Here is a 144,179-nt window from a genome sequence, read left to right on the forward strand (position 1 = left end):
TATAAAATCAGTATACTAGAAACACAGAGATACGTTTTTAAAAAAGAAATGGATAAAATATTTCCTCACTATCTCCTCAAAAGATCCAAAACACTAGTAGAGCAATGCTATAACAGAGAAACCATTGTTTCCTTAGCCCAGGGGTGCCAGCTTGAATAAAATATGGGGGGGGCAGGTAAGTCCCACCCTGCATAATCAATCACATGATGGTAATGCCCATCCACCTGGGGGGGCTGGACCGCCTCAAATATTTTATTGGGGGGTCCAAAGACCCCTCAGCCTCTAGGAGGTGGCTCCTATGGCTCTGGTGAAATTGTGCCACCAGATTAGAAGGTAGAGGAAGCAGCTTTCCTCCTCGTTCCTATTTTATAAAAACTTATTTAATTATTTCTTTAAACAAAAAACACCCTCCCATTGGTTTCAATAGGAGGAAAATTAACAATGCAAGAGGGAGGGACATTTTTAATTGGGAAAATGGTGCAAAACAGAAAGTCTTCAAAATAATCCTTCTCTAGCATCATGGTCTTATAGCTGCTACTAACTTTAAAACAAACAAAAACCCAAGGCAAAAAAAATTCCTTCCAGTAGCACCTTAAAGACCAACTAAGTCAGTTCTTGGTATGAGCTTTCGTGTGCATGCACACTTCTTCAGATACACTGAAACTTCTGTTTCAGTGTATCTGAAGAAGTGTGCATGCACACGAAAGCTCATACCAAGAACTGACTTAGTTGGTCTTTAAGGTGCTACTGGAAGGATTTTTTTTTGTTTTGACTATGGCAGACCAACACGGCTACCTATCTGTAACAAAAACCCAAGGGACATCCTGCATGTTATCTCCTGCATCCCTAAGGAAGTGGCCTGGTGGGCCTTCTTGGGGAGAAAGTATTCTTAATGGTAGAGATGCTCCTGGGAAGTCCCTGCTCAAAGTCATTAAGTCTCTCACATCTTGCCTAAAACGGACCTGGGGGGGTGAAATCCCTTCCCACCCAATCCTTGCACAGATGTTTCTCAAGTTTATGACCAGTGCAGGGCCAGGATGAATAAGTATGGTGTCTTTATGAAGTGCTTGTTGCTGATAAGTGTTGCAGAACATCATGAAGAAATGACATCTAACCCAGAACTCACTGTCTGTTCCTTCCGTATTTCATAACCAAAATATATATTAGGAATCAATTTGTATGCTTCAAGCACACATGTGGGTGGAACTTGGTTATAACAATGGGTAAATGGGAAATTGTCAGAACTGTGCAAGGACTTGCAAATTTCTTAAATTAAACTGCAGAGAATCCTGTGATTCTCCTGTTTGAGACGTGCACTTAGACTTGAGTCTTGATTAGTCTTGTGTATTTCCAGTATTAGATGGGCAGTTCTGAGTGCTGCCAAAGAGGTCATGCCACTAAGTGAGTAAGTCTATTAGGCAAGAAATATTCATAGAACTCTTTCAGGAAGAGCAGAACAGATATTTCTTCAGAATTCCCTATGTCATAAAAAGTTTCCCACTTGTGACGTTCTTGGCTGCTAGTTGCATAGATTTTTGCATTGTTGTAGATGTTTTGCATTTCTGTCCCCTAGAAGAAAATAAAAAAACTACATTTCAAGACTCTATATATAACAATATTACTTAACATGATTTGAAACTATTTTTACGTATGAAAGTGTTTCTAAATGTTGTAATTTTTTTAATATACAAAACTGTGATTGTTTTTATTGCAGATGTTTTTAATTGTGAAATTGCTTCTGGATATTTTATGGGAAGCAATTCATAAATGAAATAACTACCGTATATATGTAACTATATATTAGAGACTACCATAAGGCTAACATCCTGTGATGAATGGATGGGTCATGGACAGAGCCCGACAAAAAACAGTGAAGCTTTTCAGATCATTCTCACATGATTACCCATTTGAAAGACACAGTTTAAGCAAGAAAGAACACCCCTCCCCAAATTTTATAGCCATGTGTCCTTGTAATCCCTTAATCTGGTCCTGATTACAATGTAAACTGAAACAATGTTGTCTTCTGATCTAGTTCTAGTTCAGATAAAAACAGCAGCTGTAGAATGTGCATGTTCCTCCCATTCATGAAAGTTAACTTTGAAGTCCTGTTATTGCCTCTTATATGATAACACTGTTAACTATCTCACAGCCCATATTTATATAATAACAAGCCAATTTATTAAGCAAGCAAGACACACCTGTTAAGTAAATCCTCCCTGTTACATTCCTTTGAAGGGGCATTCAGACTAAGTACACTTCTATATGCTTTACCTGATACAGATTGCACTGTTAAAGCCCCTTTAACAGAGCAGATCTTTCTGCAACCTAGATATTTTATTTTTTTTACAATTTACCCTTGAAACTAGCAAAAAGGCAAACTGAATGTATGCACATTTAATTCATTCAATATGTACAGTTATTAAATAATTACAAATCCTGGCAAATATACTAGGATTTTACACACACATACAAATATAAAACAAAAGAAGCATTGGAAATTGGTTTATTGTCAAAGTCGCCATTATTATTATTATTATTATTATTATTATTATTATTATTATTATATATACACCACCCTATACCAGGTGGATTTGTTATATCATCTGTAAAGAATGACATGGATAAAAATTCTGGGACCAGTGGTTAAACTCTCTGATTTCAACCTAGAAGGTTTAGGAATGTGAGCTAAAGCTAAGTGGTTTTAACAATCAATCCCTTTTAACAGGGGACTCTTGGGATTGTACTTCTGCATGGGAAACACTGTGGGGGCCTCAGACCAACTCTCAGCACCCTTCCGAAACTGCAGCTCCCAGTATTCTTTGTTTAAAGTATATAGTGTGAATATGGCCTCAAAGAGGCTAGGCTAGCCTGCTTCAGTCTGCATCCTTGCTAGAGATTAAGTCCTATTGATCTTAACTGGGTTTACCAGAGCAGACATGTATAAGGTGAACACTTGCAGTGTAAGCAGTTTTTGCTTACTGTAAAGAGGCAGACCGAAAATTGTATTGAAAACTTCACACAAATCTTATCTTCAGCAATTGGTTGACTAAACATATTCCAAGATTCTGAGATATCCATTAAGAATTAAATACTGGTTGCTAATAACAGCAAAACATCTAATTCCCTAAACCTATAAGATCTAGAAGAAAAAGCAAAGTTACACTGAAAGGAAAGCTAAAAGATCAGATTTAGCTGTGGAAGCAGAGTCACACATCTGCAGCATGCAAGTTTTGCTTTAATATCTGGTGTTCTTGCATGGGCAAGGTTCTTATCTTAAGTAAACCTTCTGGTCGGAGCACTTCTGACAATCCCTCCAAGTTAACACCACAAAGTTAATTAGTGTCACTCCTCAGTTGCTAAAATTCTGAACAAGGGCTACTTAGCTATTGGATTTGCTTGCAGTCAATTACCGTACTTTGCAAGAATCAGGTGAGATACCTTAGGGATTTTACATTGTCCAAGGCAGGCTATGCAATTCATTGCATAAATACCCTACATCATCAGTTTCAAATTAGTGATCCATGGATCCCAGGGCCTCTGCATAACCCACCCAGGGGGTTTGTGACACCATTCACATTTTAGAAAACCTACCAGGGAGATATCAAATTTTTCGAAAGTAGGGGGTCCACGGCTTGGCTTTTGAAAAGCAGGGGGTCTGCAGTATTTAGCTATCTGGGAACCACTGTCCTACATGATGAAAATGTGCAATATTAATGTAGGTGAAAGTCTGCAAGCATAGTGTAGGGAAAAACCACCATTATATAGCAACATTCAATATTGTAGGAAGTGGTTAAATTGTAGTGCAAGGTTGCAATTGCTTAAGCCTGGGAGTCATTCCATGGAGCTTCAACTCAGTGGGACTTACTTTCATGAAGAAGCACATAGGATTAAGGTGGGAGGGCAGCCTATCCCAACCTGTTGCCCTCTAGAAGTTTTGTACTACAAATCCCATCATCCTGGTCATTAGCAATGTTGACTGGGGCTGAAGGGAGTTGAAGTCCAAAATGTCTGGAAGGCATCAGGTTGGGGAAGGCTGGGATTTGTTCAGATATTAAGCCCCCCCCCCCCTACACACACACACACTTAATAGGCATTAGGGGAGCCTAATATATAGAACACTGCATACACTTGTAGTGGCTACCAAGTTTCAAGAGTGAGTACAAGTGTCTGTAGCTTCAAGGAGAGAGTAACAAAAAGCTTTGGCACTGTTTGGGTCCTCAATAACAAGAAAATGCAAAGCTAATGCCAAAGTGAGCAAATGCTAAACTCTGTCCTTCCTGGGAGCACAGAGCAAGAGATAGCTAGAGGGAGGCTTCTGTAGTATTGAAACTAATGGCCATTACAGGTGCATGGAGGCTTTCCCCATATAGTGCACCATTAAGAGACTTAATATTCAGCATATCTGTCAGTGAATCAGCTCTAATATACAATATTTCATTCACATAACCTTCTCTAGCCTCCTGAAAGACAATAGTCTGACTCTAGATTCCTCAGCTGACAAGTCAGATGTTGCACATAGATAGCAGGCTTTTTGAACGATACTCCACTGATATTTGTGTGCCAGTGGTGCAGTCTGCAATGATTTATATGATGTTACTAAGTGCTCCACTTGCAGCCTGAAGAAGTACAAACCTTTCTGTGTTTTGTTGTCTGTCTTCCTAGCCATCGTCTCATCCCTCTTCTTTAATCATCAGACCCATTCCTATTATGAGTTTGCACTATTGTCCCATGCGGAAATTTCACCCGGCCCATCTGAAGTCTCCCCATCCTCCATTTTTTCAACAATGTGCAGTGCATCAGACTCATCTGGCACACATCTCCTGAGGATGCAAATGCAATTTCACAAACTCAGTGTTGTTGTTTTAAAAACAAAACAAAACAAAAACCCTGAGCCAACATTGTCAAGTGGTGAAAGCATGTTTATATTCATAAGAACAAAAAGTGAAAGCGCTGCCTTGGACGCATCCAGAGTTTTAATATGTTTGGAGCCTCTTAACCTAATTTCAAAATTGTTTCTCAAACTTCTGTACACTTGGGCTGTGCAAAACTCTTAACATTTGCTAGATGAACTTTGATATATTTGTTTTACATTAAGTGAGACATAGCTGGCTAGTGAGTAAGCCTTAGCTAGGGGTTCCAACAGCTGAAAATTTTAGAAAGCCTTATTTTGAAATACATATTGCCACACAAGTCAAGAAAGAAATGACATTAAAATATCAAAAATCTCCATATTTGTAAACTTGGCATATACAACGATTAGATCCAGCATTAAATCTTGAAAAGTGGTATTCCTCAAGCCAAAGGGGGACTTTTGGATAACATACTTCAAACATTTTGAGTACACAAACATTGTGCAAATAGTAGGGCTGCCATACATCCAAATTCTCCTGGACACTTCCAAGATTTCAAAGGTGGAATTGATGTCCGGGGGGCATAGCTGTCAACTTTTCCCTTTTCTTGCGAGGAATCCTATTCAGAATAAGGGAATTTCCCTTTAAAAAGGGAAACGTTGACAGCTATGCTGGGGAAAATTTCTGAAAGAAAGTGCTTCGTCCAGGATCTTAGGCAATTGAAAAATTGTGGGTTTTACGGCGTTTTTGTAAAATAAAGCTCAACAACTTTTGCGGTGTCCTGGTTTTTCCTTTTTGAAATATAGCAACCCTACAAATAGTTAATTAATTACAAAATCACCTTGGAATCACTTTACGTAGGCATATAGCCCAGATGAGAGCAGAACTTGGGTGCAGAGGCATGACATAAAGGTGCATAAAGTCTACATTTGCACATTTAGATGTATACACAATGTACAGTATATGTATAGATTGCCTTTGGGATAGTGAAATGCTAGATTCCGGGTGTTAGATGGTTTGTGTTTTATCAACACAATAGTTTGCAGTGCACACAGCTAAACTATAAGCAACATTAAAAAAATTAATGCCACACTTGCAACTTACATTTTAAACAGGTATTGTACCACTATCATGGCTTTCCCCAAAGAATCCTGGGAACTGTAGTTTGTTAAGTGTGGTGAGACTTGTTTGGCAACTCCTATTCCCTTCCCAGAGCTATAATTCTCAGCGTTCCCTGTGAAGAGGGATTGATGGTTAAAAGGCCAATTTGTGAGGCATGGAAAGGTGGGATTTAGAAGTTAGTCCCACTGCATTCAGTGGTCTTAGAAAGTGCATTTAAAGACTGTGGCCTAACACCACAATCCTATAGATATTTTAGTATGGCTCACTCCCAAGTAAGTGTGTACAAGATTGCAGCCTAAACTTCACTCCGGAGTAATAAAATATTCACATAAAAGGTCTACATTTTATTTTCAAGTACTCCATTTTGCTGGCTACTGTGTTCATAGTGTTTATGAAAGATAAGAAATGCCCCATTTACAAGCTTCGGTTCTATAAATAATGGCAAAACTTCGTCTTCCTAGAAAACACAGCAGTTATAGTGTTTTGACAGAACTAATGAAGGCTTAAGTGGTGGCTTCAACTTCTTCCAGCAAAAGAAACAAAAATTCTATTGCTTCCACAACAACAGAGACTTTCAAATACAAAACCAGAAGGGCAGGGCTCCTATTTAAGGAACAATTATATATTTTAAAATGGAATAGTAAACTGAACCTGTTGCTACATGCTAAATTACCTACATGCAGTCCACCAGACTTAAGCAATTATAGTTTTAAACAAATTCCTTCCCCTCTAATTTGTTTAATGATTTTCTGGTGGGGACACATTGTACTGAAAAAAACAAATTCACATTTTTGATCCAGAGGGCTTTCTTTTTTTTTTAAAGGCTACAACCCTAGCCTGGTGCTCATGGCATGCTAAACCAAGACTTGGCTTGACAACATACCTGTGGGCCCTTAGAAAGGAGCTTGCAGCTGCTTTGCTGCTCCCAAGCCCTTTTTGCCACCACACCATGATGAGCTAATGTCATGAACTGGCTGAATACAGAAGAGTGGTGGGAGGCACCAGCAGAGGAACCCCCAGGGGAGGAAGACTCAGAGCCAGGGGATTGGTGGAGGGACGATGATGAGTGGTCAGAAGAAGACGGGGGTGGGGAGAGGTGTTGGAAGATGGAGGGGAAACAGGGTTTAGTGAGCAGGAAGAGTCTGTGGCTGAATGCAGTTCAGACTCTGAGGCGGAAGCAGAGGCTGGAGAGGAGGGGGTCAAGAGGCTCCTGAAGAATCCAGGGATTCTCCGCCTCCTGCAGTGACAAGCTCCCTAAGAAGGCACAGAATAATGAGGAGAGCAGAACAGAGGTCAGAGGTGTGCACACACAGTTTGAGAGTGTGTGGGGAAAACCCGGGAGAGGAGGAGCCTTAGAGAGAGGTAGTGTTGTAAACAAAAAATGCCCTTTTCCCTTATGGGGTATCCAAGAGCCCATATAGAGTCCTTACATAGGTTCCCTATTGGTAGGAGAAGATAACAGAGGCCAACCACAGAATATTGAGAAGCAAAGCAGCTAGTAAGCTTGATCTGTTGCAACAGGGTGCTCCCCTCACCCACAGGAGAGGAGGAACTCCGAAAAATGGTGCACAAGGCCTTATAAAGACTTTTGAAATTGCCACCCTGTAGATCAAGACCAGGGATGCAGGTGGCGTTGTGGGTAAAACCTCAGTGCCTAGGACTTGCTGATCGTATGGTCGCCAGTTCGAATCCCTGCGGCGGGGTGAGCTCCTGTCGTTTGGTCCCAGCTCCTGCCCACCTAGCAGTTCGAAAGCACTCTTAAGTGCAAGTAGATAAATAGGTACCACTTTATAGCGAGAAGGTAAACGGCGTTTCCGTGTGCTGCGCTGGTGCTGGCTTGCCAGCTGCAGCTTCATCACACTGGCCACATGACCCGGAAGTGTCTTCGGACAGCGCCGGCTCACGGCCTCTAGAGCAAGATGAGCACGCAACCCTAGAGTCGGACACGACTGGCCCGTACGGGCAGGGGTACCTTTACCTTTACCTTTAGATCAAGACCACCCCCAGAAACATCATACATACATCACAGAAGGAGTGTAACCTAAGACCACCCCTCAAATACATCATACCTACATCACAGAAAAGGCGGTCTAAACAGAAATTTGAATGTTGTTTTTCTCCTGTCCTTGTTTATCTCCTTTCTGGCAGGTTACTTGATTGGATTGCCTGGGGAGCCTGGCCGTTCTTTTGTAGTGATAAATACTTAGTTCCTGGGCCAGGTCACAGGCTCACACCCTATTCATATCTTAAATGTGCCCTTAAGACAGGATTTGTGAGGAAAGAGACAATGGGGAGGTTTCCCACTTTGACCTTGCAGAGAAAACATTTGCTCAGGTTAGGAGTCAAAATGGTTCCAGGTCAGTCTTCCTGTGCTGATCTATGTACGTGCTTGGTTGGTACGCTTATGAACATTACCATATATCTAAGACCTCAAAATTCCTATCACAGTAGGAAGGTGAGGCCCTTCAGTCCTCGCAACTATGTCATTGGGGCAAGACTTCCAAGAAAGAGTTGCTGAGACTACAGGGCCTGATCTGTGGCTTGTTTCCTTGGATAAAGATTTAACTTCACTGGCCCTGGGTGATTTATTGTTTTTGATTGCTGACCTACGCCTTCCTCAAGCCCTGACAGCTAAGTCAAGCTCAGAGGCAGATTTAAGAGCAGCATGACTGGCTTCCCCACACTGGGCACTGAGTCTAAGAGGCACTGCAGAGCACTGCAACTATGGCATAGTGAACTGAACAGAATGGAAGGCCAGAGGCAGGACGGGACGCTGAATTTTGGCCTTGAACAGGGTGCCGCTGCAATTTGAAAGACCCAAGTCTGCCCCGGCTAAGCTATGGCTGAGCACATCATCCAAACCTGGGCTTGTGGTTAAGCTTTGTCCTCACCAACTACAAGCCAAAGCTTCTTCTAGGTTGCACCTCAAAAAGTGGCATTTTGTCTGATAAGGTCGGTTATAAGGATCTAGCAAAGTAATACAAAGTGAAGATCCAGCTGAAACGTCTGTTGGTTTTTGGTGTACCGAAGGACGGGAACCACTGATCCAAATTTGGCCCGAGAGGCAATTTTCCCAAACCACACCCAACTGCCCTACACTTTACATCATATGTGAACAGGGAGAGAGACAGCTGGATTGTCTGCCCAACCATTAGACCTGATGGCAGGTGATTGATAGGTGAATTGTTACACCCGACTGTCCAAGTTGGCCCATCTTACTGTTTTTAACACTTGATTGGGAGCCGCCCAGAGTAGCTGGGGAAACTCAGCCACATGGGCGGGGTATAAATAATAAATTAAGATTATTATTATTCATATTTCCATGAAGACCAGTATGTAGTACAGTGGTACCTTGGGTTAAGTACTTAATTCATTCCGGAGGTCCGGTCTTAACCTGAAACTGTTCTTAACCTGAAGCACCACTTTAGCTAATGGGGCCTCCCGCTGCTGCCGTGCTACCGGAGCATGATTTCTGTTCTCATCCTGAAGCAAAGTTCTTAACCCAAGGTAATATTTCTGGGTCTGTAACCTGAAGTGTGTGTAACCTGAAGCATATGTAACCCGAGGTACCACTGTACAGGAAACAGACCAAGCTTTTCCCCAACCTTAGGGCATAAGCTTCCCCAGGGTGGTGGAAGTCTACCTTACAATCTAGAGGGTCAACAGAGTGAGATGCAAATAAGCTCCAGCAGTAGTCTAACATGCATTTATCATTTTATTCCCTGGAATAGCTTGTGAGGGCTGCTCCATGGAAACCCTTTTCACCTTTGTTGTGAACCCTCCACAAGAACGTTGCACAACGAAAATAAACAAAACAACAGCAACACTGCATTGTATTTTGTGTAGCAGGTGTTTCACGTGTTTAAAATACGATTAACCTCTCAAATCTAAGCCTAAAACCTGTGTGTATGGACACTTTGCCAGTGACCTTGGTGAGAGAAGACTCCTATCAAATGGTCTCCATTGTAAAAGTTCTTTGTATTCATTGTCTGACTTTTGAAGGTTCAATTGATCTCTTTTGTAGCCCTTATCATTGCACTTTCTGGCACCAGTGTGACTTTAACAATGCTCCCCTCCAGATGGGAACTCTCCAAATCAGATGCTAAAGTACTTTAGGAAATCCCTTTCTACAGACAAAACATGTTTCCAAAGCAGGATTCTAAGCCTTTTGTCCTGTTCTGAACAAAGTCATCCTGATTTGCAGCCATGGGACAAATGGACCACAGCAACTGCAGCCTATTTTCAGTAATAAATAAATAAATAAATAAAATCAAGCGGTCTAGCAAGAAACACACATGATATAAACAGGGATGCAAGCGCAATGGACACTTCTGCCTGTTCATTAAGCTTTTACTCTTTCAAAGTCAGTGCAAGTTTTAAAAAACGGTGCTCACTTCGGTACTTAGGAGAATTAAGGAGAAGTTGTCAGGAGGAATAAATCACAATGGCTGTAATCCAGCATGCAACTATGCATGATTCAGTCCCACTGATTGAAGTTGTTCTATCAATCTGAATGGGACTTAAGTGAGCATAATTGGATGCAAGGCTGCTTTCATCCTATTTCAGTTCTAGGAAGTGTTGTGGTGGTGGTGCTAGTATCACTGTGTACACCTAAGACTGCAGCCTTATGCACATTTACTTGAACACAGCGGAACTTCCTTCCTGGAAAATCGGCATGCTGGTCAGGCTGTGAACTGGATCCATTTTTCTTTCAGTTATCTCAGAGGCTGCGGACAAAGACCATACAATTAAAACACATTCCCAGCACCACTCAAAGAATCCTGGGAACTGTAGTTTAGCCCTCACAGAGTCAGCATTCCAAGCACCCTTAACCAGTGCCTTTTTTTCTATTTTAAAAAAAATGTACTCTCATTTTGACTCAAGAAAATCACCATTTTATAGTTCAAATTGGGGGAAATAAATACAGTAAATGGACAAAAGTACAAAGAACATGCATTACATGGGGAAAGGAAAGGAAGCCACCATTGGAGGTGGTAACAACGAAACTGACCAATCACCATGCTAGATTCCAACTCCTACTTCACACATTAAACGCTCACTTCTGTCCAAGACTCAGGAAACACCGTGACAGGAAATAAGGCCACCATTGGGGTGGCAACAGAACTGACAATTCACCATGGTAGAGAAGAATTTTTTTTAAAAAAAGTTTCTTCTCCCGTTAGATTCACAAAATGTTTAGGGGTATGTGTACCCCTGTGTACCCCCAGAAAAAAGCACTGCCCTTAACAAACTAGTTCTCAAGATTCTTCTTGATCTCTGAGCACAGGTGTTATATGGTGACAAGACCTCTCCTGTCAGCAATCGTGTCGCAGCATTCTTTGTTAAATAGCAGTTTCAGGGGTGTCTCAGACAGGAGTAGAGGGTTTAAAAACAGCAGCAGCCGCCTTCTCTGTGTTTCACAGATGTCCCAATCCTGATTGGATGCCAAGAGCAAACAGCAGCATTACCTGTAGTTTAGCCTTTGGAAGCTAGAGAACAAGGCTCCAGTGTCCTCCAGTGCTCCTGGACTATTCCCTCACAAGCAAAATAATCTTACATTAAAACACTAGCATCACAGAAACCATTCAAATGTGTTTATTTTTCCTGTAGTGGAATGTGAATAACCTGGCGCAGGCTTTTGGAAACTGAGTATATGCAGCTCTGAAGGCTACCAACTTCAGCACGAACAATTCTCTGTGATTCTTCCTTTGTTTTAACCATTGTCTGTGCCATATGCCATTATCTTCACACAGGGAGAGGCAGCCTTTTATCCTGGGAAGAAATTATGGTAGTGCAAAATAGTTCATCCAACTGTTTTCAGACTTCATATTAAAAAGAAAACAAAAACCCTGGCAAGGAGAAATAGTACCTGACCCTGGAAGAATGGAGACAAACAGGATTATGCAACCATCTGTTGCAACCCGCCACCAAATCACACATCCTCCCTTTCTCAGTATGTGTATCAAATGCTGGAATGTACTGAATTTGTATTAAAACAGTAGCTGATTCCCCAAGCCCAGCTATTGCTAGTAGTAATCTGCCGTCTTCCTTTAACACCAGAACGTAAATATTAGCTAGCACGTTAGTTGTCAAACAAACAAACAAAAACATGCAGAATTTCAAAACAAGGACAACAAAACATGGTGCTGATGATGCCAATGTTGCAGGTTCAATCTCCACATGGGACAACTGCATATTCCCGCATTGCCAAGTGTTGGACTAGATGATTCTCAGGGTCCCTTCCAACTCTACAATTCTAGGATTCTAACATTACACACAGTCCTGATTTCTCGAGATATTTCCAGTTTGGGGATAAGCACACTGATGTCTCCAAAAATACATTCCACCCGCTTTTTTTCTTAGCTATCATCTCTGCCCTCATATGGCAAATGTAAGAAGATTGCATGACATAATAAACATTTGGGATTAAATTTGTAACCCCCATTGGGATTACATTCATAACACCCTTTCTGCCTTTATCCAGGATCTGAATAGAATCACTGTAGTGTATGGCTTCAGTTTCAGAGGAAGACCTGAGAGACCAGGGTTTTAATCGCCACTCGGCCATAAAGTTTGCTGGGTGACCTTAGGCCAATCATCTCTCAGTCTATAACCTACCTCACAGAATTGTTGAGAGGATTAAAAAATGGGGAAGGAGAGAACCATGACTGTCCCCTTGAGAAGAGGAAAGCTACAAGCATAGACCATGAGTGGTGAAACTGTGCTCCTGGACCTGTAGAGGTTTGCACTCAATGCATGGATGTCAAGGAGAGCAGCCAGGGAACTGCACACTTTCACAGCCAGCCACACTGCCCCTTTCACACAAGGGGAATTAAGCCCTCAGTCACAGGTCTGATACGAGAGAAAGGGCTTTAGGTGTGATTGCCACATCCCCAATGCACCAAGTGCAGTGCTAGGAAAGCAAGGAACTAGCCAAGCATGGGCACCTCTCACATATCCCTTGAACTCATAGAAGGGAGGGATGTCTTCCAAACTCCCTGAGATGAGCGCATGAAGGGAGCTAAACTGAATAGTTAAAATGTCACTAAATGATTAACTCTAAGCCTCTTTCAATGCCTGCTTACGGATACAGTGGAGATTTTTATCTGTACAGTATATGGAACAGCATGGAAACAGTAAATGATACGTAAAATAAGAATTATGAAGTGTTTTGCACAATTAAAAAATGAACTATATAAATCACTCAACAATATATTTATTATCCCAGATTACTTTGAGAGCTACATTTGGAGGGATGGCATCAAGCATCAAGGGTATGCCCCGCCCGATGTGTTGCACCAATGCCCATCTGAGATAGCCCCATGGTTGTCATGAAGGCCATGAAGTCATTTAATGTACTTTAAATATATACAACCAAGTATAAGAGACTCTATGCTTCAGACATTTGCCCAGCATCTTGTCGAGACTGACTGGTAATGGTAGTACATTCATTCTAGCTACCCCCACCACACATTTCCTTCACTGATATTTAGACTTTCTACAAAGAACAAATCAGGCATAAGGAAACTCCTGATTTCACCCACCTATATCTAAATTCTGTGCCACCTAGTGAGTCACTTGGCTAAGCAGTGAGGATGGGAATCCTGTGATCCTCCAAACCAGCCTTCCCTCACCCAGTGCTCTCCAGTTGTTTCAAACTCCAGCGCCCATCAATCCCAACCAGCATAGCTTAGATTTAGTAGTTTAAAACAGCTGGAGGTCACCAGCTTGGAGAAGGCTCACCTCCAGAGGCTTATTTGATTTTTATCCCATCTTTCCTGAAAGGAGCTCAATGTGGTACCCCCCCCCCCACTTTATCCAAACAACAACCCTGTGAGGCAGGTCGCTGGACTCCAAATCCTATCAGCCCCAGCCAGCACGCATGGCCAATGGTCTGGGACAAGGGAGGTTGAAAGCCTCAACATCTGGAGAACCCCAGGCTCCCTAACCCTGCAATATAAGGGCACAAGCCACACACAGAGAGATATATGCAGCCTCGTGGATCCAGATGTGGGGCGAAATAGCATCCTGGAGGAGAGCAAACACTGATGTGGGTAAACAGGCGGCACAGAGCACGGCCGCTGACAGCCAAAGGTACATAATGGTCCTACAGGTGACTCAACCCTAAGCGTCAATAATGATATAAACGCGCTTGAACGCCGCCTGCGCTGACGTCAGCGTGCAGCCCCGCCCCCCTCCTCTCCGGCTGACCTCGGGTAAGCCTCTTTCGCGCGGATCCCGGCTGGGGAAGCTTCGGCCAATCAGCGAGGCCGGCGGCGCGAGGCGTCTTCGCGCGGGGAGGGGGGCGTGGCGTGCGTGTCGCGGCCTGGCAGCTGGCCTGTCGCGTGGGGGGAAGAAAGGGGGCGTGGCTAAGGTGTGCGGAGAGGGAGGAGGAGGAGAGGGGAAGGGCGGCCGTTGCGCTGAGTGGGCGGGGTGCCGCGGCGGCGGCGGCGGCGGCGCTGGCGGCGTCTGCGCGCTGGCGGGCTTGGCTGGTACGTCAGCGGCAGGATGGCTGTAGCTGTTGACCCAGCAGCAGCAACAGTAGCAGGCTCCGGTGGCGGCTTGGCGGCCCCAGCGGTGGCAGTGGTGGCTGTGGGGCGGGAGGTGACGGCGGCGGCGTTGGCGGCGGCGGCTTGGTAAGATGGCGGCGCTGCAGGAAGGGGGCAGGTATGGCGTGTCCTGCGGCAGAGTCACCCAGGACAACATCACGGTGCTACATGTCAAGCTGACCGAGACCGCCTTCCGAGCGCTGGAGAGCTACCAGGGGAGCAAGGTGAGCGGCGCCCCGGGGTCGCCGGTTGTCCTCACTCGCCCGGGCTGGGACGCCCGGGAAGGGAAGAGGGACACGCAGCCGGCACAAGGGGCGTGGAGGGGCTGCTTCCTCGAGGAATTCCACGCACCCCACTCACCCCAGGGCGTGAAATCTCGCCCCACGCTGAGCTCTGGGTCCGGCTGAGGATCCCTTAGAAAAGTCTCCTCTTCTCCCCCCCCCCTTCCATGGGACCGTCTCTCCATATGGTTCGTGCCTATTTATAGGCATGGGGGGTGGGAAGAAGAATACTAATTCCACATTCTTCCTTCTCACCAACTTTTGATCCCCCTCTCTTTTTTCTTTTCCTTCCGCGTAAGGGACGGGAAAAAAAGTTTTGCGGGGCAACAAATGCCCCCAGCTGCCCTGTATGTACCTCACGCAGAAGGGAGGAGGAGGTTGGCCGTGGCAGAGGGCGATCCTTTGAAAATGGCATTTACACAAGAAAGTCATTTTTCTCGGTGTCGGTGCCAGCTAGTGCCTCTGGAGCTGGCCGTGACCGGAGCCAGCCCTTCCCAGATGAGGCGGATTCTGCTGAGCTGTCATTTATTTATGGGCTTAGTTCTTCTGCCTGCTGATCTCGCTCGCTCGCTCTCCCTCCCCGGGGCAGGGAGAGAGGGATGGGCTGAGCTTTCCCCTAGGCCCAGCTTCTCAGCCTGCCCACCCCGAAAATGTGAAGTGGCCCTGGTTGTTTTTTTAAGGGACAATGGCAACTATGACAGTTTTATTGTACATCTTTATCATGCTGTCAGGAAAACTGTTTCTCACTGTCTTCCTGTGTCCCCCGCCACCAATACCTTGTCCCTCTCCCACCCCCATCCGTAACAGCTGCCTTGTGAGAAATCCTGATGGGGACAAGTTCCACAGCACATTCCAGTGGTAACAGCAGCTGTATAAATTGTTCAGCACATCGGAGATAATATAGAATTATTTTAAATCGGTTTATATCTGGATTGTATTCCCCTTTTCATTCATATTCTGTAGATAGGTTGGATTCATGCAATGTTGTCTTTGGTTGGGGGATTAACACCCTACACCCCCCAAAAAATAAAACAGCATAGGGGAAGGGCATTTTAGACTTAGGGGAATGGGTCAGATCTCTCTCTGTCAGGCTTCTCTTGCAAAAGTAGGGGACAGGAGAATTGATAGTCTTCTTTAGTTTTTCCTTACTGTAGCTTTCCATTGGAAACTTGAGCCTCCGCTTGTGTTTGTTCAGGGCACATTAAAAGTGGCTATATGTCCCAGCAAGGAGGATTAAGCTCTAATTAGCTGGTGTTTTAACATGGAATTTCAAATTAAATGTTGCTTGTCTCATTTTTTTTTCCTAAGGCCCATTTGTTACTCTCTCCCCTCTCCCTTACTGTTCTGAGAAATCTTGGAGGATTGTTACTTTGAGTACAATGAATCCCAAGAAAAGGTGCTGATCGACTCTTCTTTTTTCTTTTCTTTTAAAAAAATAATTCTATGTCTTTTGTAGTGCCAGCAGGCTTTCTTCCAAAAGATTTCCTTTGAAACAGTTCTAGGAGCAATTCTTAAAAGATAAGCCAGGAACATACTAAAACCAGACAGAATTTAAATAACAGGTTCTTGACAGACAACAGTCTCTCTTCTCAGAGTCTCAGTGCTGCTTTCCTTATGTAGTTCTTCATGTAAAAAGATGACTCAGACATGGTTTTCCCAGAATTGACCTCCAAATTGTGCCTTTTCTTATGACTAATGGTTGTTTTTCATAATAAGTAGGTGAATCTAAAATAGAGTAAGCGAGTAAGCTTCCTTCACCGAGTTTGCCCCTTCTATTCTAGCGTGTCTGGGCCATCATTCTCTCTGCCCCTTAGCCATTGAACAGTGTATTATAGCCACTCTGGGTTTTGTACTGCACAATTATGCAGTACATCAGCTGTTTCCCTTGTTAAACCTGAGTGGAAATCATTACTTCTGCCAAATGATCCTTCGAAATCAACTTCAAATTGCAGCTTTCCACTGCATATGTTTCTTGAAGAACTGCAAACTGTTATTGCTATGTCAAGGCTGCTCTAAGGCTCATATTCTGGAATGTGATAGTTTTAAACACTATTGATTTCTTCTTTAAATGTAGAGAGTTGCTTGTGTTCCCCTCCCCCATCTTTTAATAATTAAGAAAAGTTAGAACTTTGGAGTAAGCAGTGTGTGGTTGGAGGTATAATTATGTTTCATACTCAGTGTTTTTTTAAAAATAAACTCATTAACTTTTGAACCAAACTGCTTATAAAGAAAGTTTTAGAGTAAATATCTTCGGAGGATTTTTTGTTGTTCAGACTTAACCTAATTAAAGTGAGATTGAGTTATAGCAGTTTTTTAATATAAAAAATTGAGTTGCATAGTATACCAATTTTATGTTCAGTTTTAAATATCATTCTTCTCCTGTCTTGAAACTAACTTCGGTCAATATTTCGAACATAAAAAGTAGTCATATTGAATAATTTTTGCCTATTTTGTAGAGTTTAAATAAACTAAAGGCTTTGTTGAGGCTGAAATTGCTAGCTTTTAAAATTCCATAATGCTTTAGGTTTCCATAATGTAAGACATATTACTTTGTGGCACAGAATAAACTGTTTCTGAAGTTTTAATTGTAAAGTACATAATTTTCACATCAACTTAATTTCCTATAAAATGTAAAATATATATAAAACTGTAGATTTGAGTTTAATTTTAAGCATTCTTCTGGAGTCTCTTATGAATAGGGTCTCATGTACGTAATACCTAATTTAATGTGAACGTAGTGACACTCTTGCATGTTACAACACATGACTATTTAAAATTTTGTGCTGACTTCAACTAGTCTGCATTTTGTAGGTAAATGCATCATCGAGAAAGATAATTGCCCTAGCGTTGTAAAATCAAATGTGATTAACTTAAAAACAGGAGCTTAGCTGCAACTTTTTTAGTGATTTAGAATGTGAAATATCAGTTACATGAGAATAAACATCATTTAATTTCCTGGAGTTTATGTTACGTACAGAATTATCGTGTGTATACAGACGTTATTTACCTATAATTGAGATAAATAAAATTTGAAGTAACAAAGCTAGTTGCTGTTTCCTTGTCTGGCAAAATATTACTGTGCAAATATGTTCAAAGTAAGTTCTGCAATATGCAACATACCGGGAATTTGTAACGGAAGGGAACAGTACTTGCCCACCAATTTGATCAGCTGCCTGCAGAGTCATAAAGTAGCTATTAAAGTGACAGTTTGATGAACAAAAGTCAGTTTGGCTTTTAGCTGCCTGCATTGGTAATCTTCACCAGCTTTCCCTATGCCCATTTGCCTAATTAATTAAACAGCAAAACATCTCTAACTTGAACAGTTCTTCCAGCCGTCCAAAACACAGGGAAATTTGTAGTTAATTTCTTTTTATTCTTGCTATATCGCAGTAGTTATATATTATTGTCATTGAATTCATCCAAAAAGCACAGGGCAGTTTTACAATATGAAAATAAAACAATACTTGCCATAATAACAAAAACAATAACAAGCACACACACATACAGTTTAAAAAGCCATATAGGTTGTTTAATTAGCTAAAGGCCTGGGAGAAGAGGAATGTTTTTGCCTGGTATTTAAAAATATGTAACATGCATGAATAGCCTCCTGAAAAATAAATTAATTAAAATATTGTAAGAAGCCATAGGCACTGTGTAAGGGATTTAAGAAATATTATCTTCAAATGTTTATAGTCATAAACATGATGTGGGTGCAAAGCATTTGCTGTGTAATGTATGTATCATTTATAGGTACTGTCAAAACATTTAGCAAAGCTGAAATGTCATATATGCAATAAAATCTTGTTATGGTACAAACACATCTTGTACCTTTTTAATCAGATCATTCCAGCAGCCTGTCTTTTTATTTTATTTCTTTAGTTTGAACAGGAAATTCAGAATAGTTCATGAACTGAGTTCCTCAGAGGACCAGATTGGCTCCTGCTGCAGATCTGTGATCAGACTTTGTATAATTGCTTACAAGCTGGCACTATTCTGAATGTGATCACTCTCTTGAAGGATGGCCTCACAACTAATACTGCAGGAATCTGATTGGTGTCAAGGCCAGCTTTTTTATGTGCCCATAAATAACCAGTAGGAACTTTGGGGTCAGGGCAGGTGTTAATAGTTCTTCTAATCTACTAAAAGTCTGATCACTGTGCTAGTCCCTTTTTCTCTTCACATAACATTTTTAGAATTGTAATACTTTAATAATGTTGATGTCAAGCTTTTGCGCTTGTTGCTGATTATTTATTTATTATAAATGCTCCTAGGGTGCCCTTCATCTACAGAGATACCTGGATGGCATACAAAGGTTAATTAAAAAAAATAAAAACAATATCATACTATGAAATATAAAACAACAACATAAAAACAATGGAGATAGTTTTAAAAGCAAGCAACAGGCTGGATACTGATCAACTTTAAAACTTTGGACTTTAAATTGCCCAGGCAAATAAATGAGTTTTAACCTGGCGCCAAAATGATTGTACCATTGTGTCAAGTAGATCCCTTGGGTTCAGGCAACTGGCTTATTAGTATATAAACTCTACATGCAAAAGTCTTAAGGTGACCCTTTTAATACAAGTTTGGGGGTGGTGTTGCACTTTGTAATATATATCGTTCTTCTAGGTTGATTATGGAGCACCTAAAAATATACTGAGAGCTTTACAAAAGGTAATACAGAGAGACCTCTGCCCAAAGCAGCTTACAATCTAAAAATAGGCAACAGAGTACAGGAAAATGAAGGGAATTGAGAACAATAGTATGGAGATTAAGGGGACACTTGGTTTAAAAGGTGCTTGGTTTTACTATCTCTTTACTATGAAGAGCTGTTTTTCATTTAATTCCTACCTATGTAACACTGTAAGAATACAGTAGTTTAAAGGCAACAGAATTAAGCAATCAAGCTGTGGCTGATTTTTATTGTATAGTTTTTCAATATTTAATATGTTGCTAATATGTAGGTAGCTTGACATTTCATGCAGGTCAAGGTTTGCAAAATGTTTTCCAATTTCAACTCCTAGGCTGATGTCTTCATTTTTCTTAATCAAAAAGTTATTTGAGTTCCTAATCAACTCAAGTGATGTAACACACCCCTTTGAAGCATCAAATATAATTACAGTTTATATTGTGAATCTGAATGGAATAGAGTCTGAAAACTCTAAACAAGCATATTTGAGTTGTCATTTCATATTTAACAAATATTTGAATATGCTTCATGAATTTAAGAATTATAACAAAAGTATATTTTGTACTGTTGTGCTTTCCACTGAACACAGTGAGCCTTATTTCTGAGTAAGCTATAGTACTGCTTGTGTTGAAATTAAACATGCGTAGAAGAAGATTAAGAAAATGAAGGTGGAAGCAGGTATCTGCTTGACGCACAAGGCATTTAGCATCAGCTGTCTTAGCAAGCACATACATTTCTGGAAACAAATCTGCAATGCTTCAAGTCACTATGAAACTGATGCAGATATTGGTCTTGTTTGACTGTGACATTAAACTCCACATTAGTGTTATGCAAAAGAATCTTGTTTCATCAAGTCTCTTGTACAGCAGGGAGAGGGGAGCCAAAGCTTTCATTTTGATTTTTAGATAAATACATTTTAGTGTTTGGTTGAATCTGGACAAACTCTGGTTAGCCAAGCTATGGTTTATGTAAATAAGCCAACTTCAAGCCATGGTTTATTAAGTTGACTTGTTTCAATAAAATATAGTTAAAAGATGAACGACAGCTTGAGGCTCAAACTTAATTATAAAATGCAGTTAATTGAAAACTTCCCTGAAAGCTTCCAGTGTCCTTATGGTCACAGCTTATATAATAGGGCAGTGCACACGCCTGAGGATTTTGAATCTCACGTAAACCATAGTTTATGCATCTACACTAGAGCAATGAATAGTGAGGTGCTTGTTGAGGAATGCAAATATGTACAGAAGAGTTGCTCTTTTTAAAATGACTATTCCATGGCATAACCAACAGAACTGCAGAACTAGAACCTAAACTGTTTTGTCATATATAACCTAATTTCAGTTATCTGAAGAAGTGTGCATGCACACGAAAGCTCATACCAAGAACTGACTTAGTTGGTCTTTAAGGTGCTACTGGAAGGAATTTTTTTTGTTTTGACTATGGCAGACCAACACGGCTACCTATCTGTAACTAATTTCAGTTGTTGGCAGTGTTTGTTGAGGTGTCTTGAATTTGTCCACTGAGGTGCTTTTAGATTAATGCTAAGGAGCTCTTTTCAGTTTGAAGGCCACATTTCCTACTAGTCAACCTCAAATATTTCTACACAAACCCCCCAGGCATATCCCTCCATCCATGCAACCAGGAGGTATTATCATCAAGCAGACAAAAGGGCTGAAATGAGGTAGGGCTTAAAGCAGAGCAGGCAAAGGGTGTAGCCCCGGAAAAGAGGGTGTAGCTTGGGGAGAGTTGCAAAGACCAGATAAAAAGGTCTAGAGGGCCACATTCAATCCTGGGCCTGAGTTTCCCCATTGGTGTTGCAAAAACAATTGCCTAAGCTGTTAAATTAGTTTGATGCAACGTTGTCAAAACCAAATCTAGTTAGGTTCTGGTTGTATTGTTACAAAACATCAAATAGAAAGATCCAGCTATATGAAACATTTTGAGCAATTTGGGATTGGGCTGTAGAAATTCTTTTCTTCAGTTCCTCTGCCTTTTTATGGGCCTAAAGCTGAGTATTGCAACAGTAAAGCTGTAATTCATCTTATATGAGGCACCATCAAATTAGACCTTTAACAATTAGTAAAGTATCACTGTTTTTGTCGCTTTCTGCAAAGCATGTTCAGTATCCTTACAATAAAGCCATTCATTCGATTTTATTGTATTTGGATAATTTCCAAAGGTTCCATTCGCAGTCGTAGGTTTTTCTTGTACCAAAACAAATTGGGAATAGCAGACGACTTTTTGTTTGTATATATTAAATAAGCCTGCTGAAAGGTAACAAACCATTCACTATTAAATGCTTTAAATGCTATTCATAGTCTGGTTTTCCCGCCTGAATTAGTGGAAAGGGATATGTGTCCCACAGTTGTGTTTTGTTTTAGTTTTTTGTGAAGAACTTTACCTGATTCATTATGTTTTCATTTTTGTGGGATCTAATGCTCTCCTAGCTAAGTTAGCTGATCAAATTACATTTGTGTTAGACCAGCTGAGATAAAGATAATGGGTGATGTTCAGTGTGGCTATTCTGCTAAGGAGAGAGAAGGTGAGGAAGTGCTTTTCTGCTGCAGACCCCCGAAAGCCTATTCAGAGCAGTGGAGATGGTCATGCAGGGGGCTTCAGAGGCCAGAAGGAATGACTGAGAACTGTTTTCCCTTCACTTACATTAGTTCCACTTGTTGCTGCAAGTGGAACAACAACATTGTTTCATTCAGAGCGCATACTATGGATGTAATGCTAAGCCATGGTTTAGTACTACATGAATGAGCCATGGTGGGCTTCAGGCTTGCTCCCTCTTCTTCTTTCCATGAAACTAGAAGGCGGACCCATGTTTTGAAGTTGCCTTTATTTCAAACTGACCATAGGTGGGGATAAACCATGATACTGGGTTTGAGTGTGGTGGAAGTCAGGGTTCAAGAAAACTAAAAGTGAGTACTGCAGAAGTCCTCTTGACAGCATGGAAGGCAGGGATGGGCAGAATACGGAAACCCAAGCCTTGCTGCAACTCATTCCTGTAACACTAAGCCATGGTTTGACATTGCATCTGACCCTAGCCAATGCCATTTCAGAGATCAGACTTAATGTGTATTAACCTTTGATTCTTTGTACAATAATTACAAGCATGAACAAAATACTTAAGATGATTGTTGAAGTAGCTTTGATTTTTTTCTTTTCTTTGAGAGCTCATTGTTCCTTGTTCTTCTTTAGAATCTGGTTCCTTCTCGACCTTCCATCCAATTTCAAGGACTCCAAGGGGTGAGTATTTACTTTTTTAAAAAAATAACTATTATCATGTTAACAAAAGCTTCTCTCTTCTGGCGTGTGTAGTGCCTCCATAAACTGACTTTCTGGGATATTTGAGACTAGCACTCTCAGAACAGAGTGACATAAAACTTAACATGTGAACATGTTTGGAAGAAACAGGGAGGGGGAGACAGTAATATATGGAAAACTGAAATATGTGACAGTGCTTTTTTTTTTTTTGCTATAATTTTTTTCATTCAGCCTTTTTGGAAATGTGCAAGGATAGACTTGGGAGGGAAGATGTATAGAGGCTTTTCCTTAGTATGACAGAGAAGTTTTGAAGTCTAAGGCAAACAGAAGCGACAGGGAGGAAAGCTTTTATAAATAATCTTGCTCTTAATGATATTGAGTGTTAGACTTCTAAAAATGCATATTTAGTATACATTACTAAAGGCAAATCTGGGTCAGGTCAGTGCTTGGATTGGAACTTGGGAGCCTTAAGTATGTCTTTCTGGACAAAAGGTGGAGTACATATACATGCAATAAATAAAGGTGTTTCCTGAAGTAAATTGGTCTTACGGTCAGTGTACTTACTATTCAAAACCACCAACATTGCTCTAAATGCCAGCGTGCTTTGGACTCTCCTAGTCAAGTGATGGAAGGGGAAAAAACTAAATTAAATATGAAGGCAAGACATGGGGAAGATTTAATAGGTGTGTTTGCTAGAATTCATGACACTCCAGTTTCAATATAAATTCTAGGCTGAGAAGTGACAACTCAGTTGTTGGTTATTCAGTGCTTCGGGGTAGGGAACATGGGGCCCTTTAGACATTGTTGGACAATAGCTCCCATCAACACTGCTAGCAGTAAGGAATGATGGGAATTTTAGTCTAACAACATCTAGAGAGCACTATGATGGCTACCCATGGATAAGGTGGTCAGGTGGCTTTCTCTGATCTCTGGGACTGGTTGTTAACAACTGCTACAACAATACAGGCCATAATTTTAAACAGACTAGAGGGCATTCTTATATTGTGGTAGCTTGGGTTACGAACTTCTGGAGGTCCGTTCTTAACCCAAAACCGTTCTTAACCTGAGGCGCGCTTTCGCTAATAGGGCCTCACACTGCCGCCGCACAATTGCCGTTCTCATACTGGGGCAAAGTTTGTAACCCGAGGTACTACTTCCGGATTAGCGGAGTTGGTAACCCAAAGTGTTTGTAACCTGAGGTGTTTGTAACCCAAGGGACCACTGTACTATGACTCTAGCTGCTTCATGTGATTACCGGTACTTCTTATAATAGGTATGAACACTTGGAAAAATAAGGCAATACAAAATTGAATTCTTTGCTGGCAATACCTTGAAACTCTGTAGATTTTGTGAATTTGCATCTTAAATTTTAGCATGCAAAGCCACCACTGCTCTGCTTCTCCATAAGCCACTAGACTGTTGGCAAGTATTTTCTTTCTTTGGTTCGTCTTATCTTAAATTTTGGATTGAGTCTGAAGTTGACTTTTCTGTCCCTCTTTCTGCTTGCACATCTGGTTACTGTTTAACCACATTGGTTGGTTAGCTGAACTGAGCAGGCCGCAGTACCTAAATGCCTTCCTCAGAATCGGCAGACTTACTGATGATCTATTTACAAAGATGATGCCATCTGCTATTTTACAGCCGTCAGAGTTTCATTAGGTTTAAAGCCAGATTTTGAGGACTGAATTGCCCTGTATATGCCCAAATATTGGAAGTCTAAGAACAACTGAAGAAGTTAAGTACAGTGGTACCTCTGCATGCGAACAGGATCCGTTCCGGAGCCCCATTCGCATCCTGAAGCGAACGCAATCCGCATCTGTGTGTGCGCGGGTCGCAATTCACCGCTTCCGTGCATGCGTGTGACGTCATTTTGAGCATCTGCGCATGCACGAGCGGTGAAACCCAGAAGTAACACACTCCGTTACTTCCAGGTCGCCGCAGAGCGTAACCTGAAACACATTTCACCTGAGGTATAACTGTATTTAAGAATACAGTGGTACCTCGGGTTATGTATGCTTCAGGTTACATAGGCTTCAGGTTACAGACTCCGCTAACCCAGAAATAGTACCTTCAGGATGAGAACAGACATCGTGCTCTGGTGGCGCGGCGGCAGCAGGAGGCCTCATTAGCTAAAGTGGTGTTTCAGGTTAAAAACAGTTTCAGGTTAAGAACGGACCTTCAGAACGAATTAAGTACTTAACCCGAGGTACCACTGTAGTAACTAGATACAGTTCCAGTGTTGGTTCTGTTTCAACTGGCATGGATTCCTCTCAGTAGCAGATAAGATACATCTGAAGAATTTCACATACTATTTGTGAGTCATACCAAATATTATCTTTGGCAATGCCACTTCTAAAATGGTTGGTAATGTATAAAGAAACTCCAAAAATTAAAAACTTTTTGAAAATTACATCTTCTGCTATAATTAAAGAAGTGACATGTGAATCTCCCTTTAACATGGTGACTAATAAACAACTTCATTTTTGCTGGTATGTCAGCCCCTAGCCATCCAGTTTATTGTGCCTGGCAGAAATATAAGGAATGTTACCTTTCTCTTGCCAAAGGATATACTTCTGAAAATTTATTTACTGACCTGAAACAGTCCGTAGCATATTCACGGCGTGTTGCTACCCCCTCCCCTTTTAAAATGAATATCCGTCTGTCTAGTGCAGCATTGTCTTCATTGACAAGCAATGACTTTCCAGGGTCTCAAACAGGGTGGGATCTTCTTACAGTTCTCCCTGGAAATGGAGATTGAACATAACACACTCTGCCACTAAGCTGTGGCCTCTCCCCCATCTCAACACAAGCCAGACTGGATCCAGCCCTATATTTATCTACTTAGAAGTAAGTTTCCTTGAGTACAGAGGGTCTTACTTCAATAAATGTGTACAGGATTACAGTTATACATGGAATTTTCCCATACTCTCTTCCTCCTATGGCATTTTGCATTTTTCAAGAGAACATACACACAGACATATTCCTATGTAGATGTTATTCAGAGGGTTGCCGTGGGGATGAAGGAATGGAAAGCTTTCCTCCCTTATCATTGGATCCAAACCATTTATATTAAAAGGGGCAATACATCAATTCAGTCATCTAAGCCCATTAATATCTACCATATTTTGCAAAGTTGTTCTTTTACTGTGCATTTGAACACCCCTTAAGGTGTCATAACCAAATTGTGCATGATGATTCCCAAGATCAAGGAGCAGGTTTTTGTCTCTGTTTGGATACAGTTGGGTACCATTTTGAATCAAAGTGATGGACTGCACAATTGAAAACTCTACTGCCTTTAACCATTGATTAAACTGCACTGCACTGCACTGATAGCAGGAGTGTAGAATTCCAGTGCAATACTGGGTACAAAACTGCTAGTTCCGAATAAAAAAATGCTTCCAGGTGGTGTCTAGGTCTGGTCTTCAGCAAGTTGCCCTAGAGGACTGGGGCAGACAGGCACATAGAGTTCTTCTCTATATGCTCAGTCCTTGCTGCATGGATGGTAATGCCTTAGAGTGCAGAGAATTACAGGAACTAGAAACATTTCCTTATATATGTTATGCCCAAATTGTATGGGTGTTTATAAGCAAGCACGTTTAGTTGCTACTTATTCTTCTTTGTTTCTGGAAGACTTCAGTGACTATGCAGAGAACTTGAACCTTTAGGAAAATACCTTAGGAAGCAAATAGAAAAGAGGCCCTTGGAAAGAATTTTCCAAATATGCACATCCTACACAATCATTTAAGTTACCTTAATGCTAAATTATATCACAGTGTGTTATTTTACACACACAATTTTTCCATTTGGTTGTAGTCATATCAAATGCCACTTTATGGCATCTCTGATCTCCAGGAACACCTTTTGGGGAGGCAGAAGGAGCTTAATTGGGAAGGGGGCTGAAATGCCTTCATGTACTCATGGACTGTTGTGCCCTCCCCACCTTAATTAATTATTACATTTACATCCCATTTTCCTTGGAGCAAAAAGGAGATCAAGGTGGCACACATGGTTTCTCTCATCTCACAATGTTATCCTCAGAAGAGCCCTGTGAGGTATTTTAGGCTAAGACAGTGACTAGCGCAAGGTCACCCAGTGAGCATCATGACTGGGTTGCAGCCAACACTCGGCAGTGCACCATGTTGGCTCTCATCCATGATACTTTATAATTATAAATATTACAGTAGCAAAATCAGATTTAACCCCAAAGATCAATGTATTGAAGAACCTGTTTGAATGTAAACCAGTAGGTGCAACTATTTATTTATAAATCTGTTTATAAAGACATCTTTAATACCACCTTTTGGTCCCATTAAGAACTCCCTATTATCTTAGAAAGAGCAGTCTACAATAGTAATATTGAATGGAATTGAATCTAAAACACACATTGGTTTTTGGGAAAGAGAACACACATGCAAGAAAAATATTTCAGTTGGGAATACTGCATAAAGATTCCAAAATGAGGAGCCACAAGCAGAGAGAACTAGTTATATTCTCATAGATTGAAGCTGACATTCAGAAGGCTCCCAGACCCTGCCTTCCCCTCCAATAAAAGCCCCAGCATATCTGCATTGTGAGGGGATTCTGAGCAAAGTCTTTTTTGGGTCTTACTCCACACCCAATTTCTGTTTCCCCAAAGAAGAGGAACAGCCAGGGTGAACCTACTGTGTGTCTCCCTTCCTTCTGCTTCTGTTTAGGGCACATGGTTGTGCACACTCTTCTTGCTAAGCTGTGCTTAAGTGTACAGGAAAACTGTTGGGTGTGATACGCCAGGTATGGAAGAAACCCTAGATAGATCACTCTTGTTGGACATAGACATCATCTTTGAACTAGATCCCCTTTGCTTAATTTATTTAGATATTTTCTAGTGTTGCTTACCTATTCAAAAATACTTGCTCCATAAGATATGCCTTTGTATAGTGGACCACATGACAAAGTGTCTCCCCCCCCCCTTTTTGTATACATTATCTGTGCTTGCACAGTACAGTACTTTATAATCTCTACTAGAATACAGTATCAGTTGCAGTCAGTGGAACAGCATAGCTGCATTATGCTGGCCCCATTATGCTTTTGTACAAAAGCTGTTGATAGAAGTTGCTGGGTCCTCAGAGTGATTTTGAAGCCAATTTTAGTAGCAGGGTTACTTGTGAACCCACTGGAATGTTTGCTGTAGTGGGCAGGCATCAGTGTTTGTATCGGCCTCATTTTTTATTTCTTGGATCTATTGCCATTTACCTTTTGACAATAGCAACATCTACAGAGCAAGAAAGAAGATGCAATTAAAGTCCTCACCCCATTGAGCATCTGTTGGAAATACCTATCTAATTAGGCTTATAATTCCATGAAATACTGGCCTGTAATTCTATGAAATGTACTGCATTAATGAAAAACATTTAAAAAATAAAGTAATACTGTTGACATTTATGCTAGTCAAGATTTGGACCATAGGTATCCCTATTTTATCCTAACTATATCTTCAGTTTTTATAAAGAAGAAAATCCTAGCAACTTTAGCTTGGTACCTGAGTGGACATATAATATGTCAAGTCCAAAATGGCCCTCTGGACCCAAATGAAATACTCTGGGTTTGTAGATAATGCTGAGTGGCCAAGCTGCCTGGCATCGCTACTGCTGTGTCCTATAGCCAATAAATTTGGAAGAAGTCTGTTGTGCCTGCGTTTATTCATTTATTTATATTTATTAAATTTGTATACCACCCTTCATCTGAAGATCTCAGGCAGTTCACAGCATAAACCTACATGATCAAAATACATAATAAAAGCAAGAACAAAACAATTACACCACCCCCCCTTGTGTGTACACATGAGATTATTGAGACTTTAAATGTAAATGAATTATGTAAAGGGGCATTTAGGGCTACTATACCTTGCGAGAAATGTCTAGTTTGTTGTATGCCTTATTATGGATTAATAAACCAGTGAAAGGAAAATATATTGTGAACTCTAAAATATTTCTATGTGTATCAATATTTTTGCCTGTGCTTTTGTGATTAGAATGCAGTTCTTTCTTAGACTCAGTGTGTGGGATATAGTGTTATTCATACGCAGAATAAATCTATTGAAATCAGTGAACTTCACTCCATTGATTTCGGAAGATCTACTCTGTGGCTTGGTTGGATATCCCCCAGTGGGTGTCCCTTTGGCAAGTTGTCATCTTTCAGTTGCATCTGTTACATGATTATAAGCGGCTGACATTGCAGGTTTGCTGTATTGTTCATTACAGTATTAATGATCAGATATGGTACTTTTCCATAAAGTAAGCATGTCTGATTCTTTTTTTTAATTGCTTTTTCAGCTTGTCAAGATTCCCAAAACTGATCTCCCAAATGAAGTGCATACCTTTAATTTCTATTTGTCAAATGTTGGCAAAGATAATCCTCAGGGAAGCTTTGACTGCGTCCAGCAAACTGTTTCAAGGTAATGTTTATGAAAGGGAAATGAAATTGTTTGTTTTTAATTGCTCCTATGATCTGAAGAGTAATTGCAATGAACTATTGATGAGGAATCCCTCTCCTAATTTAAACATTACTTTAAAATGTGCTACAATCTGCTCCAGAATGCAATTACCTGTCTGTGGGAAATAATCTTGTTGAGACTTAGTGTTTGACAAAAAAATGCAACTTCTTCACCTTCTGCTATTTGATATGAAGTGCCTTCCACTCTTTACCCTATAAATGTGCCAATGTATCCTGTCCAATTTACATTATCAAGTTTCTTTCTACCAGGCATACATGTGTGATGCTTAGAGATGATCCACGGTGCTCACACATTTAATAAAGAGCATACAGAAAGAGCTGTTTACTTTTGTTACTCAGCCTGCTAAATATGGCAGATGCACCCAGGATACTACTGATGAATCATGCCTTTGCTATAGAATGGAATGAAAGGAATGTTAATATGTATTCTTGGCACAATTGCTTTGTGTGTATTATAGAAATTCAGTACAAATTTCTTTAAGGCTACAGCCTCTTAGAAACTACTTATTGTGGCGTCTTCTGTAGGCACCAGAATATTTAATCTAACGATCAGTGGGGGTTGAGCAGATAAGTGTCTATTTACGCACGTTTTGCCTTTTTGTAAATTCTTGATCTTGAAGCACCTGTAAATATTACTGTGATTTGGTGGAATATGGAGAAGTCTGCACTTCTAAGTTTACTAATTTCTGAGTAAAAATGTTTAGGATCATTTTTGTAAATTTTAAGTGTCAAATCGAGTTCTTAAGTCTGGCTCAAATGCCTCTTCATAATGGGCAGCTAACTAAAAACATTGGCCCAGTTCTGCTAAACCATAGGTTAGCTATGTGCAGATCAGGGAAAAACTGCTATGAGTCCTGGGCTCTGGCTCCCACTCTTCTCTCTTCATTCTATAAAGTCAAGTGGAAGAAGAGTTCCTCAACCCTGACTTTCAGTCACCAGGGAGGAATGAGCATCGTGTGAGACCAAGACTCATGGTGAATCTATCCTCTTTATACACAGAGCACTTAACCATGGTGTAGCATTATGTACAAACTAGACCACTAAGAATTGTCTAGGATCAACAACAGGAGAGGACTTTTGTTTTCTAGCCCTGATTATGGGGTGTCCTGAGGCATCTGATTGGCCAAAACTGGATGTTAGACTGATTCAATTTTTGATCTGATCCATCAAGGCTGCTCTTAATTTTTTCACCATATTCATTGCTTTTGCTTTAAGAAATCAATTCATTTCACTTCCCTGCTGCAGTATATTTGTATAAATGCTGTTTTATGTCGTTGCCTGAGTTCTCTGTTACAAAAACATCTATTACAGATTTATATACAAAGCTGGCAAACAGATGAATATGTTACAGTCCATAACTTCGCTTTAAATGACCAGAAGGAATTAAAATAGTATCTTTTCATACTTAGTTTTGCTATATCTTTGTATCTACATCCAAATGTTTTAAATAAGGATTTTCCCCCCTCATTATTGCTTAGTACCGGATCTTCCCAGCTCAGTTGCTTGGGGTTTATACAGGACAAAATCACAGTATGTGCAACAAATGATTCTTACCAAATGACTAGAGAACGTATGACCCAAGCAGAAGAGGAGTCTCGCAATCGAAGTACAAAGGTCATAAAACCTGGTGGACCATATGTAGGTATGACTGTCGTCTTCTTTTTTCTCCCCCTCTGTAACAGCCTGATGCTAACTGTTGTAATGGTTGAAGTATAACCTGTGGGTTTCAGTGAACCTTACTGCTATGTAAACATATATAGGACTGCAACGTTCATACATTGCCTTTTTTTGAAAGCATCCATATGGCATCAGAATACATTGTTTGAGAGGAAACGATGGTTGACATTTGTGCTATGGGAATGACTATCTGTTAGTGATGTATCTCTTGATCCTGATGGCATCATGTCAGGTTCATCTGAATTCTGCTGCTGGATACCATAGTTACCGACTCTGCAGTAGATATAAGTTGCTGTTTTAATATCTTTCTGATTTTAAGGAGTAGAACATTAGTATCTTAAAATCATAGAACTGGATTTAGAAGGGATCTCAGAGGTTATTTAGTTCAGTGTCCAAATTTATGTTGGAGGCAGTATTTTAACAGGATTTTAAATGGCACTAGCAGCTACAGTGAACAGTGATGGAAGAGAGATATGAAGAAGAGAGTTTAATTGAGACACCAGTTTTGCCAATTTATATTCTGTCAGATGTGTTAAATAAGTTAAACCATAATATGCAGAGATACTTTGATCCAGACATTTCTGTGTGCATTAAAAAAAAAAGTATGTCCAGTGTCTGCAGAAGTTGTGCCAGCTGACGTTTTGGACAGCTGCAGCTGACATACCAAGTGTGTAGGTATTAAAGCTAGAATATTTATGCTGCTGTCTGCTAGTTCTTATACCAGTGGTAGCTACAGGATTGCTAATGACGGTAATTGTAATAATAGGTGGATTGGCGTTCAGCTGTTGTGGTATGGCTTCCTTCACAATCCTATATAGGTCTATTCAGGAATAAGACTTAACTGAATTCAGTGGGGCTTATTCTCAAGCAAGGGAGTATAGGATTTGTAGCCTGAGTAAAGGAAAATGGAGAAACTCCATATGTAATCTATACTATTTTATACTCTTTGGTTGTTGGGTAATGTGCCAGGGAAGGCTCAGCTTCCTGAAGAGCCATAGAGATAAGGTAGGACAGAGAAGGAAGAGTCCTTTTCTATCCTACCTTATCTCTATGGCTCTTCAGGAGTTTGAAGAAACACAGTAGTGAGGATTAAGCTGCATAGGCTAATAGGAATCAACTGCAGTTAATTCATTTGGATTAGTGCTTTTAATTTTGTTTCTATTTATGTGTCTATTTTAATGTTCTGAAGCAGGAATTCAAGTTGCTGCATGTTGTATATGAGCTTCAAGTTATCTTTTACTTTATTGACTTTAGAAACTTGGGTTGTACATGCTCGGAATGGCATTCTTTGTAATGCGCTGTCCACTTGGCAAATCATTAAATGTCTTTTGGAAGAAAAGCTAAATTTTATAAAATTAGCCAAATAATTTTTTTGCAGCTCTCTTAATTTCTAGTCACATTATTCTTCTTTTATTTTTTTCTTTGGCAATCTGTAAGGTAGATGGCTATGATTCTCACTTCACAGATCGGCAAAGGATGCCAAAACTCCAGACTTGTTCATGCAAACATATTTTTGCCAAGTGAAACCTAGAGGAATAGTAATTCTCAAGCAAGTTGTGTCATGATGTAAACAGATCATTTAATCTGTATTCACTATTAGCAGTAAACATTTAACTTCCAAAGAATGTTTTGGTTCTGGTGTATTTGTTGTTTGCAGTAGATTAGAATTAGAGAAGCATTTGGGTCTTTTCTGCAATAGTAAAATGCTAGTCACGTTGCCAATATATTTTATAATAACTGGGAAGCTATTATGTTAACTGGGAGGAAGCTATTTCTAAAACAAGAAAATAACAACCTGATTTATGAGAGAACACTTACTGAAGTGTTATCAAAGGATGGCTGAAATAAGATAATAGTTTCTTTAAATAACATAGGTTTTACCTGTGTTTGGTTAAAGTGTGTTAGATTTTTTATAAAAACTAACAAAGGTTTTAGTATAGCAGTAATAAAACCATCTAGTTTTCTGTCTTTTACCTTTAGTTGGCCTCCAAAGCAGTGAGTTTCCTAGTATAATCCAGCTCTACAAAACATTATCATCCGCTTTCTCAGCCAGTCATCTAACTCATGACACCAAAGAACTCTTAAATAGCCATGTTCCGAAGCATTAGTAGCTGTTGTTGAAACCACGTCATCCCTTGTTCAAATCTGGGATCTGTGTGTATGTGGAATGAGTTCAGGTGGTTTTCATTAGAACTCCTCCTTCCACACAGTTAGCAAGATTTACAGAAGAGATGAAGCACTGCAGAACTTTTTTAAAAGACACAGCTCTTGCCAAATAATTTTGAATGCTTGTGGTGATGCAAAGCTCTTTTCCTGGAAAGATAACAGCAAAGCTCCAGAACCAAAACATGCTAGTTGTGGGTTCTTCAGAGAAACTTCATAGCAACTATTTTGACTGGCTGTGGAAAAAAACTAGGCATATTGGATTCTGCAATATTAACGAGAAACATATTTGCTTATCATCTTTAGTGCTCTGTCGTAACTCTGTGCGGCATAGGTTAGAGTGAGCAATATCATAGCCGTCTTTTGTAGTAATATAAATATAGTTCACCACTTTGGGGGCCTTTGGACTAAAAACTGTATATAAATAAACCATATCCCACAATAAACTTGTTCAAAGCAACCTGGTGAGTTCAGCCATGCATAGCTTTGAATTTGGGTGTTTCACTGACTTGGGAAACTCTGATTTCCTAGAAATAGCTTATTAGCATCTCCTTCTAGTGTAAAATGAAGCAGTAGAAAGTCTTTAAGTAGTATCTATCAGGTGTCAAAAGATCAATTATTTTATTTATAGCTGCCAAGAAACTGCTAGTAAAATTACATTGTCTCTTCTACTAAATTTTGAATCCATTTTGCCCTATATAGAATTTGTAAAGCACAATAGCAGGGGTACCAGTCAGTGATCCTTGGACTTAGTTTCATTTTAAAGAACAGTTGAGAGCAGAGGATACAGACACACACCAGCAGAAAATTTAATACTAGAAGAAAATAATACCATCACAAAAAAAGAGAGTGGTTCCATTTCATCAACTAGCTCATAGTTGGACTCACCTAGTCTGTTGCACTAGCAGGATGCCACAGTTAAATTTTACAGAATAAAAAGAGATGGGTTGATTATCACCCCTTCACACAAATTACATAACCTTAACACTGACCAAATTTGCCCGTTGGAAATATACTGCAGGGATTTACTTGAGTCTTAAATTACAAGGTAATGATATTATATCCATTGTTACTGATATTAATATAGGCTATAGGCACAAAGAAGGAACAAATCTCTAAAACGGTTGAAAATCCTTTTTAAAAAATAAAATAAATCCCTAGTATGTCATAAAAACTTGAGTCAATGAACCTGTTTTCTCCAGCAGTCAGTTTGGAAGTAAAGTTTGGGTAACTCATTTGTGTCTAAGGTGGAGAGAAATGAAAACGGTTGTTTATCTTGCATATAGGTAAAAGAGTACAAATTCGGAAAGCGCCACAAAGTATTCCAGATGCAGTGCCTGAGAGGAAAAGGTCCACTCCCATCAACCCAGCAAGTACAATACGCAAGACGCATACAAACAACAGTATTTCTCAGCGGCCATATAGGGATAGAGTGATTCACTTATTGGCACTGAAAACCTATAAAAAACCAGAGCTTCTTGCTCGCTTACTCAAAGATGGTGTTAGTCAAAAAGACAGGAATTCCCTTGCAATTATTCTTCAACAGGTGAGATTATTTGTTTTACTCTCCTATCCTTTCTCATGTTTTTGTTTTCAGTGGTTATGGTACATATATTGCCATGCTCAAACTAGTGGTCTTATGCCAAATTAGTTGTTTTTTTCTTTTCTTTTGCATATCTTGAAAATGCCTCCAGTTTTGCCAACATCCATCTATATAAAAAACTGCAAGTTTGGGTCTAAATCTAAAGACTCTTGTAACATGTTCCACAGTATTGTTTGTGTAAAAACTCTTGAGAAAAATCTTGTGCATTAGCTTGCTCAAATGGGAGGACTACTTTGAATCTGGGGTCACAGTTTTCATGACCAAGCACATTTATACTTGGTCAGAAACAGCACTTGAATGAAAAGGTGAAGGAAGACATCTTTGCTTCCAAGCCAATGGATTTAAACAACCCAGTTAAAAAGAACAATTTTTTCTAAAATTCTCATTTTAAGAATTGAGAAAACAACTCCTCAAGAATTTTTTCTCCTGATATTTTAAAGAGTGAGAATTGTTACTCTTTAAACTTGAATCAATGAGAACTTCTATAATGCTCCCCCCCCCCAGCTAAATTAATTTTATTAGCTGAAGGAGAAATCTTACTAGGAAGTGATTATAACGGGGTCTTTAAATTGACAAGAATAAAGAAATAGAAAATAAGACTAAGCTACTTCCAAAAGAATTTAGAAAAAAGAGTGGGCAGAAGAGAACTCTTTTGCTAAATGCAAGCCTTCAAAGTGGGATGATGAAGTAATTCCATGTGTGTAAAAATGTAGACTCTTCTTTCTGCAGAAACTACAAGGTAGCTGAGAAGTTTATTTGAGAAGTCTTAACTGAGTAGAATATCTGAAGTTAACTCCTCCTGATGCAGCATTGCTGTATTCCTACTCTCACTGCCAGAGAGGCAACCTGGTTTTTAAGCTAAACAGCAGTTTGCTTCTTCAAAAACTGCTGCGCCAAGAACAATAAGCAAAGTTCCAGCTTCATGTGCAATTCACTCCTGCACATGCAGATCTTTTCTTTGGAATATAGCCATCGTTTAGGTATCTGGGGTAGACAGCTATACTTGATTGGTGTTTAAAAGTGACCGCATAAAATAGATGAATAATTTCATATCCGGTTATCTTTTAAGCACTTACTGATATCACTCTAGACACTGGCGGAGGTGGGGGGGGGGCGCACTGCTCTGGGTGTCATCCCTGAGCAGGGGTGACATTCGGTGCTCTGCCCGCCTGCCACTCGGACTCCCACGCTACCGCGAGCCGTCGGGGGAAGGGGGAACTTCTGTGCCGCTTTGCTGGTTCCTTCCTCTCCCCTTCCCGCTCGCCTGCCTCCTTCCTGTCCTATCCCCTGCCTGCTTGCCTTCTCCAGCCAGGAGCGTGGCGCAGCAGCTCCCCCTTCCTCTGATGGCGTGCGGTAGGCTCAGGAGTCACAGGCGTGCAGTGCGCCATCTCCCCACGCTCTTTGCTGGAGGAGGCAGGCAGGCAGGGGAGAGGACGGGAAGGAGGCAGGCGAGCGGGAAGGGGAGATAAAAGAAGCGGGATCAGATCATATGTCTGTTTAACCATATTTAATCATGTGTATGTATATGTTATATGTTTTGTATTTAAAACATTTCTATGAGTCTGTGTGCAAACACATACACTGAGTAAGCAAAACTATTTTTAACATGGTATTTATATTCTCTTTAAACTCTTGGGATAAACCTATATGTAGCTGTTGTGGCTTTTACATCAGTCTTGCATGGTCTTACCCAATTTTTATCTGTAGCTTATTTCTTTAATAATATTTCTATACCACCTGCATGGTGATTTACACTTGCAAAGTGATTTACAAGAGTATATAATACTGAGAAGCCCAATCATAGGAATAAAACTAGGAAGCGTGTAGTGCTACCAGTCAGGGAAAGTCTGGTTAAGTGCGATTTTAGGAAGCAGTGGACAAACCCAACAGTCTGTGCCTCCCAAACATTGGAGTTGGGGGAAGGCATTCTATAGAGTAGGCACCACTGTGGAGAAGACCTGCCTTCATGGTTTGCTGTGTTGAACATCAGGTTCTGTCAACTTGCTGATACTGTTTGTATTTTTATCTCTTTACCTGTAGGTAGCCAATTTGAATCCAAAGGACAACTCTTATACACTGAAAGACTATGTTTATAAGGAAGTTCAGAAAGACTGGCCTGGGTACAATGAAATAGATAAACAGTCGCTGGAATTAATACTCTCCCGGTAAGTTCAATCCCGTCTTTGTAATATGTTGACTTGAAAACAAAAGCTATTTGCTTCCTGCAAATATTAACTGCTAGAGCATCGTTAACTTGATATTCCTTGTAACCTGGAATGTGGGTGATCTTTACAGAAAACTCAATTCATCTCAGAATGTCACCAGCACCGGTCACTTGGAATCTCCTCTGGGTTCTCAAAAAGATGCTGCATCTGCTTCTCCTTCTCAGGTATTTTATTTGTCACTCTTTATACCCTGATTCATCCAATAAGGCAACACATGACAAATGCTGATGTATGTTTGGAAGCTTCAGTTGTCTGGTAGGAAAGAGCCATGTAGAGCACACTCACTTGGCATGCAAAAAGGTCCTAGGCTCAGTCCTGGCATCTTGTCTGAAGTTCGAAAGAGCTGCTACCAGTGTTGGAGCGTATGCCCACGCTGCCTGGGGTGGGCAGGGCACAGAGTTCAGGATTGGAGAGGGGCGGGGAAGCTCCTGCCCATTCTCCTCCTGCTCTCCACCTCCGCGTCAGACATGACTCGGCAGTGGAGCTACTGCAGCCAGGCACAAGGCACCTTGCAGCCAAGGAGGGTGGGTGGCAGTCGCTCTCCAGAAATGACCCAGTGGCAGAGCTGCTGCTGCCAGGTGCAAGGTGTGCCAAGGAGGGTGGGCAGCAGCTCTTCCACCCACTTGCCTGCTCTCCTCCCCCCCAGGTCAGGCCTGACCCAGGGGGTGGAACTGCAACAGGCACAAGTGTTGCAGCCAAGGCATAGCTTCTTCTGGCACAAAGCCAGGGTCTGATGAAAGAGCCTGCTATGGGGCTCCTGTTTGTGCCCTTTCAAAATTGCACCCGGGGCCATGGCAGCCCCGGCACCCACCATGCTACACCTCTGGCTGCTACTAGCCACTATAGACAACACTGAACTAGAAGGTTGAGTGTTCCAGTTTGATATAAGGCAGCTTCTCTTTCTCTGAATATTTCTATAGATATCTATATTATGGTAACACCTGTTTTGGAGAGGGAATTACAACAGTTTTCCAAAGTTGAAAATATTGCACTTATAGAGTGGCTTAAAATTCCTAATAAGTGTTCCAAGAGAAAAAGAATCAGGAGCAGCTCTAATCTGCCTTAAGGAGGAAGAATGACTTTTTGTGCTTGCTTTTGAGTCCGCTGGTTTCTGTCTCTTCTGTGCACTCTCTCTGACTCACATCTAATTTAAATCTGTTGTGTAGATTGGTGCTGAGCCCTTCTGGTAAGATTTCCTGCACTGTACTGAAACAGTCCATGTCCTTACAGATATGAGTCATTGGACACAACCCACTTGACTACTTGAGCACACATACACCTGGCATTAGTTGTCTTTCCAGTTTGGCAGCCCCATGCCACCAAAGCGCATTTTAAGCTTTTCAGTTTCAAAATGTGGCTTGTTGTTTCCCCGGGAAAGTGCTGATTGGGCAAAGTAGCATCTAGCTTGGGTGTGTACACGTGGGCTCTTGGGCATATATTCACTCTGTGGTGTTTTTTTAAAAAAACCTCCACTATTGGGTGAGAGTGACTTCAGACAATATTGGAATTATTCTTTCCTTCCATGTGAAAAAGTCTGGTCCTATCCTGCAGCAAGGTGAAGCTGATCATTTCAGATAGCATTGGTGAAAGGGATTGATGAATGCAGAAATCAACGTATCAAAACTTTTTTTAAAAGTGTTGGTTCTGTCATGGTGGGGAGTCACGATTTGATGCTTTGCTTCAGGCAGCAAAATATTTTGGGCCATGGCTTCATGTGGACACAAGAAATTAGGACAAGGAAAGTGTGTTTAGTGGTTTCAGAAAATTAATTTAACACCAGTTGACATGTTAAGGACAAACATTGTTCCTTTAATATCTAAATTATCACAGTGTGAATTATTTGGTTTTCTTAAGGAAGGAATCCATGTCCAATAGAGAATTCCCATGGCACCATAAATAAATTCCATTGCAGGAGCTCCCTTCTGCTCACACAACTCGTCTTCTAAAGCTTGAAATAGTGTTCCTTTATCTTCTATATTTGCTATATAACTATTTCTAATTGTCATTTCTTAATAAGTGCAAAAAATAACAGTGTTGTTTGTGTGCCTCAATTTATTGCAGAAACGGCTTTTGGATTCTGATTTTATTGACCCGTTAATGAGCAAAAAACCAAGGATATCTCATCTTACCAATAGAGTTCAACCAACACTAAATGGTCACTTGACTGCTTCTGGTGAAAAGAATGCTGAAGCTTCTCAGCCTCCCCCTCCCCCTGCAGTTGCTGCAACACCAGCTGCTCTGCCACTTCCTCCAACTTGCCTTCCTGTTTCAAATCCTCCTCGGACTGTGAATTCTAACTCCAATTCCCCCAGCACTCCTGAAGGCCGGGGGACTCAAGACCTGCCTGTTGACACTTTGAGTCAGAATGGCAGCATTTATGGGGACCAGCATCAGAAATATACTTCTAGGACTCCGCTGGAAATCCCAGCACCTGCTGAAGATCTGTCTGTGTGCCCAAAGTCTACGGATGAGAAACACTCAGCGTTGCACAAAAAATCCAAGAAGAAGTCAAAGAAGCATAAGGAGAAGGACCAAATCAAAGACCACAACACTGGGAATGCTGCAGAGAAGGAGAGAGACTGTGAAAAGAAGGAAATTGTCAAACTGAAGAACTCCAGCCTGAAATTGATTGAAGGTATTGTCATTGCTTTTCACTTTGGACGACCAAGGCACCTATGCCCTATAATTACATTAGCACTGAAGCATGGGAGTTATTTGCCCATGGTAATACCTGCATACAGTAATACCTGCATACAGGTAGACAAGGGATAGTTGAATGAAGTGGTTACCTCCCATGCCAACCCCTCCCTTGTCTCCAGGATGCAGGCATTCCTGTTATTAGTGCAGGATGGGGCCAGCCCACAAGCAGTTAAACCCATGCAAATGTAGTACATGTAAATTCCCTGTCTCTTTCCTTTTGTCTGAACTTGAAATCTGTTGCCAACAACCAATGCATATTCAGAGCCACATGAATGAAAGCCTTATACGGTGTATATATCTTGCCTCCAAACAATTTCTCTAATCAGCTGAAGTATATATTCGTACGCCTGTTCTTGTAAGGTTGTTTTTCTCTTTATTAGCTTGCATACACAGTTTCAGTGTTGGAGAGAAGTAACAGCTGCAAAAAGCTGTGGGAAATCATTTATTCTAACCTGCCCCACAGATTTCCTTTGTATTGATTTATTTGAGAGTCTAGTGGGTGGGACAGGAATAATATTTAAATCATTGACAGTAATGAACCCAATATGGAGCAGTCTACAAATTTGGGCTGGCCTTGATTACCAGTCGCAAACTTACAGTCACCAGGACACTGACTCACCTTGGAGTTGAACTTTGAGAAGGTCTAGTGGGGTGTTATTGAAATCACAATACTTAGAGGTAAGCCCCAGCATGCTTGCAGCTGAAAAGTAGGGCTAGGGTTTGCTTTGTACTTCTAAGTGTCTCAAGAGCAGAGAGTCAAGGTGACAAGCCCCCACTGCCCATATGATACAGGCTGGAGCTAAAAGGCACAAGTTTGTTATATTGACTACTGTTACCACACTTGTGGCCAAATTCAAGAACTCATAACTCATACCTCATAACTTTTCAGATAGCGAAAAATACAAACATGATTGATGGCTGTAGCATGATTAAGTCATTGGTGCACATTATTAAAGTACATAGGCATTCCATTAGTAAATAGCTAGAAATAATTATTCATAAAAGGTAAAGGTACCCCTGCCCGTACGGGCCAGTCTTGACAGACTCTGGGGTTGTGCGCCCATCTCACTCAAGAGGCCAGGGGCCAGCGCTGTCCGGAGACACTTCCGGGTCACGTGGCCAGCGTGACATCGCTGCTCTGGCGAGCCAGAGCCGCACATGGAAACGCCGTTTACCTTCCCGCTGGTAAGCGGTCCCTATTTATCTACTTGCACCCGGAGGTGCTTTCGAACTGCTAGGTTGGCAGGCGCTGGGACCGAGCAGCGGGAGCGCACCCCACCACAGGGATTCGAACCGCCAACCTTTCGATCGGCAAGTCCTAGGCTCTGAGGCTTTAACCCACAGCGCCACCTTTTAACCCACAGTGCCACCCACAGCGCCATTCTTTTAATTTCTCAACTGTTAGATTTGACATGGTCTCAAGACACAGTATTTAGATACAGAGTTCCAGGCTTCCCCTAATAGTTGTAGTGACAGCCGCTCAGGGAACTTGAGTTGTTATCCTGAAAGTTGACCACCTAACCCATCTGTTGCCTTCCCTATTTTAGAAAGGATACGAAGATGCTGTGGTTAGAAAAATCCAGACAGGGAGGAAATGTAGCTGCTATTTTTTTAAAAAGTTATTGAATATCAGCAATGGCACTGTGATTTGTAACTTTTTCTAAAGGACCTATGATACACTTTGTAGAGCCAAATTTAGTTGTGAACTATTAAAACTATTTTGTGAAGTTAAATAAAAAGTTGACTACATATTTGAACAAATTCCTGTTTAAATATTATTGCTGACTAGATACAATAGATTTCCAGTTCACTGAGGCTCATGACTTGGTTGTCCTAGTCAGGGCCTGGGACAATTTGAATTGTCTTTGTTTAGTTGCTTGGTCGCACAGGGTACTATCACAGATTCTTGGTCTTCTTTATCAGACTAAGTCCAGCTTAAGAAACACACATTTTAAAATTATATTTTTAGGAATACAAAATAAGTTTTTCCTTTTCTAATCTGTTAACTTGGATTATATATTGATATGAAATACATTAATCTACCACTATATTTGATCGAGTTTGGCATCATTGTAAGAAATCTATATATATATATATTGCCTCACATGTAAGTGCAAGTGCCTTCTGTTCATACAAGAAATTCTTTACATCCAAGCAATTATTTTTAACCCTGCCATTCTGATGACAGATAGATTCAACCCAGTAATTGCTTGTCATCTTCTTTTATAGTAAATTATTTGATTATCTTTGCATATTCATAACTTTGTGTGAAGGGGAAGAATTAGCAGAAAGAAAAGCACTTTGGCATTCCACTCCATTGTTGTTTATTGTGCCCTAGTGAAAGCTGGATGTTGATGTAAAACTCCCATCTCCTTTTGTCCACCGACATCTGCCACAGAAATTCTTGAATTGCTGTGCAGATGCCACAACTTGTCTTGAAATAATAGAAGGCTGACCTTAGGTTAAGACTGGACTGCTTTTATTGTACGCAGACCAAAGTTCCTTTTGCATTTTAAGTTCCTGCCATTGGCTGATTGAGAATTTGTCATGCAACTACTATTATAAATATTCAGTAGGGTGGCTTTCTCTTAATTGTCTCTTAAAGCCAATGCCTAGAAAGGAACCCTCTGTGTAGGCACTTGAAAGTCAAATCCAGTTTGGTTTGGGAACAATCTCTTATCAAAGTGTGTAAACTTGTATTTCTTTATAGGTGTTGAAGAGACTTGCGCTTCCACCACAGATCCTTTGTCAACAAGTGAACTACCGGACTACTTTGTGTAAGTAGGATAATACTGGCGAAAGGGGATAGAGTGGCAGGAAACAATTTATGCAGTGCTCCCTCAAAGTGAAAAAGCACTTAGTAACAAAGTAAAGAGGGGAAAGCTGCCTGGAAATGTTGCTCTGTGTAAGATTTCAAGTAAGGTAAAGGGACCCCTGACCGTTAAGTCCAGTCGCAGACGACTCTAGGGTTGTGGCGCTCATCTCACTTTACTGGCCGAGGGAACAGGCGTCTTGTCCGCAGACAGCTTCTGGGTCTTGTGGCCAGCATGACTAAGCTGCTTCTGGTGAACCAGAGCAGCGCACGGAAATGCTGTTTACCTTCCCGCTGGAGCAGTACCTATTTATCTACTTGCACTTTGACATGCTTTCAAAATGCTACGTTGGCAGGAGCAGGGACCGAGCAAAGAGAGCTCACCCCGTCGCGGGGATTTGAACCGCCAACCTTCTGATCGACAAGCCCTAGGCTCTGTAGTTTAGACCACAGCACCACCCATTTCAAGTCTATTTCAAGTAGACTTGCGCTATTGAGGCTCTGCCTTGACTTTCCCTCCGATTCCCACGCTGAAGAGAAAAGTCTCTTAGTTGATATGCCATCTCGAGGAGTGCTTGTGAATAAAGTTCATGTTTACCTCACCTCTGGCCTTTTCATAAGAATAAAATAGTCAAAGGTACGTGTGTTCTTTGGCTAGCTTGTCTGCCATCTTGATTCCTGGTACTGAGATCTGCCCATTCATCCTTCCAGAAAGTGTAATCTGTTAAAAGAGTAACTCCCTTTGATGAGATAGCTGGCTGAATTCAAATTGTTCCCAGACGTTTGGAGTCAAATGACTCTCAGCAACCTGAATTTATTTGTTTTGGGTTTTTTGTTTTTTGGTATGTTCTGCATCCATTTTATTCCCTTGGCAGCGGCTGATTATAAACACCATTTTTTTTCCTTTCCCTTTTTGCCGTTTAATTTGGCCGTGGCAATCCATGTGATTTTGTTGACAACTGCTCACTGGTATGCCTTGCAATTTTGTGGCGCAGATGCAAACAAAATCCCGTGGGTCACCCTTGATAAATGGCATCGAAAGCAAAAGGGAGTGAAAAAGAATAATGGCACACAAAAGCCATTGCAGTCAAGGAAACAAATGGGCATCAAAACAACATGAATGTATGGCTGCATGAATATTCCTGTGGCCTAGCAGGCTACACCTGTTTTGAAAAAGCCATTGCAATGCAGACTGGGTTATGACTGTTTATAATAAAAACAGCAAAACTTCATGTAAAAATTTTTTAGATGAGATAGTGGTGGGGGATGTAAAAACAAAAATATTGTCCAATCAACTAAGCTCACTTATTTATTTTAAAGCATTCCCACCCAGCTGTTCATCTGAAAAGGCTCCCCAGAGTGCCTCACAAAGACCAGTGATAAGACAGTCTCTGCCCTCAGGCCTAAAAAGAGACACAAAAGAAAAAGAGATTAGGATGAAGGAAAGGGGGGGGGGAAGTTGGGCATTAGTTCTCAGTTAAGTTTTTCTAATGACCAGCTGAGACAGAAATGGTTCGAGGAGGAGCCAAAAGTTGCTCTTCTGCTTCAGTCTTAATCTTTCCTGCAACCTGATGGAAAGCTGCTGTCAGGTGATAGTTGAGGAAGCTGAAACATCTGGTGGAGCTGGCCTCTCAGCAGTGCCAATGGCGTGGGACTGCAGCCTGCTTGGGGTGTAAACATTTCTACAACTAGAACTTTGCACCCTTCAGACATAACATCTCCTCTTGGTAGATGTCCAGTTTGCAGCAGTCACAGATTTAGCTATTCACTAATAATTAACTAGTTAGTGCTATTGTAGAAATCCTGCTGAAAAGTAACTATTTTCAAACATCTGGTTGCTGATTTTCAGTATGTCCTGTTTGTAATTGTTTCTTGAGACAAAGAAAATGAAATGCACATTTTTATGAGTTACTTGAAATGCTTTTCCAACACCCCTCTGTGTTGGAAAGAGATTTACTTCTCGTTCTCTAACAATATTTTTTTTTTAAAGCCATCCATACTGGGGATTTAAATACATGCAGTAAACCTAATAACCCTTGGTGTAAAAAAAAAGAGAGAGAGAAAGAGCAGTGTGTGCTTTTGAATGTTGTGAATCGAAATGCTGACACAACCTTGCCCAGTAGTGCTACTGTACAACAGGGCGGTGAGAGTGCAATGACTCCAATCATGTTCACATGACCCTTGTCCCTGGAATCACGCTGCCTGCACATGTCTATCGCATATCAGCTGTAACTGGCACAGAGCCCCGTTTTGTTCTACTTGGGCAGCACACATTCCTTTTGTGCAGAAAAATCTGAGACGCTGGTGTCTTGTATTCCTGTAGAAACTCACTTGACAGTGTGGCTAGCAATTTCTCTCCCAAAGGCACTGTTTGTTAGCAGTCATGCAGAAAACAGATAAAGGGTTCCAAGGCCAGTGGAATAATGTTTTTTTTAATCTACAGTGCTGCCTATGTACATGGCGTTTTACAAAAAGAGAGAAAACGAGTCTTTAAGCACCTGCAGTCTAAAAATAGGCACAAGGGAAATAGAGGAAGTGGAGAGTGATGGACACAGCAGTAAATGGAAGTAGAATGTACCATTATTTCTCATAAATGTACTTGGGTTTAGTTACAATCGGCTATCGGGACTGGGGGTTGTCCCAGAGGCTTCATAACATGGCAAAAGCGGGTTTTGAGAAAGTACTTGAAGAGAGTAAACAACATGGAGGTGTTCAGGGAGACAGTTTTGGGTAGAAGGGGCAGCAAAAGGAGAAGACCTTCAGATAGTTGAGGAGGGTGGAGCTGGATGAGTAATAGCTACAGTTAGGGTTGTGTCAAGATACAAGAACTGAATATGGAAAGGCAAAGGCCATGGAGGGTTGCGAAGGTACGGATAAGAATCTTGTGCATGATCTAGGAGCAAACAGGAAGCCAGTTTAGGGAATTAAAGAGGGCTGTTGCATGGTAAGAGCAAGTGAAGGGTATAACGTAGGACAATGCAAGAACAGAAAGGAGACAATCTATAATATTGTTCCTTCTAATTCCCCTAACCCAGCAGAGAGGGAGGCTTGGAGATATGTAGCAATAAGCGGCAATTAGGTTGATTGCATAAAATGTAATTCCACTAAAACATATTCAGTGAGGTGGAAGCTGTTTATCTTTCCTCCTACACAATCGTAATTGATACAATACTGTAACTATTTCTTCAGTCTTAGCCACCTGGGCTTTTTATTAACTTCTTTAGTCCACCCAAGTCATGAGATTTTGCCTGATATTTAAAAGGTCCTTCAGTTGTATTAATTGTAGGAAATATAAACTATAATCAGATTCACAGAAGAATTTTAAAAACCAGCAGTGTTTGATTTTAATATTCTTGGTTCCTATGTAAAAAATGCATGTCATTGTGAACATTTTTTTGAACAAAATAACCGGTAACCTGGAGATTGCAGAAACTAAATTCTGACTAGTTAAAAGGTGGTTAGATCACCATGACAGTGAAGGGGGGATTAAGTAATTTATACCTCTTAATAAGTTTTTAAGGGGAAGTGAATTATGGTACCCTTTAAAAAAATTACAATACCATGAATTTTAAATCTTGTTTATTTTATTTCTTCTTTTTTAAAAAAAAGAAAATACATAGCTATTATCTCTTATGAACAACGACAAAGTTACAAGGATGACTTCAACGCAGAATATGATGAATATAGAACCTTGCATGCAAGGATGGAGAGTGTTACTAGAAGGTTTATGAAACTAGATGCACAGCGTAAGCTGGTTTCTCCAGGATCAAAAGAATATCAGGTAAAACTTGCTTTCCACCTTCCTCTGATGTTAATGTAGCTTTAACCTTCATCCAAGTATGCCTCATGATTTGGATTAGTATTGTTGGACATACATTACATGTGTTCCCTATGGTATGGCCATAATGTTAAGTTCTATAAGAACTTTTGACTGTACCTTGCATGTGCCAAATCCCTCCATGGAGGCCTTAGAGAGAAGAACTTTTGGGAAATGTTCCACAATTGTGATCATTCCTGTCCTGGAGACTTGGCAGAGGCTGGTTCTATTTTGTAAACCCCGTCACATTTTTTATTTTGGGAAGTGATGGATCTTTACTTTCCTTGGCAAGGCTTAAACTAGTATTGGATTATTTTAGGAGAATTATTTACATATCAATCATGAACCGATCCTCGGTGTTTACTCCCATTCTCTGATTCAAACCAATATAGTGATTAGGGATATAGGTTCATTAGTCTTGTGCCTTCAGGTTACTTTAAGATAAATGAGAAGCAGTATTTGCTGCTGAGTCTTAAAACCAATGATTAGTGATGGCAAACGGTTGTGCAAGAGGAGGATGACGCTCATGTTGTGGTAGGATCAACAATATATTTGTATAAACTTGGTTCTTTTGTCCTAGCCTCTAACCCCTGGAGTGTTGCTTAGCACAAACAGAACAGCAGGAGAGGACACTTCCTAAAGTGTCTAGTCGAAAAGCTCTCTGATGCTAAAAGGCAATGCCCACATTCAGCATTCACATTCAGCATATCTTGGTTTAATAAACTGAGATGAACATTTGCTCACACTGCAAATGGAAGAGCAAAGGAGCTGTGTGCATGCAGTGTAAACCAACCAACCAACCAGAAAGCCTCTAATTAGCCATAGCTTCCTGTTTCTTATTTTTGTCAATTTTATTGGTTTTCCAAATTTTAGCTTGATTATGAAAATTCTACTAATTATTTCCAAATTAATACAATTTTGTTTTAAGTGGCTTCCCACATGCCATTCTTGATGCGTCTTTATCATCTACTAATACTTTGTTTCATACTCCTATTTACCTCTGGTTACATTCCATTTTACAAAATTATCACTTAGTCAACAGCTGCACTCTTAATGATTTCTATTCATTGTATTATATTGTTTAACTTTTCATATAACATCAAGTGAGGAGCAATATTTATTTTCTCTTCAGTCCAGATGTGATCTGATAAATCCAGTTGTTGACATTCATTGGTCTTGTGTGTCTGCCATTGATGTATTAAACTGCATTCTTTGCTGGCTGGTCACAATACAGTGGCACCTCGGTTTAAGAACAGCCCTGTTTACGAACGATTCAGTTTACGAACTCCGCAAAACCAGAAGTAGTGTCCCGGTTTGCAAATTTTACCTTGGTCTAAAAATGGAATCCAAACAGTGGAAGGGCACCGGCAGCGGGAGGCCTCGTTAGGGAAAGTGCGCCCTGGTTTAAGAATGGTTTCGGTTTAAGAACGGACTTCCAGAACGGATTAAGTTCGTAAATCGAGGTACCACTGTATTGTTGTTCCATTGTGATTGGGGTGGACAGCTGAAATCTCAAGGATAACTCCAGTCTTCCTCTGCTCAGTTCCTGTCCCTTCCATCCCATAGTAGGAAGTTCCAAAGGAACTATAGTCTTCTCCTTTCAGTTGGTCAGCTAGATCAACAAGTTCCAGGAAATTGCCATTTTCTTTCTCAGTCTGAAGGCAGGGTATTTTTCTCCAAGTATAGCTGACAAGTGGTGACCACCTCCCACTCCCATCAGAAGCATCTCCAGAGACCCTGCACCGCTTCACACATACGTTGCAAAATTTCTCTCACCTCCACAGTGACTTTTGGCCCATGTTCTTCCTCTTAAACATAAGTTGTATCTCAACATTGCTTTAAGCTCATAGTCCCCTTGGGGGGGGGGGTGGCGTGTTTAAGCTCTAGCCTCCAATGACATCCATCAAAACAACAAGGCTCTCCCACAAATCATAGTTTCCTGTTTCATCCAAACTGGGATACTGTAGCTTCAGTATTCCAGGGATACCAGCTCCAGAACAAGCCAAGACATTAAGCAACAGTTTGAAGTTGGTTTAAATTCTTATTCATATTTCAGCCTAGTAAGCTGAGATATGATTGTCTGAACTGGCTCATTGACTCTTTGTTACTGACTGTTCTTCTCTATTAGTGAGCAATTATTTTTCCTCAGAGAAGGCAGAAATGAGGGGCTCTACCAAATGGGTTTTCAAACTGTAGTACCAAATACACACCATCCCAATTCTTGAGGGGAGAATGGGAGGTTTTGGTAAAATCCAGGAATGTGTAATATGGATGTTCTTACTGTACAGGTGTGGTACAGTGTCTTCAGTTAATCTTAAGGTAATTGTTAATTGCTAGCTGTACTTAGTAACCATAAATTTATCCTTAAACTTGTAGATCCTTCATGATGAAGTTTTACAAGAATATCGGAAGATCAAACAGGTTTGTATAACCTTTATTTAATTATTGTGTATGGTGTATGTATAAAACTGTATGCCATGCCAGTTGAATAGGATTAATTAGAGCTCAGAGTTAACATCAAAAAGACCTAATTCCTGTACTCATATTGGCTTCACTGTATAGAATTCTAGCACTTCTAATTTTACAGTGAAATGGATTAAAACACATATTTAGGTGATGTGTATTTAAATACTGAAACCATATTGGATCATTGCCTCTTGGATTCTCGTTGCATTGGGCTTGCTTTTCAGTCTGGACAAATGCTTCTATTTGTCTGTTTTTAATAATTTTGGTGGCAAGTGTTTTGTTTTGGCTTCTATGATCAATGTGAATTGTGAATCTTCATATGAGTGATACACATTTTAGTCCTGCCTTCTATAGCATTCCACTCTCCAACTGAATCCTCTAGCCATAGTGACAGCCAAGGCTTGGTATTGATCCCAGATATTCAAAATTATAAATAGTGCTCTTAAAAGAATGAGAATTTTAGAAATGTGACTTAGAAATGAGGCTCTAATCGAGCATATGCCTCTTCTTATGTGCTCTCCCTCATTTGCTGCTTAAAACTGAAGGAGTAATTGCAAATATGGTACTGAGCATCTGTATGCCTTATGTGGCTGCATCACTTTCTGAGCCTGGGCACATAACCTAGGAAGCAGAGCAGAGCTGGAAAGGGAAGTGACAGTCACTCGGGCCTTGGAAGAACCATCTGTTGAGGATTGGGGAGGAGCCTTCTGCCAGAGAGGCATGAACTGAGAAGGATATCAGCTGGTCCCATAGCCGGAGGTGGAGAGAGGCAGATGAGGGTGGTATAAACCCCCCAACAAGTGTTTTTCACATGAGCAATCCAGATACATTAATGTCTGAATCCCACTAAAGTGCAAGAGGCTTCATCTTATCTCGTGTAACTGTGTTCATTGGGCTCCCCCTGCACAGCAGGATTTAGAAGTACCTAGTATTCCCTGTGTTGTACCTCCTGCTTCCAGAATTTTACAGAGTTCCTAAAAATTCTGGGTCAATTCATGTGTGTTAAACCCATGTTAAAACTGTGAGAGTGACTCAAGGACCCAGCAGTGTGGAGGAAGTTGTACATGATCTGTCTGGTTCAGCCATGGGTCCAAAAGCAATAGTTGTGCCCAATTCCTCTTTTGTGCGGTAACCGTTTTTTTCAGTTACCATAGTGATCAAATTAGTTCTAGGAACCCATGGCTGTATTTGTGGACATGTCAGACACTTTATATGCACTGTGTCTCCAGAATCACATCCTGGGGCCACATACAGCGCATCACAAATATCTCAGCTGGTCCCGTTTGGAAACAAAATGGCACCTGTCCTTTCTACTGCAGTACGATATGCAGCCAACCTCCACTGTAACCGCAAGGCCACGTAGTATTTGAACATTGCTTGTTCCAATGTAGCATTAGTTAGATATGCCTTTTGAATACTGTGTATGTCAAGAGTTGTCTCAGGTTACACCATGGATTCTCTGAGAAGGAAGTACCCTCATTTTTTAAAACATGTGGTCGCTGCCAGATCTGTCACCAGCCTTAAGCAAAACACACAAAGTTCCTTGATAGGCAGAGAACAGAATACAGTGAATTACACTGTATAATTGCGTAAGTTTTGTTAACTATCTGATTAATTATGGAAAATGCCTGGGCATGGGTTGTATAACATACAAAGGACAAAAAAAGGCTAACAAAAACCCCCCTGAAATCAAAAGTTTCCTCTATGGAATTTGATTGTCTGAATCTTCAGCCTGTTTTCTATTCCAATTTTGTGACTGAAACATCCCTGACTGATCCTAGACAGGGGAAGCATGTCCCTGATTATTGTGAAGGACCTCTTGGCATCAGTGCCAACGACCATGGTGTCCTCGTGAACTGTGTATCTGAGATGGGTTTAAGAGCCCAACTTTGTGGTGGTTCCTATTCTTTCTGAATTGGTAGGGTTTCAGGAGATGCTTGTGGGGGGTGGGACAGATTAGGTTTTGTTTTATCTGTGATTTAAAAAGTAATGAAATGCAAACATATAAACAATGTTTTGTGTCTTATATACTGTCAGTGTCAGGACGATGAGATATAAATATGCTAAATATATACTCTGTATATAGTTAGAATTTTACTTTTGTTTCTGTTGCAGTCTAGTCCTAACTACCATGAAGAAAAGTACAGATGTGAATATCTCCACAACAAGCTGGCTCACATTAAGAGACTTATAGGTGAATATGACCAACGGCACGCAGAGTCATGGCACTAGGGCTCTGGACCAGAAGATGTGAATAAACTAAAGATTATTTATTTAAAATTCCATATGACTTGCTCTAAGGTTTAAAAACAAAGTGAAATCTCTAATGCGGGAGTTTCAGCATTAGCAGGCCGAGTTGCTGTTTTTCTTGATGGTGAGGATGTTGCTTCCCTGCATAGTTGAAGCTGCTTTTTCCCCCGGTCCCTTTTTATCCTTAACATTTACTCGTTTATCCATGGAAATCATTTTACCATTGGGTACTGGGGATCCAGTCTCTGTAGTTCTGAGGTTGTGCACATTTTTAAAATATATATATATAAATTGTAGCAGAAGCAGATGCTTTTGGATGAATTACAAGCCTGTTTTCTTCCTGACTTTTTCTTGTTAATGCAAAAACGATTTGCCTTAAATGGTAGAAAGTTTAAAAATTTGCACAATAAAATAAACATTGTTTCTGGAGGGTTCAGAGGTGTGTATGTGTGAATGCCCACATGCACACGCCTATCAACAAGAGTAACTTATTTCTGTGATTTCAACCCCCACTGCAATGATTGCCTTACATTGTTTGCTTATGTATCTGAATTGTACTTAATCCATTTCTCCATAAACACTGCTTCCCAGTACATTAAAATGGGAAGCACTACTGTGTCTGAAATAAGTGTGTGTGTATGTCTGCGTGTGTGCATGGGAGAGAGAGAGAGAGAGGAGGGGGGTTGTGTGCATACACAGTTGGGGGGTAAATCTGCTATATAGGCCAAATGTTCAGGTTGACAACTGACAAGTGTTAATGCAGGGTTTTTTCCCAATAAAACTGCTGCATCTGTTCTGGAAGACAAATATTTCCATTTCAACAATTTCAACGATTTGTCAGCTTTCTTATCCAGGAAAAAATGATACTTTACAAAAAAAAAAAATTCTATAGTTTTGGGGCAAAATTATAAAATTAACATGTAGGTGACCTATTTATATACTGCTATAAAAAGTATTTTTGAAGAGAATATGCAATGAAGCTATTGCCTACATGAAATGTATATTTAAAGATTTTTCTTCCTGTGTGTCAGGAATATAACAAAGATGTATTTAACTATAAAATACTGTGATCATCAAACAGCACAAACTTTCATTTCATGCAGTTAATTGGTTTAATTTAAGTTAAACCGTCACTTTATCATGTGGGAACATAAGTTATTTGGTCACAAAATTGACTTATACTTGTCTTTTCTTTTGTCTTAATATATTTCTTTCAAAAGTGCTGCCAATTGAAAAGGGAAGCATTATGTTTACAAGTCTGATTTTATTTTATTTTTTGGAATGTTTGCCAAAATTTTGGTAGTATCTTTAATAAACTTGTCTCCAGCATCAACTCAGTTGTTGTGTGTTGCTGTACAGCAGAACAACAGAACATGGTACATTTCATACAAATACCATAAGCATTATACACATATAACTCTGAAATGCTGGGCTCAGATTTTAAAGACAACAAAAAATAATATCTGGAACATTTTTCACAAGAAACCATGTACCTCTTCACAGCCCATAATTTTAGCCACAAAGCATAAATTTTCACAGCTTTTTAGTGTAGTCATTTTAATATATTATGACAAACCTCTTCCTCAGGAGTACTTTTTTGGTGTATTGGCTTTCAAGGCTTAGTGGACTGATGCAGAAATTTCTGAATTGCATTTGGCAACATTCTTTTTTATGTTAATGTTATTTGCATAGAGGACCCAACAGTAATATCAAACTTGGCATTTTTCTCTGCTACATACTGGTGTTAACTTTTTTTCTTTTTGACCAGTTGTCATATGTAGTTTTGTTACTCACGAGACTTGAGTGGGAAATCTCAATCTGCTGCAAGTGCATGGACATCAGCCTGAGTGGCAGAGAAGCTTTGGTTTGTAACCTAACTCAGCCGTGGCCTTGGGCAAATCACTTCCTCCATCTCATTTCCTCCCTGTTGTAAAACCAGAATGATGGTTACTTAGCTCAAAGTGGTGATACAGCTAATTGGCAGAGAGATTGTAAAGCACTCATGCTGCATTTGTAATACATCATAATGCAAAATAAATCCACCTGTGACGTTGCATGCACTTCATGATTTTACAAGTTTGTTTACAATAATAATAATAATAATAATAATAAATTTTATTTATAACCTGCCCTCCCCAGCCAAAGCCGGGCTCAGGGCGGCTAACAACAGTCAAATAATCACACATTCTAAAAATATTTCATTATAAAAATTAATTAAAATTGAATTAATGGCAACTAATTAAGCAAGATTCTGTGCAGGTTGCCAGAGGAGGGAGTCAGGCTGTGCCCTGACCAAAGGCCTGGTGGAACAGCTCTGTCTTGCAGGCCCTGCGGAAAGATGTCAGGTCCCGCAGGGCCCTAGTCTCTTGTGACAGAGCGTTCCACCAGATTGGAGCCGCAGCCGAGAAGGCCCTGGCTCTAGTTGAGGCCAGCCTAACCTCTCTGAGGCCTGGGACCTTTAGGATGTTATTATTTGCAGACCGTAGGTTTCTCTGTGGGGCATACCAGGAGAGGCGGTCCCGTAGGTACGAGGGCTTTAAAGGTTAAAACCAGCACCTTAAACCTGATCCTGTACTCCACCGGGAGCCAGTGCAGCTGGTATAGTACCGGATGAATGTGATCTCACAGCGAAGACCCCATAAGGAGTCTCGCCGCAGCATTCTGCACCCGCTGGAGTTTCTGGGTCAGTCTCAAGGGCAGCCCCACGTAGAGCGAGTTACAATAATCCAGTCTGGAGGTGACCGTCGCATGGATCACAGTGGCTAGGTCAGGGCGAGAGAGATAAGGGGCCAACTGCTTAGCTTGGCGGAGATGAAAAAATGCTGCCTTTGTTATAGCTGTAATCTGTGCCTCCATAGAGAGGGAGGTATCGAAGATTACACCCAAACTCTTAACGGACGGTGCTGGCACTAATTGCACCCCCGCAAGAGATGGGAGTTGCCCCCTCAATCCCATATCGTCCGCCCCAGCCAGAGGACCTCTGTCTTCGAAGGATTTAACTTCAACCAGCTCCCACGTAACCATCCAGCCACAGCTTCCAGACATCTGGTCAGTGTGTCTGGGGCCGAGTCAGGATGGCCATCCATCAACAGATAGAGTTGGGTGTCATCAGCATACTGATGGCAACCCAGCCCAAAACTCCGGACAAGCTGGGCGAGGGGGCGCATAAAGATGTTAAAAAGCATCGGGGAGAGAATCGCACCCTGAGGCACTCCACACACCAAGGGGTGGCGCGATGACAATTCCCCCCCAAGCGCCACCCTCTGTCCCCGACCAGAGAGAAACGAGTGCAGCCATTGAAGTAGCTGAAGAGTGATTATTTCTCTAAGGTTCCATCATTACATGCCTTGAAAGCTGACAACTACTTTAAATGAACTGTAATTCGACAATTGCTGTAGCAGTATAGCTAAGTGATTTATGGGCAAAAAGTTCTAAGTTCAAATTTCAGTGCACCAATGAACCCACAGCATGGCCTTAGACAAGATACACCATCTGGCCCAGTGCATTATATTTAATATACATTTAAGTGTTAATTGAATGTACTTTTCACATTTCATTGCCGTTTAACCCCCACCTTACATTTTCCCTCTTTCCATCCTCCTTGTGTATACGTTGACAGGATTTCTCAAAGCTTGTTGGACATAATGACCTGAGAATGGACAAAATTCAGTCAATATATGTGTATTTACCAAGGCCAGTTGGAGACTACATATATTGTCTGAGAAATGTGCACAATTCCTTCTTTGTGGGCGGATTATGGGCACATTCTCCATGAGGCCTGGGAAATATCCAGTTGTTCCACACACTAACCTTTCAATCCACATTCTCCTTAACATAATATTTCTGCAAACAAAATTCATTTCCCGCAGCTGGACAAAGCGAACTTTAGACTTCAAATGCATATGATTTTTTGTTATCATTTAAGTGCTGTTTTTGCTTCAGAAGGTTAACATGGCAACTGCTCTGGAAACAGAGTATTATAAATTGTTAAGGGTCACATATATTGACAGTGCCAAATTAATAATAGTGTTACAAAGCTGTGGCCAGGAACCAAAATGGCAGTGCACTGAGTCAATGAGATAACATCAGTAGTGTAATTCTGTTGCTAAAATTTTAAATACATACTCCTCTGAAACAGCACAGAATGTCCTTATGACCTCCCAGTAGATCAGGGGTGCAGGTAAGAATCACATTCAACATGGGGACTTCCACACTCTATACATTGAAAGCACATGGTTTCCCCCAAAGAATCCTGTGCTCTCTTGATTTGTTAAGGGTGTTGGGAATTTTAGTTCTGTGTAGGGTAAACTATAGTTCCCAGGATTCTTTTGGGGAAGCCGTGTGCTTTCAAGGTATGGTATTCATATGACCTAAGACAGGAGCAACAGGAACTGTATTATCTAGTAGGTGAGGGCTGTTTCTTTTGCTAAATGAGTTACAGTAAAAAAGGCAAGTCCAAAGTAGTATTTAGCTTACAAGTATGTCTGTCTACAATTAAAACTTTCTTCCTGACAATCTACGGTGAACTCGTCAGTTCCTTTAACTAGACCAGGCATAGGCAAACTCAGCCCTCCAGATGTTTTGAGACTACAACTCCCATCATCCCTAGCTAACAGGACCAGTGGTCAGGGGTGATGGGAGTTGTAGTCCCAAAACATCTGAAGGGCCAAGTTTGCCTATGGCTGAACTAGATGGTTTAGTAAACACTACTAATCAAAAATTAGAAATATGAGTTATAGGGCAGTAACTGGATATTTTCAAGTGTCTTGCCTATGAAACTGCTTTACTCTTAACTAAAATGCCCTTTAAAAAAAAAAACTAACCAGGCGGCTTTTTATTTTGTAATGGAAACATTACAAACATTTTTCAATCAGATCTGTTAACATTGAAAACGGGGACTTCAGAGACTATGGGTTTTGTGGAAGGGTTTAATATAATAAACCAAGGTAAGAACAAAAGGCAGGATTTGTAACATCTACCTATGTCTGGTTGAATTAAATCGAGAGGCAGATCAAAACAAAAAACCTTTGGACATGACCTCCGAAGATCTCTGCACAGAACAGAACATGCTGCAAATAGACACAGTATGTACTGGCCGGCTTAAGACTGCTTCCTGCAGCATTTAAGGTATCGGTCCTGCCGGGAAGATGATTATCCAGAATGTGGCACCTTTTAACTTAATATGTGCTGAGCTAGCATCTTGGCCAAATGTCAACGTGGCAGGGCCTTGTACATCTGGAGAGCCTTCCTTTAGAATGAGGCCTGAACGAATTTTAACGAGTCCTCATGGCTAATAGTCTATACAAGCAAGCATTGTTCTCATCCTTTCCCCACCCTCTTGGCTAAGCAGACCAGCTTGATGGATCAGGCCAATGGCCCATCTAGTCCAGCATCCTGTTTCCAACCAGATGTTTGTGGGAAACATACATTAAAGGCACAGGGCATTCCCAGCAAAGAATCCTGGGAATCCTAATTTACCCCTCCCAGAGCCACAATTCCCAGCAGTCTTAGCAAACTACACTTCCCAGTATTCAGTGGGGTGGGGAGCAATGTGCTTTCAATGGACCTTAACATCTTAGTCTTGCACCGTAAATGTGAAAGGCTACTGGAACATCATTTATACTGTATTTTATGCTGTTTTTTGTTGCATCAATTAAGGGTTTTAAATTTGTTGATAGCCGCCCTAAGCGCAGTTTTCTGAACCAGGAAGGGGGAGTATAAATAAAAAATATTATTATTATTATTATTAATTTATTATTTATACCCCACCCATTTGGCTGTGTTTCCCCAGCCATTCTGGGCAGCTTCCAATCGAGTGTTAAGCATTAAATATTAAAAACTTCCCTAAACAGGTCTGCCTATTATTTAAGAAGGGCTGCAATTGCCTAAGTAAAAAAACAACACGTGAATACAACCTGCACATTTCCTTTATGTTTAAATGTGTTGCTTTCAAAATGAAACAAAAAACATTTCCTCCGGCAGCAACTGGAAGAGTATAATGAAATGGCTTGCTTGTGTCAGGGCCAGATAAAACAACTCTGGCCCACCAGGAGCATGCATGTTTCCAAACTCTAGCTTTCCCCCTAATAACCTTGAGCAAATGCAAGTCTTAATGTTTGTTTTTCTGCGATTTATCCAGGCTGTGGTGGTTTCACAAGAGTGCTTGTAGTGTTCTCGTCTACAGTCAACTTGGCATCATTTGTTTCTTAGGCTTTTAATAACCATGGCACAAGCACTGAGAGGTGAATATTGGAACATTTTCATCTGCTTTAGCTGAGATTCCTGCATTGCATGGGGTTGGACTAGATGACCCTTGGGGTCCCGTCCAATTTTACAATTCTGTGATTCTACTTCATCCCCTAACAGGACCAGTGATAGGAGTACAGGGGTTTCACATGTACTTCGCCAGCATCAGACTCCTAAAAAAAATTTTTTTGTTGAGTCAGACATTTCTGAACGAAGTTAGCACACCAAATGTGGAGGCAGCTCTAAGACTTCAGCACCATTGCTAAGGACACTTAATCATTGTTGCGAAACAAAGCAAAAAAGGCTGACCACTCCCCACCAGGGTCTTGGGATGCCCCCCCCCCATCCCAGCAAGAGTGGTGGCTGCTACTAGCCTGAAGCTAGACAGAGGTGGATCCTGGGAAATGGTTAAGCACTTTCCTCTAAGTTCAAATGATTTAATTCACTCCCCAAGAATAAAAGGCAACTGGCTGACTTGGGTATTTGTTACTCAGAAGTAACTCACTTGAAATAAATAAAGCTTCCTTCCTACTTAGGGGAAAAAAGATGCTATTGCAGCACCCCTGGTGTTGATTGGTTTGTCGTCACTGGGCTGTTATTTATGAATATGCAGCAACCATAAACAAAATGGAAAATGCAAAAGGAATCAGCAAACACGTTCAGGCTGCAGTAAGCTAAAATTCCTATAGGCAATGCATTAACTCGATCCTTTTTTTATTTTTCATAAAAGTTTTGTGTATGTGTTTTGCTAAGAGCTGTGACTTGTGCTCGTGGTTGTAGATTTCTATCTTGATTTTACTCCCAGGAGCTCCAGGCTGCATACATTGTCTTCCTCTTCCCCCTTCACAACAGCCCTGTGAGGTAAGCTAGGCCGGGAGTTGGCAGTTCAGACACCCAAGCAGTGAAACCACACACACTTAAATGTGTACTTATTTTTCCTTATCAGAGTTGGCCCTTTTCTTTTTCTTTTTTTCCTTGAAGGACTACGAAATGTTGCCGGTAAAGCAAGGGGCCAGTGTGAATGACATATATTTGCATTTTGCTTTTCCACAAAGGAGCTCAAGGTTGTGTAAATTACCCATCCCCTTCTTCCGCTTTCAACTTTGCAATAGGATCCAGCCTATTCTTGTAACTAATGTGCTTTTTTAAAAAACTGCTTTAATATCAGGTTTTATACAGCTGGCACTGTGGGTAAAAGCCTCAGCGCCTAGGGCTTGCCGATCGAAAGGTCAGCGGTTCGAATCCCCGCGGCGGGGTGCGCTCCTGTTGCTCAGTCCCAGCGCCTGCCAACCTAGCAGTTCGAAAGCACCCCCGGGTGCAAGTAGATAAATAGGGACCGCTTACTAGCGGGAAGGTAAACGGCGTTTCCGTGTGCAGTTCTGGCTCGCCAGAGCAGCGATGTCACGCTGGCCACGTGACCCGGAAGTGTCTCCGGACAGCGCTGGCCCCTGGCCTCTTAAATGAGATGGGCGCACAACCCCAGAGTCTGTCAAGACTGGCCCGTACGGGCAGGGGTACCTTTACCTTTACCTTTATGTGCCCTGAAACCTTAAGATGAAGGGTGGGCAAGAAATCAAATAATAATAATCACAATAGCCCTGTGAAGTAGGTCAGGCTAAGTTAATATATATACATTAGCATCAGTTCTTGCCAATGGATTGAGGGGCAGAGAGGTGCTATGCCTAGGAAATCCTGTTGGCATCCCTCTCCAAAGCTTACTGGCACTGCCAGAGTCTCTTCTCCTCTAGCCCCACCCACTCCCCACAAAAAAGCACACATTTCTAGAGCATTTCAATAAGTATTTGAGCAACAAACATTGCAAAATTAGTTACTATTCCTGTTAGACTTGGGCAATGCTGAGCTACAAACAAATACCGCGAGTGGAAAGGCTTTAAACTGTCAGTTGCAAAAGCGGGTGGTTTGTTATGCCTACTGATACTGAAATGTTTCCTTCCTCTGTAAAAGGATCCCCATTCCTTTCCTTTGACTGCTATCCCACATCGCACCAACTAGAGCATGGCTAATATTTTGGGTGGGTCCAATTGAAGTGAATGGGGGCTGTGTAAGCACATCCAGCAGCCCTGGGAATAAGTTATTTGGTAGTGCTAATGGAGGAAAGAGTTTCACCTGGATCAGGCCCATTGTTCAGCCTCACACAGAATTGTAGAATGCAGGAATCTCAGCTAAAGCATCTCATTGTTTTGGGAAGAGTTTTTTTTTTTAAGGGCTTTCAAACTGTATTGTTATAAGAATTTTAAGGTCATATATATGTGTGTGTGTGTGTGTGTGTATATATATATATATATATATATATATGCAGGTTTTGGTGTCCTCGGGTGTCTTCCCGTGTAAAAGTTGGGGTGTCTAGGCGACGTTTCGACGAGGTCTCACTCGTCATCTTCAGGCTGGTGCTTTCGGCTTCTTGTTACTGGAACAGAGCGGGATCTCAATGTTTGAGTTCCTATAAATACTGTAGAGGGGGTGTGGTGTCTAGCCTCCAATGTTCTGGGCAGAGAGGAAGTTCCCAGGCTAGTGTGCCTTTTCTTCTTTTGTTCCTTAATTACTTGAGAGATACCTTGAGTGATTTCTTGAGTGATATCCTGAGTACCACTTAGGTGGGTCATTAGGTGTGGATTAGTTGCTAAAGTCTTTGTGTCTTGACCTCTTGAACTTTGTGAAGAGTTTTCCTGAGAAGATGGCTGTATTGCACTTAGTTGTGCTTTGGCTTGGCTTCGTGTATAGGGGCGAGCTGTGGTTTTGTGGCTTGTGTCAGCCAGATCTGTGTAGGGATTGCAGGGGGGTGCAGCATCCGGAGGTGCCACCATGGATTGGCTACTGGATGGTGTCAGTAATTCATCTGTGGAGAGGGTCTGGGTTTGGGTCTGGTGTGGTTGATTGGTGTTGGCGTTCTGTGTGCCTCTGGATCTGGTGTCAGTTTTTGTGGGGAGGGCTAATTTCCAGATGTCTGGCAAGCGGGATGTGTCGTCACGCTTGTTCATGTTGTGAGGGTGTTTCTCCGTAGCCAAGACTCTCATCTCCAGAACCAAACGCCTGGCTGACAAAGACCACTTGACAACTGAGTTACAGAATCTCTCAAATGTGTTAATTGCCAATGGATACCAGCAAAACAGGATTACGAAGCTAATCCAAAAGGAAACACCCCCCAAAAACCAAGACACAGAAGAAAACAATGGCATGGCCCTCCTTCCTTATATCAAGGGCACTACAGATAAAATTAGCAAAATCCTCCATAAACACAATATCAAAACAGCCTTTTGCACCAACCAAAAAATAGCCAATATCCTCAGAAACCCCAAGGATAAAATCCAGTTGGAAAACCAAGGGATCTATGAAATACCCTGCAAAGTCTGCCCAGCCACGTACATTGGACAAACAAACAGACGAATAAATGCACGTATCGCAGAACACAAGAATGCCGTCAAAAAAGAAGAAAAAACTTCCTCTCTTTTCCAACACATGAAAGAAACAGGACACGAAATTAATTTTGCAGATTCCAAATTGCTCTTTAACACGGAACATCACCACAAGAGAATAATCATGGAAGCCATCGAGATAGAGAAACACCCTCACAACATGAACAAGCGTGACGACACATCCCGCTTGCCAGACATCTGGAAATTAGCCCTCCCCACAAAAACTGACACCAGATCCAGAGGCACACAGAACGCCAACACCAATCAACCACACCAGACCCAAACCCAGACCCTCTCCACAGATGAATTACTGACACCATCCAGTAGCCAATCCATGGTGGCACCTCCGGATGCTGCACCCCCCTGCAATCCCTACACAGATCTGGCTGACACAAGCCACAAAACCACAGCTCGCCCCTATACACGAAGCCAAGCCAAAGCACAACTAAGTGCAATACAGCCATCTTCTCAGGAAAACTCTTCACAAAGTTCAAGAGGTCAAGACACAAAGACTTTAGCAACTAATCCACACCTAATGACCCACCTAAGTGGTACTCAGGATATCACTCAAGAAATCACTCAAGGTATCTCTCAAGTAATTAAGGAACAAAAGAAGAAAAGGCACACTAGCCTGGGAACTTCCTCTCTGCCCAGAACATTGGAGGCTAGACACCACACCCCCTCTACAGTATTTATAGGAACTCAAACATTGAGATCCCGCTCTGTTCCAGTAACAAGAAGCCGAAAGCACCAGCCTGAAGATGACGAGTGAGACCTCGTCGAAACGTCACCTAGACACCCCAACTTTTACACGGGAAGACACCCGAGGACACCAAAACCTGCATTCCTGTACCCGTGAAAATCTACAAAAGCAAATATATATATATATATATATATATATATATATATATATATATATATATATATAAAATAAATATTCATGTATAAAGCACATGTCTAAAACCCCACAGAAAAAGTCCTGAAACCATTTGTCTCTTCCAAATTGACCTCAAATATTTCTCTGCAAGGTCGAAGGAAATGGGGAGCTTCCCCATTGTCTCTTTGCTCACAAATCCTGTCTCAAAGGCACATTTAATATTTGAATAGGGTAAGCATGTGACCTGGATTCAGGAATTAAGTAGTTATCATAACAAAAGAGTGCCCAGGATGCCCGGGTAATCCAGTCAGGTAACTGGCAGACAGGATAAAAACAACTCACATTTCTGTTGTAGTCTGCCCCTTCTCTGATGTACGTATGGTGTATTTGGGGGGTGCTCTTGGGCTACAACCCTTCTGTGATATATGTATGATGTATTGGGGGGTGGTCCTGAGCTACAGGGTGGGCAGTTCAAAAGTCTGTATAAGGGCTTGCACACCTTTGTCCTGGTTCCTCTTCCTCTCTCCTGCATGTGGGGGCAGCACCCTGTTGCAAAAGCTTTAATGAAGATCAGGCTTACTAGCTGCTTTGCTTCTCAATATTCTCTGGTTGGCCTCTGTTATTTTCTCCTACCGATGGAGAACCTACAAAGGACTCTTAAGGGCTCTTGTGTATCCCCTAAAGGAAAGGGAGCAGTTTTTGTTTACAACAGTATGTACCCAGGTCTTACATTTGCTTTTAGCCATGCAACTCAGAAGGTCTTTATTTATGCCTGATTGGAACTACTCTCTCCATTAAATTTTTTAAATATATCTGTTCTCTTTTCCTAAAGCATGACATTCAGTGTCCTATATCAGAGGAGCAGGGGACATAATGCATTATGCTTGAGGTGCAACACTGCCAGAATTACATGCACAGCACACATGCAATGTGTAGATTCCTGCCCTACTTTTCAAATAATCATTCGCCACTTTTTACATTAAGGCCGAGCGCTGACTGTCCCCCCTGTGATCAGAGGCGTTCTCTGCTACAGAAAACTTATTTTCATGGAAAGTTTTCTCTGAAACCAAGGTTTTATTCCATTACTCAGTGTTTTCCTGGAATGGCTGCCAAAACCTTTCACAAAGGTGCGACAGTATAAAATAGGTCACCCGCTCTTCCAAGAGGTAGAGTGTGGTTTGTTGACTAGAGGTCAAAAGCAAACTTAGACAGCTTTCTGAACTTCACCTATTTGCATTTCAAAGCTCCAGTGATTGCCCGTAATAGATTTGAGAGGCAGAAACTCTTAATGTAAAAATGACCTTTTGTGCGGGCAGGTTAGGCCGAAAGAAAGGTAAACACAGCAATCCCACTTTATAAATCTTATGTCTTCATGATGGCAAGTGGCTTCCTGCAATCATCGCCATTATTTATAAGGCATCTAAATTTACTAAGCAACACGCAGATTAAAAAAAAGAAGAACAATATATTATTGCAAATGTGCAATCTCTAAAACATGGGTGGCAAGATCAGAATATACTGGTAGATCTCTGGGTGACTGGCAGTAAATTAGCTAAGGTCATTTGATTCCTAGTTACCCAACAACCGCAACAACTAAAAAGCATTTTCCCCTGCCCCAAATTAATGTAGGTTAGAGTGCATTTCATCTGAAATAATACGGGACCTTACTTCTAGTACGGATCACAAATCTGTGAGCTGAGCATATGCTCAGAAGCACTCTGTTGTATCCTCTTGGTGTATGCCTGCCCTTGCTAAGCTACTATTTGGACCTGGCTCAGGCTGGTGGACTTCGGGGTTCTGGTAAGTAACAAATTAAATCCTGCAAGTCTGGGGCCTGCCCATCTGTAACCTAAAAGAGATAACACAAAAGGAAAAGGGGTGGAGGAGGGCAAAGGAAAACAAGCAAACTCGGGAACAACATAGTGGTTAGTATGGCCATCTTGAATGAAGACAGTGCAGGGAGAGGAGGACCCAAAGGGCAGCTAGATTCTTTGCTGAGCTAATGGAGTGGGTCCTGCTTTCTCAGCTGGGCTCCTGCTGCAGCCAGAAACTAATACTGGGAACTTGTACACAAGTGAGAGTCAGTAACTGTATATTACAATAAAGGACACGTTCCAAACATTGGAGTAAGGGTACAATGCAAGGCAAGTGAGGCACGTATGACAGGGGACAACCCCAGAGGCCAAACAGAGGGGCCTGAAGCACCTCATTTAGTTCCTAGGCCTAAGGTTCCCCACCCTTGAATTACAGTAATCCAGTCCTGGAAGTAATTGAAGCATGGATGACTGAAGCCAAATTTGCCTTCTCCAGGTAATAATGGTCACATCTGGCATATCAGCTGAAGCTGATAAAAGCCCCTCCAAGCAACTGTAGCCACCTGAGCACCCAGGAAAAAGCTGACAGCTTCTGTTTCTGCAGCAATTGCGCAGTTGGCTCTGCTGCTGGGTGTGTATGTTATGCTGACTTTGTTGTAGCCTGACCATAACACCCAAGCCTGTGATGGCCAGGGGATTGGCAGGCCAACCAGTTGTGGGTTATTCTGCTGGTTTCTGGCTTCTTATCAACACCAACCAACTGGCAAAGTACAGATCTACTGATATTAGTTCCTGGTTCTGAGCTTCTCTTTCAATCAGTCCTAATAATCCTTTGGTAAATTGTAGCAGGTAGTTTGCTCAACCTTATTCCAATACTTGGCATTCGTCCCCTTTTTCTTTTATAATTGCAAGCTTGTTTTCGTTTGCTCTATGTCCAGTGAAGATGAGATACGGTACATTGGGGACAGGGGATATTCAACAAGCTTGCTGTCCAGTATTTTAGACTTTTAATTAAGTAATTACTAATTTATAGTGAAACTGTGGATCCTGTAAGTAGGGGGGGGGGAACCCACCATCCACATAGAACGGGGAGTTATTAGCAGGCTAGGAGGATCCCTGACATTTGAAGAAGTACAAAAAAGAAAAATATTTAGGGGGTGGAATATAAGGGCTGTAAATGAAAAACAATCTATTGAGGATTAAGCACATGCCGTGGGCATGTTATACTGACTGATGGGGGCAGGAAGACAGAAAACTAGAGGAAAGAGAAATAGAATGGAGTTTCCTGAAAGAGGGCATGGCTGGCTGTTAGGTGTACTCTGCACTGCAAGATTTTGTTGCGGGTGCCACCTGTAATTTCTCCTGCTTGTGAGCTGTTTTCCCGCGCCTCTGAACAAATCATAGTATAGGAATAAAGGACAGAATGGTAGCTCCCCCCAAGGAGAAGTGGGGCAGGACAGAATCACAAGGCCTTTCAATTACCGCAATTAGTCAGGGCCTTGATCTTAGGTCTTATTATCCAGCCCTGTTTCTCTTCAAGTAGGAGGAAGCATGGCTCATCGCCATCATCGCTTCCTGCACTCACTTTGAAGCCCAGCTGCCAAGCAAGCTTGGCCATGATGCAACTGATAGGAAGCAACAGAAGATGCAGGTGTTTATCTCAAGAGACATTTAAATATCATTATTAGCAGGTGAGCATTTATAAGAATTTGAGAGGAAGGTCTCCTAAAGTGATTCTGAGCCCAAGAAAACAAGGCATTTCTTATATAGCTTACACATTAATGTGGTTTACAGAGTTTCTTCAGTGTAGAGGCTGTTCTACAAAGTAAAATAGTGTCACAGTTTTTTCTGACATTTCGTCAGAATCCCCCTTCATGTAACTTGAAGCCGTTGGTTCAATTCCTAACCTCCAGAGCGGGAGAAAACAAGCTTGTTCCCTCTTCCATGAGATATTGGAAGATGGCTATCATATCTCCTTTCAGTTGCCTTTTTCCAGGTTAAACATGCCCAACGTTGACAGTCTGGTCTTCCATTTACCAAAGATATGCTTGCAGACGACACTGCATGTCTCCCTGTCACATCTAAATGCTACTTGTAGTACAGATCACAGGTGAGGATCTTGTGAGCAACTCTCCACAGAAAAGATACCCGTTCTCAAGTTGAGTGTGCATTCTGGGCTGTTATGTGCAATTGTAAATGTGTAGAGGAAACCTGAAATTCTTTGAAATCCAGGAGAACAGCACTCATAGGCCATATGACTAAATGGACTGTGGGTGGTGGTTCCTTCCTCAGTAAGCACTACTTCATGTCTGACTGTCTTTGCTGCCCGTCACCTCCTAGGGAGGAGTCACTCGAGGTTGAGCCGCCAGCTCATTAAAAACAAAGAATCACAACCGATGCAAAGGAAGCTGATGACAAACCCTTGAGCAAAAGGGCTTATTAAAAACCCAGCCTCATCTAGCTATTTAGCAGTGTAGTAGTAGGTCAGGAAATTTCACTGAATGGGTGGGTGAAGGTATATAGCCTGTTTGTAATTAGCAAGTCAGATTGCATTCAGCCGAAACTCTGAATCTTCCTGGGCCAGGCAATTATAATTCCTTTTTATAGCGTCAACTTCCTATGAACCAAGGTGTATTCGATGGAACAAAATGTTGGATGGATCTGAAGGAGACAGGAAGGTTTAATTTCTACTTCAAGCAGTGAAACATGGTCAGCTTTCATTCTTTCTCTACCTCTGCCTCCAGCCCAGGCTACTGTGATCAAGAGTGGCTACCAAATTTCACAGGAAGGAAGATTTGAAGGGATTTTTAACAATAAGTCAATCAAGGAACCTAACATAGTTTTTCCATAAATTGGTCTCAGGACAGGCAGAAAATGAATATGTAGGTTGTGAACAAAACTTTATTGCCCCCCACCTCTCACCAGCATCAGAACATTTAAATATGAATTTGAAGGACCTGGTGAAGAAACTGCATTTCCAAAGGAGTTAATGAGAAACTTCCCCCCAAAGTAACTTGGAATGAAATTCTCCTCACCCTGTGGGTTTGCCTCAGGGGTTCCCCACGGTTTCACAAGTGCCTCTGTCCTCTTGAAATGGCTCGGCCCCTGAGGGCATCCTATTGCGTCAGCCTGAATAATTCCTTTGACAAAAATGCCAACTTTCGAAAGCAAGCACAGTGAAAAGCAAAAGTTCAGCCGACAAAAATGGAACATAACTCTGTTTATGATTATCGTTCGAGTAGGGAGGTGTTGCTTCTTAAAAATCCAGGAGTAGATGAAAGTTTATCTTTCAGTGCTTGGTATTATATGCTGCTGTAATCAATCCCTGGCAATTGGAAGAGATGATAACCTGGAATGGCTGTGTCAAACCTATATGGCCTGTGTTTTTAAATATAAACAAGCTGGGAGGGTGCCTAGCAGGGGGCGGGGGTGACAACAGGGAGGAATTCAACATTGCACTTCAGCTTGCTAGATGGAATTATCTGCTCCTTCCTTTCTCTGTGTGCGGTTCTGGGGGGTTTCCTCAACCACTCAAGCCAATTTTGGAGGGTGTGTAGAGGGTGCAGGGGGGCAGAGAGTGGGGAGAGCCTCATTGCACAAGTGACAGACTTTATTAGGTGAATCAGACCCATAACTGTGTGCCAAAGAAATTGAGATTCTCCTCTCAGAATTAATAATTCATTATGTGCTTTGGTACTCAGCTGAATATCGTAACTTTTATTAAATGTGTTTTAAAGGTCCAGCTCCGAGAGACTTCTGGTGGTTCCTTCAATGTGAGAAGTTACAGGGAACCATGCAGAAGGCCTTCTCAGTAGTGGCGCTTGGCGCTCTCTCTGTGGAATGCCCTCCTGTCAGATGTCAATCAGATAAAGAACTATCTGACTTTTGGAAGATATCTGATGACAGCCCTGTATAGTGAAGTTTTTAATGTTTGATGTTTTATTGTGTTTTTATATTTTGCTGGAAGCTGCCCAGAGTAGCTGGGGCAACCCGGTCAGATGGGCTGCATATAACTAATAAAATTATTCCTTTTGTCCCACCTTTCCTCTGAAGAAGGACAGTATGGTTCTCCCCTTACCCCCCCCCCCCATTTCAGGTAAGTTAGGCTGGGACTGAGACAGTGACTGGGCCCCAAATCTCCTGAAGAGCCTGTGCGATAGAGTGGAAGTTTGAACCCGAATCTCCCCACTCACACACCAACCAAAATAACCACTTTACATCATTATCCAAATTCTTATTCCTTGAGAATCTGAGGTAAGATGACTCAGCAGATGATAAACAGACAGGAAGCAAGCAAGACAGAGATTGTGAACAAGGAATTAGGAGGGACAGAAAACAATCTCTCAAACTGGGACAGGAAGTTGTGTGATGCAGTGATAGTTGTTTGAAGCCGGTCCTGCCTTGTGGATACTAGAAATTTGCTAGAGAGAGCATCTGGGGGAAATGTTTGGGATTTAGAGGCTGATTGCCTAAACTTTTGTGTCCTGAATTTCACTTCTAGAAATATGGTACACCCTAAATTAAGAACTCCAGGTTCTGGAATCCAAATACAGTCGTACCTTGGAAGTCAAACGGAATCCGTTCCAGAAGTCCGTTCAACTTCCAAAACATTCGGAAACCAAAGCACGGCTTCTGATTGGCTGCAGGGAGCTCCTGCAGCCAATCGGTACCTGCGGAAGCCCCGTCGGACGTTCGGGTTCCAAAGAACATTCGCAAACCGGAACACTCAGTTTGGGTTTGCAGCATTCGGGAGCCAAAATGTCTGAGTACCAAGGCGTTTGGAATCCAAGATACAACTGTAGCTTCCTATAGCAGTCCTCCTTCCCCCAGCCTGTCTTCAAGAACAGCCCCACTGAGAGTGCATTACAGTGGTACCTCAGGTTAAGTACTTAATTCGTTCCGGAGGTCCGTTCTTAACCTGAAACTGTTCTTAACCTGAAGCACCACTTTAGCTAATGCGGCCTCCTGCTGCCGCCGCGCCGCCGGAGCACGATTTCTGTTCTCATCCTGAAGCAAAGTTCTTAACCTAAGGTAATATCTCTGGATTAGCGGAGTCTGTAACCTGAAGTGTATGTAACCTGAGGTACCACTGTACAGTATTCCAAGCTGGAGGTTACCAGAACATGGATTACTGTGGCTAGCTTCGTGCAGGAATGCCCACAGATAGTGAAGCAGCCATAGCTGAAACTACCAGGCACTTGCTCCTAGCTATGGAGGCCCCATGGACTTCCAGAAACAGGTCTGGATGAACAAGAACCTCCAAACAATGCCCCTGGTCTTTCAACAGGTATGCAGCCCCATCAAGCACAGGCCATCTCTCCAGCTCCCAGACTCGGGAAGTACCTCCTGTCTTTTCTGGAAGATAGCCAATGCAGCACTAGCTTTTTAACTAAGCACTGGAGCAATTAAGAAGCAAGTTCTGAGCTCGATCTGTTCAGCAAAGCAAATTGTAAGGATTTATATCGTGCCAAAGGTGTGTGGCAAGCCTTCTTTGAAAAGCTCTTTGGTCTGCTGCCAGCAGCCTGCTATCTAAATTGGATGCACAGCAGCAACGAGACTGATATTTTAAAATAATAATTCTTTATTATTTCTGTCTGCCTGGCCCTAATTAGCTCCTACTTTGGTGAAGAGAAAAATCAAATAAATTGTCATTTACATTTCCCAGATTCATTTCTAGCCAGCACCACACCTGCTGTTGGAGTAAACTATGCAGTTGGTCATTGTAGCCAAGCAAGAGAATTCTGACTCAGCTGCTGAGCCAGAAGTCTCAGAAACCAGCCAAAATTGCACAACAGAGCCAGGAGTGGAAGGTGTTGTTGTGAGCAGTAATGCACTGAAATGCATAAGTCAGGGGTCAGCAAACTTTTTCACCAGGGGGCCAGTCCACTGTCCCTCAGACCTTGTGGGGGACCGGACTATATTTTGGGAAAAAATAGTGAATGAATTCCTATGCCCCAAAAATAACCCAGAGATGCATTTTAAATAAAAGGACACATTCCACTCACATAAAAACACGCTGATTCCCGGACCAGCCGTGGGCTGGATCGAGAAGGCGATTGGGCCAGATCCAGCCCCCGGGCCTTAGTTTGCCTACCCATGGCATAGGTCCTATTCTGCAGTAATGGGCCGATAATAAACTACACTTATATATTTGAGGGGCAGAGAAGGATCTTTTTTGGGCTGCTATTAAAAAAACCAAAAACTGCCCACATAATGCAGGTTAAATATTGTGGCTCCATCACTTTCATATCCTAATCTTAAAGCCTGCTAGCCATTACAAAGACAAAAATACCAGTCTTTTGGCACATCCACTTACACGTCACTCTGACATGACAGAGCTTTGGTGCAAAACTCTTGTAGTTCCCTGTCACTACCTTAATATGGAACTTGCCAAAAAAAGAATGATCTCAACAGGCTCCCTGTGAAGTAAATGGTGATGGATTAGCTGGTATGTGTCAGCCAATAAGAAGTAAGATGTTCTCTGGGGCAGCTCAACCCATTTTGCCACCTGAGGAGAAATGGGATGGTGCTTCCTCTGCCCACCATGTCACTTACCGGCTGGCCTTTCATGGAACTCTCTCACAATATCTTCCCAGAAGCTGCCGCCTCACCACACTTCTCTGGCGATGGCAGCCTCTGTGCCCCTCATGGGCCTTGTCCAAGAGTGTCTGTTACTGGGTGGGCTTATTGGTTTAAAAATGTGCTGGAGGTGGGAATTATACATGTTGTTGTTTAGTTGTTTAGTCGTGTCCGACTCTTCGTGACCCCATGGACCAGAGCACGCCAGGCACTCCTGTCTTCCACTGCCTCTCGCAGTTTGGTCAAACTCATGCTGGTAGCTTTGAGAACACTGTCCAGCCATCTCGTCCTCTGTCGTCCCCTTCTTCTTGTGCCCTCCATCTTTCCCAACATCAGGGTCTTTTCCAGGGAGTCTTCTCTTCTCATGAGGTGGCCAAAGTATTGGAGCCTCAGCTTCAGGATCTGTCCTTCCAGTGAGCACTCAGGGCTGATTTCCTTAAGAATGGATATGTTTGATCTTCTTGCAGTCCATGGGACTCTCAAGAGTTTCCTCCAGCACCATAATTCAAAAGCATCAATTCTTTGGCAATCAGCCTTCTTTATGGTCCAGCTCTCACTTCCATACATCACTACTGGGAAAACCATAGCTTTTACTATACGGACCTTTGTTGGCAGGAATTATACATAGTGCTAGTCATTTGCACCAGCCTTTCCCATCTACTGGTGCCTAGCAGAGTTTGGACTAAAAACTCCATACCCTCCAACATTTCTCCGAGGAAAAGAGGGGTTTCCTGTTCAATAATAATAATATTTATACTCTGCCCATCTGACTGGGTTGCCCCAGCCACTCTTGGCAGCTTCCAACACATATAAAAACATAATAAAACATTAAACATTTTAAAACTTCCCTACTATACATGGCTGCCTTCAGATGTCCTCTTAAGTTTAATACAGTGGTGCCTCGCAAGACGAAAATAATCCGTTCCGCCAGTCTCTTCGTCTAGCAGTTTTTTCGTCTTGCGAAGCATCTCTATTAGCGGATTAGCGGATTAGCGGATTAGCGGCTATTAGCGGCTTAGCGGCTTAGAAAAAGGGGGGGGAGGGAAAAACTCGCAAGCCCATAGGGATATTCGTCTTGCGAAGCGCCTCGAAAAATGGAAAACCCTTTCGTCTAGCGGGTTTTTCATCTTGCGAGGCATTCGTTTTGCGGGGCACCACTGTAGTTACTTATCTCCTCGGCTCGGGAGTCACATAATGCCATACCCTCCAACAATTCTCTGGTGAAAATAGGGGCATCCTAAGGCATGGGTGAAACTAGGCTTTATTTCTCACAGGTCTAAGACCCAGTTTGACCCCCCCCCCCCAGGCTGGGAACCTCAATGGTACCCCTCTGGAGGCTTCACCTGGGGCAAAAAACCCAGCTAGCCCTGCTGCAGCTACGGCTCTGCCTAAGGAAAAGTGGGACATTCCAGGATCAAATCAGAAATCGGGGGGGGGGGGGGGCTTCTGTAAATCCGGAGCTGTCTCTGGAAAATAGGGACACTTGGAGGGTCTGTTATTGGTTTTATAATGTGCTAGAGGTGGGAATTATACATAGTGCTTCTGATTTACACCAGCCTTCCCCAAACTAAAACTCCCATCATCCCTGACTACTGGTCATGCTGGCTGGGCTAATGAGAATCATAGTCCCAAACAGCTGGAAGGCACCTGGTTGGAAAAAGTCACTTTACATCCTGTGCTTTATAGAATTACACAAAGGTTCCCAGCCTTAGGAGCATACATTCTACATTTAGATCAGTGTTTGCACTGCTTTTCCTCTTTGCCTCTTCGTATCTGCTTAAGCCACTTCCAAACAGATGCAGAAACAATTTGCCACAGGATTCCTACATTTATGGGATGATGTCTCATCTCCAGGTTATGCTTGTTCAGACTTCCATCTTATTTGCATATTTAGAAATACAACACCTAACGCTTTCTTCTTCTATAGAAGAGACAGTGTTCCCAGGAGGAGAACCCAGATGCAATGTAAAAATGCCAATTTAATGCGCATCTACACAGCTGTGCCTGCTCACGGGAATAGGGTTATATGTGTTTTCCAGACTATTCAGATTCAATACCCACATTGCCAGGAACCGTCGTGCAAATTAGCAACACTTGTTTAGCACATTACATGCTGCATTAATTGTATTCCTAAGTTTTGAGAGAAAAAAGCTGTTACACACACATCTGCACAAGCCCTTGTTGGTATCAAATCCTCAGTGGGGTTTAATGGAAATGGGGTTATTTTTATCGACATCCTCTCCTGACTTTGAATGTGTTTGTGAGTTGCTTATTTGATTTAGGAGAGATGGCTTCCATTGTTAAAAGTTTTGGTAACAAAAGATGTAGTGACAAAAAAAAAATGCTAGTACAGTGGTACCTCGGGTTACATACGCTTCAGGTTACAGACTCCACTAACCCAGAAATAGTACCTCGGGTTAAGAACTTTGCTTCAGGATGAGAACAGAAATCGGGGCCTCCCGCTGCTGCCGCACCGCCACCACACATTAGCTAAAGTGGTGCTTCAGGTTAAGAACAGTTTCAGGTTAAGAACGGACCTACAGAACAAATTAAGTACATAACCAGAGGTACCACTGTAGAGGTTGGTCAATATGGGCCCTGCCTCACTAACCTGTCTCTACCCTCCAGTCCAGAAGGTGGCACTGTCTGACAACCTCTCCACTTTAGTCTCAGCGTTGCCCTTGTAGAACTGAGTGAGGAGGAGGATGGGGATAAAAGTAGAATTAGTTTGCCTCTGGCTTCACCTCCTATTGGTCTATCCGTCTTGTGCCCTAAAAGATTTTTGGATAATTTGGTGGTGAAGAAAGACACAAGGGGAAAGATGACTAATCCCAAGCAGTGGTCGTCAGTAACTGACAGGTGCAAACAGCACCTCACTATTGATGACTGGTTCAGTGGGGACTTTCAGCTAAAAGAAACCTCTACACTTCCACAAGCACAGGGCAAAAGTAAAAAAAAGAGCAAAGCATTCTTAATGGAGGTCAGGGAGGCTCTGGCAGTCAAAGTAATGGTGCAAGTTGTTCCACTAAAATTGGCACCAGAGATTCACACAGGGCAATACATGTACAAAGGGAGAAACCATGTGCACACTGTGGTCAGATGTGTGCCACTAAGAGCGTCCATCTTCATATGTTGTCCCTTCCTGCCTCATAGCCCTTATCCCTTGCACACAAAGGGAACATAAACACTGAACGTGTATGTGAACATATTCTCATCCAGGGAAGAAGGATTTAGTTCCCTTCCTTTAGGAGTTCGTATGGGGTGTCAGGGGAGGGGTAGCACCTCTGGTTTGGGGTGGGGAGAACATCATGCTCCTTCTGGGGTAGCTTGTCCACCTTTAGTCCCCCACCCTTGAAACGCCCTGCAGAACCAGAGGACACATAGGAGTTCAGATACGCAGGAATTTCGAAGAAAGATGCCCAAACTTCCAGAGTGATCAGGTAAGGGTACAAACTTACAGCAAAGGTCCAATGCCTTCCTCCTTGCCCCTGCTCACAGCATTCACGTGGGACGGACTCCACAGCGAGGAGATGCCTTGTCCATACCCAAGTAAAGAGACACACAACCTTTATAGGCCCAGGCAGGTCACATCACATGGGAACACCGGGAGCTGGTCTTAACCATTACCTCCTCCTCTAGCTTGGCCTGGGGCCTGTGGATACATCAAACTGTGAGGTGAGAGAGACTTTCTGCTGGCCATCAAGCAATGGCTTTTTCCACCTGCTTTGCCCCACCCTCTCCAGCCCTGGGAGCCTTTCCCAGAACAGCAGAAGCAGCTGGGGAGAGAGGAGAGGAGTTCAGGGATATTAAAAATAAAAAAGTTTTCTAAATTGTGTGTTTTTGCTTCTCAGTTTTATATTGTGTTATGTTATGCACTATGAGTTGCTGTTATTTATTATTGGTTATAGTTTAGAAATTATTTGTTGCGATCTTTAAGAATAAATTTCTGTTTAATTATTATTAATTTTATTGTGTACTATTATATGCTAATGGATATTACTTTATTCAATATAAGTTGTTTATTTTAAAGCTATGTTTTCATTGTGACATTTCTGTGTTGCATCAGATTGCTATAAGGTGTGTGATATTTGTTGTTTCTTCAGCTTGCAAAGCACCTTGTGTATAGTAATATAGAAAGGTGGTATACGAGCCATCTTGATCATCAATATGCTGCAAGCAGGGCTTCCAGACCAGCTTGCCTTTTGGGTCAACACAACTCTCACCTATGGCTCCTAAAAGCTGTCAATATGCAACAGCAGTCAAACCCTGGAATAGCTTTGGCTGACCAGCTAAATCAGGTGAGGGTAGCCAATGTGCCTCAAACCCTTGGGGAGTTAGAGACTTCTCCTGTGTGCATAGACAGAGCAGATGAGGCCAATAGCGGGTCCAACGATGAAGAAGGCAGCTTCTTCATGTGCTGAATTTGAAGGATATGGGTGAGCCATTCGTTGCTCATACAAAGTTCAATTAGAGTTGGACCAGAGTCACTGACCATTGATCAATGATTCACTGACCCATGATGGCCAACAGTTGTACTCTCCAGGACTGCAAATCTCAGGGAGGTAGAATTTATGCATATCACAAGTGAGATATCAATAGTCCTTCGGGAAAAAAGCAATTCTCAAAGCTGATTGCAAGCAGCGATTCTTTCTGCTGTTTAATAAAATGGAAATGTGGTGCAACAATACAATGCTGCCACCTAGTGGATAATCTGCATACTGTAGGCACCTTTGAATATATAACACCATGAGAAAATACTTCTTCGAACAAACTCGTAAAGCCAGCGGGAGGAGGAGACTTAGACAACTGTGGAAAGTCAGGGACCTTCAGTCCACACAACTGCCTCATAGGGGCAAGATCTACCCGGACGAGTTGCTGTGCTCATTAGGCCTGGCTTCCTGAGCCAACCCAGTTTCCTTGAATAAAGAGTTAACTTCATTGACGCTGTGTGATTTATTGCTGCCCTGCTCCTGACATCCTTCTTCAGCTGCGAGTAACAGCTGCTGCCACCATCCCAGTCAGGCCCTGAGGGGAGAGGGTCCCTCTGCTGCTACCTTGGAACTAGAGTTTGGAACTGGCTCTGAAGGCCCCCAAGGGCCCTCACCTGGTGCCCTTGTTGCTCACTGCTGCTGCCACTCAGCGGCAGAGCATATGGCTGTGCTGCCTAGGGCGGGCCGCACTCCCAAGGGGGCCGGGGCATGGAGAGTGCCCTCCCAGGTGCGGGATAGCCACTCAGGTGCACGGAACGGCGCATGCGCCCTGCAGCCAGGGGCAGAACGAGCCGCCCACGAGGGTGGAGCGAGCCGCTGATGGCAGACATTTGGCGCCAGGCCTGACAGAGGGGGGGCCATATGGGCCACTTGGCCTGGGCCTCCAATTCCAAAGGGGGCCTCAGTCAGCATATTCACAATCGCAGGGGATGCACTGGGGCGAACGCGGAGGCGGTGGGCGGATTCCCTGGGGCCGTGTCTGGCAGTGCGAGAGAAAAGCTTCCCCGGCGTCCGGGGCGGAGCCTGCGATTGGCTCCTCAGAGAAGCGCGGAATGGACGCCAGGTGTTTATTTTTTAAAAGCACTATTGTATATCTATATTTTTCATTTTGTCCTTATATGCAGATACGGTTCAAGCCTTGAAATAAAATTATTTGTCAGCATAACTTTTGTGAAAATTATTTATATACTTACTTATTTATAAGACTTCAGTTATCCCCAGGGTAAAAAAGGGGGGGCCACATTATCTACCTGGCCCGGGCCTCTGCCTGGCTCTGCAAGGCCCTGTTTGGTGCACCGCCCACCCGCAACTCCCAAGCCTCCCCCAGCTGTAAAAACAAAGAGGGAAGGGGGGCAAAGCAGTGCAGTTCCCCCTTCCCCCAACAGCTCGGGGTAGTCTTTGGAGTCGTGGGTAAGCTGTGCGCCAAATGTCACCCCCCTCAGAGAAGACACCAGGGGGCCGCCCCCACCGCCCCCTTCCTCCGCCCCTGCTGCCACCTGCTCCTCTCCTCTTGACACCTTATGTCAACACTAAACTGCTCTTAAACTTGAATGCCCCCATTCCAGCAAGTGAAAAATGCAAGGCCCCACTTTAAAAATGTAGTATAAACATTGACAACTGGGGAACACTGGCCTGCAAGTGCTCCAATTGGAGAACAGCCTTTACCAAAGGTGTCATGGGCTTTGAAGACGCTCGAACTCAGGACGCAAGGGAGAAATGTGCTAAGAGGAAGGCAAGCTTGGCAAACCCTCACCATGATCAACTCCCGCCCGAAAACCAATGTCCCCACTGTGGAAGGACGTGTGGATCCAGAATTGGCCTCCACAGTCACTTACGAACTCACTTTTAAAACTGTGTTTATGGAAGACAATCTTACTAGGCTACGAGTGATCACCGAAGAAGAAGAAGAAGAAGAAGAAGAAGAAGAAGAAGAAGAAGAAGACTCTTAAACTTAAATGACCCAAACCAGCAAGTTTTGGGAATGCCTCCTTGAATTGGCTTCTGATAGCGTCTACAATTTCCAATGTAGGAGCCAATGTAGGTCTTTCAGGAGAAATGTCTCAGAATGTCACCATCACCAACTTAGCACCACAGCTTAAACGTGTATTTCATTATCTTCATTTCCCTGAAAAACAAACAAACCCTATTTCTGTTCTCAGGATGTATATCTTACACTTTTCCCCCCTTCCCCAGTCACAAGCGGTTGTTATAGCAACAAGACAGCTGTATACACCTACTTTTGACTCACAGCCCAGAGTTATTTATAGCTGCTGTAATTCCCCATGGTACTTTAGTAATGGAAACCACAGCGAGCTAAAATTGCACAATTGATAGACTGGCATCTTAATCTAGTCTCCGTGCTTGCTGAAATTATCCACACCTCATGCTCCAGTTCCATATTCATCCCTCCAAAATGAAGCAAGGCGACATGGCAGGGTGTAGGAAGGAGCAGACGGCTGATATTCATGCCTGCCCAAGTCATCTTTAATAGCAACACCTCAGGAATATGTTTTATTATTACATGAACTTGAAATGCCTTCACCGTCTCCTCAACCACAATGAATAAACCTAGGGATGAAATAGTTTATCTATGATAATCTTATAATAAAACAAGCAATCAAAAAAACACTTTTTAAAAGGTCAGCTCTGTTGAAATTAGGTACATTATGGCACTCTAGGTGCACCAATATGCTCGTGTTTTCTTTTTCATTTCCCTTACTCCCAGGGATATCAAAATAATGAAGTTATTTTCTGATGTGCTGGCATCTGAAAAGTGGGGTAAGTATAGTTTAAGATGCCGCAACATGAAGAAAAATCTGAAAATTGAACATTTGTATGCCTCCCCCCCCCCTCAAAATTCAGGACCCAAAGTGCACACCCAAATTATTTAGAGTTCAAGTTATTCCAGGTGACACGGATTTTGGTGCCAGGGCAATGCAAGCTGCATGGCGCACACAGCTCCGGGTACCCACAGTTGCATCCTGATCTCTGTCACACAAAAAGGTCATGTTATACCCCAAAATAAGTAAGCTACTTCCACAGTAGATAGAAAGCAGTAACTTGGCACGCCCATAGTTCAAAGCATGTTTGAAGATTTGTACGCTTTGTCCCCAAGTAGAATATACTATTACAGGCCACCCCAATCCCTGCCAAGCCATGCACGGGATTCCAGGGTCTGTGCATAGGCTAGCCCAGGAATTCCTCTGCAGATTGTATATTCCCTTCAAATCCCAAATAATCAAAATCCTACCATTTCTTAATTTCTAGTGTTTAGAGGTTCCCCCCCCAAAAAAACCCCAAAAACAACCTATAACAATACTCTCACGTCACTTATGAAGCTGGCACCCATCTAGATAAAGGCACTCTGGTTACAAGTCTGAAAACGGGACTTTCAAAGATGTAGCAATCCAAATTGAGAACGTGACATTTACCGCTTATTCTGAAATGGCCCTCAGCCCAGCAAAGGACTCTGAGTTCCTGTATGGGGCAGAATTCTGGGCTGTGGGAGTGCCATTTCCTCTTCACACACTTTAAGCTGCCTTGGAAGAACTTCCCGTAACAGCTAGAAATGTGCATTTCTACTCTCAGAAAGGAAGTGCAAACTGGGTTCATTCTTTTACTTCCTTTAAATTGCTCGCATCCTGCCTTGCGGTTACAAACACTTCAAATGCTGCTTGCAAGACAGAAAGAAATAATTAAAACGCTGGAAAGAGAGAAACTACGAAACCACATTAAAATGGCGAAACAGACAAAATGACAGCAGAATCTGAAAGAGCAAAGCAGCAAGATCGATAAAGTTTTGAATGAATTAGTGTGCAGATATATAACTATAGCCAAATAGAAATAATATTCAGCATTTGAAACAGAGGACCCTCCAAGTGTCCCTTATTTTCCAAGGACAATCCAGGATTTACAGAAGCCATCCTGGTTTCTGCATTGGTCTCAGAATGTCACTGCTTTTCCTTAGGGAGTCCCTATTTTCATCAGAAAAATGTCGGAGGGTATGGAGTTATGCTACTCCCAAGCCAAGGAAATAATTACGTAACTACTCAACCTTTGGAAGACTTCTGAAGTAAGCCTGTATAGGGAAGTGTTTTAAATGTTCAATATTCTATTCCAAACGTATGTTGAAAGCCGCCCAGACTGGGGCAACCCAGTCAGATGGGCAGGGTATATTATTATTATTATTATTATTATTATTATTATTATTATTATTATTTTACCTATTTTCATTGGCTAAATGTTGGCGGGTACAGAACAGTAACGCCACCCACCACAAATATTAATGCTACTTCCTTAGCAAACTGAAAGGCAGTATGGAGTAGCAGTTAGAGGGTCAGAGTAGGATTGAGGTGGTTTGAATACCTGCTGAGCTCTGAATCTGACCAGATGATGTTTGGCTAGTAACAATCTCTCCATTCAGCATATAACAGAGGTGTGATGAGGAAGGAGGAGAACAATTAATGCCACCCTGAGCTCCTTGGAAGAAGGGCGGCATAAAATTGTAATTGATTAAAATAAACAAACCCTTGTGTGATTCCGGGACACTGCACAGCACCCTGGAATCTGTTTTCTGTTTGTTTGTTTGTTTGTTTGTTTGTTTGTTTGTTTGTGCTTTTTGTAGGCTTCTCTGATTATTTCAGGAGCAGGAACAGTACCTATTCAAGGAGACCCGTAAGGTTTAAGAGGACCTAAATCAAGAGCACATCTCTAGTCTCCAAGATGTGTTTTCTGTATAAGGCACATGAGTGCTAAATATTGCAGATGATGAATAAATCACAGTCAAAATGCAACTTGGCATCAGTAGGTTTATGCCATGACACAATTTAAAAAATTGGTTGCAATCAGCTTAATCCCTCCTGAGGGTTGAGTCTGCAGGCTTGAAAGGCTGAATAGGCAATAACACAGCCAATGTAATCCTTGTGATTTCTATGCCAGACCATATTATTTTATTTGTTATCCTTCTTAATAACATTTTTTTTAATTAATGCAAAGTTAGACAAGTCAATCCAAAATGATAGCTCAGGATTCCTGAGTGCTTTAATAAAAACTCACTCCAGGCAATGATATTTTTAAAAATTCAATAACAAAAACAAAACAAAAACAATCTCCATATGGTAAGAAATTTCAGGGTTCCCAAATAGGCTGGTCAAACTACGCATCAATTTAAAGTCACAGGGTAAATCAATATCAGTAAGAAAGTAAGTCTTTTTCTTGATTCAGAGTACAGTGGTACCTCGGGTTAAGCACCTAATTCGTTCCAGAGGTCCGTTCTTAACCTGAAACTGTTCTTAACCTGAAGCACCACTTTAGCTAATGGGGCCTCCTGCTGCCATGACGCCAGAGCACGATTTCTGTTCTCATCCTGAAGCAAAGTTCTTAACCCGAGGTACTATTTTTGGGTTAGCAGAGCCTGTAACCTGAAGCATATGTAACCTGAAGCATATGTAACCTGAAGCATATGTAAACCCGAGGTACCACTGTAAGGCACTTTGCTTTGGAAGAACTGAAAACTTCATAGATGAATATTCTTGGCATTTAGTTTCAGGGCAGTAAGAAAACTCAGCACTGCAGTGCTCCCAAAAGACTCTAGATAATGGGTTGCCAATGTGCAAGTGTGCTTGCTAGTAGCTCCTGTGAAAGGTCCAAGTCAATATCAGCTCAAAAATCCACAATGGGTGAGAGATTATTTGCTTTTCCTGCTCAGTTCCTGTTTGCCCGGGCTTGTCGTCTCCTACAGGCCCTCAAGGCAGCATTTTCTGACTGGCACAATCTACAATTCCTCAGAATTCCCCGTGTGCTCCCTCACTGACCCAAGAAGCTTCGCCACTCATCCTCTAGATTTTGCACGTAGATATGAGAGGCGTTCCAGTGTCCTCTTCTTAAAAGATTTCTGCTGATGAGAAGTCCCTAATCCACACGTGGAACAGCTTCAAACATAATGCCTGCAACATGTGGAGAGATTCAGAGTGGCCTTCAGATGGTGGCCAAAGCTTATAAATTTGGGTTAAAGTATGCACCCTGATATCACTTTGTCAGTACACATGCTTGTATCCCATTTTGATCAAGCTGATTGTGGGGAGGAAGGTAGCTCAGTTGGTAGGGCATGAGATTCCTAATCTCAGGGTTGTGGGTTTGAGCCCCACATTGGGCAAAGAATTCCTGAATCGCAGGGGGTTGGACTAGATGACCCTCGTGGTCCCTTCCAACTCCACAGTTCTAGGCTTCTGTGATCCCTAATTTATCCTACACTGACTCCCAGTACGTTTCTGAGCACAATTCAAAGTGTTGGTGCTGACCTTTGAAGCCCTAAACGGCTTTGGTCCAGTATACCTGAAGGAGCGTCTCCACCTCCATCGTTCTGCCCGGACACTGAGGTCCAGTGCCGAGGGCCTTCTGGCGGTTCCCTCGCTGTGAGAAGCCAAGTTACAGGGAACCAGGCAGAGGGCCTTCTTGGTAGTGCCACCCGCCCTGTGGAACGCCCTCCCACCAGATGTCAAAGAGAAAAATAACTACCAAACTTTTATTAGACATCTGAAGGCAGCCCTGTTTAGGGAAGCTTTTAATGTTTAATAGGTTATTGTATTTTAGTGTTCTGTTGGAAGCCGCCCAGAGTGGCTGGGGAGGCCCAACCAGATGGGCGAGGTATAAATAATAAATTATTATTATTATTATCCTCACGACAAGTGAGTTAGGTTAAACTGAGAGCATTGACTGGCTCAGGGAAGCTACGTGGCCCCAGCTGATAGCGATGTGCCATCTCCACAGCCGGGAAAACCTATGTCCCCACTGTGGAAGGACGTGCGGATCCAGAATTGGCCTCCAAAGTCACTTACAGACTCATTGTTAAAACCGTGTTTATGGAAGTCAATCTTACTCGGCTACGAGTGATCACCAAAGAAGAAAGAATAAGTACATGACAAACACAGGACTGCAAGTGTGACAGGCAAGGACGGTCCAGAGTTATTCGCTGACTTTGTGGCTTGTTTAGCAGCAACATCCAGATGCACCACGGCTTTCCTAGCATGGCTGTGGAGATAACACTGTTGCTATATATTGGCAATATGCCAAGTTTCATAACACTGCATTTCAAAAAGGGTTTCACAATAGTCTCACAAGAGCTGCAGTTGTCGCATGCGAGGAGTCTTAGTCAATCAGGGAGTCAGAACAATGCATCATTCATTCATCCCAATATCCTGTACTGCAATACACAGATCACAGGTTGTGTCCTAAATGGGACAGTCCTTTTCCTGCTATCCAGTTTGGTACGTTAACGTAATGGGCAGCTTACCTAACTGATAATCTTATAATCATGTTGATAGATTTATATAATAGTTTTCAGCTCAAGCATGCTACTCCTTCTGGAGGCAAGGAGTTCCTCAGGTCACCTGAAAATGTCATTGTCTTTGGGTTGTCTCCAATGTTGTGTTTACTCAGAGTAAACTCACTGAAATTAATGAAGATGATCAACTTAGATCTTTTAATTTCAGTGGGTCTGCTCTGAGGAAAACTAACAATGGATGCATTCCTTTTCATTTAAAATCTGTTGCAGGTTAACTCATTTGTTAATGTATTTTTATTATAATATTAAGAGAAGTTATTTCCTCTGTTTCTTCAGACTCCTTCATTCCTTCCTTCCATCCATGTTTTTAGAGAGAGAAAATCCAGTCTCTGAGTTAGAAGTTACACCCTTTTTGATCTGTAAGTATTCTCAGAATAACCTACTTCATATGATTGTGGGAGGATATAACGGGAGAAGCCCTTGCAATCTGGGTAAAACCAGTTGTGTATACCCAGCTCAATCAGATGAGAGAATTCCTAGGCAGGTGAAAATCTGAAGCTGCTAGCTCTCAGTGAGACTTTTGATCTATTCTTTTGTTCCTCCATGCATAGCATAAGAGGTTGTGTGCATCTAGTTATACCTGATGAGAAAAACACACACATGAAAATGTGATAAATACATAAATCTGGCGGCCAAGGTGGGTGCCTCCCCTCCCATTTCCAGGATCTGAGGAGTGCAGTCCCATATATGTTTACTCCAAAGAAAATTCCACTGTGTTCAATGAGGCTTCCTGCTTAGCTTGGCTTATGGCATTTACTTTACTGTATATTTTGTTGTAATAACGTGTTCACTATGGGAACCTTTGTATATAAACACACTGTATGATGAATTATTCTTCTTCTTATTTTCTACACAGGAGCCCTGTCTTCTTTTGCATCTGGCCACTCTAATTTCGGATTTCAGTCTTGGAAAGTGCATTGCATCAAGGCACCTGTTGCTTCTAGCTCTGTGGCTATTTTGTCACATGAACAAGCCCAGGAGAGCCAGTCAATACAATGTCACCAGAGAAAAGAGGCATGACTTTCTGTTGCAGACCAAGCTTTTCATTTGGTTGGTTAGACCACAGTACTGATAATGCCAAGGTTGCAGGTTCGATTCCCCCTGCATTGCAGGGGGTTGTACTAGATGATCCTCAGGGTCCCTTCCGAGTCCATTAGAGGGATTTCTAGCCTGCCTTTCAATCCCACAGAAAACTGTGCATATTTACTTGGAAGTTGGTCTCGCGCCGTTCTGTAGGAGTTGCACCTCAGGAAGCAAGTTTGACTGCTGCAAGGAAGACTCTTCTATCCAAAACAAATAAAGGCCATGCAAATGCTATGAAGCAAGCAACTTCCGTCCAAAATGGACTAAGGGCGCGCCAGCAAATTATTTACCACGCGGCTTGTGTAGGGAATACAGACCATAACGCTTCCACTGGGCAACTGTTCATAGTCCTTTCTGATATTAAAAAAAAAAAAAAAAACAAAGAAGAAAGCCGCAGATAAGAGAGGGCGAGGGCTCCTCCTACAGGGTGTTGTCCCTTAAAGGAGGAGCGACGGCTGCAACTCATAAAAGAGCGCACAGCGCGGCGGGAGCTGCTGCAATCTTCCAGTTGCGCGAGGCTGCTTGTGGAGAGGCGGCGAAGGTCCCAGAATGGCTCAGCAATTCGTCAACAGCAAGCTGAAAGCTGATAAGGTGGTTGTGTTCGGCAAGTCGAGCTGTCCTTACTGCCACGACGCTGTCAAGCTCCTGGAAGGACTTCATCTCAAGCCTGGGCACTTCGAGTATGTGGATCTCACCACCCGAAGCGACATGTCTGCTATCCAGGACTATCTTTTGGAGATAACGGGGGCCAGAACAGTGAGTTTCCTTTCAATGATCCTAATTCTTGCGCGCGAGGGAGAAGGAAAGCAATGGTTTTTTCCCCTGCTTTCTAGCCGTGCATTTCTCTTTAGATTCCTCCACCCTACCGTAGGAAGTGGCTCTCTCTCCCCCCGCCCCCATGACATCAACTGGAAAAAGCTCTCCAACATGTGGACAGCACTGGAAGTCTTTTTACGCATGGCTCAGGAAATGACCCCGCCTTGAGCGCCTACAGCAAAGTTCTGAGCAAAGGTTCTGAGCTCTCAATGGATCTCTGGGGCTACTTTGTGCGGAAACGAGCGTCTGTCTTTGGATACCGTTGCGCTCAGTGCTGCTGCGATGTAATGACGAGAGGATTGCTGGAATCTTGCGTTAACGCCCATCCGTCCCCACCTGAGTCACTTTCTGTGAGAAGCAGGATACTGGACTGTAGAGACTTTTGGTCTGGTCCATAGGGCGTTTTGTGTTTGCTACCTACCTCACAGGGTTGTTGTGTGAATACAGTGGGGTGGGGGGGGAATTGTGTGCTCTGCCTTAAGTTCCACCTGGGGGTGAGGATAGGATAGAAACAAAGCTGTGTGTAGCTGAGGTGGCCCTGATAACTTAAGGGCCACTTCTGCTACCCAGCTTTCCAAAGATCTCCGTTCTTCCAGGGCAGCTCAGGACCACGTTGCCCTTCATATGTCCTTGTGAGGTATTTTTTTGCTTGTAGCTCACCTGAAGTTAGGGGGTGAGCTACAGAGGGAGGTGCTGAGAGTTGTTAGGAAACCCCTGTTCCCCTCACAGAGCTGCAACTCTGTAATTTAACAACCAATCCCTCTTCCCCGGGTACTCTAGAAACTGTTAACTCTATGAGAACAGGTATCTCCCAAAAATTATCAACAGCCTTAAAAAACTATGGTTTCCAGGATTCTTGGGGAGAAGCCATCGCTGCTCAATAGAGGTTTCAAACCACTTTAAATGTGTAGTGCAGAAGGGTTCAAAGTCATGCTCATTTAGGCTATGGTGGGGTTAGCAAGCTAACACACCATCCTGCTCTACTTTTTTCCATTGTGGGATTTAACAGAGTCCAAGCAGCCCTTTAAAAAAAAAGAAGAAGACATGTAGGCACATGTAAACTGCTTTGTTTTCTTACAATCAAGCAGTATATATAAATGATGGCGGTGGTGATGAGAGCAAGTGTCACATGAGATGTGATGGGTAACATAAATCATTCTTGACACTCATAGCACCAATGCACATCTTCTGGAACAGTTTCCAGAATTCTTCTATAGGTGAGAAAGATTTTTGTAAGACACAATGTAAGTCTTTTGAAACATAACTACTAAGAAGCGGGTCTTTTGAAACGTTGTACCTAGAAAGATGCGAGTCTTTTGAAACATAGCTAGTAAGGTGTGACTCTTTTGAAATATATTGTAACTAGTGTACACAGAAATTGAAATATTTCAGTATTTTAAGTACTGTACTTAAAACCAATCCCTCCAGGGGTGGACCGGACTAGCAGCATGATAGATCACTCCTGTAAAACCTGTACTATTTCCAAAAGAACATGCGGCAACTATAATGTAAGTTAAGACGTAACAAGCTCATTCTCATGTTGTAATAGAGAAGCCATTAGGTCTGCATTCCTGTGCCACTTCTTCCCTTTGTGAAACTTAACGCAGCGGCTTCCTTCAAACTTTTCAAGATGAGCAACATGCCTGGAGCAGGGACGCTTTAGGGAATTCAGATTTCTTAACAGGGCAGGGTGTTTGGCAAGGGAGGTAAATCCCTTTTGGAATTCTCAGTTAGTCAGATTTCCATTTAGTTATGCACTGCAGGGTGAAGAGTCTGTGAGTTTTGTGCACAGGCCATACCCTTGCGTATATGAAGCTGACTTCTCTGACCACGGGTTTTCAGAATTTCTACCTCAGCGGCTCTCCTTTTGTTACTGGAGTCCATCTCCCATCATCCCTGACCATCAGCTAGGCTGGCTAGACCTGATGGGAATTTAGAGTCCCAACAGCTTCTTGGAGCCACCCCAGTTGTAAATGAGGCGCATGGTGTGTCAGTCATGATGATAATTGGCACAGTCCATTGGTGGGTTGCCAACATTTCTGCTGGCCCTGCCCTTGTCTCTTGAATGGCTGCCTATAATGCATAAAGTTAATGGGCAGTACTTCTGTTTCCGCTTTCCGAGCTGAATGTAAAACAAAGGAACAGCTGCACTTAACTGCATGTCATAATAACTCTATACAAATCTGTGGGGCAACAGGGTATACTGTATACAGTCTTGGTTGCCTCATCTAAAAAAAAGGGGGGATGTTGTAGAAATGGAGAAAGGTTCAAAGAAAGAGGAACCCAAATGTAGAGCAACATCACCACGAGGAAAGGTTACAAGCTTTGGGGGGCTTTTAGCTTAGAAAAAAAGTTTATCTCCCTCTCTCTGGAGTCATCCAGTGGAGATGAATGTTGGAAGATTCAGGACAGAAAAATGGGTGCACTACTTCACATAGTCATAACTGGAATTGGCTACCAACTTGAATGGCTTTAAAAGGGGATTAGATAAATTTATAGATAGAGCTTTTGGTGGCTATCACTCAGCATGGGGTATATATTACCTCTATGGGACTTCCCATAGGTGGGCCACTATGGCAGCAGAATCCTGTAGGGCCTTTGTTCTGATTTCAGAGGTTTATTCTTGGAGAGCCAGTAGAAGCCAAATCCCCAGGGAATTCCCTGTTTTCAAGTCCCACTGTAATGAACAGAACCTGTATAGAAGTATGGTTGGGTGGTTGCCCATCCCATTCACCTCAATGGGATTTGCACCACAGAACTTCAGAAGGAAGGAGGGACTGTGCCTGTTGTATTGTGGGGACCTATATCTAGTTAAACTTAACATTATTGCACTGAGAGCAGCACCTCCAATTAAAGTCCACAGCTTAACGCTGCAAAACGGGGCTTCATGTTAGGAGCTTCGTACTGTTCTGGTTAGCAACAGAGAACAGATGTTGAGTAAAACCTCCTGATACATTAGCTTCAGGCCAAGAATGACGGCAGGCACGTGTCACTGGTCTTCAAATGTTCTGGATAGGGGCCTTCTGAGACTTACTGCAAGCTGCAACGAGAATCCTTAGTGTTAAGAAGGCACTTCCTCCTTGGCAAAAGCAAGTTATGCAAATCTAGGCGATGAAGTCCAAGGCCTATGGCACAGTGACCTTTGCCATAGTGCATGGGAGGGTAAATCACACCTGCTCCTGATGGAAATTTGTCATGTGCAAATTTCCTGTTACCTGAGATCCAGCTGCAATAGTTCTTGTTACAACAGTCTTTTCTGCATCCTCAAGAGATGAGCTGCCTCTAGTATTGCTTGCCCTGAAATTTACAGCATCACACACAGCAAGAACGTGTCTTCATGGCCTGCAAGATACAGATGTGACCTTGCGGGACTTTGGTCCTGCTGTTCTGTTCCATTTGCTTGCCATTCTATCCTATGGTTCACAGCATGGAAGAGAAGAAATTGAAGAAATTATTGGAAGAGGTGCCATCACTGTATACCGTCTTGGGAACTTCCGACACCCTAAGTGAGGGGAAAGAGTCTTCAGATTTGTACCTGGAAATCCTGTCCATCCCAGGCGTGAGGAAGGTCTGATCCACAGGCTTAATTAGGCCTGGCATGGGTCTCAATTTGCCCTGGGAGGCTGTATTTATTTTCTCTTCTCCATGCCAACTTGCTGCACGCAGGGGCGTTCCGGGGGGGGGCCGCACCGGGTACCATTCCAAAGGAGGGGTGACAAAATGCACCCCCAGGATACGTGCCACGCTCCCTGGAACAAGCGCCGCTCCGGGTACTGGATCAGGTTGCTTCGTCGCTGGCTGCACGCACCTGACATCACATACAGTGTCAGGTGAGGGGCAGGTGGGGATGTGGCTGCCAATGCCCAGTTGGGAACTTTAAAATGCCCTCCTGATTGTGCATTGGCAAGGGAGGCATGTTGTCACTGTGAGCCAGCTGGCTGAGAGTGAGAGCAAACCAGCAGGCAACGACTGCCTTACGGAGTTCCCCCTAGGGAACGCAGGAGAAAAGCAGAACTTCAAGTAAGTGCCTGTCAGCCTCTCAGACCTGGCACTTCAAGGTCTCTGGGATCAGAGCTCCATGAGGAACTCTGTAGCCAGCCAGGGCTATCAAAGAGCTTTGTTCTGCACCTTGAATTCTGACTATCAGCTACCTGGCACTTCAAAGCACCACACAGGATTCTATGTAAGCCCTGTGTGGCACTATCAAGTCCCAGCAATTGTCGGTACTTCAAAGCACCCCATCGTCAAATGTCATTGTGACATCGGGTGATTGGCAGGTGTCTGGCCACACCCAACTGTCAAATTTCACCCATAAAGGTAGGGGAGATAAGGATCAGGTCTGCTGGCTGGATCCAGTTCTCCAGCCCTGCACTATCCTTATCCCTCCAACTTAACAGTAAGCTTTCATATCTCTCACCGTTTATCTTTTGCCGTCATTCTTCTAGCTCTGTTTTAAGCTCCTGCCTCCCTAGGAGACTATGCTCCTAAAATCCTTTTTTCTTTACCGAGTAATCCTAACAACTTTAACTACTTCTTCTAGGTCCCTCGTGTCTTTATTGGAGAAAAGTGTATAGGTGGCTTTACAGACCTGGACGCTCTATATAGGAGTGGAGAACTTAAATCCATTTTGCAGAAGATTGGAGCCTTGTGAAGGTAAGTGTTTGGATATGCTATCCAGCCAACTTGAGAATGAGGAAGAAATGCAGATGCAACCCTGTGAGACAAACTATGTGTTACATTCAATATGTAAGAGCAGTCCATCTAGTGCTTCATTTTGCTTAATACTACAGTAAGTGGTCTGTGGCAGTGTTCAAAATTCACCAGCTATTGGCCACTTGTGACCACACGAAGACACCAGGATGATGGCTGACATCTCCAAGATCTGGAGGAGCTTGCCTTGAGGTCCTTGGATCTTGTTTGTTTTCACACACTAACAACAACATATCCATTAGAATTCTATCCATGGTATTTTATTTTATCTGCACCATCAGAGCGAATTTCAGGAACCAAATTGTTCTATTTAAAAACACAGACTTCTGAGCCGTCTGGCCCCCAAATGGCAACTAGACATTCTGTTTTGGTGACGGTAACCCTGGTTTAAGGAGCCATTTGGTGCCTAGCTTCTAACACTGGGGTGGGTGGAATTGTATCAGGGAGCACATAGGGAGAGGAGGTTTAAACCTTCCCTCCCTTGCTGCAGTTGCACCCCCATATAACCATTAGCTGTAGCTGGGTGCTTTTTAATAAAGCAAGCTGCTGTGACAGGAAGGGACTCTGGTCGTGATCCTGGTGGTGGAAGGAAGGTTTAAACCTCGTTTCCCCATGCATTGCGGTACCCATTACAATCCCTCATGCTTCATATTAATAAAAATTTGTAGTTGCATGCTTTGCATAGCATGTTGTTTGGCTACAGTAAAAGTAATGTTGTTGTTGGCCGTGCTGGCTGGAGTTGTAGTAAAAAAAGAAACCCATAAACAAAAAAAATCAGGTGGGCACCAGGTTGGGGAAGACGAGCATAGCTCAAGTAGCTGCAAGTGCAACTCCTTGCACACAAAGCAGAAACATGTGACTGGCTGCTCCCACAAGCAGCATAAAGGATTCCTGATCTGCACAGAGGTTTATTTTGAGAAAAGCTTGCTCCAAAAGTATTTTCAAAATGCACAGAGGAATCTTGCTGCAGGAATGAGGAGGCAACTTTAAAATGGCAAGAACGTATGTTGGCATCTCATGCTGCATCAGATGAAGAGAAGCGAGGCGTGCCAGCATCTTGCTCGCAGCTAGATATTGTAGGGCAGTCGATTTCCTGAATTGTATTAGTTGAAAAGAGGCATACCAGAGGCGAGGAGGGGGGGAGATACTTTTTCTAGGCCAGGCACACAGCTCTTCTGAAGGCTTAGACACTTGAAATAATAGTATTGGAAACATGCAGGGGTTTGCAAATGCCTGATCTCTGGAAATGAACAGCTGCTTCGCAGGTCAGTTGCCCTTGGAAGCATTCTCTATGTCCTTCTGCCTGGGAGTCCGGCTTGGAATGCTGGAAGCAACAGCTGGACAAAGGAGCTTTTCAATATGTTCTGCAGACCCTGTTAACCTTTCTCATTCCCACAGAGCAGTGACTTCACCCTCCAAGTCAGCTACAGGTGGCTTATGCTAACCCTGTGCTGCAGAATAAGTGCCAGTCCTTACTAACTGTAGTCATTGCCTCAGTTCAAGTTGCACTTACATCCATGCCATATAATGAAAGCAACAGCTTTCCCCAAAGATTCCTGGGCCTTGTAGTTTACCCTTCACAGAGATACAGTTCCCCAGTACCGTTAACAAACTACATTTCCCAGAATACTTTGCTGGAAGCAATGTGCTTTAAGTGCATGGTGTGGTTGTAACCTTTAAGCCTCTGCTTTTAACAGAGGGGAATCACTCACTGGAGGAGGCAATAGGAAGTGCTACTACTAAAATTGCTATCTGTTCCTAGTGTGCAAAGAAGTGAGAGCCTTACAATGGTGTGCAACCATCTCGGTACACTTTTGCACCAACAGAGAGAGTGCAGAAAACAGAGTTTGGATAGGTTTGCACAGTCCAGGGCAGTTATTGGTCACTTAATATTCTTTTTTCAACTACAGTGGTACCTTGGTTTTCAAACGTAATCTGTTCCAGAAGACGGTTTGAGTTCTGAAACATTCAAAAACCAAAAACTAAATAGCCAACAGCTAGGCCCCAGGATCTTGCACTCAGCGGAAGCTGCATGGCATGTTTGACTTCTGAGGTGTGTTCAAAAACTGAGGCATTTACTTCTGGGTTTACAGCGTTCAAAAATGAAATGTTAATCAACGGGGATGTTTGAAAACCGAGGTACCACTGTATTGCATTTCCAGTATAATCGTCTCAGTGGCAATGGGTTTCTTTTTTGAAACCAAGCTTTCTCCCAAAGTACTGCTCAAGATCTTTATAGCTGCCAAATTTCATTTTTCATGGAAACCTTCCAGTGTTCATAATGTGTCCCTTTTTTCAATTTTCAGAGCAGCAATGGACAGGAGGACAGCACTACCTCATGCTACTGCACTATCTTTTGGAAATGAAATCACAGCTGCCTGCCTCTCGCTTTATCCTGCATCTACTATGTTGCTTATGGTGCGTTTCAATGTAGAGTAATGATGGCCGAAGGCTTTGGTCAGTGTCTGGTTTTGCTGAGCACGTGGCTGTAACTTCTGGCACATTTTAGTATGCACCATCTCTGCTAGTTTACATGGGGACGGTCAGAACCCGATGCAGTGGAATAAAATTCTTGTACTAAGAAGGAGTTTTATTATATAATTTATATGCATATATACGCTGGTAGCAATCTTCATTCTCCAAGAGCTGGTCCTTGCCTAGCCCAGACAGCACTATCCATGCACATAGGGGAGGCATCAGTGGTCTTGAGAGAACAACAAAGTTTGCAGGTGGGGGGGGGACTCTTAAAGGGAGCCACAGAAAACATCCGAGGGAGGTTTGAGCATGCTGCATGAGGCACAGAACTCAAGTTAATTTGCGGAGAGTAGGAATGAAAAACCAGCAGGAGAGGGAATGCAATGTCTGGGGTTCTGAGTATATTCTGAGAATATACTGCGGCATTTTGTTGTAGGCCGTACTTCTTCTCATACAACCAATATCATTAGCTTTGTTTACTTCCTTCCAACATGGGTGAGTCCATACACTGACACCTGTCTTTTTCCACCTTGTAGAAATTTGGTTCCATTTATCTGCATCCTGCCCTCCTTCAATCACTTCTCAAAGTTAGCTCGTCCTTCTTCAGGCTGAGAATAAGAGAGCCCTTTGTATCTGCCCATCCTCATACATTATTGGGCCATCCATCATAAAAGGGTGCAAGGCAGGGCATCTCTCTCTCGGTCATCAATCCTGCCTCAAAATTAGGACCATTATTATTTGCTACAGCTGCACCCTAAAGCACCCTTTTGGGACTCTTGTCTCCTGTGCATTTGGGCATTGTGGGGCATCAGTCAGCATACTTCATTTTTTGCAACTCTCCATTCTTCCTTCTAGTGAGCCCTAGATTGTTAGGCCTCTGGGCAGGGGATCTGTACAATGCCTGCCCACAAAAGTTAATGTTTAGATTTAGTAGCACTTAATGGCAAAGCACTTAGTTCTCTTGACCTTCACAATTACTTTCTGGGGGGAAAGTTTCATCTCTGTTTACAATACACTGATAAAATTTAGAGGATGCAGTCACTTAACTCCATGCCACCCAGGAATGCAACAGCAGAGAAGGAACTTAAATCCTGTGCTTTTAAGGGCTGTGATCAGTCAACTTGTTGCCTCCTGTGCGTTGTACAGGGGTAGCACTGTCCAGCAAGGTGATGAGTTCAGTGTCAGAATATTTCCCTGTATTTGGAAACAACAACAGCACCCTCAAACTGACATGCCACTAATTCCCTACACAGCTAATTTTCCTACACAACAGGTAGCACTGTGGTCTAAATCATTGAACCTCTTAGGATTGCCAATCAGAAGGTTGGTGGTTCAAATCCACGTGATGGGGTGAGTTCCTGCTGCTCTGTCCCAGCTTCTTGCAGCCTAGCAGTTTGAAAGCAAGCCAGCACAAGTAGATAAATAGGTACAGCTGTGGTGGGAAGGTAAACAGTGTTTCTGTGTGCTCTGGTTTCTGACAGTGTCCCATTCCACCAGAAGCAGTTTGGTCATGCTGGCCACATGTCCCGAAAAGCTGTCTGTGGACAAATGCCGGTTCCCTCGGCCTGAAGTGAGATGAATGCCACACCCCATAGTCACCTTTGACTGGACTTAACCGTCCAGGGGCCATCTACCTTACCTTTACTTCTGCTACAGTAATTTAAGAGTACAAATCAGTACAGGGGAGACTTGGATTCCAGTCCCCACTGAGCTCACAGACTGAGCTTGGGCCAGTCACTGTGTCTTAGCCAACCCTTCATCAACCTACCCAGAGATGCCACAGATTGAGCCTAGAACATTCCACAGCCCTTCACCTGAGATGCCTTTTGATGCTATTGCTGTAACTGACAATGAACTGAGTGGGAAGACACAGGATCCATCCCTTGGGGCATGTGTATGGATCCTGAGGAGCATACACTGCCACCAAAGTCTAGCTCTGGAATGCTCTACACATGCTTTCCCAAATATAAGCCTACACTGGGACCTCACAGAAGAACTGGTCTCTTACACATGTATACCTTTGAGTCATGCATTGTTAAGTTATTGGAAAGCGCTAGCAAATATCAGGTGCCTCTGATGAAAGTGTGACACACCTTGGTGGCAATCTATTTTCTTGTCAGCCGTACAAAATGCAAGGTGACTTAATTTTTCCACCCATGAATGCCACTGAAGTTTGTGCTTTGTTGTCAAAGGGAGAGGCTATTATTCTGCGAAAGCTGCTAAGTTGTGCAATTGCAGATCTTTTTTTGAAGTTGCTGTCTTCAGGTACAATTATATGTGTTTTAACATAATTGAAGCTCTTATATGTTAGCACATAACATAATGGTTGTATAATAGCCTTTAGTATGTGTCAGGGGTTCAGAAGGAGAGACACAGGAGGGGGAGCAAATGGAGAGTGAGGAGGAGGAGTACGAGGGGGGCGCAGGCAGTGACAGTGGCCAGAGTTATTCCACAAGCCTCTCTAGCGAATCGGAGGACTCACAGAAGGGAGCGCCGGTGGCCAGAGCAAGGGAGATTCCAAGGGAGAAACCTCAAGAGGGAGGGGCCAGCGGGGAGTCCCTGAGCAGCAGCTGGAGATCAGGACCAGCGTCTCCACCAGAGCGCAGTGGGGAGGGGGAGTCCCAGGAGTCGGGACCAGTGTCCTCACCACCAGAGGGAGGAGAGGAGTCAGGTTTGGCAACACCCACATCAGGAAGCGGGGAAACGGTCAGAAGGAAAGTCACCGGCTGGGCGCGCGCGCCAAGTTCAAATGTACAGGAGCGCGGCACAGCGGGGAGCCCGGGAAGGGAGCCAGGTCCTAAAGCCCGCCGGAGGGAGGGGCAAGACTCAGGAGGCTCCGCGTCAGAGGAGTCCAGGAAGGAGGGAACCCCAGAGGGCAGAAGGACCCAACGCAGGAAAGAGCAGCGCAAGAGGTGGAGCCGGGCTAGAATCTTAAACTGGTGTGGGTGGAGCAGTGAGTCAGAGGGGACTTAGCCGGTCTAGCGTTAAGACGTGGGTCTGCGCGCCCAGAGCTTGGAAATGGAAACTTAACTTCAATAAAGACTTTTGTATATAATATCCACTGGGCGTTGGTCCTCTGTGAGCTGGGACCTAGCGGCAGTCCTGACAGTATGAATAAGGCTGTTTCGTTTCATCTCGGGCCATTTCCATCGGGAGAACTAAAACAGGACTTTGAAGGCCGATTGCTGTGTTATGTTGCAAGTCATTCTTGTGATGAAAATCATAGAAAGAACCTACCTACAAACCATAAGGTCCCAAGGCAGGTTACAACATTTGAAACCCATGAAACAGTTTATAAATTATAAAAAATGGGAAGTAAAACAATTCTTGATGCAGCAAGTATACATGATTGGTCCCACAAAAATACTTTAAACTGTCAAAGGTATGTCTTTAGCACAGTGAAGACTGAATAATTATGGTGTTCAATGCACCTCTGCAGGGAGCAAGTTCTGCAATTTAGGGGCTGCCACTGAGAAGGCCCTCTCCTGCACTGGCATTGTCTCTACTTCTGAGGTTGGTGAAACTGCCCATCTTAACACCCAAGAGGATCTGTAGGAATGGAGGTGGTCTTTCAGATATCTGGGTCATTTATGACTTTAAACACCAATGTGAGTGTGTTGAGTTAGGCCCAGAAACAAACTGGTGACTAGTGGGGTCATTTTAAATTAAGGGCTATATGAATTCTAAGGGCTAAATGGAATCCCAGATAGTCATCAGGCTGCTGCATTTTGGACCCTGGAAGTTTCTGAATTGTCTTCAAGGGCAGCCCCATGAGAAGCACATTGCAGTAATCCAATCTGGAGGTTACCAAAGCAAGTACGGCTGGCAAGTAATTTATATGACACATCTGGGTCAGGTGAGGCCATCCATTTTGCTTTGGTTAAGACCTTAATCCTTCTGAGGTGAGTGCATTGTCTTGGAAGTTTTGTTTTAATCCAGTGCTCACTCCTAGTATGCGGTACAATGAAGTATCAATATGATACAAATTTACTGTGGAATATGTTAGACTTCATCTAGCATGAAACTGATTTATTTTTTTTCATTTCTAAAGATGATCAAATACACACTGAGTATAGTTTGAACTATAGCTATTTAATGGATAAATAAGCACATGAGATGAACACTTAGTAGAAACATTTTATTGAGTTAAATATTAAATTTAAAATCTTGTAAATTTTAAGCACCAGCTAACCTGTGAAATTATTATTACATATCCAACACATGCCATAATAAAATAAGTGTTTCTTTGAGCTACAAACACTCTCATCCATGTGACAAGACTACAACAAAGATTTTTGTATCTTAAGGTTGGCTCTCTATACATCTCCATGCTGGCTTGACATTAGCCCATGTTGATGATTTCACTTTAAGAAATTATAACAGTCTGTTATCAGAAATTATTATTATTTAAATAAAAATAGACATCGAAGTAATCCCTTCAGTGTGAACTCTCTTGAATGCTACTTACAATACCTGCTTATTAATTAATAATTGTATAATTAGAAATGTGAAATCTACTAGTTGTCTTCTAAAATAGACTTACATCAATTGCCCCATGAAACCACTGTAGGAAACTTTAGGAAAGTTACAAGCTGCTATCATGTGCTTGCAGATGGGAGGGCAGGATTTGACTATCTGAGCAGGGATTATAGTACAATGTGTGTGCCTGTAAGGGAATCTGGAAGCTTTTCTGCCTTTTTGTGGTTCATTCAGCAGATCAAGCTACCCAGGAGTTTCTCAATTTATTTATATATTAAAACCAAATCATGGCTTGCTAATTTTCAAGCTAAACTAATTCATACATGTTCATACTAATTCTAAACTGATTCAACTATGCATTTTTCCTAATCCAGACAGGGCCGTACACCATCTGCATGAGCATCGAGGAACACAAACAGGTGACCTATATGTGGTTTCTAATCCTACCCCCCCCCAAAAAAACTAACTAGTTCCCCTCAGTTCCAGAAAGCTTCTTAAACTGCTATACTTGCCATATTGCAGTAATACTAGTGCTCTGTTTTTCTCTCGCGCACAGTTCTATCCAGTTACTGCTGTATACAGCGTTGCACCATAGCAGGCCAGAATTGGGCCTATGGAGTGTAATTTTTTTTCACTGCAATATGCACATCTATAGCAAACTCCTATGTGTGTGGCGATCCTCTTTCAGGTGAAGAAATTGTTTACAATAAATCTTAATTTTAAACATGTTCAAGCCTGGGTGGAATTCAATGACTGAGTCACATTAGCGGAAGTCCTGCACAAAAGCCTTGCAAAATGGGGCTTTCCCTCTTCTCCTCCCTCCCACTCCATGCCCCCAAAATTTACTTGTGAGAACCCCTGGAGCAGCACATAGGGAAAGGAAGGGGGTACCATTCTGTCTGACAAGCCAAAATGACAAAACTATCGCCTTAGCACAACAATGAATTCCTCCCATTATTCCCAAGGTTACTTGTCAACATCACCGCAACAAATTATCAAATCCATTTGAGCTGCTGTGCTTATTTGTAGTATGCAATGTTGTATCTAATACATGCAAGTACAGAGTGCAAGTAAGGAATTACAACCTATTTTGTGTGCTTGCATACTTAGCAAATCATTAGACATTTAGAAGGGAAACTGTCATGCTTGCCCTGCTGACCTGTGGAAAATGTATTGCAAAATGCAGCAAGTGTGTGTGTTTTTTTTAATTGGTCTCCATAAAAACCACACTGCTGGATATTAGTTTCTAGTAAGAGCTCCACAAATGCTTCAATTTTTTTAAAAAGGTTAAAAACCTAATAGAAAACACTATTTACAAGGGCCACTGAAATGCATGTGGGCTGTAAGGGAGGAACACTTGGTGCAAATCTCATCTCTGGTGACATCAACAGGATCCTACACCTACAACATGTTTGCGCATGTGGAAGGTACAATGTGGTAGTCTCTGGATGTGCACACAGGTGTTGAGGATAGGTGAGGAAATACAGGCACATATAAATATATATAGCCTCATATGCACACAAAAGCAGACAATAGTCTCAGCACGGACATGCCACTGAAAACCAATGGGAGGCAGCTCCTGCTTTCCAGTAGGGCATGCAGCCCTCTGGATCCTGGCCAGTCCAGGCATGCAGACTGGATGCAGGGTGGCTACATGCAGGGCCTCTCTGACAAAGGACAGGAGAATTTTGCTGGGACATCAAACGTCTGGAGATGTGTAAAAAAGAAAAGCCAAGGCTTGTGAGTTAAACTTTGGTGACTGGGAGACTGGGGTGGCAGTCTGAGTGCAATAGCATGCCTGGATCCCCTGGAATCTGCAATGTCTAGCTCCAAAGTGACCAAAGCTGATCTGTCCAGCTGGCTCTTTTCTTCTCCCTTGCAGCCTCTGAGACATCAAAGTATAAGCAACAAGCCCTGGTCAGGGTTTTCAAAGACTAACACCTGCCTGCTGAGTGTCACCTTGCTCCACAAGCTTTGCCTTGCAGATTTCCAACCCTTGCATTTTCATGCCCTTGGCTAAGCTCCGAATGCAATGTACTTTTGAAAAGTGTTTTTGTCACATGCCCCCTTTAGGGAGAATTTTCCTGGAGAAATTCATGTGGACTTAATTTGTCATCTACTCAGGAAGAGCTGGCAAAAACGCAGTAGCGTTACATGGTTGTGACAATGTTTTGGTTTTTCTCCACACACCAGAAACAGTGTGGAATAATGCTTATTACTTGATCATTTCTTTTGAATTGCAGGATAATGACCAGCAAATAAATGGCACTATTTTAGATATATTAGACCATTCAGTGAGGGGAAAACATAAATGAATATTTTCTAGAAAGATAGTGATGTATTTTACACCATAACATAGGAATTTAATGATGCTAACAGGAAGTACATTTTTCTAATTACCAGTGCAGAAACATAAAACTCTATGTTTTTACAAAATTCTTAAAAGGCCCAAAAATAAATTACAGAAATCCTTAACAGAGTAACTAGCAAACAAAATAGGTTCTACAGTTTCCAGACAAAGAGAACCTACAAACATTTAATGAATTTGGAATCTCCTTCAGACTCTTAAAATCCCAATCATGGGCTGACAAGATTTCCAGGCTCTAAATAAGTCTAAACTCCACTAAAAACCTGAAATAATATGACATGAATCGATGTCTCTATACAAGGAAATTAGACCCAGCAGCAGAATTGGGAAACATCCTGGTTAAATGCTTATGCTTTTCTAAATTTTGTTTCACATGCTTTTAAAAAAATACAGTAGTTATTCATTAGCAAGTGCAGTATTAGATCATCGTTTCACAGCATGTAAGCTCAGCATTTGCTTTCAATCTTGTGAAGTTGTACGATTCCTGAAGCAATTGACTTTCTTCTCTTCATAACTAAAGATGGATCAGCTTTCAGTTTACATTACTACGCAATGGCATTTTCGAGAATGAATGTAGTTCCTGTACTCTGCAAGCTGTTTCAGGTACATACTAGAAGGCCATCTATGCATCTCGACAAAATTGCGTTCTTCCACTAAAATGAGAAAAAGGGAAATGTATTTATCAGGTTAAAAGATTGCTCTGTCCAGCCTGGTATTTCTAAACAACTTCATAAGCCTTTTCTCTCTAAGCTAGAAATCTGTCAAGTTCTACCTTGTACCAGATCTGAATTGCAGTTTCATACATTCTGCACTCAACTTGGGTTGGAAACAGACAGGGTAAAAAGATTCTAACATACTACGGATTTGAAAACGATATGTGACATACTTTCATCTAACACCATGTTTAATGGACTTGGTAGAAATGAATTGTCAATATATTTTATTGCTATAGAAGATAAACTGAAATACAGGGAAATGATAAATTTTGAGGGGAAGGAAGCACTGCCAATCAGTGGGGTCACAGATCCTTGCTAAGAGTTGATAGATCCTGCCAAGGATCTTCTGACGGCACGGCAGAAAAAGAGGACATGGGAATCCATAAAGCTGTCCTAGCTTTTGCTTCCAAAGCTCTCTTACGGAGGGAAGCTTTCTTTTACCCAGTGGTAAAATGTTTTAGCCATGACTACATGTTATTCTTCAAAGTGCCCTTCTTACTTTCTCTAGATACAATGCTAGTTATGACATACCAATATAATCTGGCTCTTTTTAAGGCTGCAGAGAAAATGGATGTACATTCAAAAGGTGCTACTCTGTACAACTTTTAGAACCCAAAGGATCATATTTTACAGTGCCTGGACCACCGAATATCTACTCAGAAGTTTTACTTATGTGATCTCCAAGCACATGAATGGGGTCGCGCCAACTAGCCCTGCTCTCAATATCATGTGCACTAATCCTGCCCATTGATGACTGCACATACAATGCTAAAGCATCTGCAGGGATGCAGTCTTCACAGGTACTACTATAAGCGCAAAGGCTTCCACACAAACTGGAACCCTGTGTAATCTGGGTTCCAGATGCTGTGGAAGTCTTTACACATACAGTTATTCCTGGTATGAGATACTGACTTACAGAACTTTTGGATTTCACATAAGAGGTGTTCCAGATAATTTTGTTTCTCATCAAAAATAAAGCGGTATAAGGAGCTATAAAGCATTTAGAAAGCTAGCTATTGTAATTTGCTTTGCTTGGGTGTGGAAGCAGATAGTGGACAACACAGGCCTCTTCCAAATTTGGTTTCTATCTTCCATCTAGACCTAGGCTTCCTTCCTTCTCCTCCGGATGCAAAACCTGGCACCTGATAATAAAGTGCATAGATTGATTTTCCTCCAAAGTTCTTGGAGACCGTTCTAGGCTTTCCCTCCTGTACAAATTCCTTCCCCCCCCCCCTCACTGGATCCTTGCTGGAAGGGAAATTTTTATGAGTCTCAGCTTTCTCCTCCCACAAATGCTGCTCTCAGCATTCTTTGCTACGTTTCCCTCATCTGGGGATGCTTGTTTGAGTAAAATGAAGCTGGAACCACAAATGTTTACAGTATTAACCTTGATAATGTGACAACTGAGTGGGGGGTAGGTTTGTATGAACAAGTTATGCACCAACCTCTATTTTTCTTTACACCTGTAAATTTCTTGAATTAAGTCTTCATAATTCCTCTTCATAATTTTATGTCATGAATGTCCAGTGTGGCATATCTACAATTACAGATATGTTGTCTCCCTGATGTATTCATGAAACTACCTGTTTGTCTGACAAAGCTCCATCAATTCCATAGTAAAGTTGGAAGGGCAGATTCTAGGTGATTTAAAGGTTGGTGGGCAAGATATCATCCTATCACTGCTAAAATAATATCAGTAACAGTGTGCACTCATGTTGATAGTGAGCTGGATCCAGACCTCATCATGCTTAGAGTACACCTACTGAAATCAATGTGCCTACTCTAAGCATGACTGAGTTGCTCCAATCCACCCTAGCATTAAGTCCAAACATCAACTTCTTTGTGGTTAGGAAGCAAACTGGTAAATTACCCGAAAGGTCTTCAAATTCAGGTTTTTGACTGAAGATTAAGTAGTTAGAAGCAATAAAATGAAGCAGCCAGTTTGAAAGGCAATCAGAGTTGTGAAACTGCAAGAAATGGAAATAAAATACAGAGGTACTCGAATATTATAGAAAAGCACATTTTGGCAAAAGCATTAACTAAAATGGGTAGACATTTATCTAGAAATGTCATCTCTCTGCTGTGACTAGAACACTCAGTTACCCCATCTATGTGACGCTAATAGAAACTGCTTATTAGTCCAGTGTCCGCCTTTTATAAGCACACATGCATATGCTTCATTTTGCCTGTTGCAATGCGCTGTATCCAACTATGTCCTACTCAAAGTAAACCCTGTGCTGTTAATGGACCCAAGTTAGTTGTCTCTACTAATTGTAATAATGAGTCTACTATGAGTACAACTAACACTGGCTACAACCTATATATACATTCTTCCTGCACTTTGCAGAAATTACAACCTATCCTAACAAGAAGAAGAAAAACAAATAAACCAAGAGGATTTAGAATAAGCCAAGTTATTCGACAATTCTGAGGTAGAAGAAACGGTAACAATTCTCATAGACTTGTGAAGAGAACATCACAGGCCAGGTTAGAAGTGGGTGGAGGCTTTCGATAGGTCACTTTATGACAAGAGTGGTGGACCTGTGGTGCTCCTGATGTTGTGCATTCTAACTTCCACTGGCCCCAGTCAGCATGGCCAATGGTCCAGCATAACGGGAGTGACAGTCCGGCAACAGCTGGAAGGCGGTCACAAGTTAGCTACCCCCGCTTTATGGTCTTAATATTTGAGGCGGGTATCATTTTTTGATAGCTCTTTCACTGTTGTAAGGTAAAGGTAAAGGGACCCCTGACCATTAGGTCCAGTCGTGGCCAACTCTGGGGTTGGGGCGCTCATCTCGCTTTTTTGGCTGAGGGAGCCGGCTTACAGCTTCCGGGTCATGTGGCCAGCATGACTAAGCCGCTTCTGGCGAACCAGAGCAGCACACGGAAACACCATTTACCTTCCCGCCGGAGCAGTCCCTATTTATCTACTTGCACTTTGACGTGCTTTCGAACTCCTAGGTTGGCAGGAGCAGGGAATGAGCAACGGGAGCTCACCCCGTCGCGGGGATTCGAACTGCCAACCTTCTGATCGGCAAGTCCTAGGCTCTGTGGTTTAACCCACAGCGCCACCCGCATTCCTCCTTCACTGTTGCAGCTGACCATTTAACAAATGCTATGCTTAGCTCAATTCTGGAAAAAGACTAATTTGCTAATTTCTTCAAGCCATTGCTAAAGGGACAGGAGCGGCCCTGGCAATTTGTTGCTGTTATTGTTGTTTACTGCCAGATGGCAACCATGAAATAAAAAATGATACTTTGGAACACCACAGCTTTCGCTGGCTGGGGGGAGGGGTGGAAATCCCAGAGAGAAAACTTTTCCTTACTCAAGCACTTACCTTTGCTTTCCGAAGCAAGCTGACAACACTCAGGCTTGTTGATGCCAATTCCCTACTAGGCATACTCTGGAGCTGTGTGATAATATACAGCTCACAGATGTGCTGGAGCCTTGACACCTGGTACATCTCAGCACAAATCAAGAGCGACATAGCTTGCAGAATGCTGGCTGGTAAGAATATGAAACCTGAGTTAGATTACTGACCACTTGATAGCAGGCTATTCAACGCAACCCTTACATGTCTGTTACTGGTGCTCTTCTATGCTCCCTAATTCAAATAGGTCAGTGGTCATTTTTAAGCCACTCTTCCTCTACACATAATCGACTAGTTTACTAGCTATGAGTCCAAAATGGCTATGCCAAGAGCTATCAAATGAGTCCCATTTACCAATCACAAAGCATCCTTCTTGAGATAAAGGGTGGTTCTAAGGGAGATTTGTCCACAATCTACTTTAGATGAAGTATGATTTAATCTCACTGTTGTCTATAGAACTAAATAAACTTAAATCCTACTATTTGTATTTAACTGGGTAGTGAATATGTCTCTTGGGAGACACATTTTACTAAGTGCAAGGTATGACCTGCATAATCAAGGAGTTCCTGTTGCTGGCTGTAGAAAGGGCCACCCCAAAGAGTACACAAGGTCCTTTCTTTTCCTGTAGCTGCCAACTGGGAAACCCCATGACACATACTGACAGCAGCATAGCTGTAGTTTCAGAATATTTTAGTGCCTGCTTCCTCAAATGGCAGAAAGAAACTAAAGAAAAGAGGGTGAAATGAATAAAAAGAGAGAGATGTGATTTCTTTCTTTTAAAGTGCTGTTTCTTTTCCCTTTGGGGAAAGTCATATATAATTTTAGGGATTGCCACTGCGATCTACAATACAGTTATCAAATCAACACCCAGTAGTTTTCAAGGTCATACGATAAAATATTCACATTAACATGCCCTATTTAACAAGAAACCAACCTGAAACATTTCTTTTGAGGGGTTTTTTATGAGAACGTATGTTAACCATTATTATTATTAATAAAAGTTAATTTATAGAAGTTAGTACAAACTCAATTTCAGTGTTGATTCTGACACAAAAAGGGAGATCTTTTGTTAGTCTGCTGCCTCTTTACAATGGGGTCAGGGAGACCGAGTACACAGCTGGGTGTGTCTGGTAAACAACTGTTTAATGAGATCTGAAGCGAGGAATGAGTCAGCTGGGAATGGGGCAGTGTGGGTAGAGGAAATTCCCTGAGTAACAAATAAAGGTGTGGGTGGCATGTCACATATCAATTGGATATAAATTATCAACCCGCAAATTTCTACTTGCACAATGCTGGATAGAAATTTGCGGGTTGGGTATTCCTCTCACAGTGAGACACATGGATATTAGTGGTTTGAGAAATGTGGAGATTTCGAAGTGTAGCTATCTATATTCTATGTTGTAGTTTTTTTTTATTTTCAGCCTTTTATTCTTACTTGTTTTCATTAGCTCTGAGCCAAAAAAAATCCTGAACGGTGTACTTGGTTGTCTATTTGTTTTGGGGGTATAGATTTTACAATCATTCACTTTTTACAAGTCATCCAACATGATGACATCATTCAATTATTGCTATCTTATATTTCTTTGTGGTTCTTTTGTCTTTTCTCAGACCACAGAAAGTCTTTTTTTCCAGAGGAACAGAAGAGCAGCACAATCTCTCCAGGTGAAAATAAACGCCTTTTGCATTACCATTCCTCCTTCTTTAAAGTTTTTTTTTAATGTGGACAGTGACATACTAAGAAAGAGGACCTATCACAGCTCAGCAGGCATTTATTATAAAATTTGCAGTAAGTGCCATTTTACGGCCCATTTCTTTTTAAAAAATCAGTCTCTTAATTATCACTAGAACACTTTTCTGACTATTTTTAAAATGAAAGGGAGGCACGGTAATATAAGTCTATGGTGGTTTTTTATTATTTAAACAATCCCTACCCCTTTCTGGTCACACCACCATTAACCATGTCAATAAAACAAGGAGAAAGCTTAAAAAAAATTAACATTATTGTATTATAGTATTACAGCACCATAATAGATTAATGTTATAATATTTTGGTGATAATGATGTTAAACCCTTCTCTCTCTTGGGCTAGAAAAACACTTTACCACTAATTAAAATACTGATAAAAAAAGGAAAGATCACAAAAAGGTGCCCACCACAAAGTAAATGTATGCTAAGGTTCAACTGTCACAACAACTATGCCACACTGTTGTGGACAAAACATGGAGGGATAATAGAAAAAACCATCATACTCCTGGGAGTGTGAAAAGTCAATTACAATTCTGCCTGTAGCTTCCAACAAAAGAGCAGTAACTGAGTAGCACTAGGAGTTACTCATATTGAAGCTGGCCTGAAGTAAGCCTTTAAAAGGTAATGCAGGAATGCCCAGAAATATTTTTACCCAATATCAAAAAATCCAAGGTTAAGAACCAGAAAATTCAAAAGGTACAACACTATGCAAAATGTACTCAGCAGCAAGTCCACTTAGTTCTTAATAACTATACTTAAGACTACAGCTGTGCAGAGTATATGCAAGTATACTCAGAAGTAAGTTCCATGGTGTTAAATGGAATTTACTGTATTTTTCCATGTATAAGACTAGGTTCTTCTAACCAAAAAATTAGGTTTAAAATTGGGGTTCGTCTTATACACAGGTAGTGTATACACGAAAAAATATGGTACTTCCAGTGAAGTCTGCACAGGATTGCAGCCTTGCTCAGCCGTAGAAGAAAAATGATATGATTGTATCTACTTCTGTTCCCTCTTCCTTCACCAGAAGTATATGAATATACAAAAAAAGCTTAAATATTTGTTTACCTGGACAACAGGAGTCCGTATACAGATACTCTAGAAAGGACAAGAAAGTGTCTTTGGAAATCCCATAAACTGGAACCAGAAAACTATTAGATTCTGCATAGTTACCGCTGAACATAGCCGCCATTACCTCACAGCGAGCCACGAGGACTGCTCTGTGAGCGGGCACTGTAGCACCTGCAAGAAGAGGGGTGGGGGAGAGAAAGAAAACCAAGGCAATGATTTCAACATTTTTATGCTGAAATGTATTTAAGTTAGGGATGTGGAATCTGTGGCACTCTAGATGCTATTGGACTACAGGGTTGATGGCAGTTACATGTATAATGTTTCTCATCCCTAATTTAAGAGCGATGTTTTTTTAAATTATTGAACACTGGTGTTTCAGGAAAAATTTGCCATTGTTAACAAATTCTACAATATAAAACAATATAAAGTGACAGGATTTATAGTGATGCCTTCACTTAATGGGATCTGAACCCACTGTCCATTTAGGATGAAATATTTGGTTTCTGGATCTACTCTGGTTGCCTTCAGTACACCTAAGTTTACAATCCTCTACACATTTACTGCGGGAATCAGTCCAATTTAATTCAGTAGGTTTTACTTTTGAGTAAATATGCTTAAAATTATATGGCACACTGGCCTGAACCCAAATTCCGTAATTTATTGTACCAGCAAAGAAAAAGACTGTGTGTGTGCGCGCGCGTGCGTGTGTGTTTCTATTAATGCTGTCCATTGAAACTTTGTAATCTGTAGCACCAAACTGTAAATATGCTATCCATGTGTATAATGCAAATGTCTCAAGGAGGCTTCCACATCATCTGCAACCCTAACTATTCAGGGTTCCATATAGTATAGAAGGCTTTGTGCACTCAGATATTTGAGTAAAGATTCCCACCCAGCCGATGTGTATCCTGTAGACAGAGATGCCTGAGAGCAGGGCTACTCAGCACTAGTATCAGGGACAGAGTTATATTCTTCTTTGCTGCAGCCCCACTCTTTCTTCACATGATCAATTCAGTTTTGAATAAAATGCCTGAATTAGGGCTTAATTCTTTGGAAAAAGCCCTGATAGAAGCAAAGTGACATTTGCTCTGCAATAGAAAGACTTCTAAATGGCTCCAGCATTTCACATTTCTAATACATTGATCTGCAGCAGTATGAGAGAAATAATGCACTGGTGAGGCATTTACCTATAATTTTATTCATCTCTAGGCCTAACTTACGAGTACTTAAGTATTTAAAATGCACAATCAGAGGCTCATTTTTTAAAATAACTGTTTCAGGCTCAAAACTGTCTTAGTGCCATGCTCTATGACTTGGAACTATTGGTTTAATCCTTGGGATCCTTCAGTAAGGAAGGAATAGCACTTTTCACATACTCAGAGGTACTCCTATTATTATTGGAATAAAAAAGTCTCAGGGACTGATCTGTGTGTCCTGACAAAAATCTGGATACAATCTGGTAAACACAACAGCACTCTTTTGTGCAGTACATTCTTAAATTAGGTGTTTTTAGCTCTAAAGACAAAACACTTTAAAAAGTACAAATTCATTTTCATTGTGTTCTGTTTCTAATAGATGGTTGCACTCTTGTTAATATGAATATATTCCTCTGTGGCATTTGTTTGAGACAAGCAATGAAACCTATTGTTCTCTCAACTTCCTACAAGAATTGTCCAAAGAGTGGCCCTTAGAACTGAGCTGTCTGTCTCACCAAGCTGTGCATTTGTATTTTGTTCTCCTTTCAAAGGACTGTTTGTTTTCTCTGCATACTGAAGGCGGCATCTAGAAAAGAATTCCCTTGTACGCATGTGCCTAGTTCATAGAGATTCAGACTTGGCTGTGGCTTTTCAAAGCTGAAAGCAAAATAATTAAACAACTCTTTAATCCTGTGCAAGCAGAAGTTTGAAGTTGATAAAAAATACTTGCCACTACTTGCAGCAAAAACTGCAAGGTTTTTAGCGGAGGCAATTAGAATAAGATCTATTATTTGATTATTGATGTAAACCTCCAAAATGTATTTGGTATAGTTAAGTTTTTACCTCTTTCTTGAGTACAGTTTATTTTATTGCTATGGCTAGTGGCTGATGCAAATAAATATTCTTCTGATTCTTGCCACTACTCCTGTCTGTGTATAGGCATAGAAGTAGTTAAGGGTTGCAATTCTGTACAAAATCCTGCTTAAATCCAACTGAAGTCAATGAGATTAGGCACTGTTAATAGTACACAGGACAGCAAATAAAGGTCCATGACTGGCAATGCAAAAATGAAGAAATGCCAGTATCATCTGTAAAGGCAGCTGTGTTGGCGTATAAGAAAATTAGGCCAATATATAGGCCAACCAAAATAGCACAAGTTAGAATTGCAAGTTTTTGAGTTTTACAGAACTGTTCATCAAGCTAGATGGCAAACAGAGCAATGTGGGGACAGGTGGGTGATTTCTTTTTTATTGCTTGGTTGCTGTTGAATACATGGAGTTTGAATCTGGACATAGTCTTACAATGGAATGGGGGGGGGGCACTAGCAGACATTAACATGAGGCTATTTAGGTGCTATGTGGCTCTCACCTTCACTAATATAAGGCCTGCGTCCTGGCTGAGAAGTGGTGCCAGGATAGGTGCTGATTTCCTGCGAGAGCTTGTGAGGTGTCAGCAAAGTCTTGAAAGATTTCTAGGAGTGCAAAATATCTCTTGAGATCTGAGAGAGATCTTGCAAGCTCTTTCACGGACCAATGCCACCACTGCTTCTCCACAAGCGGTGACGCAGCTGGTGGTACAGCTGCAGTGCCACCTGTAGGTGGCTAAGTGGTGGTGAGTGTCCCACTGGTAGTGTGGCACTTCCTTAAGGTTTGCCTTAAGTGGCAAAACAGGATGTACCACCCCTGATCTCAGGATTCTAGAGCTGTCAGCTCTGAGGGAAGGCAGGCAAGGGTCCACAGTCCAGGTGGGGCTCGCTAGCTCAGGGAGGAGGTGTGTGATTCCTTGGCTGGAGAAGGCTCAGGTGAGGGTCAGATGCCTTGTCAAGCCCAGAAGCTGTAACAGGCCTGCGTCATGGTTTCCACCTACTAAGAAACCTGTGTGTTTTGCCTAAGGTTGGAGACAGACCTGTATAACAGACAATTCTTGAGTTTTGAGGGATCAGGTATCGGCCACATTTATGATTCTTTTTCCCAGCTGACCCCTAACCATTCTCATACTACCTCCTTCCCCATTGTTTTGAGATTTTGATCAGATACAGTGGAACCTCAATTGTTGAAAGCTTCTGAAGTAGAAAGCTCTGACAACCTGGTGAATGCTTCTGTTTTCGAATGCGCCTCAGAAGTCGAATGGCTTCCAAGGTGCGTTTCTCCATTTTTTCAATGGGTTTTGCCAACTGGCAATTGCACCTTGGTTGTCAAATGTTTCAGAAGTCCAATGGTCTTCCAGAACGGATTACATCTGACAACCATGGTTCAACTGCTCCATGGCTTTAAAATCAGCTTTAAAAAAATGTTTCCTCCTTCCCATATCCCACTTCTCTGTTTTTACCATCTAGCCTGCTGAAAAGTTCTGGGAGACCTGGAAGCTTTGAAACTATTTTGTGATTATTTTAGACAGCCTACTAAAGGCACTGCTGTAATTGGGATTTTGCAGTATAATCAAATATCAAATGAGATTCCCCCCCCTCTCCTATCATACATTCGGCTTTGAAACATTTTCGCAACACTATAATAAATATTGCTGGAAACCACAGGAGGGAAGAGTGCTCTTGTACTCGAATCCTGCTTGCAAGTTTTTCACAGGCATCTAGTTGGTCATTGTGGGAACAGGATGCTGGACTAGATGGGCCATTGGCCTGATCCAGGAGGCTCTTCTTATGATAGGCTCTTACATATTGAATTCTCCCTCGTATTATAGATCATGAAAGCATATTGATGATGCCACTCATTTTTATTGAAATAGTTATTCAATTTATCACCAGGAGGTATTTTATCATTGTTTGACTATTTAAAGGGAAAAGGTGGGGAAACAAATGAGATGCGCTTAATACCTTGTATTTTGAACATGACATCAGCTAATACAGTTGTGTTAAAGAAGAGCCTGAGAGAGCTGTTACATAACTGCAGGGGCCTTTTTGACAAATATGATCTGCAATTTCTTGAGCTGTTAACCTGAAAAAGGAAAAGACAGGAGAACATGTGAGTGCCAATGCTTTTTAAGTGCCTGCCTTTGTTCCTGCTTTTGTAGCAAACGATATGAAACCACTGAGCCTGGTTTTTTTCACTTTGTTCACGACTGATCAGCAACATCTGTTGCACTTTCAAAAGCTTTTCCTCCATTTGCATTTCTACTACCATAAATAGGGATCTCACAATGGTTCTTACTCTAAATATGTAGCCTGCCATTGTAAACTCCCCACCACCCTGGGGATGCATATAGCGTCCCACAGACCATAATTCTGACACAGGGTAGTAATCAATATTTCCTCGCCAGTAGCAGACCCTGGCCCCTCACCTTTTGGGATGTTCCTCTAGCTAGACACCTAACATTGGGAAGATCAAGGGGGGAGGTTGTAAAAAGAAATGTAACATTCTCCTACGCATACATCGAATCCTGAACACGACACTTTGTTTCTGACTTGGGGGGCACAATCTATCACAAAGTTATTCTGCACCTATCTTGTTGTGCAAAAGACCACCCACGCACATTGTGTCCCAGCCTTGGGTCAGATGAGTGTGTCTCTCTTAAAGGTATCCAAAAGCTGGCAGCCTGAGACAGCTACTTCACCTAGCGAGACGGTAGGGCTGCTTCTGCATCAACATTCATAAACAAAATAAAGTAATGCTCCCTTATATGAACCAAATATTTTCCCCTTTGAAACCTGACACTTGTTAGCATTTAAGCTTCCCATAGCTGCATTTTAAACTCTTTCATTGTTAGGAAAAATATTAATAAATAAATAATTGTTTAATAAGGATTGTTTTTGAATACTCTGTCATCATCTCCCCTGAGTTATTAAATCCACATATTCAAAAAGTTTATAATCTTTCCAATTGCTGAATTCACCATCTTCCCTTATTTCTATAGCCTAACTAATACTGAACTTAATGGTGAGTCATTTGGACTCAGCACCCTTTCTTGATAAATATTGTATCTAGGGGATACAAACCACTCCATCTGGTCCTTTTTGCAATCCAATAAGTGCAACTGAAAGATAAAAGAATGTGGCTTACCTTTCCTGGAATTTTCAAGATACATTTTACTCTCTCAAGAACAAGCTCAACGTTCCCAAGATCCTTCAGCTTCTTTTTGATATGTTCTTCTAATAGTTCCCATTGGAAAGCACCTGTGGAGATGAGATAAACAATACTGTACTTCTAGGCTATGGCTCCTCTCAGACTATCAGTTTTTTAGATCTAGAAATGCAGTTATTACCAATATGTGCTGCACACAACCCAAGCATCTTCTCAGGGGGTGGCATTTCTGCCGCAGGGACACTGCATTTTTATATCACTGAAAGAACTATATTTGGTACCTGGGAAAAGGAAAACCTCGCCTCTCCACATGCCCGAATAGCAAAGTCACTGTTATTGTGCTTGATGTTAGTAATGTGGGTGTCATCGGCACTAATAAGACTTCCCTAGGGTGTGAATGGCAAGAAGTGGCAAAACTACCTCTCCAGTTCCTGACTTTTAAATAAAAGTATGCAATGCAAAGAAATAATTAGAATTGGAGAGGAGGAATCTGTTTGCCCTTGAACAACTGGCCTTGCAAAGGTTGTGAAGTTGCATCCTTCAATGCACACATACACAACAACAACATTTCAGCATCAGACTTGGAAGAAAATACACGTTTAGACATGACGCCTAGATTCAGAGTTCTGCATGTGTTTTGATGCATAAACAGATTTCCTGGAGAATATGGCATCCCCACCTAGTGCAATAAACCCAATAGGCATGTGACTGGAGTTGTCCTCAAACACACTGAAAGGAACAGTCCTTTCAAGAGCAAGAACTCCATGTGTAGACAGGAGCACACAAGTTTAAGGAATCTTAGGGAAGTAAAATTGGGTACAATCCACCAAAGAGTGCCACTGCATTATTTCCATTTTGTTTGTTTGTTTCCTTCTTCAAAGGCTCTTGACTGCAATAGCTTGGTGGATTGCACCTCCTTAGTTGAGTAACCAAGTGCCAAAGTCTATCATCTCCATGTTTGGTCATCAATATCACTTTTCCTCCATCACCACTATTCAGCAAAAGTTCTTAAAATATGTAATAATCAGAAAACAACAAAAATGATGAGAATGGGATAGTCTGGTGCCCAACCAACTTAAATTGTGCAAACAAAAGTTCTGGCAACATTTATACTTCCCACTGAACTCTCCATTAAAAAAAAATCCCTACATAAAAGAACACCAGACATTTGGAATAAAAGTTTTCAGACAGTCTACTCCCTGACATGCTAGTAATCTGTATGCATCTACTTCAAGTCTGAAGTGGTTAAGTTCAGGTGCAGATTTATTACAACAACGAGAACTAGGCCTCTAGCGAGATGGTATGCAGCCCCATTGCAGTAGGTTAGCTCTTTCTTGCTAAAAGACAAAAAACAGCCAGAACCATTCTGACAGGATACCTGAGTAAATGAAGTGCAGAATGTCTGACAAACAAGAACAGAAGAAAGAGTCTTTAACAATGACTCTTACTGGTGAGTTGCATGATGAGTTGTGGTTTAAAACAGGAAGCACAGCTTGCCGGTTTGCTGCAAAGAGGGTCTGGGCAGTTCGAATGATGGAGGAATCCTGAATGTCTGCTGGACTCTTCACATTAAAGAGTAACATGAACACATGGCTAACAGAGCACAGAACAATCCTGTGAGCTTCTGCTACTTCCTTCAAGTCTTCAGAATAAAATACCACATCTGCACACTGGCAACAGAACAGCAGGTTATGTAAATCGGAGTCATAATGCGAGGCTTCACCTTTTAAGATTGGCATTTTTTCTAAAATAAAACCAAAAAAATAGAAATCATGAATAAACTGTTTGTAACTCCAAATTTGCACTAGGCACAATGCAAACAAAAGCATTTTTATTCCCTGGGACTGGATTAAATGAGGACATAACTGCCCTAAATACATTTCTCTTTACTACACTTTGGCCATCAAAGGAAACCCAATTTTTCTAACTTCTCAGGTTAATACAAACTGTAAAAACATTTACTAAAAAATTAGATGTTTCTGAAATTAATCATTGGAGAATTGCTTTAACTTCAGTTCTTTTAAACGATATAGCCAAAGGACTGTGAGGATAAAAGGCTGCATACTCACAAAGGCCAAACTACGTTTTATACTGAACATCACCAGCAACTGCTTGTAATAGTGAAAAAAATGCAGAACATTCTGATGTCAGGGTAAATTGTACTAGATTGCCAGAGGAGTCTGAGGAGCTACACAGCATTTTTGACAGCAGCCATGCACTTAACGTAATCAGAGTTCAAGAAACTCACCTGATTCCTCATTATGGGCCAGGGCCCTTTTGCCATCTGGCCAGTAGAGGATGTGGGGTGGGGTAGAAAATAATACCAGTGGAGCATGAATAACAAAAGCTGTTAGGTGCCAGAGAACTTGCAGCTGGCTTCTATTCAGACACTGGCACCAGTACTATAAATATTTGTTGTAGTTCATACTTTCCTCTAGGCCCTGAAGCCCCTCTGCTGCAGCAAGCCTGCCAGGAGTTAGTCCCAAAACAGGGCATTCCAGGGATAGGGCAGCCTATGGTCTACTAGAGCCCTCCATCCCCCTGAGTGATCCTAGGATCAGACCCATCAACTACACAAGTATAAAGCTACTGTGTTAATTTCTCTTCCATTGAAATGGGAGGGTTTGTCAAAAACACACTCAAAAGAACCATAAAAAGAAGACCCCCATCCCTGACAGCACAGGCCAGCAGGGCTTTAAAACTGATAAATTCTCCCTCCATCTCCTGCCACTTAGATGTGCTCTGTTGGAAATTATACCTGGCTGATCAAGTTGAGGTGGCTTAACTCCATGGCACTTATGGCTTTTTTTCCTTTTCTTCATTTTTTCAGAAGATTTCTGATTCAAGCTTTGTATCATAAAATATTCCAGCTAAAATAAAATATACACATATATATTTACTTAGCCTTCTTAGATTTATTTAAGAAGCCACAGCAGATCAATTATGGTTAAATGCTGATTGGACACTTTAATCAATTAGAAAGATAACAAATTTCTTATGTACCTTTTCATACAAAAGCAGGAGCACTGAACATTTAGAAGATATTAAGCAAAGTAGAAAGGATGACTCCTATGTTAGTGGAGTTAGTTTGATGTTAGTGGCAGGGAGTTTGGCTGTTTCAGAACTGACCAGAACTGACCAAGAGTCCAAATCTCCATGTGGTTTTTATCCTTTCTCCCATTAAATTAGCTTCATCTGCCGAGTACAAGAAACAGGGCATTTCCTCCAGCAGCCTCTACGTTTATTATGGAATTCCCTGCCAGTGGAAATGCAATAAGCCTCCTCCTCTTTGAAATTTTAAACATTCTTTGAAAACGTTTTGTAGGAAGGCCTTTTATGTAAAGAGTGTTTAGGGTGCCCAATGCAAGAGAGGACTATTCTGGCTCCGCCCAAAACCAAACCACAGAGGCATTTACTTCCAAGTAAAGAAGTAAATCTTGATACAAACTTAGCAGCTAAGAAAGAACATAAACTAGTCCATAGTTTTGCATACACTCGACAGGCTGCAGAGCTGGCTTTCTCTGTATGGAAGTAGACTCTAGAGCTCACAGGTACATGCCAGTCCCTATGCCCATGCTTATGAGTGCCTTGCCATAGTTCTGCTAGGTGCTGTGTTGTGCACTGAGCCCCCTTGGTGCAGCAATGGGTGCCTCATAAGCCTCTTTGAAGGAAGAACATGAAAATCATCCAAACTTGATGAAATGAGGTATTGTTTATTATACCACAAATCTTTAAAAGATTAGTCTTTATCATTCCTGCTTCAAAATAACACTAATAGAAATTAGTACAAGGAAGGAACACCATGCCCAAAGTGCTTATAGAATAAATTTAGTAGGCAAAGCCAAGCAAATGAGGACAGCTCTCACAGATGTTAATTTAAAAACAATAACAAATCAACATAATATGTATTCAATTAGCTCCCTCACAGCTAAATTACTACTCTGCACATTAACTATCCTGTTTTCCATGGGAGAAACCTAACGTCTATTGAAGTTCATTTTTAAAGTAGCTGATTCAACAGACAAACTAAAGTGCCTGCTGACTGCAAACCAAACTGCAGAAATCTTAAAACAGGCTCACTTCCAATACACAATTAAGATTGGCAAATCCATTAATGGCACTAAATATTGTTTCCCAGAAATAATTTGGAATCTATTGCTACTGTTTTCAAGACAGTGATTCATTTGAGAATGTCATTTGCTCTATGATCTTGGGTGTAATCTGTATCCATTCAAACCATTTCTTTAAAAAAATCTGATATGGCTAGCCAATGGCTAATGTAATTAATGAACTGAAATGAACTATTTATCACTTTAGAGACCTTTTAAATTAATAGCCCAATCCTCTGAATGTCTACTCAGAAGAAAGATTAATTACCAGGAAAATGTGCATATAACGGCAGCCTAAATCATTTTTAAACTAGTTGTGGCATGTGAGGGAATTGCCACTGTACCATCCTCAAAGCTGCTGTTTGCCAAGACTGGGATGAGGAAGGACAGGTTGGTGATGCACATGTGCTAGGCCCACTGCTACCAGAGGTGTACCTAGGCTACTTTGTGACCTTGGCAAGGAGATGTATCAGCGCCACCCCTCTGAAGAGATATATTGAGGAGATATATTGGTTCCTCTGAAGCCAGGAGAGACCATGGACCCAAAATTCAAAAACTTTGCTTTACATCACCTATTGCACTCTGCCAGTTGTTTCTTCCTTGGCCACTGGAGTTGGGTCTGCTCTGCACCTCCTCCTCCTCCACTGGTCCATCTCCCTGATTTCCTCCCTCCCTCTGGTTCCTGCTTTCCCTTCTGCCTTCTTCCACCCTCCCTTCCTTTTTCCGCCTCCTGCAACTCTCACCCTGCCTCTTCTTTCTTCCATCTGAGCCCTCACACGTCTAATAGCACCACCACCCATTGGGGAGGGGCCCCCAGCAAGTGACTGGATTCTATTGCAAAGGAACCCAGAGGAGTCTTGCCCAGCCGCTCAGAAAAGAGAGCACAGATGGGCTCTGACAGGGCCGTCTTAAGCATATCTGGTGCCGTGGTGCAAAGATCCCTCCGGCACGCTGTCCCCCTCCATTTCCCAGAGCTGTTGACCTTTTCCCAAGCCTTTGTGGGGATCGCTCTCCTCCCGCGAAGGCTTGGGAGGCAAGCTGCCCGCCCGCCAGCCATATGGTTGACGGGGCACAGCTGGCGGGTGTGCAGGGAAAGGGGAGGCCGCCAGCAAAGCCACGCAGCTCCCCCACTCACTGGGGCGCCCCTGAGAGGCTAGCGCCCTGGCACAACGCGCCAGTAAGCCCAATAGGAAAGACGGCTTTGGGCTCTGAGCCACTCTAAGTGGCACAATTTTTGTGCCCTCATGGGCCTGCGTCCTTAGCAGGGGCCAAGCCAACCAACCCTTACGTATATCCCTGAATGCCACCACCAGCCCATTGCTTCCACTGCCCTGTCCATACTAATCAGCGGCAGTGTTGCCCCAGCTAGGAGTATACAACAACAGCACTTCTTACATATTGCAACTGCACAAAATCCATCCGTAACAGTAGTACCTCAGGTTATAGATGCTTCGGGTTACAGACGCTTCAGGTTACAAACTCCGCTAACCAGGAAGTGGTTGCTCCAGGTTAAGAACTTTGCCCCAGGATAAGAACAGAAATCGTGCAGCAGCAGCAAGAGGCCCCATTAGAAAAGCATGTCTCAGGTTAAGAACCGTTTCAGGTTAAGAACGAACCTCTGGAACAAATCAAGTTCTTAACCCGAGGTACCACTGTAATCGCTTACTAGGAGCAAGTCCCACTGAATTCAAAGGCACTTGTGTTTCAAAAAGAATGTTCATGATAGTGCTGCAACACTTTTGCTGCATTTCAATTTAATTTAGTTCCACTCCTGCAAGTACTAATCATTACGTGTAGACTTTCTCCTTCCAAAATAGTGGACTTTGAACAATGAAGGAGGTGGCCTTAAAAATGGCTTGGAGAAGAGGTAGTGCAAGACTGTTGTCAGTGAAAATAACCCCACTTCCTAATATGATTTCCTGTGGTACCTTGAGCAAAATGTTCCAATCACACCGTTTATTTCACTTATACAATTTACCCTTGCAAACAACTCTGTCTGATAGCTTTAAGCTAAAGTTTAAACTGTCATAATGAGTTGCTACATTTATATCCCATCTTTCCTTCAAGGAGCTCAAGGTGTCATACAAGATTCTCCCCCTTCCCATTTTATCCTCTTAATAACCTTGTGAAGCATATTAGGCTAAGAGGGAGTGACTGACCTAGCTTCACAGCTGGGTGGCGAATATATATAATATGACCTATGTCATCCAATGGACTTCAGGTCAGAGCAGGGGCTGTGATCCTGAGTAGCCAATATCCATATCCATCCAAAAAAAATCATAGTCCAAATTTCAAAAGATATTTGAAATCTTACCATTTGATCATTCTGAGATTCTTTCCTACTTACCACTCCTCCAAAATATTTTCCTATGTAGAAATCATTGAGACTGTGCAGTTCCAAATATGTAGCTCCAAGGTCTTTAGCAAGCTGAATCCCTTCAGAAGCTGTAACACAGCTCCCTCTGTCTGAGATGCACAAAGGACAAGTGCAGGGAACTTCTGAGAAAACAAATTATTTATGCAAAATATTTTAATTACATTGGCTCTTCTTCAGTAGCTTCAAAATCATACTAAGGAATTAATAGCACATTCAGCAAGAGGTAAGATTTTTAAAACTATTAACAGCATAAATAATGCAACTACAAATGCAGAGCTACTCCAACAAGAATTAAACAATAATTTTCATGTTAATTATATCTTACTTTTCTTATTGCAAGCTATTTTTGAACATGGGTTGTATTCAACTAAATCCTACTCAGCGTAGATCCACTGAAATTAATGAACCTAGTAATGTATATTTACTTCAACAGGTCTACTCTGAGTTGGACTAGCACTGAATACTACCCCTTATCTTGTTATCCGCTGTTTGTCTGATGTATAACAGCTAAGGTTGCATCAAAGCTTTCTACAAAGATCCCTCCTGAAATGCAAATATGGCTTGCCAAAATGATTAATGTGCATGACACAGTATTCCCCCTCCAAAATGAAATTAAGCGTCTTATTATTTTCACTTCACTTTTCAATTTATCAAAAGTTTCAAAAATTTAAGACAAGTTTCAATGGTAGGCCATTATAAATAATAAGGCAAATAATGAGGAAAGCTTGTAACACTTTGCAAGGACACTTGCCAGACCACAATTTCCTTTAAATTGCAGTCAGCATGATATTACACAAGAATTCTGCATTCCTTACTAAGCAGTGTCAGTAGAACCACAGACAGAGTAAACAAGGCTCTGCAGACAGCATTATCTATTATTTTCATTGTTAACTGAAGGAAAAAGGTTCCCATAGAAAACAAACTTGGGCTGTTATAAATAAAAATATTTAAGTGCATTATTATATTGTATTATCAGTGTACATGGGACTGATATTCAAAAAGACAAGATCTTCTTGCCCCCTAAATTTAATCTCTAGTATGCCCTAGGATATATCAAATTGCCTATGAACCACATCAGATAATATTTCATGAAAAAGAAGACTGCTATCTACTGACAGTTCTTACTGTAAAAGCAGTGGTGCAGTCACACTGAAATAATCTCTCTTGGGTCATTTATATTCTGATTATCAACTACTCCAAATAACTTATTGCCTTGCACAAGCATGACAAAAATGACAAATATAAGGTTGGATCCAATGGTAGGCATGGTCAAAGCAGACCCACTAAAATTAATGGACATGACTAACTTAGGTCCAATAATTTTAAAGGGTCTATTCTGAGTATAATTCAATTTGATAGAACATAGATCTGTATATATAAATGCAGAGAGAGAGAAATTTGAGACATCGATACATTTTCACCAAGCATCAAGTTCATTACCAATGGATAATTTTCAAGGTTTACTTCATAGAGTTTGGCTAACATGCAACACAACCTTTTTATACTTTTAGTGTTAACTGCCCACAAGTATTCCAGTAAAGAAATTTCAATTGGGAATCAGGTATTACATAAATGAGGATAAATTGCAACCTTTTAAATAATAGGTATGATGAATATCAAACTGGTTCATATTATTACAATCTTACTGTGGTAGAAACTATTGTTGAATTTGATGGCATGTTTTCAGATAAAGTGGAATAGACTGTTTATTAACAGTGTGATCATACAAAGCAGTTTCATTCTTGTACATGTTCTCCTTTTTTACACAAATTTAATCTGGAAAAGTTTCCCCTTTTCCTTCATGTTGCTATTCAGTACAGTGGCATCATAGTTTTAACTAAAAAGCATTTCAAATAGTCTACCATATGGAAATGGTCTGCAAGGTATTGGGACCCATAATGCAACAAACCTTAAGAATTCAGTGGACTGCATTACAGCAACTATATTTAAAAAACCACTTAAAAGTAGCTGCAACTTACAACAATATAATGGACAAAAACATGACAATGTATTAAGTAATGAATAAACTTTTTAACAAATACTTCCCAATAAGAAATTACAGACTACTTTGATGCCACTACTTTCCAATAATCACATTAGCTTGGAAGGTACCAGAAGTAAGGAAGAAACAAAAACCTTTCCCCCCACTTTTGACACTGTATCAGATTTCACACAAATAATGCCTTCATCAGAATTCATTAAACATCATTAAAACTAAAAGTGCATAGCTCATAAACGCCCAAACAACATTCTAGGGGGCAGGAACGCTAATATGCCTGTCACTATGCCACAATAAATACATTATGTTAAAATTTCAATTTTCCTGTCAACCTGAAATAACCACTCAAAGATGCTACCCACTATGCCTCTGCCTGAATAAATGCTCTAGACAAGCCTCCTTCAGTTTCCACTGAGAGCAGGGTAATTTTGCCACCGATGTGTTTGGATCATTCAGTTGCTCATGATACAGATACACAGCAAAATTACCCATGAGGCATACCAAAATGGAGACATAAAGTAACACTACTCTGGGCCATGCTGAGTAAACCTTTTCATGAGTAAGGGCTCGAATCTGTATCTCAGCTATTAGAAGCTTGAGAAACAATGGCACAGCTAAAGTTATGACAATGGACTCTGCTCATGCAAAAGCTAAGGACGATGAGATTCAGAACAGATCTTCACATACACGAGAGAGAGATGTCGAGATCAAATGTGCAAAATCAGTTTTTACCATGTTTACCAATTTTTCAGAAGACGGCATTCATTGTTTCATCAGCCAGAGCATAAATTTCACCTAACAAACTTGTGCAGTGGGATAAATAGGCAGGGATTTGCCCAGAGCTTCATAGCTCAAAAGGGATTAAAGCCTCAGTCCAAGTTCAAGTCGAACACATCAGGCACCCTTTAAATAACTTTTTCATGAGTGGCTCCCACTTGGGCAGCGAATAATATTTTCGGTTCTAACTAGAGAAGTATCAGGAGGGGATGCAAATTTCATGGGGCAGGCACTTTTGATCAGCCCTGCCCATATGGTTGGATCATTTTAATGTAATTGCAACTGTGTAGGATCCACTCAAATAAGTTAAGCTCCTACACAGTCTGTGGGATCCCAGCAGACCACACACCTGACGGGTACCAATGTGGCTTCAGCACAGACAATACAGCCTGCATGACTTCAACTTCTGAATGCAAAGGTGACAGAGGTATGCCCTTTTAATAGAATCTCTTAGCTACTGGGATTGACCTACAGTATGTAAAGTCTATACTAAGGAAAGGAAATGATGTTAGGAAGTTACCTGTTACACACAGAACTGATACTGTGATAGAGTAGGCAAATGTTTGGCAAGTAATGCTAACAATGTAAAGAATTTTCCAAGCAAATGACTGATATGCAATGTCAATAAGCATTTTAATGTTGCAATCTTACCCACACTTGCTAAGGTATAAGCCCCACTGAACACTGTGGGACTTACTTTCAAGTCAATGTGCACAAGGAGTCTGCTGAAACATATCAAAAGCGGCAATTCTGAAACCAACTAAATTTGGCAAACTTGCATTTCATGGCTTAGCCCCAGTAACAGCACAAGAGTACACAAACCTAAGTGCTTTACTCAATCATGTAGAAGTGCAATTCTGGAACAAGTCTCTTGACTATAACAAATCTAACCAACAGTACAAATGTTTTGTGACCAAACATTAAGCGTATCATGATTGAACTAACAGCATAGTTTTCCCCCACCATGATTAACCCAACACTTAGTCTCATATTGGTACCTCAGCTGTTTATAAGATGAGCTCCAGCACATACCGTTTTGTCTTGCACCAACAGCAGAAATTATGACAGGAATTGAACAGTGGTTTAATGCTTTTTTTATCAGTGGTGCATAAATGTCCTTTACTTCTTGAAATGAAGACTTGTCATTTACAGAGTATTTAATCACAATGATATCTGCTTCTCCAATAAGGTTCCGAGATGTGTACCAGTCACTGTCAAAAATATCCTATACAAAACAAAAAGATGGAGCTAAATTCCATTTTCTATGGATCAAGAGCAACTGGCAAAATAGTCCTCCACACAAAGGTAATACAAAAGAGTGATTTTTTATGATGAACTGAATGGTTGCTAAAGTCAAGAACAGAATTTGTAGTCTCAGTTTTGTTTGTTTTTACTTTAAAGCCATTTGCATAGAGATGGCCAGAATTAACAAATTCATTACTATGAAAAATTACCTTTAAACTTCATCTCATTCATTTTTGCAGCAACCCTGTCTTTGATATTTCCACTTTAGAGATAGGGAACTGAGTGCATGACACTAATTGGTGAGTTAATAGGTGCACAGCAATTTGGATCTAGACCTCCCAACTCAAAGACCAACATTCAGTATGGTTTTAGAACCTCTGGTTGTTGTGTTTATTGGTATTACTTATAAGGAATCTTTATGCAGCAAAATTGTTTTTAATTTCTAGTAAATTGTAGCTACAACAATCTGTTCACAGGTATGACTATAACTTAAAAACACATGAGGTTTGTTTTCTAAAATGCTGCCTTTTAAAGAAATTAATGAGAAGGTGTAATTCAAGGTCACCTGCACTACTGACAGCTTAATCTAGGCATAATATCCCTGGCATGGTTGTACCGTATGAATACTAATTATAATTTAAATAAATGTGTCTTCTTTTCTGAATATCAGTAACATTTGTAGCCATAAAAATGGGAGAAATCATTCAAATCCAAATGAAGTACTTACTAATTTTTAAATGTATGCCCAAACTTTCTTTTAATAAAGAACTAACCAACTATAGTATTATAGAAGAGAACTTGGCTTATTTTTCGTCTGTGAGATACTTTTCTATTATTTGAGCTTATTCCAGTTTACACGTTCCCAGCATACAATAATCTGCATTCCAATACTCCCTTTGACTAGCAGTTTTCCTCATTCTCTTATTTAAATTATTATAATAAAATTCTGAATGTCCAAGTATGGAGAATGACAATCTTTTGTTTATTCTTACAAGCAGAGGCCACCGGATATTCTACATTTGTTTCTCCAGTAGTATTCTGGAAAGTTCACTACTAGAGAATGGAAAGGCCAGTCCAATGTCCTTGCTTCTTATGCAATGTATACTTATTACTAGCTGATGAAAGGCTTTCAGAGTAATCTCCTGCTCTCCTTATTTCTCAGTGTGTAAAATTCCAGTCTGCAGAAGTGCAGAAATAGCACAACAATTTGAGATTAGCATTAGACTTCCAAACATTCTAAATAACACTAGACAAAATAGAGGAGATAAATTCAGAATGTTTAGATCTGTGGGAAGTAAACGCAAGACGGGAACAGAACAGAAAAGTACATTCAAAGGAGAAGGAACAGAGAAATGTGAAAATCGAAGACACAGAAAACAAGATCTGGAAGATTAATAAAACCAAAATTAATGCATTAAAACTTGTTTAGTGAATGAATGTACTGAGAAGTGTTAATTCACAGGCATATCTCTGTACATTCTTCACCCCAACATTCTAAATGTTGACCAAATATTTGCCCAGTTAGAGAGCAGCTATGCTGAAATCCCAGACTTCTGCAGGCACATTAGGAACCTTGACATACTTCTTAGGCCATGATAGTTAGGGAATTGATGTCTAGAAGAACCTATCTGGAAAGCTCAGATAAGTTGCTGCAAAAAACACTATGCCTGAAGAAAGCTGACACTGCAGTTGTATACCTACACATCTAAGAGTTAGCTTATTTCTAAGTAGACACATATAGGAATGTACTGTTTAGTCAAACAATTTGAGATGTGCATAAAATACCAGTTTTCAACACTAATAATAAATAGCAGAAGTAACCCAACTTGATTGCATTATGTTCCAGACAGTAAATGCAAGGTCAGATGAATCAATAATGTTGACTGTCAGTTGTCTCTGCATGTTTCCATACACAAACGTATGTATGCATATACTAATCATTGCATAGCACAGATTGAGAAAGGGTAAAGGTAAAGGGACCCCTGACCATTAGGTCCAGTCGTGGACGACTCTGGGGTTGTGGCGCTCATCTCACTTTATTGGCCGAGGGAGCCGGTGTACAGCTTCTGGGTCAGGTGGCCAGCATGACTAAGCCGCTTCTAGAGAACCAGAGCAGCGCATGGAAACACTGTTTACCTTCCCACTGGAGCGGTACCTATTTATCTACTTGCACTTTGTGCTTTCGAACTCCTAGGTTGGAAGGAACAGGGACTGAGCAATGGGAGCTCACCCTGTCGCGGGGATTCGAACCGCCGACCTTCTGATCGGCAAGCCCTAGGCTCTGTGGTTTAACCCACAGCACCACCCGCATCCCGCAAGGGTAAAGGTAATGGTAAAGGGACCCCTGACCATTAGGTGCAGTCGCGGATGACTCTCAGATTGAGAAAGGGTAATGATCTTAAATCACTGTTCTGCACATATGATCAGAAAAACTACAAACTATGAATGCTTTGTGTGAAGCTGTTCAATCTATTTCATGTTTTTAACTGTGGGTATAGGTCCAGACCATGTTATTCATTCTAGATTTAATAGTTCAGAATGAATTTTTAAACATTGTCCTCAGGATTTGTCATGAGGCAAGAGATATCTTAACACTATTTGTAATTATTCACTTTTTAAATCTGTAAAGTCTCCAGAATTATCTTAAGTGATAGGATTTTTAACACAACAAAAGTTCTTCCTAAACGATATTGTTTTGGGCACATGGCATGCATATGCCAGGGATACAGGGGACCTTTTTCGTCTACTGCACCAGTTCACGGATTTGAATGTTCCCTAAAATAAACTTCATTACTGAGTTACTATGAAAATTCAATTCTCCCCTACAACAGCAACTATTGCACTGAAGTTATATGATCATAGTTTCACTACTTAATAATACTTACAACAACAATGTAGTGAAGAGTAACACAATAGTAACTCCTCACTCTACCTGTGCCACTTTGTACTTTAAATGCCCTGTCATTTAAATTATTTTTTGTTTTTCCTGGTTTCCATATACTCTCTTCAGATACTATGCACTTCTGCTATACACCTATCCCAATATGTTGAAAATGGCTATTGCTCAGCAACAAGATTACCCATCTTCCATTCCAAGGGATTGCAAATATAATGGCACTAGAGAGGGTGGGTATCAAAATTATAAGCTGCTTTTTGGAAAAGGCCCAAAGAATGTGGTCCACATCCATCAGATAATTTCAGGGAATAGATTCTTGTTAACAATCTACTGTATGTCGCATCTTTAGATACTAGTCAACTCCAAAATAACCAACCGTTCAGTCACTCAAAAGATTTTCCTTGACGTACGCCATCTCAAAACATTTAGGAATTTCTAAAGAACCATAGTCTTCAGCCATTTCAGACCTGGTCCCCATGTTTAAATTTTAAACTGCATATGTCTGTATTTCTGTCCCTCTCTTTCATTTTACTCACATTACATTGTTCCTATTAAATGCATACACAAACACTCCAAAAATGGTGGTGCTTTCGATGCAGCCCAAGTGTGGTTGGGAAGCCATGATTTTTTTATAGAATATCTGTAAATGAAGATGTTGCATACAAGGATTGAGGGTAGGGAGGAAATCTATTTAAGTGAAAATAAATGAAATTTACTAACAGAACCATAAGTTGACCCAATATAATTTACCCAAGGTCTTATCAAAAAGTTATAAATATGATTCCTGATAAGTGACTTTATCACTAACTCCAGAAACACTATTAAGAGCCAAATTGGTATATGGTCAACTTATTACAAAAATAAATAACAGAACATGTACTCTTTTCAAAACTTTGTAATCATGCAACTGTCAATCAAATTCAAAGGTGAAAGCCTCATAGAAAATTAGTTGCATAAACTGCTTTACTGTTCTAAAAGTTCCAGCTAAATGTCTGCATTAATACAGTTTTTCAACCCTCCAATATGTGTTTATTCTCTGAAACACATGACTTCCATATCAGAACAGCAGGTGATGGTCCTGTTTCATTTGATCTTTTCACATTTCTTCAAGGAATGAACTTATTCAAATGGCAGTAATTTACAGAAGATAGTATTTTCAGTTCTCTTTTTCTATGAAGCTATATTCTAATAACCTTATACTGCTTTAGAAGTTGACCAAACTAAGGCAGCAATCCTAATTCCACTTACCTGGGAGTAAGCCCCACTGAATTCAATAGGACTTACTTCAGAAGACATGATTAGGATTGCACTGAAAAGCTACAATATTAGCATAATTACAAGGATGTAAACCCCTTGGAACTTAATTAGACACCTGTGTAAATACATTTAAGATGGCTCTGTTAATTTCATATTACAGTCTCTTACCCAGAGAGGACAGTCATGTACCACCAATCTGACATTTCCAAACACACAGGCTTGATATTCGGTGAATGCAGGATTTCTAACATAGTTGGCAGAGTTTAACAACAAGCTGCTGTCAGTCTCTGAAACCAGAGCACTTCTCCCAAGATAGGTCCAAATCAGACTCCTCTGCTGATCATCCTCGGAAAAGCCACCTCTTTCATTTCCAAAAGCTACAACGTGAACGGACCTACAAATAAACAATGTTTTTAATCTGCTGGTATCAAACATCTATTATGACAAAATGAAAAGAATGTGGGAAAGGGAGAAGAGGGGGGAAAGCAAATGATGTTTTTCAAGTGACGACAAGAATCATGATTATTTTCTCAAGGCACACGGGTTTTTTTGTTGTTGTTTTTGCCAGAGACAGGAAACACTCAAGGAACAAATAACACAACCCACGTACATGATCTTAAATCCAAAAGCAGGAGAGCAAGGTGACTATGGATCCTGCAAAAGCTGCTTGCATTATAAATCCAAAGCTGCTTGGGTTTATTCTTTCTCCATTTCCTGAGGTTGTTTCATTCACCCCGTCGACGGCTGTGGGGTCCTTCCGCCACCGTCCTCCTCCTATTCAGCAATCCCTTCTCTGCAAGTGGAAAATGAGCCTTAGCTCTCTGTGACAACAGCTCGCTGCTGCCGAAGGTGAAACCGGCACGTAAACTCAGCAGCTCCCAGCTTCGAGCTCAGCCATTTGCCTCGTGACGTCAGTAAACCCTACCAACAAAGGGTATTAGCACCGGCAAAGGGAAGAGCGGCTCGACATTTCTGCAGAGCCAACATAATACGGTCAGGTCAGCAGAGGGAGAGAGAAAAACAAAGTGTGGCGTTGGGAACAGCAGCATTGCTGTTGCTGCTACTAGCGGGAAAGAGATCCATAAATACATGAGCTCACTGGCAGCCAATCCACTTCCAGTCATTCCCAAATGCGGGAAGGCGGGCAGCCCGAGCTGGGGCAGAGGCGTCAACACTCAAGAAAGAAATGCCCTCAATTTGAAACATTTGCTTTCAGACCTTTCACTGGCACAACAGTGACATTGTTTTGGGGGAAAAGGCGTTTCAGATGCTGCATCCTGCTTTGTTATTAATAGGAAGGTTAAATTGCATCTTATATTTGATTGTAAATATACATGATTTTTTTTAAAGGAGTGGCCTCTAAATAAAGTATCTTTTGTTCAGTAAGAATTTGTTCACTATGTCTGTTACCTTTCTAAAAGAGAAATAGGTATTTTATGAGGCTCTTAATTTTAAAAAAACCCTGCTCCTAGCAATGCCACTGCAAATCAATTTCGCTATATAAAAAAGGAATTCTTAACAGTAATAATATTAACAGAATATGCATGGCCTCCAACTTAAGTTGCAGACCCATCGAAAGCAATGGACTTTTACTTAGATGGATGCAACAATATGGGCTGTCGCCAATGTCTGTTATACTCAAGAGTAGATCTATTAGAAGTAATTGACATGGCTTAGGCATTACTTTAAATGGGTTAACTCTGAGCAGAACTTAGTTGGATATCACGTATGGCTACCAAATATGGGGAGCGGGAGAGTAAAAGCAACAAAGAGCACTTCAGACAAGTTTGCTCTGGATCTTGTAGCACATATTTATTACAAGGACTAAATAGAAATCTTATTTACAGTAAAACGTTTTGGCTTCCACCTTCATCAGCTGCTCTGATAAAAATGATGCTGTTTCACAGGTGGTAGTTAAGAGACCTTTGAGGATGCTCAGAAAGCCTTCATTCCCTCAAAGGTGCTGGTACCACCCACTAGGCTGAGGTCATGTGGTGTTAATGTGTCCAGCATGTACAGCCAGAAGTTCTCCCTTTTTTGCTAACACTGCTGGATCTGTTGGCATATGTCTAGAATTACTATTGCTAATTCCATCAGGTCGCGTTTCTCAGAAGTGTTTGGCAAACGCTTTGTCAAAATTGCAGATCTGTGGTTTCTAAAACTGTGTGCCTAGCTTGTAGCTTTACCTACATATAGTTGATACACAAAACACATGAGATGAGCCTTCCTGTTTGCTTTGTTTTTAATCCTTAATAAATGCAGCGAAGGCAGGAGGCATTGAAATACTACTTCTGGGTTGTGCAATGTGTTGCTTTCCAAAATAAAATATGCAATTAATTCCTATAAAAACATACGGTCTGCAGACAAGGACGTAGCCAGGATTTTTGTTGGGGGAGGGCAGGCTTTTGTTGGGGGGGGGAGTATTTTTATTGTTTTTTATTGCTGGGGGGGGCAGCTGCCACCCTGCCCACCCCCTTTGGCTATGCCCATGAGTCTTCTCTTTGAGGCTGCAAATGTATTTACACCTTAAAAAATACGAGTGACCTTATTTATACTGTGGAACTATTCTCAGCATGCTTCATTAGGCCGATCGCGGGGGTTTCAATACTTTTGCTTGCTGCTCCTTAAAATAACAAGGTTTGCCCTTATGTTGGAAAACTGGTTTTAGGTGTGGGGAAGCAGCGCTTCCGAGTCATTTATTTCGCACCTTCTTACATAAAATGGGTCCCACTCTGGGCCAGATTTAGGTTTGATGAGGCCCTAAACTACTGGAGGTAATGGGGCCCTTTATATATCCAGCTGTCCTTTGACAACAACAAATTGTCGCTGTTTTTTGTGTTGAATATATGCTATATGGTAATTTATCGACCTAATAGGTATCTAAAGCACATAACCATTTATCTAAAGCACATAACAAAATTTGTATTTTATCAAAGTAATTGTTGAACTGAGATGCAATTAAAAAGAAGTATATTAATAGTGAAATACAACCCTATATATAGAAACGAGCAAACCAGTGATATTTTAGGGAGCAGGCTAGAAGGCGGGGCCCATTACTTACATCATAGGAGCCTACACAACACAAAACACTGTTGCTGTATGTAGGTTTTATTTTATTTGTTTTTTATCTTCTATTTTGGAAATTTACATCCAGTTGTTGTTGTTTTCTTTAAATTTTTAAAGCTATAGCTTGTTTAGCTTATCCGTAAATCCGGCACTGCAAGGTAAAACGGGTGACCTAGAAACATACACCGACCGAGGTGGAATAAAATATGAGGCGGGGGAGAAGCTCTACCCCCACCCCACCCCCGACCAGAAGAACAAGAAGAAGAAGAGAGCACGAAACGAGGGGGCCATGAGGGAGACTCAAAAAACAAGGCCGCCTCAGCGCTCGCCCGCGCCGCCTCTGCAGAAGAGCAACGGCCTCTCGCGCTCCCTCGCGTTGCCCTGGTTACCGCCCGAGCGGCCCCCGCCCCCACCCGCCGCGGCCGTTTGCCGCCATTCTAAGAAGCGCGTGCCGGCGAGGATCGGTTGGCGCCTGCTCTGTCACCCCCCCTCCTTTTCAACGTGACATGCACCGAGCGAGGCCACGGTGGGGCGTCGCGGCCCTGTGGAGCAGCGCGGCCAGGAGCCGCCGCTACTGGAGGACCGTGGGGCAGCTGGAAGGCATCGTGTCGGAGCAGGACACGGACCATCACTTCGTGCACCGGAGCACCATTCCTACCATGCACTTCCAGCCCAGCTTGCCCAGGTTCCCCCGCGTCGCCGTTGCTCCAGGCTTGCGGGGGGGGGGTGAGGAAGAAAGAGGAGCTGAGGAGGAAGCGGGAAGGCGAGCAGGTCCCTCGTGCTTTCTTCTTCCTCCTCCTGCTCTTCCCAAAAAGCCACTCGTTCCCACAGAGGTTATATATGCACAGTAGTTTGCACTTAAGAGCAAACGCAACAAGACACCTCAAGTGAAAGCCGGCCCGCTTGTTGGGCAGAGTGCTTGGGGCTGATCCTACTTGAGTGAGCTCCTCCTTCCACCCTGAAGTGCAAAATATAAGTAAGATTTATTTGACCGCGTTGTACGTTTGCATTGTGAGTCGTCTCAGGACCATTTTTAAAAGCTGTCGCCTTAAATACTAATGCAGTTACCGTCTGCAGAAACTTAGGCTGTGCAGAATATTGGGTTGCGATCCTATGGCCACTTACTTTAGGGCAAGTTGGTTGAGCTTTGTGGAAGTACATTTTCTGGTAAACAGATAGGATTGCGCTCTTAGGCGTCAAGGCACCACAAGACTCTTTTTGTGCATGCCATCTTAACACTAGGGTCCATTGTGGGTACACCATGCAGAGATGCAATACTGATAAGGGACGTTAGCAAAGTCCAGAGCTTTCCAAGCTTTTCATGTTGGTGACACACTTTTTAGATGTGCATCATTTTTTGACACTGTAATTCAGTTTCACTAGCAAACCAGAGGTTAAACTAGCCTGTTTCCAGCTTCTGGAGGAGTGCAGGGAGCATTTGCACAACACACTTACAAACTGCAGCCGATGTGCTCATGCATGTCCTGGGCAGAAGGAGGACCTGAGAAAGATTCCTTCATTGATTGATTTATAAATAATATTTATTGACATTGTGTGCACATCTGTCCACCTAACATTTGTTCTATTAAAACTAATCTCATATCAGTTTTCCTGGGAAACCTAAACATAAATTAAGACTAATTATGCCTTAATATGTCTAGTTTAACTGGAATAGTTGCACCCTGTTCAATGGCTGCTCACAATCCATAAATGGATGTAGTGCACAGGTGGAAAGTGTGCAGCATTTAATAACTGTTTAACCATCCTGATTATACTGCAGGATTGTAGGAAGCATTAAGCTGCTTGAAATAAGATGCTTTTTGTAGGAGACAAGTGTTTCAGAGCTTCTGATCCTCACAGGACAAAATTCTGTTGTGTATCTGCATGCATGTTTCTGTGAGCATGGGGATAGCTCATACTGGTCCTCACCTGCTGACATTGCAGATATAAATCAGTATGAGTGAGGCACTGCTGGTTTGCTACTGTAGGGGGTCCCTGATATGTGATTTATTTCGCTTCCTCTGATTTTCATTGTGCATTATATCCTTTAAATCTTAGAACGCATAAAGATTCTGTGTGAATGTATCCTTGTGGAAATAGAACTAGTAGTCTTTCCACTCTTACTGTTTTTAACATTTGTAGATAAGAGGCTTTGGTGTCTTCATTATTTAAGTTGTCTTTAATTTTTTAAAATAATACTTGTGGCAAGTAAGAATCACCTCTGGGTGATCAGGCAACAAAGGCTTTGCAAATTAAAAGAGTATTTATTCTCCCCCATTCCAGGTAATCTATAAATTATGTGTCTATGTGCCATAAATTATTAATTTAAATAAGAATGAACAGGTGGGCTGGTATATTGAAGGGGAGGTAGTAATCTCTGAGGATTTATGTGCCGGATCTATAATTTGTCAATATCCATTTGTAGATTGCCTATTCCAAAACTGGAGGATACTATTAATAGATATTTAGCTGCCCAGAAGCCACTATTGAATGAAGAAGAGTACAGGTACAAGAAATGACACTTGCAATTATTTCAATATGTCAAATGTAAACACAAAAATTAACATTTGCTCTCCAGCTCTATCACCAGCAGCTGCTTAAACAACTACTCTCTTGCATGGCTCTGTATGTGTTTTCTATTGGTGCTCCTTGCCAATAGGAAGAGCTGTAGCACAGTACATGCTTGGCATACTGATTGTCCCAGCTTCAATCTTCAGCATCTTGTCTGAAACCCTGCAGAGATGCTATTAGTTAGTGTAGAAATAAGACAGAGGCTGTGTACACACTAACCCATTTGTAGCACAAAAATGTAACTTTTCTCGATCAAGTATTGTTAATGCCTGTCCTCAACATGCTGCTTTCAGTCTTGATGCGCTGGTTATCTCCCACTTGGACTACTTTGATGCGCTCTACGTGGGGCTACATTTGATGGTGACTCGGAACTACAGTTAATCCAGAATGCGGCAGCTAGATTGGTGACTGGGAGCAGCTGCTGAAACCACATAACACCTGTCCTGAAAAGCTACATTGGCTCCCAGTACATTTCCGAGCACAATTCAAAGTGCTGGTGCTGACATTTAAAGCCCTAAATGGCCTCAGCCCTGTATTCCTGAAGGAACGTCACCACCCCCATTGTTCAGCCCAAGGCCCTTCTGGCGGTCCTCACACTGCGAGAAGTGAGATTACAGGGAACCATGCAGAGGGCCTTTTTTCAAATGGACCCATTGTGGGGTAATGCAGAATCAATCTGCAATGAGCTTTCCTTTTTGAAAATGGAACCAATTTCTCAAGAAGCACTTTTTGGGGGTGCCCAAAAAATAAAAAAAGATCTAGATTGTGTGTGGACTATGTAGAAAAAAACAACTACACAGTCTTCAGTGGCTCTTGTGTATACACAGCCTGAGCCAGCTGGACATATTCTCTGACTCAATGTAAAATAGCTTCTTATATTTACTGGTAACTCCTTCCCAGAAAAATGTATGGTGCCACTTCCCGCTCCTCAGAAACCACAATTTCTGTGAAACCTTTGACTTAAAAACATAGTTTGCATCCCTAGCTGAATGAAAACAATCTAAGATGCAATCCTTTGCACACTTACTTGGGACGTGTATGTTGATGGTGCTGTTTCACTGATAAATGGGGTCCAGACCTTGTTTTTAGTTGGCAGTGCACTTCCTCTCCTCCTTCCCTCAAATTTTTTGGTGTGTGCAGATTATGCAAGGGAGTGGTATGCTCCACCACTCACTTCCTGCTCAGCTTTGGAGAATCAGAAGTGACACAATCTACTAGGGATGGACTTCTGCTTCTTCTGCCTTCTTTTGCTGAAGGAACCGGGGAGAGAGGTTCTGGTGTGACTTCATACTGGGTCTGAGAGGTGGCAGAAACAGCCCAAGTCCTTTTGCTGCTTCTGCTTCTCTAAAACCTAGCTGCTAAGGCCCCTGATAAGAGAGACCAGTCCCACCTCAGGTTCTTTCCACATGCACAGTGGAAGACTCTTCTGAGTTCTCTGGAATTTGTAGACACCATAGGGGACCTGGAATTTGTGTTGATAATCCAGGTAAATGATTCATGCAGCAAGTTCAAGAAGACCTGTCATAGCAAACTGTCTTTATGGACTCCTAAATAGAATTCATATAAACATTTACTTCCTCAAAAACTCCAAGCCTGGAATTACAACAATTTCTATTTACAATATTTGTTAGCCTTGACTTTGATTAAGGAGCACACCTGACTTGACTCTTTTCAGAGTCATATTTACTTCATCCATTAATTTCATATAATGTTTATTTAATGTGTGATTCGTTGAAACACTGCTCCTGCACAACCTACATTAATGTCCAGGTGTGTAAGGGTGGCACTATATATTGCATATATGTGTCACATAAAAGGGAATTATATTAACTAAATATTATAATTTATTATAATAAATACTATTAAAATCCAGTGCTAAGATGAGTAACACTTTTTCAATTTCTAGAAATACTGAAAAAATTGCTAGAAAGTTTGAAGCTGGAGAAGGGAGGTTAATACACCGTGATCTTCTGGAACATGATAGACTTAATAAGCATACAAGTTATATAGCAGGTTGGTTTTTAATATTCTTGCAATTAAAAAAATGCCCATGAACTTTCTTACTATTATTGATGTTTATTCCAGAGACAGTTTAGGAATTGTTTTTCAACAACCATGCTCTCTCATTATGTGAGGATTGTTTTCCCCCACCAGATTATATGTTTGTGATAAAGTAGTCATGTAAGAATTCCACTTCATGTGGAGACTGCAGTTGAATGCTCTATCCCAAAACTTAAAAAGTTGATTGCACAATGGCTAGTTCACTCATGATATCTAGGTGAATAACAGAATTGTCACAGGATCACTTTCCATTTTCAAATTGCAGACAAAACACAATCCAAACAGAAAAACAAAGCACTCAAAATGGTCAGCTGAATGAACTCTGTACCTCTGCTGAAACTTTCTGTCTGGTAGACTACACATTATCCTGTATCTTTTGGTCCTCAGAAGCATATATAGTCTTGACTTCTATTACTCTCCACAAAAAAATTAAATGTTATCTTCAGCGTTTTTCAAAGTTCTTAAATCACTGGTTTTGTTTCAAGTTTTGGAACAGCCAAGTCTCTGTGTTGCATATTCTCCAGATAATATCCTTATTTAGTATTCATTAGCTTAATGAATTCCTGCCAAGTCTAGCAGTTTGAAAGCACACAGTGCAAGTAGATAAATAGGTACTGCTTCGGCTGGAAGATAAACATCTTTTCTGTGCACTGCTCTGGTTTCGCCAGAAATGGCTTAGTCATGCTGGCCACATGACCTGGAAAAACTGTCTGCGGAAGCAGACAAACGCTGGCTCCCTCAGCCTTTAAAGCGAGATGAGTGCTGCAACCCCAGAGTCGCTCACGACTGGACTTAATTGTCAGGGGTCCCTTTACCATTTACCTCTAGCTTAATGAATACACATATTCTGTTAGTATTAGGTGAATAAATATTGACCAATATAAGAAGAGCTTATTGGATCAGACCAAAAGCCGGTATAGTTAAGCACTCTGTTGCTGTTGACTAAGTAAATATCTATGGGAATCCCATAAGCAGGACATAAGCACAATAGCACTCTCCCACTTAAGATTCCCAGCAACTAGCATTTAGAGGCATACTTCTGATATTGGAGGGAATATATAGCCATCATTGATAGGTTTATCCTCCATAAATTCATCTAATCCCCCTGTAGAGCTGATTAAGTTGTCAGCCATCACTACATTACATGGTAACAAAATTCCATAGTTTACCAATACCCTGCATGAAATACGTTATTTCTATTTCTCTGTCCTGAATCTCCCTGAAATTCAGCTTCAACTGATTACTCTAGGGTATTGAATTTTTCAACACCACACATACATTTGTACATGTCTATCATGTTCCCTTATGCCTGCTTTTTTTCTAAGCTAAAAAATAAACCAACAAAAATCTTCTGCCTAGGGAAGTTGCTCCAGCCCCTTGATCGTTTTGTGAACTGCACATCTTCCAGCTCTACAATATCTTTTTTGAGGGGGGTGTGTGTGACCAAAACTGTTCTTATTTGGGTAAGACCTCAACTTTCTTAGGGTAGACTTTTTTCTTTAATGGCACATGTGACAGTGATTGTTATCCACACTGGTGACCTCTTGGATTTGATTGTGCAACTATCTTTGATATATCAAAGAGACAAATGTGCATTTTATTAACTGGATTTTTTGTTTTGTTTTTGTAGGGCCCTGGTATGATATGTATCTTTCTGCAAGAGATCCAATTGTTTTAAACTACAACCCTTTCATTACTTTAAATCCTGACCCAAAACCGGAATACAACAGGCAAATAGTGAGAGCAACAAATCTGGTTGTATCATCGTTAAAATTTCTTAACAGCCTGAAGAATAACTATTTGCGGCCAGATATATATTATGTCAATCGCAAATGGGGTCAGAGTAAAGTATTCAAACATTTTATCCGTATTCTTCCACCTAGTATATCCTGGTATGGAGCGTATTTGGTGAATGCATATCCTTTAGACATGTCACAATATAAGTCACTCTTCAACAGCACCAGAATTCCTAATTTAAGCAAAGATGCATTGTTCACAAGTGAGTTTGCAAGACATTTGTTGGTGATGAGAAATGGACATCTCTATGTTTTTGAAGTATTGGATGCTTTTGGTAACATTCTACACCCATCTGAAATCCTGGCTCATTTAACACAAATAATACACGATGCTGATCGGTTGCCTAAGTTTGAACTTTGCTACCTGACAACTGAAGATAGAAATACCTGGGCAACACTAAGACAGGAACTTGTTCAAAAAGGTAACGAAGAAAACCTCAAGAAAATTGACAGTGCCGTATTTTGTCTTTGCTTAGATAGAGCTTCCCCCCAAAATGAACTTGAACTCACTCATTGTTTTCTTCATGGATATGGTTTCAATCGCTGGTTTGACAAATCTTTTAGTCTGATTGTCACTAGTGATGGTACTGCAGGAATAAATTTTGAACACTCTTGGGGAGATGGAATTGCAATTCTGCGTTTTATTAATGAAGTCTATAGAGACAGCACAGAGCACCCAGCTCTTATACCACAAGCCAGTCCAGCTCTATTTGTTACATCATGTGACAAGCTTGAATTTAATATGGATCACACAATAACATCTGCTATAAGTGCTGCACGTCAGAAATTTGATCAAAAAAGGGGAACGTTCTGTGTTAGAACGCTTAAGTATAAAAAGTTTGGAAAACAATATTTAATAAATCAAAATTTGAGCCCTGATGCTGTGTTTCAGCTTGCATGTCAGATGGCTGTCTATCACCTGTATGGAAAACTTCTTCCTTCTTACGAAGCATGTAGTACTGCAGCTTTTAAGCATGGTCGCACTGAAACAATTCGACCAACATCTGTGTACACAAAAAAATGTACAGTTGCATTTATTGATCAACGAGGGAAGCATAGCACTGAAGATATGAGAAACATGATTGACGAATGTTCGAAGTATCATAGACGCTTGCAGCTGGAGGCTACATTAGGTTAGGTCTTTTCAACATTTTCTCATACATATTGGATTTCTGTTGTTTGACTTGTCTTACAGAAAGGGTAATGTTTCCTAGGAGTTTTCACATGGAGATACATTCATTCTGGCTTTTCTTCATTTAACTAAGGACCTTGCTGAGAGATAGATAGTGCAGTGATATTTTTCATACTTTATTTCATTTATATATCCCTCCTATGAGGAGCTCAAGGCATTACACGTCATTCTCCCATGCCCATTTTATCCTCACAACAACCCTGTGAGGTAAGTTAGGCTGACAGATTGACAGCACAATCCTATCCATGTCTGCTCAAGATTAAGTTAATTGAATTCAATGGGACTTACTTATTACTAGGTAACAGTGCAAAAGATTGCAGCAGCCTTTGTGACTAGCCTGAGATTTATGGCTGAATGGGGCTTTGAACTCCTGTGGCCTTAGCCCTGATCTGATCACTACACCATACTGGTTCTTATGAGGAGAAAAATGCCCTTTCTCTAGGATATTTATAATGTTAACCTCTCACCACATGCCTTTTAAAATAAAAACTCTCTAAATGAAGAGTACAAAACATGTTGAAATGAAGATATGTGACTTTTAAAAAAGTCTCTTCTTTGAAGGATTCTCTGTAATTCAAAATTGGCTAGATTTGCAATTATCAAGAGCTATTTGCATTTTGGTTATTATAGGTCCAGTTCTGTCCCCCTAGAGGAGCTATTTGTATTAAACCCACCAGCAACATCTATTCTTTACGGTGTCTGCATTCTAAAATCTTGTATCTTTTGTTATTCTAGCAGAACTTGGTAGGTAGCATCACCCCAGTGACACAGCATTAGGGCTTTTCTCTCTTTTGGTCTGATAAAAAATTCTGAATCATTCAAAAGCCAGCTTTATTCATTTATTTTATTTATTTATTAAATTTGTATACCGCCCTTCATCCGTAGTTCTCAGGGCAGTTCACAACAAAAATACAAGCTGAAAACATCATAAAAACAAGAACAAAAATATTTCAACATTTAAAACACTGACATAACAGTAATAGCACCTCACTTGATAGCAGCTTACTTATGTCCTTTGGAACTTCGTGAAACTAGGAGAGTCTATTCACAACTGTCCTGTCCCTAAATTAAGGTCATTGAGGGATGCCAGTTATGTTTTACAACACTTCAATGACATCTGCTGTGTGGTAGCCTAAGAGAGGGCATCCTCTGTTGTGGAGCCCCGGGTGTGGAAGGTCCTTCCTTTCAGGATATGGCTAGCACCAACATTTGAGTTTTTGTCACCAGCTAAAAACAGTATTGCTTAGATATTTGCTAAACAATTCTCTTAGTTATGTAGGTTATCTGAATTTGTTTTAATTACTATTGTACTTGGTGCGGTTCGTTTTTATCTGCCCTGTAATTTGAAGTCTGTTTATTTGTTTCAGTGTACTCTCCTGAGATTGCTAGACGATCAAACACAGCCTTAAATAAAATAAATACTCTATGAAACAGGAATGTTCTAAAATTCGGCATATTTCCTAACAGTCATAGACATTCAGATGCCATGCTAAATAGTGTTTTAGGATGGCATTTATGAGCCTACCTTCCTTCCAGGTTTACATGCTTTCCCCTCTTATTTCCTCCTGTAGCCTGGAGGCGCTTAGAAGCTTAAATTTGCCTTTTTTCATCTAAACCACAGACCATAGTTCACCATTAAATATACCAACTTGAAATAATAGATTATGTAGCTGGTTTGTTGAGACCAATTAGTGCTAAACCACACAATGAAAAGTTGTATCTAAGAGAAAAAAATAAACGCTTTCAGATTCTTGCGCTCAGTTGTGTGGGAGAATCACAGAACTGTAGAGTTGGAAGGGACCAACCCCCTGTAATAAAGGACTATGCAGCTGTCCCATACGGGGACCATAATTGCAACCTTGGCTTTATCAGCACCATGCTCTAACCAACAGAGAAGAGATATAGCACAGAAGATCAGGAGGAAGGTAGGCACATGCATGTCATGCTACACCAAATGTGGCCATACACCCCCTAGTAAGATGACGTATGGTTATGCTTAGTGGGGAGACATTTCAGTGTATCTTTGGGGATACTCATGGGTGTCTAGCTGTCTGGCATCATTAGACAAAGTTGCAGGTCATTCCAGGATAACAGGAAAATATGATAAAAATCAGGAATGGCATCAATGATAGAAGAAACTGCTTGAAGCTGTTTAAAAGCTATCACTTAATGGAGGTGTTTTTCACAAAATCATGTGTAAATAGTGTTTTCTATTTCATATAACTAGAATGGAAAATTATATTTACTAAGTACATAATCAAAATGCTCTAGCTCATTTTCTGTACAGTAGGTTGTATCCAAGGGTAGTCATAATCAGGGCAGACCGCTTGAAATTAGTGAACATAGCTAGCTTTCCTTTTCACCTGAGCTTTTGGTCATTCATGTGGGTTTCAAGTATTTGTGGCCTCTTTTAGTAGGCAGGATCTGTAAGCCCTGTTGTTGTTTTAATACTTACACTATGCATTTGCCCTTTTCTTTAAATCCAGGCCAAGGATTTGATCGCCATTTATTTGCCTTGAAGTACCTCGTCCAGCGCAGAGGTGGACGTATGCCTGATATTTATAATGACCCAGCCTACAAAAATATAAACCATATTATAATTTCAACTAGTACATTAGGCAGTGAAGCAATTAATCATGGTGGGTTTGGACCAGTCGTGCCAGATGGTTTCGGAGTTGGATATAACATGTTTGATGATTGGGTAGGAAGTATTATAACTAGCTATTTAGAAAAAGACTCAGAAGAACTTATAAAATACCTCGAATATACATTGAATGATATATATGATGTCTTAGAAGGAAGAAGTCTTAAATAGTATCAAATTTTCTATTATATGGAGCTAGCAAAATAATGATGCAAAATTAAATATTTATATATTGTGCAGAGGACTATGAAATGCAACAGTTAGAAAATAAACATTGTAGAAAACAAAAATTTCAGACAATGGTTAAAGTAGTTCTATGTCAATGTCAGTATACTAATATTGTAATTTCTTGTTCTTATTGTATATTATTGTTACTACTATTAATGATTTTATAGTAAACATTTTTTATGCAATATTTTTTCCATTGATTGTATTCACTGCTGCTCATCTAGGGAAATCATATTGTGCTAAAGAGTATATCAGTTTTGAGACTAATCCCAAACAGTGCAAAACCAAGCAATATATATGCCAGTGTTTATATGTGTCACCCAGTCAGCCCGCTCTCAAAATGCTTCCTTCCCTCCCATTCTCAAGTGTAATAAAATATGTATATACATTTTAGCATGCAGAGTCAGCACTGCATCATATTATAATTTCAAGGAACTTTCCCTTTCTTATATGCACATCAACATGGGAGCAAGGAGCAGATCTGAGTAGCTCTGCCCCTGATGTCCCCTGCTCCTTCACCCAGACTCTTAAGTCAGCATGACTATCTGAATGGAGGGGAAATGCGGGTCTTCTGGGGAGGAGTGATGGCAGACTAGTTGTTGATTGCTGACACTCTCATCGGCAGAGATAATTATGTGGTGATTCAAGGTAATCAAGATATAAGTCTTGGTTACCAAACTCTCTGAATGGAGGGGAACTTCACAAGTATGTGCAGGTTGTGTGTGTGCAGTTTGTTATACCACATCAGATAGAAAAGGATATAAAAATCCTCCTGCATTTTTCTTTCAATAAACCTAATCCTATTATAACAGTCCTAGTAATTTGCATGAATTCCCTTTAAAAAGAACTGGGACGGGAGTTTAGGGATGATTCCTGGAGAAACATGGGGTGGTGAGGAGGGGCTCCAACAGAAAACTACTTGTTGTAGCTGTTGATTAATCAAATCACACTGTTAAGTCTTGTCTCAACTTATTACTCGTAGAGGATACCATTTATACTTAATATTTCTTCAATAAAGGCCATGTTACTGACTTACAAAGAAGAAAGATAGCCAGTGCAAAAACAGAGTAAAACAACACTTAAATAAAAGCAATGTGGTGTCTGCGAGGCTCATTTTATAAAAAGTAGCTTTCAGTGAAATAACAGTCACCCAATACACGTGATAAAGCTTACAATCCTAAAAGCTACTGAATAGTTTGCAGAGACAGAAAAGGAACACATACTAAAAGCAACTGATTAATCTGTGTACAGAGAAAACTAGCCAGTTTAAAGTGCACAGGTCACAAGTTAGAACCGTTAAGAAAGTAAACAATTAACAACATAACTTGCTGAGCAGTCAAAATAAACAGACCAAAACACAATGGGATATTTTCCTCCTTTGCATCAATGGAGATTCCTGCTACATGGAAAGCAATTGAAAAGAATATCCAGATTTCTGACAGATGAAATATGCATGTTTAGTTCTTTTAAGTAATCCCACTGACATGCAGGCCGAGACCTAACCTAGATGTATATTTTGGATACCGGTGAAGTGTGAATCCTGAATTTCATCTAGTAAGAAATAGAAAAGGGGTAGTAATCAATTGTTGGGGATAATTGGGCTTTGACAGAGACAGGAGCCACTGCAGATATTCAGTATTGGACCCTCAGAGAAAGTAATTTATATATGTAATTTGGGATTCAGTCTGGTACTACTTTCCACCCCTGACCCCGTCTCATATCAGGCTTTGAAATTAGTGTGAGAACATTTTAAGCAGTGATTTCTCTTGCAACACCAATGGCATTTGTTTCTGGCAGTTAACACGCGGCAGCAGCTTCTGCATTCTGGACCAACTTAAGTTTCCAAACTATCTTCATGGGCAGCCCATGTATTGTAGTGCATCAAGAGGTGATGAGGGCATGCATAACTGTGGCAAGACCTTGTCTCTGTGGGACAGATTACCTGCATAATTCAGGAGTACCCACTGTTGCTTAGACACAGACCACTTAGTCCAAAATTGGAGTTATGAGTATGATGTGAGGACCTTTAAAAGTAGCATCCTCACTACTGCCTCTTTCGTACTACCGGGAACAGTTTCTCCCAGATAAGTATTGGTTAGATACAACAGGGATGGGGAATCTCGGGTCCAACGGCTGAATGTGGGTCCCTTGGTCTCTACCCAGCAGTCAGAGCTCTACACAGCCACACACCCTCTCCCTAGACTGTAGTCCCCACCAACCCTGATCTGTACCTTTTCCAGGTACATTTACTGTTTTAATGAACAACCTGGCAGAATGAAAGCTCCTTTTGATTTTAGTCCTTCGAAAGAGGGAGTTTGAACGAAGTATAGGCGTAGTAGGATTTATAAATGCTTTCTCTACATTGCTGGAAAGGTAATTTAGCAAACAAATTTTATCCGATACAATTTAGAAGTGCCAAAGGGAACCTAGAGTATGGCATGAAAATATTACGCACTACAGCTACACATACTGTAATATTACAGTGGTGCCTCGCAAGACAAAATTAATCCGTTCTGCGAGTCTCTTTGTCTTGCGGTTTTTTCGTCTTGCGAAGCACGGCTATTAGCGGCTTAGCGGCTATTAACGGCTTAGCGGCTTTAAGAAAAAGGAAACAAACTCGCAAGACCTCGCAAGACGTTTCATCTTGCGAAGCAAGCCCATAGGGAAATTTGTCTTGCGGAACGACTCAAAAAATGGAAAACTCTTTCGTCTAGCGAGTTTTTCGTCTTACGAGGCATTCGTCTTGCGGGGCACCACTGTAGAAGCGTAATGTGAAATTTGCAGCCATTGGCAACAATCCAGTACTAAGCAGGACTGCAAAAAAAACCTAACTCAATGGCTATGTACATATTACCAGCTAAAAATGCTGCTACATCATTTGTTTTTTCAATTCGGAGTGAAGTTGGTTTAGAAGGAAAAGCATCAAAACACAGTATTTTATTAAAAACAACAGAATATATACAGGGCAGATATAGACTGTGGCTAACATGTGAACATCGCTTCCCAAACCAGCGGTGGGAGCACCCTTGATGCAATGTAAACAAATGTGTGCACATCCTGTTTGTCCCCCATGTCTTCAGCAAATGGATTCCAGGAATGGTGTAATAACAGTTTATTTCACCAGCCATGTGAGGAGGGCACTCCCTCTTAAAGTTCCCTCTTAAAAAGAATAATGACCCAGCAATCTTCCTTTTAATGATAATGATAATGATAAAGTTTGCTTACATGCAGTTCACTGTATGGTCCTGAAGGCAGGCTTTATCTTGTAATTACAGATACAGAGAAAAGTGTGGGTTCATCCTCTGTGAGAGATGAGCCCATGTGCTGCTGGCTGAGAGCCAGCAGACAGCAAAAGGCAAAACAGAATAAGGCGGAAAAGGGAAGATGGCTGCATGACCAGGGTCTGTTAGGGTCACGCCACTCATTTCCTCTGTTCCCCTGGTAAGGGAATTTCAATGGGAGGAGCACGTTTTGGAAGCTAAGCCTGCTGAAATTCATCTAGACAACTGTTAAAGGTACAGGAGCCTTGTCCTCTTTCACATCTGACCACATCACTTTCCCTCTTTCCTAGAAACATATTGCATACTTAAGGTGAAATCTGGAATTTTCATGTGATCCCGAATGCTCTAGGTCTTAATGCATCAAACTGTCCTCCCCCCCCCCCCACAGAGTACCGTAATTTGACTATTTTTTTCTCTCCCTCCTTGTATTGACTTATTTTTCAGGACGGCAATTGCACTGTTCAGGAGTCTAGGTCTGTTGTGGCGAGAGTGGTTTCTTCCGCTCATGCAGTAATGATTAGGCATGGGCTAGCTCATCTCTCTCGCTCTTCAAAATCAATTGCTAAATTCGTGCAGCCACATCTTAGTCAAAAATTGGCAGAGCTGCATAGGGAATCACATGGTCTCTTTCAGAAACTGAATGCTCCCAAACAACCTCTTTATAAATTGAAGGTAGGCAATGGGTGTGACTGCTCCATCTCATATTTTCTTTTCTTTTTAAAAAAATATTTTATTAGGAATTTCAACATAACCATCTCATATTTTCTAAGTGAGTTCTAAGTGAGTGTGTGAGGGATTTTCAGCACCACAACAGAGGATGAGAAGGTAAAATTTCCTCCTCCATGCCATCTTGAGATTTTCATTAGTGAGTTCTAAGTGAGTGTGTGAGGGATTTTCCACAAGTCTCTCCCCCCCCCCCGAATTTGTCTGGGGCAGCAGCGATAGTGTGTGGGCGCACAGAGAGTTAGCAAACCACATCAGGAGCTCTGCATGGAAATATTTAGGAACTGTCTAGCATGTGAATATTAGCTTGTTATCCATGTTGAGCTTTATGTCCCATTGATTTAAATAAGGAAGATATAAGCAAGTTCTTAACTCTCCCATTCAAACCAAAGGAACTTAAAAGTGCTAAACTTTGAAAGGATCATGTACACCAAACTGCAATATGTCAGAAGAATGAATCCCTTGACTTTGAATTCCAGCTTGGTGTAGTGGTTAAGAGCGGTGGACTCGTAATCTGGTGAACTGGGTTCGCTTCCCCGCTCCTCCACATGCATTAAGGGGAGTGAAAGGCAGGATATCAAGTCCAAACTCTTCTTCTTCTCTACAGGAAAAATCCATGTTCCTTTATGATGTCCTTTCCTATCCCACAAAGACCACCCTCACTGGTATAATGTGCATTTCTTATGCAGCAATAAATTATTTGATAGGTTCGTAAATACTGTTCTTTCTGATCCTTCTTGTTTCATGCTTCCCCTTCCCTTCAGCAAAGAATTGAAGCCATGCATTATTCTTCAATTACTGTGCACCCTTTTAGTGCACATTACCAATGCACAGCTGTAGCTGGCATGCTAGCTGTGACCTTTCCTCGACCAACATTGGCTCCTCGACCATTAGGTCCACTTGTGGCCAACTTTGGGGCTGCAGGGCTCAACTCACTCTACAGGCCGAGGGAGCTGGCATACAGGTTACCCATATATATGCTACTGTAGGTAGGCAATGTTGGTCGAGGAAAGGTCACAGCAGGGACCGAGCCACGGGAGCTCACGCCGTCGTGGGGATTCGAACCGCCAACCTTCTGATCGGCGTCGTAGATTGGGCATTCTAGGACTTGCTGATCAGAAGGTTGGCGGTTCTAATCCCTGCGACGGGGTGAGCTCCCATTGCTCGGTCCCTGCTCCTGCCAACCTAGCAGTTCGAAAGCACGTCAACGTGCAAGTAGATAAATAGGTACCGCTCCGGCGGGGTGGTAAACAGCGTTTCCGTGCGGTGCTCTGGTTCGCCAGAAGTGGCTTAGTCACGCTGGCCACATGACCCGGAAGCTGTACGCCAGCTCCCTCGGTCTATAGAGTGAGATGAGCAATGCAGCCCCAGAGTCGGTCACCACTGGACCTAATGGTCAGGTGTCCATTTACCTTTTCCCTTTAATTGTTAAAGTAGTAAAAGCAATGTTAAACAGTTGAAGAATGACTAAGATTTTTATTAGTTGATAATTACAAGGCTATTTTGGAATTTTTGACAGCAAAGTAGCTGCCTATGTATGTTTGTCACAATTCCTATTATTTTCCTAAAGACACTCATAGCTTCCTTTGACTGATCCTGTCCACAAGGCATTTAATTTCACAGTATTTTGTCTTTTAACTCGCTCTTCCAGTATGTATGCATTACTGTATAGAGCTTTCCTATGGGATTGGTTTAAAAACAAAGTTCAATTGTACACTAGAAAATGGTTTCAGAACTCTGAACTCCAGAGAACCGTCATCAAATTAAGGGCAGTGCAGGAATTTGGTTATTTTCTTTTCCTTCTCAGTTGTCCTTGTCAGTCAGCTAGCCACATACTGTATAGGAAGGGCAGATTGCTCCCAGCAGCTCCACCTACACAGCAGTGAGTGCCAGGCTTATCCAAAACTACTGTGTTAAATGGGGCTTTGTTGCTCACAAACTCTTTCCTGTGCACAGTTTCTCGCTACTGGAAGAAAAGGGCTCTGTTTGCAGCTAGGAGAAAAGGGCAGATTTCTTTACTTAGCAAAAACTCCAGATCTGATTAAGTGTTACAGATATGTGTGGTTTCTGCTGCTGCTGCTGCTGCTGCTGTTGCTGTTTATCCTTTGTGGTGGCATAACTTCTGAAAGCTTTTACAGCATCTC

The 144,179-nt window shown here is 41.6% G+C and overlaps 4 protein-coding genes and 2 long non-coding RNA genes across 11 annotated transcripts; 3 read left to right on the forward strand and 3 right to left on the reverse strand.

The window, feature by feature from the left end:
* Positions 1-829: 829 nt before the first annotated feature.
* On the reverse strand, positions 830-14,169 carry LOC310827005. The gene is made up of 3 exons (XR_014556125.1): positions 13,949-14,169; positions 10,612-10,699; positions 830-1,569 (listed from the first exon to the last, which is right to left on the reverse strand). It is a non-coding gene; the product is annotated as an uncharacterized lncRNA (long non-coding RNA).
* LOC310827039 lies at positions 11,552-13,935 on the reverse strand. The gene is made up of 2 exons (XR_014556159.1): positions 13,517-13,935; positions 11,552-11,744 (listed from the first exon to the last, which is right to left on the reverse strand). It is a non-coding gene; the product is annotated as an uncharacterized lncRNA (long non-coding RNA).
* Positions 14,170-14,210: 41 nt separating the features above from the next.
* Positions 14,211-52,300, forward strand: ELL2 (elongation factor for RNA polymerase II 2). The gene is made up of 12 exons (XM_083702333.1): positions 14,211-14,745; positions 22,697-22,744; positions 29,074-29,195; positions 30,733-30,896; positions 34,381-34,640; positions 36,738-36,862; positions 36,993-37,086; positions 38,984-39,557; positions 42,333-42,399; positions 46,044-46,215; positions 48,628-48,672; positions 50,833-52,300. The coding sequence occupies exons 1-12, from the start codon at positions 14,614-14,616 to the stop codon at positions 50,947-50,949; spliced, it is 1,920 nt and encodes a 639-aa protein (XP_083558459.1). The 5' UTR covers positions 14,211-14,613; the 3' UTR covers positions 50,950-52,300.
* A 31,013-nt stretch (positions 52,301-83,313) lies between these two features.
* Positions 83,314-90,942, forward strand: GLRX (glutaredoxin). The gene is made up of 3 exons (XM_083702501.1): positions 83,314-83,588; positions 88,189-88,301; positions 90,665-90,942. The coding sequence occupies exons 1-2, from the start codon at positions 83,382-83,384 to the stop codon at positions 88,297-88,299; spliced, it is 318 nt and encodes a 105-aa protein (XP_083558627.1). The 5' UTR covers positions 83,314-83,381; the 3' UTR covers positions 88,300-88,301; positions 90,665-90,942.
* A 4,015-nt stretch (positions 90,943-94,957) lies between these two features.
* Positions 94,958-129,917, reverse strand: RHOBTB3 (Rho related BTB domain containing 3). Of its 6 annotated transcripts, none has more exons than XM_083702356.1 (13): positions 128,198-129,917; positions 125,084-125,266; positions 124,642-124,867; positions 120,108-120,300; positions 116,270-116,421; positions 112,572-112,683; positions 111,192-111,557; positions 109,793-109,905; positions 108,610-108,730; positions 104,581-104,754; positions 101,734-101,900; positions 100,267-100,363; positions 94,958-98,333 (listed from the first exon to the last, which is right to left on the reverse strand). In XM_083702356.1, coding segments are annotated over exons 2-13 (1,839 nt in total). In that variant the 5' UTR covers positions 125,086-125,266; positions 128,198-129,917; the 3' UTR covers positions 94,958-98,217. The 6 variants fall into 6 exon arrangements, 5 of the variants coding, with proteins under 5 accessions (XP_083558482.1, XP_083558481.1, XP_083558480.1 ...); XM_083702355.1 differs by lacking the exon at positions 128,198-129,917 and adding an exon at positions 127,730-127,912; XM_083702354.1 differs by lacking the exon at positions 128,198-129,917 and adding an exon at positions 127,724-127,910.
* On the forward strand, positions 127,972-138,219 carry LOC310826922 (carnitine O-palmitoyltransferase 2, mitochondrial-like). The gene is made up of 5 exons (XM_083702332.1): positions 127,972-128,224; positions 129,965-130,045; positions 132,017-132,123; positions 133,802-135,100; positions 137,646-138,219. The coding sequence occupies exons 1-5, from the start codon at positions 128,046-128,048 to the stop codon at positions 137,972-137,974; spliced, it is 1,995 nt and encodes a 664-aa protein (XP_083558458.1). The 5' UTR covers positions 127,972-128,045; the 3' UTR covers positions 137,975-138,219.
* Positions 138,220-144,179: the final 5,960 nt, after the last annotated feature.

The sequence above is a fragment of the Podarcis gaigeae genome (genome assembly GCF_964106915.1).
Source record: "Podarcis gaigeae genome assembly, chromosome: 11".
Classification (NCBI taxonomy): domain Eukaryota; kingdom Metazoa; phylum Chordata; class Lepidosauria; order Squamata; family Lacertidae; genus Podarcis; species Podarcis gaigeae.

What these genes read in the sequence shown, in the direction of transcription:
- ELL2 (XM_083702333.1), top strand. Translation starts at nt 14,614, where the DNA reads ATGGCGGCGCTGCAGGAAGGGGGCAGGTATGGCGTGTCCTGCGGCAGA. An exon ending in CTGGAATTAATACTCTCCCG is followed by an intron (nt 36,863 to 36,992) that starts GTAAGTTCAATC and finishes TGATCTTTACAG; the next exon opens with AAAACTCAATTCATCTCAGA. An exon ending in CAGCCTGAAATTGATTGAAG is followed by an intron (nt 39,558 to 42,332) that starts GTATTGTCATTG and finishes ATTTCTTTATAG; the next exon opens with GTGTTGAAGAGACTTGCGCT.
- GLRX (XM_083702501.1), top strand. Translation starts at nt 83,382, where the DNA reads ATGGCTCAGCAATTCGTCAACAGCAAGCTGAAAGCTGATAAGGTGGTT. An exon ending in AGATAACGGGGGCCAGAACA is followed by an intron (nt 83,589 to 88,188) that starts GTGAGTTTCCTT and finishes TACTTCTTCTAG; the next exon opens with GTCCCTCGTGTCTTTATTGG.
- RHOBTB3 (XM_083702356.1), bottom strand. An exon ending in TACATGACTGTCCTCTCTGG is followed by an intron (nt 120,301 to 124,641) that starts GTAAGAGACTGT and finishes TGTTTTGTATAG; the next exon opens with GATATTTTTGACAGTGACTG. An exon ending in TCTGCACTTCATTTACTCAG is followed by an intron (nt 109,906 to 111,191) that starts GTATCCTGTCAG and finishes TCATCTCCACAG; the next exon opens with GTGCTTTCCAATGGGAACTA.
- LOC310826922 (XM_083702332.1), top strand. Translation starts at nt 128,046, where the DNA reads ATGCACCGAGCGAGGCCACGGTGGGGCGTCGCGGCCCTGTGGAGCAGC. An exon ending in TTCCAGCCCAGCTTGCCCAG is followed by an intron (nt 128,225 to 129,964) that starts GTTCCCCCGCGT and finishes ATCCATTTGTAG; the next exon opens with ATTGCCTATTCCAAAACTGG. An exon ending in TTGAATGAAGAAGAGTACAG is followed by an intron (nt 130,046 to 132,016) that starts GTACAAGAAATG and finishes TTCAATTTCTAG; the next exon opens with AAATACTGAAAAAATTGCTA.